We start from the raw sequence: 144,179 nt of genomic DNA, 5'->3' as shown, positions 1-144,179 counted from the left end.
CAACAATAAAAACCCTTTCAGAGCTATTTCCCCTAGCCGCATGCTGAATCCACTAGGAAAGCATCAATCAAGATAGAAAAGGATTTATGAATCCGATCTTATCAAAATAATTAAAATAGAAACTGATGGTATAAAAATCTTGTTGAATATCCAAATTTATTACAATAGTTCTCATTAAGTGGCCTAGTTTTAAGTGCCATATCAAATTTTATGTGAAATGTACGTGAAAACATCGAAAAAATTAAGCCCACCCTCGGAAAACGTCAATTTGACTAATTATTTAACATTGAAAAAAAAAATATATTCTTCAGATCGAGCTTGGACGAGATTTTTTTTTATTATTTTCGCATTTAAATGTTTGCTCATTGCTAAATTTACCAAAATATGGTTATATCTAAGGAAATATTGATTGAAATCGAAGATTGTAAAAAAACAAGCAAACTAATTGTAACATGGCGGTGGCATAAAAGATGATTTTCATGGGTCATTTGTGAAAAAGTTGTTTTGCTTTCAAGAATTCCTTAACAAATTAATAAGGTTTTAAAATGGCTTTTATGAAGAAAACTTGCAGGCTGAATTGTATTTATCTAAAGCCATTTAGCTAGATCTTAACCCGTTCAGATTTATGGCAGCATTTATGAAGGCAAAGTTGCCTGCAAAAAGTTAAACGTCAAAGTTTGTTTATCTTTCGATAGTTGCGCTGGGAGATCCAGGATTCTTCAAGGCAGTTTTCTCCCGATGGATTGGGAGCAGTTACTCAGATAGTTTGCGATACTGTTTTACAACATTTCGCATTTCGAGCAGCTGGAAGCGCAATCGTTCCCGAAAAAGATCCCCTTCTTCCGGTTGGTTACAGAAGTGCAGATGATGCAGAGATGTACGGTTGAATGTAATTTTCGAAGAGTCTTTCGCCGAATAAAATCGCTGCTTTGGATCGGAAACCAGCTAATCTCCACTAACTAACAATTTCAGTGGTTTGCTGTCGGTTGTTATTTCGATTGTCATCGCAAGATCTGGAGAAGGCTGGTATGTTTTTTAACTTTAGACAATGTTTTATGAGTTCGAGGGCTCCGCTCACTTTACTCTTCTCCGACAGATGGTTAGTCGTTGGTGGTGTGCTGGTTCTTCTAAGGAAGTAAATTTATCTGAAATTTACTTGATGTTTTCATCCTACTTCATCTATCCTTCGAGATTTCCTTGTCATAAATTTGGCATTTATTAACTATGAGGAACCATCTTTTAAGCTCAATTTGTAAACAAAGTAATTGGGGAGTTAATGATGCTCTTTAAAAGGGCTAAAAAGCAACAATAAATGCTTTTTTCTCTAATGCAAAACCTAATTGTTTTGTGGTTGCTTTTATAATGATAGAACACATTTAAAAAGTATTTTATCCTGACATTAATAAACAATTGCTAATGACGTTTATGCTTGAATTACAGAACAGTTTAATGGAGGGATTGATAACTGTTTTAAATTTATTTTTAAAACAAGACAGTTTTTGACTTTTTTGCCACACTATAAAAGGTTTTTAAAACAGCAAAAAGCTGAATTACCAAGCAGGAATGTTTTACACTTTAAAATGCTATATTTAAACTAAATGGATTGTTCATTGCCGTTATAAAACCATCATAAATCAGAGTGGATGCTAAATGGTTACTGAATTGTTACTTGGGAAGGGGAGGAATCAAGGTTGAGTACGCATTGCTCAACCTGAACTTCGAGCGGACTTTGGATATTCGAGCCAAGCAAGTGTGATTTGGCAATATGCTCACCAATCGCATTTGCTTTCTCCTGAGGGGTGATTATGAGCCGATCGTCATCATTTTCATCTTTTAGTGGTGGAATGGGTTTAGGGTGCGTCTTTAAGACCTTGGCAACTTTCCAGAATGGTCTGGAGCGGTCGTCCAGATTATGGACGAGCTGCCCGAAACTTTCGTTCCGAAGTGAGACCATTCTGGAAGCAATCTCCTTGTTCAGATCGGCCATTTCACGTTTCCTCGCTTGATCTCCAGTCCTCTGAAACTGGCGTCTACGAACATTTCTCAGGCGAATTAAGAGTTGGGTGTGGGAATCAATAGCAATAAACTTACCCCTCACAGGAACTCGTCGGACGCACGCCTCGTCAGCCACGGTTATGGCTTGGTGGAGTCCCTCCAACGCTCGGTCGATGTCCTCTACGGTGTCAAGCGGTGGGTTGTCGATGATGTGCCTGTCTACCACGCGTCCAAACTGGGCCCAGTTTACGCGATGGTAGGCCTTGCGCAGGCTTGAAGCAGGAGCCACGTTGCAGCCCAGTTGGTGGATGTTGGTCGGAGCTGAGTTCGTTCAAGGCTACCGGCTTGGACAAGCCGATATTTGTCAGGAACAGGTCTAGCGTCGATGGGTTGCCCACCGGTGAGATAAATGTTGGCTCATCCGAAAACCAAACGGAATACAGCCCATCCTGTGAGTGGTGGAACAGCAGACGACCGTTCTGGTTCTGCCTGTAGTTAATCCAGGCCTCATGGCGAGCGTTTAGATCTCCTCCTACTACGAAGCGGGAACCGTTACGGGTGATGGTGGAAAGGTCTTTCTTGAATTTAGCCGATAGTCAACTGCTGGCGGCACACTGTCGAGGGCAGTAGACGGCGATGAACTGGACGTATCCAGTCGACGACTCCACCTCCATACCAAGGGCCTCGATGATAGTGGTGCGGATATGGGACAGAGTGTGGTATTTTATTCCTTTCTTGACGACGACCGCAACACCACTCCCCCCTGGAGCTGGTGCGATCAATCCGGATAATGTTGTGGTCAGGCAACCAGAAGCTGTCGCCGGACTTTAGATGGGTCTCGGTTAGAAGGCCCACATCGATGCTGTGCTTGCGGAGGAAGTCGGCAAGCTCAATCTCTTTTGCTCTTACAGAGCAAGCATTCCAGGTGACGATAGTTAGCGGTTTAGACGCCATACTGGATGATGAACTTACCGAGCACTTGGATCTGTTCGGGCTTATTGCGGCACTTACGAAGAGCACCGGACATGTTGACGAAAATTTCCATCCGTTCATCCACTGAGAACAGATCGGGGTTGTTGTTTTGCGCTGTTGGTTGTCTCCAGAATCCAGGGGGGGGGGGATGGAGAGCTTTGGCCAGCAGAATCACCGGAAGCTTCTTGACCCCCTCAACAGGCCAGGGGTTGCACCCGCGAATTCGCTTGCCTTTGCTGGGGAGCACGAAGAGGCGGAAAATCCTCCGTCCTGAATGATGGGGTTTTGTCCTTCTTTCGTCCTGGTTGATTGTTGCTTGACGCCAGCTTTCGGATGCGTTTGAAGTCCTCGCGTTTGGAGCACTGTCTGTCAGAGCCTTGATGTGCACCACCACAGTTAGCGCATTTTATCGCCACGGCTCCATCCGCAGGGCAGTTGGAAGTGGCGTGTTCTTGAGCGCAGTTACTGCAGCGTGGCTTGATGTTGCAGTTGCGGGTACCGTGTCCAAAATTGAGGCACCGCTGGCACTGCGTTACGTCACGATGACCGCCACGGTATGGCTCCCACCGTACGATGATGGAGTAGATCGATCGGATGGCTTGTAGCGCATTGAGCGTCACCGTCCCTTTCTGGAAGTGCACCAGGAAAAGACAATCCGGGTACGTCTTCACGTTTTCGTCTCTCCTTGTCATTCGGAAGACAGCGATTGGGGCAAGCTTGTACCGGTTGATTTCAGCTTCGACCATCTTGGGGTCGAAGTTTGGTAGACCCCTGATGACTACCTTGAAGGGCTTCTCACCGGGGATGTCGTGCGTGAAGAATTCCGCCTTGGTATCCTTCAGATATTTCACGGCCACTTCGTACTCCGCTTTTGTTCGGAGCATCACCTTGGTGCCGATCCTGCCGAGCTTAAACTCAGCTGCAACGCCCAGCGACGAAAGATCGCCAATCAGCGTGTTGAGTGGGACTTGCTTCACCACCAGTGGAGGAAGCTTCATTTTTGCTGCACTCGGGGTGGCAGCAGTTTCGTTGTCGACGGCGTCGGCAAAATCACCAATGACGCTGACGTTCGTCGCGGTGGCATCGTCCCGTCCACTCGCACCATCGGACTGGCCTTGATTTTTCTTCCTCTTCTTAGACCGCTTCACCGTGGCTGAGGTGGGATTCCCTACATCGGTGGGAAGAGTAGCGTACCTATTCGAAATAGGTACACTCAAGCTACCCTCACCGCTGTTCTTCTTCTCCGTTTTCTCTCGGAACCTGCTCCGGGAGCGCTGTCTTCCCATCACACGAAGCGACCGACACTACTGACGACGCGATTAAACTGCGAATGTTTGGAACAAACTAGAAACTTTAGAACAACTCGACAGAGCGAGCAAAGACCGAACTGTACTGCTTGACGTTCAAGCAGAGAATGATGATCACCTGAGCAGTGGCATGTGAGCAGCGCTGATTTATATCTTTTCAGGTTCATGCAGAATGATGTGCAACCAAGTGGTATTCGTTTATGATGACTGTATTTGGGAAAAAGGCTTATTTCATGAAATCAGCGATAAAATTATCATTTGTACATTTTCAAAAGTTAAATTACAGAAAAATTGGAAGAATATTTATTTTAACAGGTTTGTAATGTAATATCCTATCGATTGGCGTATTTGGATTTTAATTTCATCTATAAATGACGAAGTTACAAGCGTTAAAAACCAAACACTCTTTCACCACACATATTTTTTGATTTGCACCCCAGTATAGTCTTTTTAGACGTAGTTCTACGTCAAAAAAAAAAACAAATCAAATGATTTTGAATAGAACACTTTTTAAGTTTTATTTTAAACTAAAAAAAAAATAGTGAATTTTTTTAGAGTGCATTTTCAATAGTGCCAGATGCTACCTACAACATTGCCAAAGGTACCACCCCGTTTGAACAAAACGTTTTCGAGCAACAGTTTTCTGAAGATAAGCTTAGCATTTTTCTATAGGCCCTTTTCAAACATAAGGCTGGAGTCAAAATAGCGATCTGAAGATGTAAAATGGCATAAATAAAATTTTTGCAAATTTTCAGCTAAATCAAAGGGTACAAACATAACTCGATTTGCGAACTGGTATGAAACCGAACGAACAGGACTGAATGGTACGATTCTAACTTTACAACATTGTTTCAAAAAATATGGAGAACAATAATTGAAACACATGTTTCAAATTGCTCTCCAAAGGCCTTGATCATCGATCAGTGGTAACCATCAATTTCCACTTCACCTATCTCTGTAAACATAAACTAATTGCTCTGTTTGCTGAAGAGGCAGCTTATCTGTAATAACACATCCACGATACACGAGGTTTCAATTATACGTTGTCTAATTACCGACTTATTGTCACTCAGGTGAAACACTGCCACATGGGTACGCGATGCACGTTTAATTAGCCTTCGGGCCCTTTTTTTCTGCCCCCGAAGGGCTTTGAATGGCAATCGAAAGAAGAAAAAATCATTTTGCATACCACCTTGCCCTGCTTGCACATGTGACATTTCAACGGACCGGACACGGTGCCATATCATTACAGGCCCATTCCACGCACGACATCTTCCATTTAAGGATCGTTTGACTTTCGGTTTCGGACCGGAAGTGGGATTTTTTTTCACCTCGGTTCACTTGAAAACAAAACAAACTATAAATGTGACACGGCAGCTGGTTCCGCCCGATCGATGATGATCATAACAAAGATGATGATGATGATGATGATATCGGTGCACATACCCATCAGATGCAATTGCAATCTTTATGGAGCTTTTACGCAAATATGTGCTCCATTTAATGGGCAATAATAGTTCGATTTAAACGCATTGCAGACGACAAGTCGAATGATCACACAGCAAGGCCACTTTGCCGACATTCGTTTAAGGTGCTCAGCGCTTCTGATGAACCGGTTTCGGTTTGACCGGCTCCTCATCAGGTCAGGCGTTCTTCACCGCCCGCTCGACGGAGTCGGGTAAATTGATCGATTTCCTTGGATGTTATAGTTTTTGGTGGGATTGGCCAATTAGAATTAAAATTGAACGGTGCAACTTTGTTGCTCTCGCTTAAATCACCGCTTTTGTGGAACTTTGTTTGCCATGTAGGGCAATTTTCTTGGTCATTAGAATTGCAAATCAAATGTAGATCCAGGGTGTTTCCAGGCCGTGTTTGAATACACGGCTAATGATGGTAGCTCAGTAGTTGAGTTGAATTCGACTCAAAGTTGAAAAGCTACGCAGCGGATGAGTAAAATATTTCTGGAACAACTGCTTGGACGAAAATGTTACTATGTCTATATCTCGATTTCCCTCATCTCCAAACAGTTTTTCCGACCCCCCTTTTTTTAATGTTGAGTCAAATTCGACTCGGTTACTGAGTTACTCTCATTTGCCGTGAATACTTGTAGGAAATGGATGTAATGTCAGCCTAAATGCCCCTAATTTGGGCCCATACATAAATTCAGCAAATAACTAAATTTTCAATAGCGAACAAAACTATCCATTAGTACCATCCCAATGACGCGTTCATCTAGATAAAATTGATAAATAGCAGATTTTTAGCGATGGGCCCAATCTTAGATCCATAGGCCAAAATTAGATCCATTTCTCTTAGTTGTACTAACTCCATCATTCAAAACACTTGAATCCGTTCCAACCGATTCACCTCACTCCCTTGTCATTATGTAATTACCATTAATCGGTAAAGCAACCAGCGTTTCTCACACTCTCCGCCCACAGATCCTCTAATTAACACTAATTCAATGGAGCCAATCTCGATTTCAGACTTGACAAAGCGATAAAATGCCGACCAACCCACATATGCGGCGCGAGATCAAGCGGGATTCTGTGTTCTGATTTCATGAAAATGGGTCCACGCTTATGCGGTGGCGATTAGTGAATGACTGGCGGGAAATGCTTCAGGGCTGATTGGTGGTGGTGCCGCCCGCCGTGCCACCTCGGTCGATATGCGTGTAAACAGACACTACGGCCCACCATTTTTGTAAACCAGTCAGCAGTTTTCGGTGAGTGTGGAACCCACGGGTTAACTATGTACAGTGATTAGACGAGAATGCTACTAGAGCTGCTGCAGCTACTGGAAACTGGCATTGATGAGCTGAACCAATTGTTTCAATCAAACTATAAATGAAGCGTAAGAAACGATCTAAAAGAAATCGTTGAAACAGTTTGATCCTGAAGACCTGATTCAGATCTATCATGTAAACTTAGAGCTGGTACCTAACTGATTTTTCATATGTGCGCCCACCTCAACTCCATGTGCTCCTTTAAAGAGCGCACAAAATTGTTATTTAGGAATTTATATGGTAGGGGAGATGGATGTATTGTCGGCCTAATTGCTCCTAATTTAGGGCCATACATAAATTCAGCAATCAACTAAATTTTCAATAGCGGCCAAAAATATCCATTAGTACCGTCCCATTGACGCGTTCATCTAATTGATAAATAGCAGACTTTTAGCGATGGGCCCAATCTTAGATCCATAGGCCAACGTTAGAGCCATTTTCACTATCGACTGGGAATGGATAGATGTTGATTAAAACGGCTTTCTCAGTTATAAACTAAATAATTAGAGGTATTATGACTCAGAAAGGTACGGGTAAAACTTGTCTGTAATAAGCTCGTAATAAAACTTAAAAATACTACATTTTATATTGGCTCTTCAGTTTAACGGTGGATCACACCGTGGTTGATAACCGTTAACTTCAGCGTTAACGTCTTCAAAGGGAATTTGTATGAAAGACTTTAACGTCATTAAAAACTCTGATCACAAAGCTACGATGTTTTATATCCGATGTTTCGGTCTATTCGCTTGGCCTTGTTCAGGGGTTTACAGTTATACCACCTTTCGTTCAACAGATAAAGACCGTTCCGACACAGAAAAACAGACGTAACTTTTCATTGTGTATCTTCGGTCACGCATTTAACGGTTGATTTGAATATTATCAGGGCGGCCATCTGATCACTTTCACGTTTCTATACATCCTATAGAACTTTTATGCAATATTGTTTGAGAGTTAGAGAGTAAGCTATGTTTTCCACGAGTAGCCCGAGAGGTGTTGTTACTGAGGTCCTATGTTTTGAGATACTATGTATGTTTTCAAGAAAACTTTTTCAAAGAGTTACGCCTGTTTGTCTGGGGTTCCGATATTTATAAATACACTAACGATGAACCGTCATTTCAAACTGCGTGAAATATTTCACAAAATTATGGCTGCTTCACCGATGACTGTATATAAGGCCCAGAGCGCAGCTTGTTTGTGTTAGTAGCTCAAAAATGTAAACATTACCGATCAACTGATTGGTGACGTCAGGTAGGATTACGTAGGATAGAATTTCAAAAAAACCAAAAATGACCGCATTACGAAAAGTGGTCAGATTTTGACCACATATAACTCTGACAATAGAGGATGGCTTTTAATTTTAAACAAGCTAATGGATTAGAAATGTTGCTACGAACCTGCTAAATTGAACACTTCATTAATTTTCAATAGGTCACTACTGAAAATTATACAAATGTCCAACTGTTGCAATAGCAGTGATGGGCAAAACACCGGTACAGCACCGGTACGGTTTTCTAAAGCATAACCAATGTTCTGATCTGTTGTCCCGAGTATATGGTGCTGCTGTCGGTTCGGTTTGGTAGTTGCAAGTAACACCGCACCGTGTTCACCAGTTCGCTGCACACGGTGCGGTTCTGATTTTCCAGTACCGGTGTTCTGTGTTCACAAGGATGATGTTTTCAATTCAAGAACCGATCCGGTACTGTTATGTGTTTATGTGCGTGGTGCGCATTATTCAGAATTGCTAGTGATGGCAGATAACTAAACAGAAATTGTGTTTGATGAATAATATTATGCAGTGTCAAGTCGAAATAGCGGTTTTTGAATACAGAAAAACTGTGAATTCAAATGATGTATTACGCAATGTGGGTATTTCCAGAATCGGTGGGACGTGGAGATCGGAAATCGTCAACCAACGCCACCTTGAAATCCAAGATAGCGGCTTCCGGTCATAGAAAAAAAATTTAAACACCTTTAAACACCTGTCAAATACCTTTCAAAATGGGTATTTCCGGAATCAGGGTGACGTCTTGAGACCGGAAATTAATGTCTGCCGCCATTTTGAAATCCAAGATGGCGGCTTCCGGTTGTAGGAAAGCTGGGATATAAAGCCAAATATCCTACTATATGTCTATTTTTGGAATCAGGATGACGTCTTGAGACCGGAAATCAATGTCTGACGCCATTTTTAAATCCAAGATGGCGGCTTCTGGTTAGATTAAAACTGGGAAATAATGCCAAATATCCTTCAGTATGGGTATTTTTGAAATCAGGATGACGTATATATACCGGATATCAAAGTCTGACGCCATTTTTAAATCCAAGATGGCGGCTTCCCTTTATAGAAAAACTGGGTATAATGCCAAATAACCTTCAATATGGGTATTTTTGGAATCTGGATGACGTATAAATACCGCAAATCAATGTCTGACGCCATTTTAAAATCCAAGATGGCGGCTTCCCTTTATAGAAAAACTGGGAAATAATGCCAAATATCCTTCAATATGGGTATTTTTGGAATCAGGATGACATCTTGAGACCGGAAATCAATGTCTGACGCCATTTTGAAATCCAAGATGGCGGCTTCTGGTTATATTAAAACTGGGAAATAATGCCAAATATCCTCCAATATGGGTATTTTTGGAATCAGGATAACGTATATATACCGGAAATCAATGTCTGACGCCATTTTTAAATCCAATTTCCTTTATAGAAAAACTGGGAAATAATGCCAAATATCCTTCAATATGGGTATTTTTTGGAATCTGGATGACGTATATATACCGGAAATCAAGGTCTGACGCCATTTTAAAATCCAAGATGGTGGCTTCTGGTTGGATAAAAACTGGGAAAAATGCCTAATATCCTTCAATATGGGTATTTTTGGAATCAGGATGACGTCTTGAGACCGGAAATCAATGTCTGACACCATTTTGAAATCCAAGATGGCGGCTTCTGGTTAGATTAAAACTGGGAAATAATGGCAAATATCCTTCACTATGCGTATTTTTGAAATCGGGATGACGTATATATACAGGAAATCAATGTCTCACGCCATTTTGAAATCCAGGATGGCGGCTTCCCTTTATAGAAAAACTGGGAAATAATGCCAAATATCCTTCAATATGGGTATTTTTGGAATCTGAATGACGTATATATACCGGAAATCAAGGTCTGACGCCATTTTTAAATCCAAGATGGCGGCTTCCGTTTATATAAAAACAGTAAAAGCTGGGAAATAATGCCAAATATAATTCAATATGGGTATTTTTGGAATCAGGATGACGCATATATACCGGAAATCAATGTCTGACGCCATTTTTAAATCCAAGATGGTGGCTTCTGGTTAGCTAACAACTGGGAAATAATGCCAAATATCCTTCAATATGGGTATTTTTGGAATATGGACGTATATATACCGGAAATCAAGGTCTGACACCATTTTAAAATCCAAGATGGTGGCTTCTGGTTGGATAAAAACTGGGAAATAATGCCAAATATCCTCCAATATGGGTATTTTTGGCATCAGGATAACGTATATATACCGGAAATCAATGTCTGACGACCGGATTTCAAGATGGCGTCAGACATTGATTTCCAGTCCCTATACGTCATCTAGATTCCAAAAATACCTATATTGAAGGATATTTAACATTATTTCCCACTTTTTATACAACCGGAAGCCGCCATATTGGATTTCAAGATGGCGCTAGACATTGATTTTTGGTCTTTATACGTCATCCTGATTCCAAAAATACCCATGGTGAAGGATATTTGGCATTATTTCCCAGTTTTTCTGAAACCGGAAGCCTCCATATTGGATTTCAAAATGGCGTCTGACATTGATTTCCACTCTCTAGACATCACCCCGATTCCGAAAATACCCATATTGAAGCGTATTTGCTAGTATTTTCCAGTTTTCCTACAACCGGAAGCCGCCATCTTGGATTTCAAGATGGTATCTGGCAATGATTTCCGGTCTTTATACGTCATCCCGATACCAAAAATACCCATATTGAAGGGTATTTGACAGTATTTCCCAGTTTTTCTACATCCAGAAGCCACCATCTTGGATTTCAAAATTGCGTCAGAAATTGATTTGCAGTCTCTAGACATCACCCCGATTCCGAAAATACCCATATTGAAGGGTATTTGACATTATTTCCCAGTTTTTCTGTACCCAGAAGCCGCCATATTGGATTTCAAGATGGTGCCTGACATTGATATCCGGTCTATATACGTCATCCCGATTCTGAAAATACCCATATTGAAGGGTATTTGCTAGTATTTCCCAGTTTTCCTACAACCGTAAGCCGCCATCTTGGATTTCAAAATGGCGTCAGACATTGATTTCCGGTATTTATACGTCACCCCGATTCCAGAAATACCCATATCGAAGGGTATTTGACAGGACTTCTCAGTTTATCTGCAACAGGATGCCGCCTTCTGGATATCAAGAAGGTATCGGTTATCGATTTCCAGACTAAAGGCGTCACGCGGACTCCAAAAATATCCATATCGAAGGGTATTTGTCAGACTTCAAAATGATTTCTAGTTCCTCCGCTACCAATATTGTCGATGAAAATATTTGGCAATTGAATTAATAACTGTCGCTTGGTACAAATATTTTACTCACCTTTTTGGGAGCACTGCTATTTAATTCTTGCCAATGTTCCGAACCAAAAACGGTATACCCGGTTTTGGTAACATATAATTGAACCCTGCACACGGTTTATATCTCGTGTACCAAAACCAAAATTCTAGCACACCAGTTTTCGGTTTTCAAGCTGCGGTTCTGAACATCAACTCGAAAACCAGCACACGGTTTTGATTTAGAACACACTGACTGGTACACTAAAACTCAACCGAACCAGGGTACACGCTTACATAAACTCAGGAGTATTTTTTGAACACGAACCAGCACACGGTGCGCACCGGTTGGTTCAGTTGCCCATCACTGTGATCAAAATTATCACCAATTGCCTGCAAACAGCCCTTTCCCTAACACAGATTTCAAATTCCATCCGGTCTCCCTGAACGGTGCTTATTCAATCACCGTAAGTTCCGGCGGGGTCCTGTCGGTCGTCAGCAGCAGCAGTGCTTTCGGCGCGTGGCGTTGAACATAGTACACAACGGAAGGCTGCTTCAAGCAGCAAACTGCAGCCCACATGGGCGTCCATTCACCGAAGAAAGAGGAAGAAGCCTCCCCGCTACTGATCGGGATCCATCTTCGTGAGTCGCTGTGGGCCACCAACACGTCACCCTCGTTCTAAACAACATACAGCTCGTCAGCCTCATCCGTGTTGAACACCCTAATAGCTCAGCATTACTAAACCATCACGACAAAACGGTTCTTTTCAGGACCACCATAAATTATTGTTGTTTAAGAGTTAATTGTCATTGACCGTTTGCTGCCAGCAACATCACCCTCAAAGCTTTTTGATAATGTACCTAGCAACAAAACGTTTGTGGTCAAATGCGTCAATTAACCAGAAACACTTCGTAAGGTTTTCTGCAGGACGCTAGAAAAAGCAAAATAATCCGGAATTTATATGATTGATCGTGAATATCTCGCGATTAGAAAAATTTAGCAAAGAAATGCCTCCAATCACTATTAGCCGTCCTCTAATACGAACAATTCCGTGCGTTTTGTGCACGAAAATGCGTAATTTTGTAATAAGAAAACGATGCGTCTCCGTGATGGGAAAAGTGGTTTCCCTAACACAGACGCCGAATATTGATACCGAGCACTGAGCATGCCAGGCGGTACCTATCTTTATGCCTTTTGATGCAAATTTTAAACCCCTCCTATTAAGATAATTATGCTAAAAAAAAAGTAGAAGGGTCTGTGCCTAGGGGCACGAACGGAAGCTTGACGTAGGACCGCTAGTGGACGGAACAATGTGAACATTTAGTTCTTTTAATTGATCAATCATCAATTATCTTAACTCTTTTCGTTTTTTTATTTGTAAGCGTATCAAATTTGTAGTATTTATTTCAAAGAGAAAGTTGATGAAGAGAATTCAAGGGACTGTGAACTTGAGTATTTTCGATTCATCTACCCGACTTTAAAAGGTGTATTTTGATTTTTTTTTAGTTTTGTGCATTTTGGTATTAAAGTGTATTCAATTCACCCCTCACAGGATTTCCTTCCGAATTATATGAATGGGCGGGGCGGAAAGTATCGTTTGTGCAGAATATTTGAAAAAGGAGGGACTTCGAGAGATTGAACTCGTGAGAGCAAATTTTCTCACAAATTTGATTTTATTGGCTTTCTGGAGACTGAATATACACCCAAAGTGAATTATTCCCACTTCTCTCAAATTCTATATGGATTTTTAACACTTCCTACCAGCGTGTTCTGTAAAATGGTCGGACGTTGATTAATCTCACCAATACATTCGGGCCTACAATTCCACACCTTCTATAAAGACCAGGTTGAGCTTTGATAGCTAGCTGCTTGCGGGAACTGATGACCTTGACAAATGTCCAAATAGTACTCTTAACAAATTTATGGTGCTCCTGAAAAGTACCGTTTCGTAGTGATGGTTGAGTAATGCTGAGCTGAGCACGACGAGCTACTGATTCCGATCCTAGCCTAGCGATGGGACTTCTTCCTCCTTCTCTATGGTTGCTCATATGAGCTCTGAAGCTCGCTGCTTGCAGGCAGCCTTTCTTTGTTGTTATTGTTAAAAGCACTCCTGCTGCTGCTGAACTGGACACCACCACTTACGGTGATTGAATGTGCACCGTTCAGTGGCACCGCATCGAATTCGATTTTTAAGTCTGTGTTAGGGAATGCGCTGTTTTCAGACATTCGGTGATAATTTTGATCACCATTGCAACAGTTGGACATTTGGTATTTTTCAATAGTGACCTATTGAAAATTAACTAAGTGTTCATTTTAGCAGATTGGTAAATAAATTTCCAATCGTTTGGCTTGTTTAGAATTAAAATCTATCTGCTACTGGTCGCGACCTGACCTCTTTCCGTAATGCTGTGCATTTTGGTTTTTTGAAATTGCGTGTATTCTATAGATCCTGTGGAGATCTATCTAGCCTTGATGTATGTGTTTGTAGAGGGAAAAATGTAAACTTTGCGGGAGACGATGTCTTAACACTCGAAAGCAATTTTGTGAAATATGAAGTAAAACAAATCCTAGCTAGTTCTGCATGATGATTTTGTTTGATTTTATTCATTTTTAAAGTCGCCGAGAAATAACAGCTGGCGATTTGTTTTTTTATGATTACTCCTTACTTGAAAACAGGCAAAAACTCACAAACTGGCTGCTTTTTCATGGTGTACAGTGTGATATTCAATAATCAATAAATTATCTCAACATTTAGTGGTAAAATAATTTTTAATAAATTTTGGTAACATACAAAAAATTCTATAATCCACATTATATATGTAAGCGCCGATTGAAACAATCTTTTTAACGACACTACAAGGGTGATTGATTAAACGAAAGAAACGAATCGTGCGGAATGAAAGCCGACGAAAAACTAATTGCACCAATATATTCAGGCTTACAATTTCACACCTTCTATGGACAGGTTGAGCCTTGATAGCTAGCTCCTTGCGGAAACTGATGACCTTGACCAATGTCCAAAAATACTCTTTAACAAATTTTTGGTGGCCCAGAAAAGGACCGTTTTGTAGTGATGGTTGAGTAATTCTGAGCTGGGTGTTCAACACGGATGAAGCTGTCGAGCTGTATGTCGTTTGGAGCGAGGGTGACACGCTTGGCATAGATGACCGACCCGCAGGGACTCACGAAGAACTACTGATTCCGATCCATAGCATAGCGGTGCAGCTTCTTCCTCCTTTGTTGGTTACTTATGTGGGCTCTGCAGCTCGCTGCTTGCAGGCAGCCTTTCGTTGTTACTGGAGAACAATTTTCAATGCCACACGCCGAAAGCACTGCTACTGCTGCTACTAATTTCGACGACCGAACACCACCACACAGTGGTGTGGTCGTTGGGAGCGTGTGGTTCTAAGTATGGCGATGAGTGTGCAAAATATTACGCAATTCCATCCTCCCTATTCGCACGCGCTCGAGGATCGGAGGCGAATGCCACTTCGACTTGTTTCGTCTACTTACTACTCTCTGACGACTGTGCTGGGGAAGCAGGATATGCATACCTACATTGGTGGATTTGTTAGTTAATTCGACGCTTTTGGACAATGCTAGACATTTATCAGTTTTTCAATAGCATTGTTATCGATGCGTAGCCATATTTCTGATCGATTGGTGAAAAAATTATTGAAATTGGACCAGGGGCAGCTGAGTTTTTAACGTTCAAAATCTTTCTTAATTTGTTACATGTTCCATTTTCAGTTTTCACAAAGTGTACCCCCATATAGAAATCAAAGACGTAGTCCTACGTCAAAAGCTTGCCGAATTCTCTTAAAAGAAGAGGCTTAAAATTTGCATCAAAAAGCATAAACGTAGGAACCGTCCGGTATGCTCAGTTTCTGTGATTGATGTGTTTTCCCAATACATATTTCATTTCCGCACCGCCATCATCTCCAAGAACATCGAGGAAACATTTCCACAGCATTGTTCTAAACTGGCTTCCAAGCTTCCAATCCATCGGTCCTTTTCAGGACCACAAATGACTGATAAAAGAGTTAACTATAAAGAGTACGAGCTTTTATACATATCGTACTCATGGACGTCGACAGAGCACCTCAAAAACGGAACTCTCAAATTGCTTCCGAATTTCAACCTATCGAACGTTATCAATGAACGAGTTAAGAAATCAATTTAATATATACTATACTTTTGCTGTGATATCAAAACTACCTTTCGTAATACTACGTCGTGTCTTGAATATAACCTCTTACTGAATGTGACGTCCACTCCATGAATAAGTCCGCCGTAGAAAAGGTCTTGACCACAGTTCTCCGAACAGAGGCCATCTTCCATCTCGTTCCAGATCCGAAAAATTTGTCTTGACTCCTTGAGCTATAAATCCAGCTACATACTCTGCACCATCGGCTTCCTCTAAAGTTCGTTCAGCAGGAACAAACTGCCAAGGTTCAAGTTCCTCATCGTTGTCACCGTGGTCTTCGTTACTGTTCAATGTCTTTGGTGCTTCATTGCTGCAGTCCTTTCTTTTCCTTAACATCTTCTCCATGATGTAAGCTTCATCAATTCGGTTATTTTGCGTGTTCTGATATCGTTTAAGTTGGTTTATGTTATTACCCAGAAAAGCCAACCGCAAGCGACCGAGAGCCTGTAATGGCGTAGGATGATCATGCGTACCGCCGTTTAATCTAAGAATTGCAAATAGATTTTCGAAGAAATCCTGATTCACTTTACACGTCATAATGAAGATAACATCGAATTGTGTACGCATCATCTTGCTACTGCTGGGACCCGCGTTGTTCGGCATGATTCTAGCTAGCGCATTGATGGCATTTGAAGCCTTCTCACAGGCATATTCAACGTGGCTGTTGAAGTTTAGCCGGTCATCGATCATCACTCCCAGGTATTTCAACATACGCTTCGAGGCTATGGCGTGCTCTCCGGCGGTGATTTCTGCCCGCTGTACCGCCTTACAGTTACTGACCAATAGCACTTCCAATTTGTGGTGGGCTATCCGCAGCTTCGCTGTGATCCTAATCGATCTCTGTCCCTTGTCTGTCTCGTAGACCAGAACCCGGTTCTGGAAATAACTCCTCAGGATCCTGCACAGGTAATCAGGAACCCTCATTCTATGCAGCGCTTCGGCGATGGCCTCCCAGCTGGCGCTGTTGAACGCATTCTTGACGTCGATCGTTATCACGGCGCAATATCTATCTCCTCTCCACTTCTGTTTGGACGTCTTCTCAACTCTCTCGACCACTGTCCGAATTGCATCCACCGTCGATCTCCCTTTCCGGAATCCGAACTGCCTTTCCGACAATCCGTGCTCACTCTCCTTTGATTTCGTCAGCCTGTTTAGGATGATCCTCTCCAAGGGTTTTCCGAGTGTATTCAGCAGGCATATAGGCCTGTACGATGCTGGATCCTCCGGCGGTTTTCCTGGTTTCGGCAGCAACAATAGCTTCTGTATGCTTTCAACGCTACGTTGGGGATTTCATCCGGACCGGGAGCTTTCTTCACCTTCAATCCTTTCGCCACTGCTACGAGTACCTCGTTGGTGACTTCGACGTTATCTTCCTCTCCTTCTCCGTACGGTGTAGGAGTCCAGGCCGTTGGGTCGTGCTTCGGGAAAAGTCCTTCCAAGATGACTTTCAGCTTCTCTGGGCACATTTCAGCGGGCATCGTTGGACCTCTGATCTTCGCCATCACGACTCGGTATGTGTCGCCCCAGAGGTTGGCATCAGCATCTCTACATAGCTCCTTAAAACAGTTTGACTTGCTCTGCTTTATCTCTCGTTTAAGTGCGGCCCTGGCCGCTCGAAACACTCCTCTTCGTTCCTCTCTGTCTGCTTCCGTCAGTGATGCAAAATTTCATGACACTCACGTGACACTCGTCTTCGCATCAACCGACTATCGCTGACAGATCGTTTTGTCACGCAGTGAGAGTTAGAGCCATGGCAAACAACAATCACCAGTAATGGTCGCTGCTCACAAGCAAAACGTTACACTCGCTGCTGATGATGAAAAGCACAACGAAAACAGTGAAGACTTCTGCAGTACGATCATGAGAAAAAGCGAAACGACAGAAGAAAATCAAAACAATGCCTACGCATTCCAAGTTCGTCTCGGCATGCGTGACTGTGTGAGTTACAAACAAAGCAGGCACCATGATACGGAAGCTGTTGGGTTAACTCACCAACACACTCACATAAGCAAGCAAAGCAGCAACTGCTTCAAAACGAGCACAGATGAGTGTCGTGGTTGTCGGGAATGACCTGGTCGGTGATGGATCACAACAGAAAACGACATTCATCAGTTGCTTTTACTTCTTTCGTCAACTTGATGGATGGTCATGGAGAGAGCTTCGACGAGCACATTGATAGGAATGTACAAAGCGTTACTACCATCAGCTGTTTGGCGATAGTGATTGTGATAGGTCGCAACTCTGCCGTTCTTGCTCTCTGAACACGTCTTCTGGCTCTGAGACAACTAGCGCGGAGAGTGCTAAGTACCTCGTTCCACCAGTTTTCTCGGCATGGTCGCGTCACATGCTCTCACTACCGTTTCTGTCAGCTCGTCCGCGTTTAGATTTGTGGAATTTCTGTCCACACGAAATGCCTCAATGAAAAGATCCTTGTCGAAAGCCTTCGTCTTCCACTTCCGGTCACAAGTTCTCGTCCTCCGTACTGCCACAATATTCCGATGACCGATGCCATATCGGATCGCCTGATGGTCGCTATGGGTATATGCTTCGCACACTCTCCAATCCATGTTTGCTACCAGTGACGGACTACAGAAAGTAACGTCGATAATGGATTCCTGAACTTTCCTGCGAAAAGTGCTGTTGGTGCCTTTATTGGCCAGCATAACTTCCAGTTTTGCCAGAGCTTCCAGCACCATAGGTCCACCGTTGTATAATTGGTAATGCACCCGTGTACTGAATGGGAATTGTGGGTCGCTAAACCGTAAATCAAAAAACATGAAACATGTAAATTACTATGGGTAATCTCAACTTTTTGTTCATTGCCTTCCAGTCTTTTTCCATATTGAGCTGCGAAATAGTTCGATTACTATTCTTATAAAAAAATTTCTCAGCTACAATTTTGCTGAAGATCGTTTCTATGTAAAACGAGACAGGAAAAAGTTATTAATTATTTAAGAGATTGGTAAACTCATGACATGATCAAGCAGCTGCTCTGTAGGCAACACTGTAGTTTGCAGTGTGATATAGTAGCCATGATTTTTGTGTCCTATTCAACGCCCCAGAAACACCAATGTTGCCTGCTGAGCAGTTGATTGAGCATGATCATAAGACATCAGCGCATTGAACCATTGATAACTTTCGATCCTTGCATTTTATCAAAAAGAAGTCTTCAGCAAAGTTGTAGCTTTCCTAAAAGTACAGTTGAAAGCTTTTGAAGCAGACCGATATGGTGAATTATTAGATAGACATGAACAAAAATCTTGGTTTAACCATAGTAATTCCCATACAAACTTCAAATGGTTTGTATGGGGATTACTATGTCTCACCAAATGGGTTCAAATTTTGAGAGGTTAGTCAGGATCCGATTGGAATCGTTTAAGTATTGTGGAGCGAAAATTTCAAATTTTGCATCACTCTAATGTAGGTAATTGGTGGATTTGTAAGGTAATTCGACGCTTTTGGACAATGCTGGACATTGACCAGTTTTTCAATAGTTTATTGTTGAAAATCAACATTCGATGCGTAGCCATATTTCTGATCGATTGGTGATAAAATTATTGAAATTGGACCAGGGGCAGCTGAGTTATTAACGTTCAAAATCTTTCTTAATTTGTTACATGTTCCATTTTCGGTTTTCACAAAGTGTACCCCCATATAGAAATCAAAGACGTAGTCCTATGTCAAAATGTATGAAAGTAGATCTGTCAAAATGAGTTTTACATCGATTTGTTATGTATTTTCCTCGGATATTCACTAACACGCTCTCACATATCGCACCAATACAACCGTCTGTTTACTTGGCAGCAACCATTGTATGGTCCTCCTCATTGTTCTTCATCAGCAGTTCTTTCAGTCGATGCGTCGTCGACTTTGGAAAGCAACCGTTTCGTGATGAACGTGTGAGTGCTGACCACGTTTTGCGTCCTTTGCTGCAATGGAAGCGCTCTGACCCACGTTGGCGAATCTGCCATACAATGACTCCCGACCTGGTGGAGGAGGCCTATTGGATATCGGAAGATAAAATGTTTATTGTGTTGTACCTTTTGACTATAGTTTTAAGATGTATTGTATAGTGAACAAGAATCCTCGGCTCTGTAAAGTTACTTTGGTTGAGCCTTATCAAATAAATTAATAATAAAAAAAAATCTGCTTCAAATACGATATTACTTTAAATGGAAACCCCCTCCTCATTCGCACCACGTCGCTATCGAAAATCAGCAATTGAATAAACCCATAAACCCATTTGGTTGCGGCTTGTCGGAAGAAGTAGCCTCACACGACCGCAAACGGCACAGCAGCAAGCAGCTAATGTCGTGGAACGAATCGCCTACATTGTTGCACTCTCTGCATTCAAATTGCGGTGTGTAACTCCGGCTGTTTATGCCTGAACGTTAGCAGTTGCAATTGCCACACCACACCGCGCCATGACTGCAAATTGACACCGCACAAACATAACAATAATCGTATCCCGAAATCGGTCGCCACCGTGGGAAGTGGTCCAGATGTTTCACGCAGATTCAAATCTTAAATAAATAACATGTTTCTATAATTTACATTTGTCATGAACCTCTGCCCAGCGGGAATGTTTACCGAGATCGATCGTCACGAGACGAACAACACAACGAGCCCGTTTTCTCAGCTTGATTCGTCTCGCCTGGATGCCACATTTTGTACAACGGCCAACCAGCGTTTGTAAGTTTGCAAACACCTTCGACCTCGTCGGGAGACAGGAGAAAAGTCAAAGGCAAAAGGTACCGTGGCGGAATTGGACATTGAAAATCACGAGGTGTTAAATTAAAAACCAATTTTTCTACTGACTTCCCCTACCCTATCCGATCGGTTTGGTTTCCCATTATGTAGTGGAATCAATACAATACCTAACCTAGGTACAAGAAGCGATCATTTGAAGGAAAGACGAACTTCCGCGGGTGGTCCGTTTTACAAGGCGGCGAAAACGGTCGTTTTTCCAGTCATTAAGCGAGCCAGGCAGAGTGAGTTGACTGTGCGGCATTTTTTGGGTTTTATTTTGGATGGAACAAAAATGGGATCGATTGAATCAGACGGATAAATAGTTTGATCATTTAATTGTAAGCCTTGTAAAACGAAGTTTTTTGACAATGGTAGCTATCTCAAATATTTGCTTAAATTCACCTACTTTCTGCTTGTCTTAACCGACTATTATTAATTACAGAACTTTGGCACATCTCAGCAAAATTTCTGGAAAATTTCATCCAACCCATGTCAAGGTGGTTAGGCTCTGTGGATCTTATTCGCCGGTTTGCTTACATCCTAATTTGTTTGCATTAGAACTGAATCATTCCACAACCATCGGGACCGTGATGATTCAAGAAAAAAATAAATAGGGGAAATGGCTCCAATGTTGGCCTATGGATCTAAGATTGGGCCCATCGCTAAAAATCTGCTATTTATCAATTGTATCTAGATGAACGCGTCATTGGGACGGTACAAATGAATATTTTTGGTCGCTATTGAAAATTTAGTCGATTGCTTAATTTAGGCATGGGCCCAAATTAGGGGTATTTAGGCCGACATTACATCCATTTCCCCTATTATAGATTTCTGAATCAATAAATTCAAACTAAACTAAATCGAAATGACGTCTGAGATAAATCTGTACAGAAAATTAGACTTTTTTACGAAAATTATGCATGGTGAATTTTTAAGTAATTTTGATAAAAAAAAAATCGAAAAGGTGTTTAATTCTGAAATATTTCAATAGACTGTTGAATTAAATTCAACTGGACGTTTACAAAGTTATAATTCTCGCCCAGATACAAATGTATAAATACGATCAAAAATATAATTTTCCTTTGTTCCCTTTGTAAATTTCAACCTCAATCCAATCAATAAAACAGCTGAAAGTTTTAGCAGTAAGACCGATTCTGGTAGCTACTTCAATACATCGGATGTATCTCAGATGCAGTGATAACAATAGTATAAGGTCAGGGCCCATGCATTAGTTATGTCACGCTACATCGAGGAAAATTTTACCCCCCCCCCCCTTATCGTCACGTTTTTCCTGTACCTAATGCATTGCTTGTCACAAAATCTCAAACCCCCCCCCCCCCCTCCTTAGAGCGTGTCATAATATATGCATCAACCCTTAGCTGTAGGTTCAATTTGATCGTTGTTACTAGTTTTGGTTTATACAATAGCTTTAAGTTATATAAATACACCTATTACCGTGCGGGACCGAAATCCGTACATCTAAGCACGAGAGAATAATTATCGGTCAATACTAAATAATGCTATCACATTATGCTCTGTATCACATCTTTTTCCTGATCCCACTGCGACCTAGCAAGAAGTACAGTCGACTTGTTTCGCGCTCCGGTATTTCGGAAGTTTTCTCGGTATTCGGTTGGTTTAAATTATCAGTTTTTTCTCGCTTAGTGATTACTGGCATAGTACCCGGCTAAACAATTATCTGAAAGTGAGTTTTTTTCTGAGAAGAAAGTGTGTTTTCGGCATCATCGGAAGGAAAATTGTTTTTGCGATTGCCAATTCGCCAACCATTTTGCCATCGGTGCGTGATCACGCATACCTGCACACAGATCATCGTCATCGAGTGTCAGCATCTGCCTCCGCATTTATACCGGTCATCCATCATCGTGTGTCCAGCTGAGTGCCGAGCCTAATACAAGCACACCACTACAAAGATCGCCCGCACACGCGCATCGAAGGTCACCCACGCTGCGCGTCGCTCCGCTGCTGCTGTGTAATCACTCGGTGGTAGTAGTATAGCAGATAAGTTTTTTTTTCCTGTTTCTTTCTCTCGCCCATCAGTTAAATTTAATTTTGTGTTTCTGTGTTTGTAGTTTTTTTCTGTTTATTGTGTCTGTGTGGTTTTAAGCATCGTTTCAGTGGTAGAGCGTTTACCGCTCCCACTAGTACGGCAAAATGGACGTCTCGTCAGAAGACGATATGGACATTTTGTCGGAAGATGAAACCAGTTTGCCACTCGATGGCAAGAAAAGACGAAAACGTCCTGTCATTCATGGTTCGTCTCAGAAAAGCCCCCGATCGCGAGCCTATCCAGATGACTCGACTGGGCCATGGGTTGTCTACTTTCAGCCCAAAAACAAACCTTTGAACTTGATACAAATTTCCACTGATCTGACGAAGCGATACTCGGCCGTGACCGAAATCACGAAGGTTAGGCATAATAAACTTCGTGTTTTCGTTTCTAACCTGAAGCAGGCTAACGAGATTGCTGCCTCCCAGCTCTTTACGATTGAGTACAGGGTTTACATACCAGCTCGTGATGTGGAGATCGAAGGTGTGGTCACCGAAGCGAGTCTGACCCCCGAGATCTTGGAGAAGCAGGCGGTTGGCCGTTTCAAGAACCGTTTGCTTCCTCCGGTGAAGATACTGGATGTCCAAAAACTGGGCTCAGTATCTGGCAGCGAGGGTAAAAAGAGTTTTACCCCCACAGACTCGTTTCGCGTGACCTTTTCTGGTTCAGCCCTTCCTCAGTACATCGAGTTGGGAAAACTTCGGCTACCTGTGCGCTTGTTTGTTCCTCGGGTCATGATCTGCCAAAACTGCAAACAGTTGGGACATACGGCCTCTCACTGTGGCAGCAAGGCACGCTGTTCCAAATGCGGGGAGAAGCACGAGGATGGCGCCTGCACAGTCACGGCACCAAAATGCGTGTACTGCAAAGGATCTCCTCCTCATGGTCTCTCGTCGTGTCCGGTGTATAAACAACGCGGGGAAAAACTAGAGCGCTCTCTTAAAGAACGTTCCAGGCGGTCTTTTGCAGAAATGCTTAAGACAGCCAAGCCATCGACCAACGAAACAAATCCCTTCGCTCTTTTGTCAGATGACGAATCTGGCTCTGACTTGGCTGAGGAGGGAGTTTCTTTCAGTTTTCCGGAAGGTTCTGCCCGGAAACGAAAACGCATCCGTTCGCGGAAAGTTGCAGATCAAGAACCCCAAATCAGCTTGCCCAAATCAAGGAGTGGTGGAGAAAAGGAGACTTCTACTCCTCCTGGATTCCGCAGAACTGATTATACCCAGGATTTTCCACCTCTCCCGGGGACATCCAAAACCCCCGATGCCCCAATTTTCAGAACACAAGCCCCTTCTTCATCTGGGTTGTTCTCATTTGATAACATTGTGGACAGTATCCTCAATTACCTCGATATTTCTGATCCTCTGAAAAGCATTGTTCTGGCAATGCTTCCTACTGTGAAAACCCTCTTGAAGCAGTTGACATTGAAGTGGCCCCTCCTTGCAGCAATCATCTCCTTCGATGGATAATTTTCCAAACGAGGTCGGGGATTTGATCACTGTTCTACAGTGGAATTGTCGAAGTCTTATTCCTAAGATAGAATCGTTTAAGTTTTTGGTTCACAATAATGATTGTGATGCATTTGCTCTGTGTGAAACTTGGCTCTCTTCAGATATCGATCTTCCTTTTCATGATTTTAACATTATTCGACTGGATCGTGAGGATTCGCGTGGAGGAGGAGTACTTTTGGGGATCAAAAAGTGCCATTCCTTCTATAGAGTGAATCTTCCACAATTTCCAGGTATTGAAGTTGTCGCATGTCAGGCTTTTGTTAAAGGCAAGAGCCTTTGTATTGCTTCTGTGTATATTCCTCCCCGAGTTTCGATTAGTCAAAAACAACTTTCAGATATCTGTTCAGTTCTTCCTACTCCACGGTTGATTATGGGAGATTTTAATTCCCACGGTACAGGCTGGGGGGAACTGTATGATGACAACCGTTCTACTTTGATATATGACCTCTGTGATAACTTCAATATGACAATTCTTAACAATGGAGAAGTAACACGTTTGGCTGGACCATCTTCGAATGGAAGTAAATTAGATCTCACACTTTGCTCTAACTCATTATCGTTGGATTGCACGTGGAATGTGATCCAGGATCCCCACGGTAGTGATCACTTGCCGATCAAAATTTCGATTGCCAGTGGGTTCAATCCGTCGGAATCCGTTAACGTCGCGTACGACCTCACCCGTAATATCGATTGGACAACGTTCAAGACCGCGATAGATGAAGCCGTGTCGTCGGTAGAAGAGCTTCCACCGTTGGAGGAATATAACTTCCTCTCCAATCTGATCTTGGACAGCACGCTTCGAGCTCAAACTCGGCCGGCTCCAGGAACGTCTTTTCGTAGGAAACCTCCTACCCCTTGGTGGGATCAGCAATGCACTGAGGTTTATCGTAAAAAGTCCGACGCGTTTAAGCTTTTCCGGAAACGCGGAACACCCGAGTATTTCGAAGCGTACTCGACTCTTGAACACGAACTCAAGAGCCTCATCAAAGCCAAGAAACGCGGATACTGGCGGCAATTCGTGGACGGTTTATCGCGCGAAACGTCGATGAATACGCTTCATCGTCTTCAAACAACGAGAGCGAGGAGTACTCGGATCGGTGGATTCTCAAGTTCGCGCGAAAAGTATGTCCTGATTCCGTGCCGGCACAGATGATTCCTCGCGAAACGACGAATTCGGTAGACGAGATCAGCCAGCCTTTTTCAATGCTGGAGCTCTCACTCGCGCTCCTTTCGTGTCGCAATTCGGCTCCGGGGGCAGATAGGATCAAGTTCGACTTGTTGAAGAACCTCCCAGACGTCGCTAAGAGGCGCATGTTGAACTTGTTTTGTCAGTTCCTGGAGTTCAATATTGTTCCAGATGATTGGAGGCGAGTGAGAGTTATAGCCATTAAAAAGCCTGGAAAACCCTCGTCAGATCATAACTCGTATCGTCCCATCGCGATGCTATCGTGCATTCGAAAATTGTTGGAGAAAATGATCCTTTTTCGCCTCGACAAATGGGTTGAGACGAACCACCTACTCTCAGATACTCAATTTGGTTTCCGTAGGGGTAAGGGAACGAACGACTGTCTCGCGTTGCTTTCCACAGAAATCCAGTTGGCTTTTGCTAAAAAAGAGCAAATGGCTTCTGTGTTCTTGGATATTAAGGGGGCTTTTGATTCAGTATCGGTTGAAGTCCTTTCAGACAAACTCCACGCTTGTGGCCTTTCCCCATTAATTAATAACTTTTTGTACAATTTGCTGTCAGAGAAACATATGAGCTTTTCTCATGGAAACTCTACAGCTTCTCGATTTAGTTACATGGGTCTCCCCCAGGGCTCATGTTTAAGCCCCCTTTTGTATAATTTCTACGTCAGAGAAATTGACAATTGTCTAAGTGACAACTGCACGTTGAGACAACTTGCAGATGACGGAGTAGTGTCAATGACAGGGCTCAAAGAGGTCGACCTGCAAGGACCCTTACAGGATACCTTAGATAATTTGTCTACTTGGGCTATCGAGCTAGGTATCGAATTCTCCTCGGAGAAAACTGAGTTGGTCGTTTTTTCTAGGAAGCATAGCCCAGCACAACCGAAGCTTCAACTTTTGGGTAAACCGATCACTCATTCCATGTCTTTCAAATATCTTGGGGTCTGGTTCGATTCCAAATGCACCTGGAGATCCCACATTGAGTATCTGAGACGAAAATGCCAACAAAGGATCAATTTTCTCCGAACAATTACCGGAACGTGGTGGGGAGCTCATCCGCAAGATCTTCTAACGTTGTACCGGACAACGATTTTATCGGTTTTGGAGTACGGTAGTTTTTGCTTCCAGTCGGCGGCTAAAACTCACATCATCAAACTGGAACGTATCCAGTATCGTTGTCTTCGTATCGCGTTAGGATGCATGCACTCGACTCATACGATGAGTCTCGAAGTGTTGGCGGGCATGTTGCCACTATCGGATCGGTTTTCGGAATTGTCCCTCAGGCTCCTCACCCGTTGTGAAGTTATGAACCCACTGGTAATCGAAAACTTTGAGAAGCTTCTTGAGCTAAAGCCTCAAACTCGTTTTATGTCATTGTACTACGTGTACATAACTCAGGATGTCAGCCCATCACAGCATAATCCCCATCGTGTATGCTTCTCCGACTTCGGCAATTCAGTTAGTTTTGATTTATCTATGACGCGGGAGATTCGTGGAATCCCAGAACATCATCGTTCCATGATTGTTCCGTCAATTTACGCTGCAAAGTTTGGCCAAGTTGATTCCGCAAGATCGTTCTTCACAGATGGATCACTAATAGAGTCGTCCGCTGGTTTTGGTATTTTTAACGAATTTCATAGCGCCTCTCGAATGCTTCAAGCTCCTTGTTCCGTATATGTTGCTGAACTGGCGGCAATATATTATACGCTAGAAACGATCGCCTCAGTTGCACCAGATCATTATTTTATTTTTACGGATAGTCTCAGTTCTGTCGAGGCTATTCGCTCTATGAGGCCGGTAAAGCACTCCTCGTATTTTCTCATGAAAATACGAGAGCTTTTAAGTGCTTTATCTTTAAGATCTTTTGTCATCACCTTTGCATGGGTCCCATCTCATTGCTCGATTCCGGGCAATGAGATGGCTGACTCACTTGCTAAGGTGGGCGCTATGGAAGGCGATATTTACGATCGACAAATCGCCTACGATGAATTTTTCTTCATTTATCGTCAACAGTCACTCGTCAGCTGGCAGAATAAGTGGAGTGAAGGGAGTTTGGGACGATGGCTATATTCGATCATCCCTAAGGTGTCGAAGAGTCCTTGGTTCAAGGGGTTGGATGTGGGTCGAGACTTCATTCGTCTGATGTCTCGTCTCATGTCCAATCACTATTCGTTAAACGCTCACTTGTTTCGTGTTGGGCTGGGAGACAGCAATCTCTGTGAATGTGGGCAAGGTTACCAAGACGCCGATCACATCCTTTGGTCTTGTGCTGAGCATCGTGGAGTCAGATCTGAGCTGTGCGATTCCCTTCGGGCTCGAGGTAGACAACCTAATGTTCCAGTTCGGGATATTTTGGCTAGACGTGACCTGGAGTTTATGAAACTCATATATGTTTACTTTAAGAATACTAACCTTAGATTGTAAGTTTGATTAACCTTGTGTTTAGTTTGTGTATTGTGCGTGTAGTTTTTTTTAATGTTTGTTTTCAAGATGAATAGAAATAAGTTCATGTTTTAGGATTAATTAAATATTTGTATAATAAATCATATTTCAAACCTCCTTCTCCCTTTCCCCACCCAAAAAATTGTAAATCTCCACTAACCTCGAGACGACCGCGAGTAATCGGTTCAATTCCTTTAACTCTAGATTTAAGACAATAATCATGTATAATGAAAATGATAACTCGGCTCTGTAAAGTTTATTCGATTGAGCCTGTACAAATAAATTAATATAAAAAAAAAAAAAAAAAAAACATCTTTTTCCTTTACATTTATCTTTCTTTTTCCAATATTTGCAAACACCAGGTCTTAAAATTACCTTTAATTATTAGAAAAAAGGATTTAAATTGCACATATCTTAAATCAAAATCCGTACAGCGTTCTACGATTGAATCGAAATCCGTACAGTTTTGAATCGAAATCCGTACACTGTGTTGAGGATGAATCAAAATCCGTACATGAATGTAAATCGATCCAAATCAATGAAAAAAAAAACGTGTTGCTATCTTGAATAAAGTATTTTTTGTAGTTGCTTGACAAAGAGTCCGTTTAAATACACTAGTTAACAGCATATTTGAACTTTGTACGCTGATGGTCATTTCCCATGTAAAATCGTGCGCTGAATCCAAAAATGTAGTCCAAAAAAATCTCGGTAGGATAGTTTTGGAGATATAGGGTTAAGAGAGGCATAGTGAACAGGTGGGGCATAGTGAGCATCGCGCGTGCTCCAGCTTGGACTTGCGGCCGTTCAGAACAAATTTGTTGGCTGTAGGATCAATATCTTAATGATATTGATCCTACTACCAGTTGATTTGTTTCATGCAGTTGGAGATCCAGAGCCAAAGTACGGGATGCTCACTATGCCCCGCCTGTTCACTATGCCCCTCCTTCCCCTAGCTAAAAAATGAAATCTCACGTTAAAAAAAACTAAAACACAAATATATCTGGCTGCAATGCAGCGATATTAATTATTTTAACGCCAAATTAAACGTGATAAAATTTTATTTCGATCGTTATAACACTATTTTTCCATGAGAGTAATGGTAGAACCACCATAAACATTTTAATTTACCTTGCTTAAAAACTTAGCAGAAATTCAATTTTTCTTAGGAAAACTTAAAAAAACAAACTATTAACTAACTACAATACAAATTAACAAATTTCTTACCTCTAATTTAGCGTGAAAATAATTGATATAATCTCATTACAACCGGAGATATTAGTATTATAGTAATCAAACTTGTTTAAAGTGAATTTTCATTTTAAGCTGTATCTCAACAACTATCCTAATGACATTTTTTTCGACTACATTGTTGAATTCAGTGCACGATTTTACATAAGAATTATTCGTCAAAGGTTCAAGTTCATTTAATTTACTTTTACTTTTTTAACTAATGATATCAGCGTTAGATTAATTGATGCTCCATGCTGATTTCTTTTTATTTAAGAAGGTAACTGTTCTGGATTTTTATGCTAACTAATATCTTTTTTTTTTATAGTCACTTTAACACTCTTGGGTCATTTATTTACTAATATCATTTTTAAGGATTAATTTCCTCCAAATTTTATTCTATACTTGGGTTAAATATTCTTACTGGAGTTTTCCTCCGATCACAACTTCGAGGTTTTTGAAATTTGACATGTGATAACGTGCAAGATGCGCCATACTTTGGAACTCCACCAACCCACTGGCATCAAGCGATAAATTAACCGGTTTCTAAGATGGTAGCCCTATAATGGCGGATAAGTAAAAGAAAAATACAACCATCTTAAAAATCATCAAAAAAAGACAATGAACTGACATCAAGGATTAGTTTTTCGTTTTGTGCATGAAAATTAAAATTGGTAAAATAACGACTATAACTTAATTTAATTTAATACGTCAAGAGAGTAATAATCATAAAAAATACAGATCTTTCATTGCTTCTTTTCCACAGCTTTCTTCTGCTTCTTCTCCATTGTTACCATTGCCTTTTCAAGTAATAATGCTTTCTTGCTTGCAACCCTAATAAAAATAACCATAATAGAGAGCTTAACGACGTGTTCGGGGTATCATCCAAACCATTTGTGGGAAAGTTTACCCATCCGGGATAAAGTTTGTTCATGGTATTTGTTTATTAGGAAGCTTTCTTTGCTCTTCTTCCTTTTCTTCCTCCTCTTCCTCTCTTGCTCAACCTTTTTCTTTTGTCGTTCCTCAATCCTTTGTTTCTTTGCGTTCTCTTTATCAATTTTCGCTCGCACTACTTCCATGTGTATTTCCGGTCATTCCTCGCTGGTAGCTACTGCTGGGAATGCTCTCTGGCCCATTTCTGTCTGCTCTCTGTAAGGGAGCATCCAAAAATGACGTAGCATATTTTTGATCAATTTTATACTCCTCCTCCCCCACCCCTCGTAGCGTATTTGGCTATATCCAATACATGGCCGGTCACAAATTCTAAAACCCTCACATCCCCCCTCAAATGCTACGTAATTTATGCATGGTCCCTAATTTGTATATGCGTGTTGGTGATATCCTGTAAGGGAGCTGCGTTGTTTTACTTTTCGGCTGGTTCTTGACGCTCTTCATTAAAAGATATTAATAAAATAACATTTACAATACGAATAAAATAAGAGGGTAGCGATTCAATACGGCATCTCTTATGGTGGTGAATTAACGGAAAAAAAACCCTGGATGCTTCTCGGTAAGATTTCTCCGCACGCATCATTGCCACAGTCTTCTCCAAATCCTCCGGCGTGTATTTAGTTTTCATGATCTGCTGAAAAACATTGGATAAAGTAGAATCGTCATTGTTAATACAGAAGTGTACGGATTTAGAATCAGCTGTTATATATGGATCGAAATCCGTACAGTACTAATTTTGATAAATAAATAGCATATGAACGATCCATTGCTTAGAATTGAGATATAAAACGATAAACACTAACCTTTTTGATCAACCTTTAGGAAACTACTTGCAAACATCACTGAAATACGCTTAACAAACTGAAGTAAATCCGAGAGATTTTCTTAGAAAATCGTTAAGAACGCAACCGATTGACAGAAATGCCCGACACGTGTTGAGGCTTTTATTTTTCTTATTTTAATTGCATGACATTGTGCTTAATTGTTGACGGAAACATTAAGCTAATGCATGAATGAACATGAATATGTACTCATGTATAATATTTACATTGTTATGATGCATATAAATAAACAAATTCAACAGGGTGTACGGATTTCGGTGCTGTACGGATTTCGGTCCCGCACGGTAATTAAGTTTAAGACTCAAACTGTCATTTATTAATTGAATTAGTTTTCGTTTTAACATTAAATTTTATCGTTTGTTACCATTTTAGTTTCCTCTTTCCTCCTGGATTTTCCGCTCTCTAATTTTACCTCAAATATGTAGACTTACTACTGCCCGATTCCTAGTTAAAGTATAGTTGTTCTGTTTAATAATAATATGTATTTTAGCTGTAAGTTTTAACTCACGGGAAACTAGGTCAAATGGATCCTTTCCTAGTGCACGAATCGTAGTAATAACCTCAATGTTGTGAAGTCCTTTGTAGATTAATATAAGTAGGTACATAAGTAAGTGGGTATTTAAATTTTACTTAATATTTACATTTAGTTTGTTCCTGATCTTTCAGTTGATAATGTAGATTTAATTTAGACTACCAACAAATTAATCACTTTAATTTTCAGCAAGTGCATTAACCATGCGACGGTCTTCTCACACATTTATTCTTGTCGATGACAGTCCAATCTAACGTTTCCATTTCTACCTATTATTTTATGACAGTTGTGCTGTGGCCCTATCGATCATTTTTCAAACGCTCCCGATGGGGACTGCCACAGTAGACCGCAACAACCGTCTTTACTGGAAATCGTACTGATGACCTTTCCTTTTGGCCGGCAACTCCGGGGCATCTTAGGGTCGACGATAATTACAACATCTCCATTAACGACCGGCTTAACAGACTGGACCCATTTGGATTGACGAGTGATTTCAGGAAGAAAATCAGTTACCCACCGCTTCCAGAACAGGTTGGTCAGAATCTGATAGGTGCACCAATTCTGCTTCACGGCGAGACGACAGTCGTCACTCTTGACCAGTGGTTTCGATCCGTTGGATGAACCGAGTAGGAAATGGTTCGGGGTGAGAGCCGGAGCAGAATCGTCGTCTGTCGGCACGTGCGTGAGTTTCCGGGAGTTTACCACGTTCTCTATTTCGGTTAGAGTGTTTCGCAGCACTTCATCGGACGGTTTTTTAGTTATGCAGACGGCCATCAGGTGCTCGTATTAGCCGCTCCCAACTTCCACCCATATGTGATGCCAGCGGAGGATTAAACACCCACTCGATCTCAGAACTAGCGAACTCATTCATGATCTTGTAACGTTTGTGTTGTGCACACAACGAACAGCAGCTTAAGCGCCACTCTCTGACTAGAGAGACTGCTGACGCGTTTTCCGGTCCGGCTATGAGACTCGGTCTGAGGGCGAGTTTAAGTGGCTCAAACACTACGGTTTCCCTAGCTTACCCAAACGGGAAACAAAATATGCGGAAAGGAAGGAACAAACTCTTAATATTACCGTATTTAGGATGAAGCTCCACAATCCACTAGGCGAAGAAGCATTTGTATTTTCAGGGAACTTCTCATAGTTAAAACAATATTTACATTGGTCTGGGGAAGGTTCCTAAATTTGAGCTCAAATTATCTATTCTAAACTTACAGTTTCGAGGCTATTGTCTTCTGCCCTTACTACAGCACTGTGGACGCCGTTCCGATGAACAAAGAATGCTGCGACGTTGCTCGATGCGTAGTGATCACGATGCGACAAAGGCGGTGTTCTACGACGAGGAAAAGTTGCAGAGCGATCGCTTGGTGGGAGTCGGCGAATGTGACGTAGCAATGCCGAAAAACGAGAGGCCGACGCTCAACCACACTTGGCTTAGTGGGAGTCAGCAAGATTCCGATTCGATCAATGGGTCGACTTGCGCTCGATTTCCAATAGCGTTCACGAGCGGTCGATTTACTCGACGGATGAGTGGCAGTGACGGAAAGCGTGGATCACTGGGTGGGGTTATCTGATGAACTAGGGCTCGACAAATCGTTCACCCTCTGGGGTCACGAACGGATGGAAACCACCGGATATCTCACGATCCACGGTAATCACGTGATAACTTCCTATGCACTCGTCGAGGATTCGTAGAATATATTAAAAAAAAACCCTTCGTTGAAGGGAAAACTACCCCGCAACGAAATTAATCTCTGCAATTCTCATACACCACGCGATAACACATACCTGCGTTTTTTTCTTCTCACAATTAATTGTCGGATTTCGACGGTTTATAATGGGTAATGAACTAGAAAAGACTACAATAACTATCAATTTAAGTATTTCACTTGTAATCTAATATCTCTGCTCACCTCACTTTTCAAATAAATTGGTACAGTTCAACTGGTATTAAGCAATAGACACGTCTGATTAGAATGCGTAGCTCCACGAAAGTGATTGTGTGGCTAATTGAAAACGCCTGATCAAGGTCCAGGCTAATTGCGACGCAGAAAATTCAATATGCATTTGTTGGCGGAACAATTGCTCAAACGCCGTGATGATCTAGAAAAGCCCGATCAAGAGGTTTTTCCATCGCATTCCCGCCTACAGTACAAGCCGCGCTATTATTTGAGATCCATATCTCTGAGTGTGAGCCATCTCACTACGCTGGCACTCATACTCCAAACATCCGGTTTGCTACCTGTGTCTGCGTAAGTGAGAGAATTCTTATTGAGTGGAGCCATAAAAAACAATCGTTACACGCACGCCGCACTTTATCTAGTGGTTGAAAGATGGCACCGCCACATGCTGTCAGATGGAGTTACAACAGTGTAGTCCACATGGACTGTTACAATCTCATCGTAGTTGATCACTTTTTCAAGCATCTTCATTTCACGCTCCGCTCCGACAAAGTTGGTTCCTTGGTTGTTGTAGAACTTATGAGGCTTGCCACGCCGAGCCTCGAAATTCATGATTGCCATAATGCATGAGCTAGTGATCAATGCAGTTATGCCACATATACATATTTATTAGACCTGTTCATTTTAATTGAAATGTTCGGAATGTAACGGGTCAACCGTGATTACTGTTCGTCATGTTAATTTGAACTTTTGTGCAAATTTTCAGCAAAATCGGTGTTGATTTAGAGGTGCTTCAAGTTAATTTTATGTTTTTAAGGTAATTTACGGCTTACAATATTTGTATCTCGAGACTGAAATAACGAAAACTGCTGTAACAACTTTCATAGCAAAGTTTAATGTGTCATGTATCAACTTTGTGACCAAAGGTTGACTATTATTATTTTTTTATATTAATTTATTTGTACAGGCTCAATCGAATAAACTTTACAGAGCCGAGTTATCATTTGCATTATACATGATTCATGTCTTAAATCTAGAGTTAAAGGAATTGAACCGATTACTCGCGGTCGTCTCGAGGTTAGTGGAGATTTACAATTTTTTGGATGGGGAAAGGGAGAAGGAGGTTTGAAATATGATTTATTATACAAATATTTAATTAATCCTAAAACATGAACTTATTTCTATTCATCTTGAAGACAAACATTTAAAAAAAAAAACTACACGCACAATACACAAACTAAACACAAGGTTAATCAAACTTACAATCTAAGGTTAGTATTCTTAAAGTAAACATATATGAGTTTCATAAACTCCAGATCACGTCTAGCCAAAATATCCCGAACTGGAACATTAGGTTGTCTACCTCGAGCCCGAAGGGAATCGTAAAGTTCAGATCTGACTCCGCGATGCTCAGCACAAGACCAAATAATGTGATCTGCATCTTGGTAACCTTGTCCACATTCACAGAGATTGCTGTCCCCCAGCCCAACACGGAACAAGTGAGCGTTTAACGAATAGTGATTGGACATGAGGCGAGACATCATACGAATGAAGTCTCGACCCACATCCAACCCCTTGAACCAAGGACTCTTCGACACCTTAGGGATGATCGAGAATAGCCATCGTCCCAAACTTCCTTCACTCCATTTATTTTGCCAGCTGGCGAGCGACTGTTGACGATAAATGAAGAAAAATTCATTGTAGGCGATTTGTCGATCGTAAATATCGCCTTGCATAGCGCCCACCTTAGCAAGTGAGTCCGCCTTCTCATTGCCCGCAATCGAGCAATGAGATGGGACCCATGCAAAGGTGATGACAAAAGATCTTAAAGATAAAGCACTCAGAAGCTCTCGTATTTTCATGAGAAAATACGAGGAGTGCTTTACCGGCCTCATGGATCGAATAGCCTCGACAGAACTGAGACTACCCGTAAAAATAAAATAATGATCTGGTGCAAGTGAGGCGATCGTTTCTAGCGTATAATGTATTGCCGCCAGCTCAGCAACATATACGGAACAAGGAGCTTGAAGCATTCGAGAGGCGCTATGAAATTCGTTAAAAATACCAAAACCAGCGGACGACTCTATTAGTGATCCATCTGTGAAGAACGATCTTGCGGAATCAACTTGGCCAAACTTTGCAGCGTAAATTGACGGAACAATCATGGAACGATGATGTTCTGGGATCCCACGAATCTCCCGCGTCATGGATAAATCAAAACTAACTGAATTGCCGAAGTCGGAGAAGCATACACGATGAGGATTATGCTGTGAAGGGCTGACATCCTGTGTTATGTACACGTAGTACAATGACATAAAACGAGTTTGAGGGTTTAGCTCAAGAAGCTTCTCAAAGTTTTCGATTACCAGTGGGTTCATAACTTCACAACGGGTGAGGAGCCTGAGGGACAATTCCGAAAACCGATCCGATAGTGGCAACATGCCCGCCAACACTTCGAGACTCATCGTATGAGTCGAGTGCATGCATCCTAACGCGATACGAAGACAACGATACTGGATACGTTCCAGTTTGATGATGTGAGTTTTAGCCGCCGACTGGAAGCAAAAACTACCGTACTCTAAAACCGATAAAATCGTTGTCCGGTACAACGTTAGAAGATCTTGCGGATGAGCTCCCCACCACGTTCCGGTAATTGTTCGGAGAAAATTGATCCTTTGTTGGCATTTTCGTGTCAGATACTCAATGTGGGATCTCCAGGTGCATTTGGAATCGAACCAGACCCCAAGATATTTGAAAGACATGGAATGAGTGATCGGTTTACCCAAAAGTTGAAGCTTTGGTTGTGCTGGGCTATGCTTCCTAGAAAAAACGATCAACTCAGTTTTCTCCGTGGAGAATTCGATACCTAGCTGGATAGCCCAAGTAGATAAATTGTCTAAGGTATCCTGTAAGGGTCCTTGCAGGTTGACCCCTTTGGGCCCTGTCATAGACACTACGCCATCATCTGCAAGTTGTCTCAACGTGCAGTTGTCACTTAGACAATTGTCAATTTCTCTGACATAGAAATTGTACAAAAGGGGGCTTAAACATGAGCCCTGGGGGAGACCCATGTAACTAAATCGAGAAGCTGTAGAGTTTCCATGAGAAAAGCTCATATGTTTCTCTGACAGCAAATTGTACAAAAAGTTATTAATTAATGGGGAAAGGCCACAAGCGTGGAGTTTGTCTGAAAGGACTTCAACCGATACTGAATCAAAAGCCCCCTTAATATCCAAGAAAACAGAAGCCATTTGCTCTTTTTTAGCAAAAGCCAACTGAATTTCAGTGGAAAGCAACGCGAGACAGTCGTTCGTTCCCTTGCCCCTACGGAAACCAAATTGAGTATCTGAGAGTAGGTGGTTCGTCTCAATCCATTTGTCGAGGCGAAAAAGGATCATTTTCTCCAACAATTTTCGAATGCACGATAACATCGCGATGGGACGATACGAGTTATGATCTGACGCGGGTTTTCCAGGCTTTTTAATGGCTATAACTCTCACTCGCCTCCAATCATCTGGAACAATATTGAACTCCAGGAACTGACAAAACAAGTTCAACATGCGCCTCTTAGCGACGTCTGGGAGGTTCTTCAACAAGTCGAACTTGATCCTATCAGCCCCCGGAGCCGAATTGCGACACGAAAGGAGCGCGAGTGAGAGCTCTAGCATTGAAAAAGGCTGGCTGATCTCGTCTACCGAATTCGTCGTTTCGCGAGGAATCATCTGTGCCGGCACGGAATCAGGACATACTTTTCGCGCGAACTTGAGAATCCACCGATCCGAGTACTCCTCGCTCTCGTTGTTTGAAGACCGGTTACGCATCCTTCGCGCCGTGTTCCAAAGCGTATTCATCGACGTTTCGCGCGATAAACCGTCCACGAATTGCCGCCAGTATCCGCGTTTCTTGGCTTTGATGAGGCTCTTGAGTTCGTGTTCAAGAGTCGAGTACGCTTCGAAATACTCGGGTGTTCCGCGTTTCCGGAAAAGCTTAAACGCGTCGGACTTTTTACGATAAACCTCAGTGCATTGCTGGTCCCACCAAGGGGTAGGAGGTTTCCTACGAAAAGACGTTCCTGGAACCGGCCGAGTTTGAGCTCGAAGCGCGCTGTCCAAGATCAGATTGGAGAGGAAGTTATATTCCTCCAACGGTGGAAGCTCTTCTACCGACGACACGGCTTCATCTATCGCGGTTTTGAACGTTGTCCAATCGATATTACGGGTGAGGTCGTACGCGACGTTAACGGATTCCGACGAATTGAACCCACTGGCAATCGAAATGCCGATCGGCAAGTGATCACTACCGTGGGGATCCTGGATCACATTCCACGTGCAATCCAACGATAATGAATTAGAGCAAAGTGTGAGGTCTAATCTGCTTCCATTTGAGGATGGACCAGCCAGACGTGTTACTTCTCCATTGTTAAGAATTGTCATATTGAAGTTATCACAGAGGTCATATATCAAAGTAGAACGGTTGTCGTCATACAGTTCCCCCCAGCCTGTACCGTGGGAATTAAAATCTCCCATAATCAACCGTGGAGTAGGAAGAACTGAACAGATATCTGAAAGTTGTTTTTGACTAATCGAAACTCGGGGAGGAATATACACAGAAGCAATACAAAGGCTCTTGCCTTTAACAAAAGCCTGACATGCGACAACTTCAATACCTGGAAATTGTGGAAGGTTCACTCTATAGAAGGAATGGCACTTTTTGATCCCCAAAAGTACTCCTCCTCCACGCGAATCCTCACGATCCAGTCGAATAATGTTAAAATCATGAAAAGGAAGATCGATATCTGAAGAGAGCCAAGTTTCACATAGAGCAAATGCATCACAATCATTATTGTGAACCAAAAACTTAAACGATTCTATCTTAGGAATAAGACTTCGACAATTCCACTGTAGAACAGTGATCAAATCCCCGACCTCGTTTGGAAAATTATCCATCGAAGGAGATGATTGCTGCAAGGAGGGGCCACTTCAATGTCAACTGCTTCAAGAGGGTTTTCACAGTAGGAAGCATTGCCAGAACAATGCTTTTCAGAGGATCAGAAATATCGAGGTAATTGAGGATACTGTCCATAATGTTATCAAATGAGAACAACCCAGATGAAGAAGGGGCTTGTGTTCTGAAAATTGGGGCATCGGGGGTTTTGGATGTCCCCGGGAGAGGTGGAAAATCCTGGGTATAATCAGTTCTGCGGAATCCAGGAGGAGTAGAAGTCTCCTTTTTTCCACCACTCCTTGATTTGGGCAAGCTGATTTGGGGTTCTTGATCTGCAACTTTCCGCGAACGGATGCGTTTTCGTTTCCGGGCAGAACCTTCCGGAAAACTGAAAGAAACTCCCTCCTCAGCCAAGTCAGAGCCAGACTCGTCATCTGACAAAAGAGCGAAGGGATTTGTTTCGTTGGTCGATGGCTTGGCTGTCTTAAGCATTTCTGCAAAAGACCGCCTGGAACGTTCTTTAAGAGAGCGCTCTAGTTTTTCCCCACGTTGTTTGTACACTGGACACGACGAGAGACCATGAGGAGGAGATCCTTTGCAGTACACGCATTTTGGTGCCGTGACTGTGCAGGCGCCATCCTCGTGCTTCTCCCCGCATTTGGAACAGCGTGCCTTGCTGCCACAGTGAGAGGCCGTATGTCCCTACTGTTTGCAGTTTTGACAGATCATGACCCGAGGAACAAACAAGCGCACAGGTAGCCGAAGTTTTCCCAACTCGATGTAGTGAGGAAGTGCTGAACCAGAAAAAGTCACGCGAAACGAGTCTGTGGGGGTAAAACTCTTTTTACCCTCGCTGACAGATACTGAGCCCAGTTTTTGGACATCCAGTATCTTCACCGGGGGGAGCAAGGGGTTCTTGAAACGGCCAACCGCCTGCTTCTCCAAGATCTCGGGGGTCAGACTCGCTTCGGTGACCACACCTTCGATCTCCACATCACGAGCTGGTATGTAAACCCTGTACTCAATCGTAAAGAGCTGGGAGGCAGCAATCTCGTTAGCCTGCTTCAGGTTAGAAACGAAAACACGAAGTTTATTATGCCTAACCTTCGTGATTTCGGTCACGGCCGAGTATCGCTTCGTTAGATCAGTGGAAATTTGCATCAAGTTCAAAGGTTTGTTTTTGGGCTGAAAGTAGACAACCCATGGCCCAGTCGAGTCATCTGGATAGGCTCGCGATCGGGGGCTTTTCTGAGACGAACCATGAATGACAGGACGTTTTCGTCTTTTCTTGCCATCGAGTGGCAAACTGGTGTCATCTTCCGACAAAATGTCCATATCGTCTTCTGACGAGACGTCCATTTTGCCGTACTAGTGGGAGCGGTAAACGCTCTACCACTGAAACGATGCTTAAAACCACACAGACACAATAAACAGAAAAAAAAAAACTACAAACACAGAAACACAAAATTAATTTTAACTGATGGGTGAGAGAAAGAAACAGAAAAAAAAAAACTTATCTGCTATACTACTACCACCGAGTGATTACACAGCAGCAGCGGAGCGACGCGCAGCGTGGGTGACCTTCGATGCGCGTGTGCGGGCGATCTTTGTAGTGGTGTGCTTGTATGAGGTTCGGCACTCAGCTGGACACACGATGATGGATGACCGGTATAAATGCGGAGGCAGATGCTGACACTCGATGACGATGATCTGTGTGCAGGTATGCGTGATCACGCACCGATGAAGCGCAAATTGGTTTGCGAATATCCAATTGCAAGTGAACAATTTTCTTTCCGATGACGCCGAAAACCACACTTTCTTCTCAGAAAAACTCACTTTCAGATAATTGTTTAGCCGGGTACTATGCCAGTAATCACTAAGCGAGAAAAAACTGATAATTTAAACCAACCGAATACCGAGAAAACTTCCGAATTACCGGAGCGCGAAACAAGTCGACTGTACTTCTTGCTAGGTCGCAGTACTGAATAATCATTTCTGCCTTTTGAGCAACTTCAATCTTTGATCATCAAAACAAAACGTATTTTTCACTAAATGGGGCCTGAATTAAATCCTCATTTTTTGACCCACGCCTGATCAATATTTGTCAAAAGAGTAAATTTAAGAAGAAATGCGAAAGAAAACGCATATTTCCGTTCAATGATTACACTAGTTTACAGCATTTTTGAACTCGGTAAGGTGATGATCATTTCCAATGCAAAATCCTACGCTGAATTCAATGCCGTGGTCAGAAAAAATTAAAGTAGAGCCATTTTTAAGATACACAAAAATTTTGATTTTTTGAATTTTGGACAAAAGTACGATTACTAAAATGTCAATATCTTTGGAACTAGTGCACCAATTTTAAATCTTTTTTATGAAAATGAAGCTAAATAAATTTGCTATCGTTCACTAGAATATTATTTCTTAATTAAAAATTTAATTTTGAAGTCATTTAAAAATTTACAGCATTTTTTTTTATTTTTCCTGCGAATTTTCCATAAAAATCTTGTTTTAATCAACATTTTTAATGGGATAAAAAGATTCAAAAAATCATTCCATAATTTATTCTTAAAGTCCATTCAAAACAGGAGAAAATGAGCCTTTAATGGATGAAATCGGTTGGAAATTGTCGAAGTTATGAGCATTTTTGTAAAACACTTAAAAATGTTGCTGAAATACAACAGCTTTAGAGTTCCTTTTCTAGGTGTCGTTGTAAGCATCCAAATCGCATGTAAAGTTTTCATGGGAGATTCTTTTCTCTACATATCAATTTGATTAAGGCATATCAGGATTTGAAACCGAGTTGATACAAAAGAAATTTATTTAGGTTTTATCAAAAATGATTGAGAATCGAATCGAATGTTTTGAACTTGTTTCTCGAATCAGAAACCAACAATAGTCACCCATCATTGCTTCATCCCAAAACCCTTGGTAACGACGTTCCATCATCTTCATTTGTTGGTGAAAACGTTCGCCGTGCTCATCACTCTCGTCACTAAGATTTTCCGGGAAAAAATCCATGTGAGAATGTAGGAAATGTATCTTCAAAGACATATTCACACCTGTGTTCAGTGAAATAAAAGGATTTGAAATTAATTATGTGTAACAAACACAATATTTTTGATTTATACCTATTTTCTCATAATTTTTGAGCAATTCATCGACGGCTTCCTCATAATCTGGGCTTCTTAAAATTTCCTAAAAAGGTTGTGACAACACGCTGGAACGATTTCCACGCTTCTTCCTCATCTGGTGTCAAAACTGTATTGAATGCGGAATCATTGAGCAGTTTTTTGATCTGTGGGCCAACAAATACACCTTCCTTTATCTTTGCGTCAGATAAATTTGGAAATACTGATTTCAAGTACTGGAATGCCGGCCCTTCTTTTTGCAACGCTTTGACGAAATTTTTGAATAGCCCAAGTTTTAAATGTAGTGGTGGAAGTATTATGCGTTCTTTTACCACAAGAGGATCATTTTTAACGTTGTCTTTACCAATTGTGAAATTATCCCGTTTTGGCCAATCTTTTCGGACGTAGTGTTCCTTACGAGCTCGACTGTCCCATTTACACAAAAAACACATATATTTTGTGTATCCCTGTTGCAATCCAGTCAACATGGCAACCACTTTAAGATCGGAACAAATTTTCCAATTGTGTTGATTGTAATTTATCAAATTGAGCAATAGAGCCATTGATTCATACGTTTCCTTCATATTAACGGCATGAGCTAATGGAATAGAAGGTTTCTCATTCCCTTGATGCAGTAAAACGGCTTTCAAGCTCAACTTGCTGCTATCGATGAATAAACGCCATTCAAACTCTTCAAACAAGCCGTTTATGTCATGGCAAAAACATGCCTTGTCCTTTGTAGAATAATATTTGTCAAATTTCTCGTGACGATTCCTGTGACAAGAAATTTTGACCTCCTTGCTCAGCATGTTGTGTTCTTTCAAGCGTGATGCCAGCAATTCGGATTTCACCTTCGATAATTCGAGATCTCGCACCAAATCATTAAATTCGGATTGTGTAAACAGTTTTGGGTTTCTTTCCAATTCCACCTCGAAGTCTTCCTCGCATTCCTCCTTGAATTCCTCCTCACTTTTTGAAACGGTCGATTCAACAGAGGGCGCTCGTTTCCGCTTTGGATAAATAGGATACGGGACCGAACTTGAATGTGGAACAGGTTTTGTCATATAAGCCACTTGTGGATACTCAACTGTTTTGTGACGTCCTTGTTGCTTAACTTTTGTCAAGCAGAAATAACAATCCGTTGCATGACAAAACGGTCGACGCCATATGGTGGGCATGTCAAAGGACAAATAGCGACTGACAGATAACAAATAAGTGAGTTAGTAAGTAAGACATTAACACTTATCAAAAATAGATGAAGTAAGATAATGTCGATCAGGAAAGAACAAAGCACTACCATGCTGTACATAAATTGTTTATATGAAAGTTATTCAAAAAATTAATTTACCTTGCGCCTGACATCCACCTAGCCAAGCACGTTTTGCACGAACTACATAATACTTTTGGAATCCACGGTCCGTCAAAGTCTCCAGGATCAATTTTAAAATAAAGCCTGTATGCAGTTTGCAACGAAGCAGTGAAATTGACCGATTTTGTAAATATATAGTTGCCACACGCGTAACAAAACTTTTGAGGATCATTTTTACACTTGAATTCACGTTTTGTCGTATACATCGTTAAGCAATGTTAAAGAAAGAAAGCTGTCAAATTGAGTTGGTTGCGTTAGGTTCTCGCCGAGCGGTCTCACAAACACTAGCGTAAATTATATTGCTGAAAATATCCCATTTAATTTTGCGTGACAGCTGGTAGTGTTAGTGAAATGCACCGTATGCGTACACGTCCGCAGAAAGGCTTACTGGAAGTGGTGCATGAACCTAGGAGCGGGACAACGGCCAGTCTTGGAACATTCAATTTCCATGATTTTACAAAAAATTTCATAACTTCGACAATTTCCAAGCAATTTCATCCATTAAAGGCTCATTTTCTCCAGTTTTTAATGGACTTTAAGAATAAATTATGGAATGATTTTTTGAATCTTTTTATCCCATTAAAAATGTTGATTAAAACAAGATTTTTATGGAAAATTCGCAGGAAAAATAAAAAAAAAATGCTGTAAATTTTTAAATGACTTCAAAATTAAATTTTTAATTAAGAAATAATATTCTAGTGAACGATAGCAAATTTATTTAGCTTCATTTTCATAAAAAAGATTTAAAATTGGTGCACTAGTTCCAAAGATATTGACATTTTAGTAATCGTACTTTTGTCCAAAATTCAAAAAATCAAAATTTTTGTGTATCTCAAAAATAGCTCTACTTTAATTTTTTCTGACCACGGCATTGAATTCAGCGTAGGATTTTGCATTAGAAACGTTGGTCAACCACTAAAGTTCACACTTTTTATGTTGTTTTGTAAACTAGTGTTATCATTTGAATCTTTAAAATCAGCATTCGTTATGGCATCCTAATTATGCCTGCTCGGGTAATAATGTGCTCCAAAATTTCTTAAATTTTTGGTGATGGAAGATTAAATGTTCAGTAGGTTAGGTTAGGTTAGGTTAGATTATCTTTATTAGCGAGACTTGCAGCCAGAGGCTGGTTCATCTCTTCTAAATGTTCAGTAAATCCATTCAGCAAAATATTTCTGAACGATGGCCTGCATTTAAGTTTACTGTACACGATTCAACAATTCGCTTAGCTGGAAGCTTATTTCAAAACGTGTGTGTAATCCATTCATACTTTCCGGAAAAAAAAATGTCTGATCAGTAGACTTTCAATTCATACCACGTGATCAAACACAACGGCCGATTTTGGCTAAAATTATAGCCCAAAGCTCACTCATCAATCGACTACCCCCGGAGCATCGCTTCGTAGCCGCAAAGATCTCCTCTCGCAGCGGGAGAGCCGAATTAACCTGGCGTTGATTATACCGCGCGATATCACCCGAGAACACGGTCCCGAGCCCACAGCGGTCCAATAAACTCGCCGAAATTAGACTACCATAAAGCCGGTATCCTTTGGTCAAACAAATAAAAATTATCATTTTTCGTGTCCGCGCAGGAATCCCGCAGCGGCCGGAGAAGAATGTCCGGGATTCAAATGATTTCGGATCACCTGGGGCTAAATCAACAGTTTGGGTGTGAAGTGGAATGTTATTGCGCCCGCTCGGAGAGGGGTCGGCTCATCGTCGCTATTGTTGTCGGGGCTGGATGAAAAATGTGGATCCTCCGAGAATGAGGTTCAAATTAGAATCAATAAAAGTGTAATTCTCTGAACGTGGCAACTGGTTTATGGCTTTTCGACTTTGTAGTCGGTATTCTTTATGTTTATTTGATTTGAGTCCCCAGTTGGTGAAATTCATCCCAAAAAGTTAATTAAATTCACCTGACCGCGCTCGGAAACCTGATTTTTTTCCCTCTTTTCTTTGGTGAATCTAGTGAAAAATCAACTTTCAACAAAAGACCACTCTTCCAGGAACTGATCAAACAAACACATTGCACAAGTCACTTGCAACCATAAATCATTTCACACCTATATATGCATGCAAGAAGCCAAGCCGAGATGCTGGTTTGGATAAAGCACCGCACTCACTCATCGTCGTTCGTTTGGCCAGTTTAGGGTTCCTTCTCTTTGCGGCATCGGAACCGATTATTAATTCCACACTTCATCATTTATCCATATATTTGTTATTAAATTTGTGCCTATTTTCTCACTTTTTATCTTGCCGTTTGTGTTCGCCCCCTTTTGCATCTTTTTCTTGTATCGCTTTGATTTTGTTGCGGGGCTGTGAGTGAGTGACCACCCCCTGCAGGGAGTGTGCGAAGGTGCCAGGATCATCATCATCAGCAGCAGCAGCCGCATCATCTCCGATCGTCGTCGCTTCCCTTGAAGAGCTATTACCGACGGATAAAAGGACCCGCTCGGATGTTCGTTCATTGCCAGAAGTGACGTTCCGGTAAATGGAAATCTGTATCGATTAGAGGAAGAGTAGTGCGTCGGGTGTTTTCTCATTTTTCAAATTTTGTTGAAACATTAAGGGGAGAGCAGAGCAGATTGCAGCTTGTTTCAAATAGGCTCTTAGAGTTGTAGCTGGGACTTCTAGTGTTCACCATTAACCCCAGTCTTCTCTAACTGGCAAACGCACTGATGATGATCATCGTCATTGGTGCGAGGGAGATTTCAATCGCCATACCGGTACCGATATTCGGGTGTTTGTTTGAGAGAGTTTTGTCTTGCTTTTGTTGCAATATCTTTTGGAGATTTTTGGTTTTGTGTTTGGTGAGGTCACACAATACAACCCGCTGACAATGCACTGTAGTAGAAAAGGCACCATCATCTAATAATAATGGGAATAGAAAATAAATCTTCTCGCCCTGTCCCCCGGCGTTATTTAACATACCACAGATATCAATCTAATTATTGTTGTAGGTTTGACTCTTTGTGGGCAGATGATTGTTTACTAATTTCAGAGCGGCGGCGTCTTTGACCCGGGTCGGCAAATGGGTCTTTTGTGTGTTTTCCACTGTTGCTTGATGTGCCCGGATTGACTGAACGGAAAATTTATGTCATCGTGGGCGAAGAGAGTGGTTTTTAAATTCATTGATCCAAGCACGGGTCAAGGTGGCCGTCGGATTAGGAAGAAGTCCACAGGTAAGTAAGTTGGTTGAATGTCTACAACCAAACTACTTCAAATAAATCGGGCTTTTCAAAAGTTTGGTATTTGGGTACGGCGTTGTGGTTAACATCCATACTTATCACGCCAAAGTCATGAGTTCAAATCTAATGCCCGGACGAATTACTCGTCACGAATCACTCAATAATAGTAAAGGGTCTATAATAATAATACGTATGCTCCCGTGCTTGCTTCTCCCGTGTGTGGTGGAGTTTGGTTGTCGGCATCAGCAGTGCTTTCGGCGCGGGGCGTTCAATATTGTTCTCCAGTACCCAACGAAAGGCTGCCTGCAAGCAGTGAGCTGCAGCCCACGAGCATCCATAGAAGGAGGAAGAAGACGCACCGCTATTGATCGGAATCAGTAGTTTTTCGTGAGTCGCTATGGGCCATCTATGTCAAGCGCGTCATACTATAGAGTATAAACAGAGAGAACCCTTATTAAATTCCTATTCCTACACAAAACACAAGCTCCTGCTGCAGTTAAAAAGTAAGATTTATTATATTTATTTATTTATTTTTTATTTATTTATTTATTTGTCGTCAATCAGTGTAGACCGTTTTACAATTGTTGTCTTAAGAGCTATGTTTACAATTTTGTCTTTGTTTATATTTAACATTACTTCTAGCTGACGTTATGCGAGGAATTAAAATATTGCTTTAATTTGGTTTTTGTCATTGTAAAGTCAATGTTATCGGAGTGCTTATTATATGTATCCATCATTTGGTTCAAGGGTCCAAATTTGGCATAATTCGTACGATGACGATTTGTAGCAAATATATTTCTATTTCGTAAATGCCTAGATGGTGTATATAAATTTAAGGATGACAATAGTTCTATAGAATCAATGCGATGTGATACGATATCGTTTACGAAAGAAATCATAGCAAATTCACGACGCTCTTTTAATGTTTGGATATTTATGAGCATACACCGAGCTGTGTAAGATGGCAAAGGAAATACAGTCCAACCTAACTTGCGGAGTGCATACAATAGAAACTGCTTTTGAACGGATTCTATTCTTTCTTCGTGTGTGATTGAAAAAGGTGACCAAACTATGCTGCAATATTCTAATATCGATCTTACATAAGCAATGTACAATGTTTTTATCGTATACGGATCGTGAAAGTTATAGCAGAAACGTTTTATGAAACCAAGCATGTTGTTAGCTCTGTTAATAATTGTGTTATAATGATCGGTGAAAGTAAGTTTTGAGTCCAAAATAACACCTAGATCCCTGACTCTATCACACTTTTCTACGATATGGTTTCCTAAAGTGATTGTTATATCGGGTAGGGTTCGTTTTCTACTAATGGTAATTGAGTTACATTTTTTTATATTTAATTGTAGCAGGCTTTTTTGGCACCAAGTATGGAATATCTGTATTTCCTCTTTGAATGTGATGATGTCTTTGGCATCTTTTATTTCCAAAAAAAGTTTAATGTCGTCAGCATAGATTAAAACTTTCAATTTCTTAATAATGAAAGATATGTCATTGACGAAGAGAATAAATAAAAGCGGTCCTAAATGGGAGCCTTGAGGAACTCCAGAAGTGACATCAACGGGATTTGATGTCTTTCCTTTGTATTTTACTATTTGATGGCGGTCAGTTAAATATGATTCAAGCCACTTGAGGAGTGCGTAATGAATTCCCATTTTTTGAAGTTTAAATTGAAGCATGGGTATGTCAATTCGATCAAACGCTTTGCTGAAATCTGTATACAACACTTCTACATGGTTTCCGTTATCCATTGCATTCAACGAATAATTAATTAATTCGAGCAAATTCGTAGTTGTTGAACGGCCTTTAAAGAAGCCATGTTGCATAGTAGTTATTCTGTTTTTAATTTGAAGAAAGAGTTTTTCATTTACAATCGCCTCGAAAAGTTTCGGAATGCAAGAGATAATAGCTATACCACGATAATTACGTATGTCAGATTTTTTGCCCGATTTAAAAATGGGCACTAAAAACGAGTTTTTCCATATTTTAGGGAAGTTTCCGGATTCCAGTGACATATTGAAAATCCAAAATAATGGAGCAGTAAGTTCAGTTGCTAAAGCTTTCATAAAAACTGGCGGAACACCGTCAGGGCCAGGACCTTTAGATGCATCTAAATTGTTTAAACCCTTTAAGATATCATGAACCTTGATTTGACTTACGCTGATGTCACTTGAAAATTCTGGATAAGATTCAAAATATTCACGGTCACGGTCCTCTTCTGAAAACGTAGTATAGATTTCTTGGAAGAAATTTGCAAACAAATTGCATATATCATCCGAGTTCTCACCTACCCTATCGTCCAAATGCATCTTTGATGGAAAATTATCAGATTTTAATTTGGTTTTCACATAATTGAAGAATTTCCTAGGACAAGATTTTATTTCAAGTTCAGTTTTTAAATTGTACTCCTCAAATGCCACATTCACGGCTAAATTTAACTGATCGCAAATGTCTAAATAGTATGCCAAAATTTCTTCACTATTATATTTTTTATAAAATTTGTGCGCTTTTTGCTTTTGATTTTTTAAATTTTTCAGTTCCCTGTTGTACCAAACCGGATGTTTTGCATGACTCTGACGTCTTCTTCTTTTAGTTGGCACTTCTTCAAGTATTATTTCAAGCAACACATTGTAGAATACGTCAACTGCACATTCAACATTTCCTGCAGTTCTTAATATTGCTTGCCAATCGACAATGTTCAGTCTATTTCTAATGTTATCATAATTTGCTGAATTGTAATCAAAGATTTCATCAAATTCGCAGTCGTTGGTTCTTTCATTTATGTGAACGAATAGAGAATATTCTATTGCTGTGTGAAACATTTCATTTCTCCATATGGGACTTAACGATTCAGTCACACAGAAATCTTCATAAGTATTTGTTAATAAAAGGTCTAAATAACAATTTTGTTGATTTTTCACATGGTTAATTTGATTAAGTCCTAAATTTGCAATTTTGTCAAAAATGAAATGGAGTGTTTCATTTTCCCCAACGACTGGAAGTAAGATGCTTTCATTGTCCATATCAGAAATTAAGTCAACATTGCGTTGGTTAAAGTCCCCATATATATGTACTTTTACTTCAGGGGGTAAACTAGACAAAATTTCTTCCGCTTTTCCAAAAAACTTATCATACGTGTCCTTATGAGCATTGTTCGGAGGAAAGTATACCGAAGCAAAGACATGAGTTTCATCTGCTACTTGCGCTTTTACCCATACATGTTCAAATTCTTTAAATTTAGTAGCCATAATGATTTCTGAATTCAATTTGGTCGAAATAGCTATTAATACTCCACCTCCCGATTTTTTTCCAGACCATTGAAAATTGCGGTCGTCTCTATAAACGTTATAATTGCTACCAAAAACTTCTTCACTTCTCACACTATCATCCCAACTTGTTTCATTAGCCATTATGACAGAGTAAGTAGAACTTAATATATTTTTGTTAATTTCATTCATTTTACCGGCGCTTCTCATGCGGTTAACATTTTGGCAATATACCAAAATTTCTGTACTGGTCTGAAGATTAGGTGAATAAGTTGATGGTAACCTGGCATTCATAAAACTATTATCAAAATTATTTACCCCTGATCCATGTTCCGAATTTGTTTCGTTCTGCAAAGCGTCGTGATCTTCGTTATTTTCTTCCTCTATGGAGCGTGTCAGTTTTGTAGAAAAAACGAGTGCCTCTTCTTGATGTAGAGAAGTCGTCAAGTCCTGGATAATGTCGGGGTCTGCCGGATCATTGTCTTCCTCCAAGGGGTGCGTCAATTTCGTACAAAACACGAATTCCTGCATACACACGCCTCGCATGATGCAGTTGCAGCCATCCCGTTATGCAAGTGCGCTGGAACGGTACGTGGGTAAACATCGCACGTCGGGTAAGGGTTTAAGATTTCCCCACGTTGGAATTGCATTGTGGGTCGATAGTTAGCCTGCGGCGGTCTGGAAAACCGATCTTTCGCTGCCGCTAGAAGCTCTCGATCAGGTGGCAGTAGGTTGTTTCTATTCTGACTAACACTGCTGTGGAAACTGTTACGGTTAGTGTTGTTGTTTCGATAATTGTTAGATATGTTATTGTTGTTGTTGTTGCCAAAATTGTTGTTGTTGTTGTTGTGGTTGATGTGGTTGTTGTTGTTGTTGTTTTTGTTGTTGTGGTTGTTGTTGTTGTTTTTGTTGTTGTGGTTGTTGTTGGCGTGATTGGTGTTGCAGTTGTAGTCGTCGTTGTTTCTGTTGTAGTTGTTGTTGTTGATTTTGTTGTTGTTGTTGTTTCTTCTATGATTGTGTGAGTTGTTGTTTTTGTTGAACAATTTTTGGTAGGCCCTTTTCCGCTTTCTCCGCTTACTAGCCTTTGCAGCCAATTTTTCCTGGCTCAGGTGTCGCAATTTTCGAGCATCGTACTCCGTCCAATCAGCTTTCCATACCTTCCTGTCGCCCAAAACCCTCCAACCGGAGTCGGCGGCATCATTTCGGTAGTTTTTGTTGTTCAATTCGCCCATTAGGCTGGGCGGGGACGGCAAACGTGCGTCCATAGTATTAATTACAGAGGCAAGGCATTCAATTTCATTCAAAATGTCCCCACCAACTGCGTCGGCAAGACATTGCTCTCCAGTCAACACATTTGAAGTAGAACACCGTTCAGTGCATTGCGCAGCCATGTCCATGGTTAGACTGCTCAAATTTGTCACTTCATCACATATTTTCGTCAGCTCACGTGACAAATCCCCCGTAAGATCACGAACGTAGTCCTCGATGCGGTTTCTCGTCGTCTCCATGGATATATTGAATAATGAGGTCAGGTGGTTTTTAATGCCAGCGACCTCATCGGATTTGTTTAAAGCGCTGACTTCAAGACCGCGCGACAATGTCGACACCGCATTTTTTACTTTCGACGTTGTGTTGTTATTTACATTTGACACCGATTCTATTAAGGTGGACAGTGAACTTTCCAGGACTGCGATCGCTTCAAGAATTGAATCAGATTTTTCGTTCTGGCTTGCAAGTCGATGCAAAACTTGCGTGTTGGTATCCAGTTGTTTTTCAAAAGCCTTATGCTGATCAATTAGCAATCTAAGATCAAATTCCAACGTGACGAGCACTTGGCAAGAACTGCAGCACGGTAGCACGTAAGATTGCACATCAATCTTTTTGTCCCTTTTCCGTAGAGAACCACGTTGAACTGAGACTCCCACGCAGGAGGCATGAAATGAGCGCGCACACCCGATGCAGCTCCACAATTCCGTATCGACGGTAGTTTCCAGTGAACAAATTTCGCAGCTCATTTTGTCAAAAATAACACACAAGAATAAAAAAACGAGGAGCACGCAAAAAAAAAGAATGTGCTATACCACGAAAACGCACGTGGCTACGAGCAAATTGAAAACGCGTCCGCACTGAATGACACTAAATACAATATATGTCTCTTGTAGTTTTTATATTACAAGGCCTGTCTTTGGGCGGGCACAGGTGAGTGTCTGTCCAAGCTTTTCAAACCCTCCTTTCGCTACGTCCTGGTGCGTTCAATCATTCTAGACACTCATCGGAAGTCACCAAAACCAGCACCATGTCGGAGGCGAAAATCAAGCAAACGGAGCTCAAGCAACACAACATCATGGATTCTATGAATCGCATCGACGAGCTCGTGAGCATGTTCAACGCCGAATGAGATTCCGAGGAGGTAACAATACGGCTGAGCAGATTGGAGGCGCTGATGGAAACCTTTGAAGCAATACAAAGTGAATACGAAGCATTCGATGAATCCAACAAGTTTGTGGGTGCCAACATGAGCATTGGAGCAAAAGTGGAAGAACAATATTTTCAGGTGTAAGGTTGTTTGTTCAACCGCAGTAGTTCCCGGTAGTTCCCACAATTTCCCATTTGATAGGTGTAAAACTTCCGACGATTTCGCTACCGCAGTTTGATGGAGATTTGAACGAGTGATTAACATTTCACGATTCGTTCAATTCATTGATACATTCGTCAGCAGAAAACCGAAGCATCCAAAAATTCCAATACCTTCGATCAGCTTTGAAAGATGATGCACTCAAACTGATTGAATCCTTGAGGATCACTGCACATAATTTCGGTGTTGCTTGGGAATCTCTGCTGAATCGGTATACTAACAAATACCTGCTGAAAAAGAAGCACTTGCAAGCCATAACATCCCAACCAAGGACCCAGTGCAAGACTGCTTCAACACTTCATGCCGTGGTGGAAGAATTTCTACGACATGTGAACATTTTGGGACAACTGGATGAACCTACAGCAGAATGGAGCAGCTTATTGGTTCAGTTACTTTGCTCAAGGGACGACGAGCAAACCCTCATGGATTGGCAGGAGTTCGTGTCTTCTGATAGAGATCCTACGTACACAAATCTTATCAAATTCCTCACCAAGAAAATCCGCACGCTGGAATCTTTTTCGATCACTGCTCATCAATTCGCATCATCATCACAAGGCAAACATAATCCCCCCTGAAGGCAACCAAAGTCGTACCATGGTCCTCCTTCTTCTCGGGTTAGTAGCTATGCTGCAACAGAGAATTGCCTACGTGGATGTCACGCATACAGTCAACATAATCTCCTGTTGAAGTGTCCCGTCTTCGAAAAAATGTCACTGAACGTGGTCAACTCCAAGCAGATTTGCAGCAATTGCTTCCGCGGAAATCACTTCGTCCGCAAATGTTCCTCCAATTTGTCGTGTCGTATTTGCCAAAACCAATACCACACTTTGCTGCATCCTAGATTTAAAACATCGGCAACTAGCAACGGACACACTAACCACGGTCATGGTCATGATCAAGGTCAAAGTTCCCAACCCCATCCAGTTTACAACGATGTGAAGTCGAAACAATCTTAATTACTACTGAAGACATAGCTTCTACCAACTCGGTATCTGACCCTCGAAAAGTGAATGTGTTCCTATCTACTATCGTGCTCGTCGTTGTGGATGGGTATGGGAGAGAACACCTAGCTAGAGCACTATTGGATTCGGGCTCACAATGCTGTTTAATTAGCGAAAAACTCTGTCAACAATTGCGATTGGTTCGGCGACGAATAAATCAACCCATCTTCGGCGTCGCACAGTGGGGCAGCGAAGCCATTCGTGTGGCCAAAACCTCTAGCGCCGTTGGTTTGATTTGTACAGCAATACAATGTTCTACTAAGTTGCTCAATACTAAAAGCGCCATCTTTTGAATGTTTCATATTAGTTCATTTTTACGCCACATAGGTGACGCTCGAGTCTATCTTTTGAACGAATCATCCTAGCCGAATGGTTTTCAGGGCAAAATTGTGTAATTTGAAGTGTTGAGAAATGTTGTCGAAGACATCAAAACTCTATGACTTATATTAAGCGAAATATCGAGCAATTAGGAAAACTAACCTGTAAAACTGCGTTTTTTCCTTTTTTCACCTTTTTACGTCAAATGGTCACTATAGAGCAGAAAGATACCAAAATTCTATCACCCACCGCGCAGTACTGTGAGGATTTCTACAAACGCTCGGTATCCCGGGATTTGACTGGGCGATATATAGTCAAATGCCCTAAAACGGAAGCCTATTTCCGTGTGATTGGTAACTCCTATCACCAGGGATGGAAAATCATTTACATTCATTTCGTGCATTCATTTACATTCATTTGCCTCTAACTTTTTTCATCAACAGCATTCCGCAAAATGATGTATGGAACTTTTGTAGCTTTTGATATTAACTACAACTTCTGTTAATAATTAATATGTGAATCTCTTGTGCATGATGAAATAGAGCTGGCAGGACATGTTATTGTTTTTCAGTGAATGCAATTTACATTCACTGAAAAACAATGGTGGATTCTAATCGCCCTGATTCATCATGCATAAGAGATACAGATTTTAATTGTTTACAAAAGATGTAGCTAACATAAAAGCCTACAAAAACTTCAAATAATATTTAACGGAATTTTGTTAATGAAAAAAGTTAGAGGCAAATGAATGTAAATGAATGCACGAAATGAATGTAAATGATTTTCCATCCCTGCCTATCACAATGCCTTGCGACGGTTGGAGAGTCGCGAACGAAAATTAGATCAGAACGATGAGTTGAAGGAGAAGTAATATGCGTTCATACAGGAATTCATAAGCCTTGGGAATATACGCGAAGTTTCGCCGGATGAAGAGGAACTCTCTATTGTTTGCTATTTCCCCCACCACAAGGAATCGAGCACAACCACAAAGGTCCGTGGTGTGTTCGACGCATCGGCGAAAACCAGCTCCGGATATTCCCTGAACGATGCACTTCTGGTTGGCCCCGTTATCCTGGAAGAGCTGTATGTCATTGTTCTATTGTTCCTCAAATACAGCATATAAAGGGTGATACGGTCAAAATCAACTTGACGTATTTCTTTCAATTTTGCATTTAAAAAACCTGAACACCCCTCATTTTGAAGGTGTGTGTGTGTAGAATGTTGCTCCTATTTTGATTTTGGAATTCACTCTTCAGTTGTCAAAATGCCGTCCAAGCAAGAAGAGCAGCGTATCAAAATTTTGCTCGCGCATCGCGAAAATCCGAGCTACTCGCACGCAAAGTTGGCAAAATCGCTAAAAGTTGCCAAATCAACCGTTACAAATGTAATTAAAGTGTTTGAGGAACGTTTGTCGACAGCCAGGAAGTCTGGATCGGGGGGAAATCGAAAACCGGAAGCCGCTGAGACAACAAAGAGAGTTGCCGGTAGTTTCAAGCGAAACCCTAACCTCTCTCTCCGAGATGCCGCAAATAAGTTGGGTGTATCGTCTACAACCGTGCATCGAGCCAAAAAAACGAGCCGGACTATCGACTTATAAGAAGGTAGTGACTCCAAATCGCGATGATAAACAAAATACGACGGCCAAAGCGCGATCCCGGAGGCTGTACACGACGATGCTGACGAAGTTTGACTGCGTGGTAATGGACGACGAAACCTACGTCAAAGCCGACTACAAGCAGCTTCCGGGACAGGAGTTTTATACGGCAAAAGGAAGGGGAAAGGTAGCAGATGTTTTCAAGCACATGAAACTGTCAAAGTTCGCAAAGAAATATCTGGTTTGGCAAGCCATCTGTACCTGTGGCTTGAAAAGCAGCATTTTCATAGCTTCCGGGACTGTCAACCAAGAAATTTACGTGAAAGAGTGTTTGAATAAACTTCTGCTGCCTTTCCTGAAGAAACACGGTTGTTCCGTACTGTTTTGGCCGGATTTGGCATCTTGCCATTACGGTAAAAAGGCCATGGAGTGGTACGCCGCCAACAACGTGCAGGTGGTTCCCAAGGACAAGAACCCTCCCAACACGCCAGAGCTCCGCCCAATTGAGAAATACTGGGCTATTGTCAAGCGGAACCTAAAGAAGACCAAAAAAACTGCTAAGGGCGAGCAGCAGTTCAAGGCAAACTGGCTTTCTGCGGCGAAGAAGGTGGACAAGGTGGCTGTACAAAATCTGATGGCAGGGGTCAAGCGTAAGGCCCGGCAATTCGGATTTAGAAAAGCGGAAGCCTAACTGAATATTTTTCCTGAATTTTATACTAATTGAACTTGAAAAAGAAATTTAATTTGATTTTTTAAATAAACGATTTCACCGATTTACACGCGTTTTCCCTTGACCAAATTTTGACCGTATCACCCTTTACCACATGATCAATATGCATCAGTTATTTCGCGGTGATAAAAACGGGCTCCAAGCGTCACGACAATGGCGTGGTCGACGCTCCTTCCAAAAAGAGCAAGAGCTCCAAGTTAGACCCAGCTCTGAAAGAAATGTCACAAGCCAATTCCAGTAATGCCGTACTTTTTGACGAGCTAGTCAAAGCACAGGAAACGATCCACTCGTTGCAAACCAGTCTGTCTTCCGCGAGAAGCGAATGCGGAGAAGTCAACAGCGTAGAGTTTGAGAACGATCCAGGAGCACAAAGCAACAGACTGGGCACCGGAGCGATCCCACGATCGAATTATCTCGGTTCGTTTCCTCGATGAACCAGATGTCCGTGGCATCAATCAGTGTGTCTGGCGCACGCTAACATCATCTTCTGTCAAACTGTGCTGCGAGCTTAGCAAGAAATTCGTTTATGTTGCCGTGGTAAACTAAAAATAAAGTCGATGAAGGGAATCGATCAACGAGGATAGGCCCTTTTGAAATGTTAAGTGAGAACTCGCGTGCAAATATGGAAAACAAAATTCACGCTTGAATTTTTCATGCATATTCACGCACTCACACTCACAAGCAGGAGTTGAAACTGTTGAAATCCATTACTGAATTTCAAAGTCATGACAAAATTTAACTCCAGTTTGAACAGCATCAAACATGGAGTTAGTTTTAAGCATATCAGTAATCATATCAATTCATGATTTCTGTAAAAATTCCATTTTAGGAGCATTGCAGAGGCACTGTTTTATATCTTTGTTCAACCAAGTGGTACTTTGTCATTTATAGATGAAATTAAAATCCAAATACGCCAATCGATAAAATATGATTTTACAAATCTGCTGGAATAAATATTTTTCCTATTAAAAAAAAATAAACTTTTGAAAACTGTACAAATTGTAATTGTATCACTATTTTCAAGAAATAAACGTTTACTCCAAACCCACTGGGGTTTAACGATTATGACGACTGGATTTGGAGTAAACATTTATTTCTTGAAAACAGTGATAAAATTACAATTTGTACACTTATCAAGTTTTGTTTTTTTGAAAAAAACAAAAAAAGGGAAAATCTTTATTCCAGCAAATTTGAAAAGTAATATCCTATCGATTGATGTATTTGGATTTTAATTTCATCTATAAATGACAAAGTTACAAGCGTTCAAAACCTAACATTATTTACCCACACATATTTTTTTGATTTCCCCAGTATAGTCGACAAAGACGTAGTTCTACGTCAAAACAATCAAATAAGCAAAAATTCGCGAAAAAGAACCACTACAATTCATTCACATATTATACTATTACATTCAGAACCACTTTCACGCTGATCCACAGTGCCCAAGGTGGGATTTTCCCCTGCTACCAAACTCCCATGAAATTTGTCAGCCACTTATTCATAGTACCGATCGTCTCTTTTTTAAAGTTGTCACTTCTCCTCCATATTCCCTCCCCCGCCCCACTTTCCCTTTGTTGATGTTGACGCGTACACAAAAGTGTCCAGAAATTGCTGACAAAGTGGGGAGAAGTAAATTATCTACCGTTAAATTGGATTTTTGTCTTCCGCCGTCAGCTCTTTTCTACGGTAATCCCAATTCTTCCCTGTTTCCTATCCCTCTATCTCTATCTCTCTCTCGGTCTCTTTTTATTCTGTGTGACTCTATTTGCGGAAAATTTCTGGTCGTTCCTCTCCGCCCAACAACTAACGGACGGCCAGTACCTACCTTTTCCTACACTGTTATGTATTTTTCATGACAATTTTTTTTTTTGATTGCCGATGGGAACGGTGCCGGAGAGAGAAGAGCTTGTTTAGCGAGACTTTTGATTACAAATTAATTAAACTTTTGCGACAAACGTGCCGTTTCCGGAATTTTTCCCATGCCGGGCAGAAGGTGTAGTGCTTGCTTGGCACTTCCCACGGAACCGGGGGAATGGTTTGAAAATCAACAGAAGGCACCTGATTGAATCGTTGCAACGGGCAAGTGATTTATGTACGAGAAGAACGGAATTTGTTATTTCACACTTTGCGGTTAGCCTGTTGCTGCTGCTGAAAAATGGACTCCATCATTTGAGCGTTGGGTTTATCATTGTAACGGATTGTATTTGCTTGCTTTTATCATGGAGCGGTAGGAAACAATTCCGGTGCTTTTGATATGGTCAATTTTTCATCATCAAATGTGTGATTGTGCCCTACTGATGAGAATGGCCGTTGCCGATGGACCACAGTCTTCAGTGAGTCAGATTAGCACAAGTGCTTCGTTGTTATTTTGTTTGTGGTGTGAATGGCTGACGATTGATCGCAATGCTTCCCGATGAGGAAGGCACTTTTTCTGAATTGCTACAGGTTTCTTTTTATTGTAGCAATGTTGAACTTTATTTCCCATGATTACAGGGAATGATTGAACATCAAAATGGAGTTATACATTGTGTGCTGAATACTGAGGGTACATATGTGAATAATCATGCAATCAACAAGAAATGATAATGCTGTATTGATAGCACTTGACAATTTTTAAATTCATCCGTTTTGTGAAGATAAGATGAGTCGTATAATTTCAAAGCATTGCTTATTCGTTGTTAGAAGCATATATGTTAATACAATAATGGGTTATTTTGTAGCCGTCAATCAAGAAATAAATCACAGACTTCTACTTGTCACGTGAATTACGTCTCAATTAGAGCTATGCGCATGTCAACAATTTAATGTTCTGTTAAAACTCCCAAGGGTTTTTTTTTTTAAGACGTTACCATTTTGGCAATACTGCTCTCCATTTGATTCCACTTAGTATTTTGTATCTATGATTATTTTGTATTTCGACTGCAATGCGCAGTCTTCATCAGTGTCATTCCAACTAAAGATCTATTGAAATCTAACCGTATTAAGTAATTATCCCCTAAGTAAACATGTCAAGATCAGGTATAAAAATGAAACTACAAAGTGCCGAATCAAAACCTACCTAGCTAATGACCCAAGATTCACCTTTTTTGCTCTTGTGAGTATTCCACAATCAACCCAATTCATAACTTTCATTATGACGGCTACTAAGCCTTGGGCATTTTTTCTTGTTAACTAGTTGTTTAGATTGAGGGTTAGATTTCAAAAGGTCTTTATTTTATTATAATCTTTGAAGTTGAAATACGTATCTGCCATGGATACAAAATACTAAGTGGAATTTAAAAGAAAATAATCACTTTTGTGTTTGCTGTTGTGAGTATTCCACTCACAACCGAATTAATAACTTTCATTTCAATATTGCTCTGCTAAGCATTCCAAGATCACGTCCGCTTTAGTTTGTAATGCATAAAAGCTACAGATTTAAGTTATTCACAAAAGTAAAAGCTTAAATCAAAACTAACAAAACCTTCATGCACCATTTTTCGGAATTGTGTTGATGAATCAAGTTAGAAGCAAATTAATGGAATGAATGCCCGAAATGAATGTTCATTATTTTTCACGCCAGGTTAGAGGAGCAGAACAACGGGTATGCATCTAAAACAAGCTTCTAAAAGATTAAATGTTTCCTAAAAAATATAAAACGAACCAATACTAAATTTTAAATCTGCAAATAAGAATGATGAAATGTCCTATAGAAATTTATGGAACATATTTCTATTCATCTACAATGGCCTCAAATTTCAACATCTATCCGAGTAGGAAATTAACCAGTAATAGACCCCAATACGGTAGAGGAAAATATACTCTCGACAACAGCAGCAATTACAAAGTCGCACTTTTTTTTACTTTTACATTAAATGATCCTTATTTCTCGAATTTGTGTGGTTTACATGTAAAGGGTGTCCACGATGAAATTGCCACACACAAAATTGATTCGCAAAATTCGAGTTTTCATCCGATTGCCATCAAATTTTCAGGAATTGAGAAATAACTATTAAACTTCATTTTACCATTTTACTCGTATTTTATTTACAGTCCATACGCAAATGCCCGCACCTTGGCCTTAACCCCGGCCATAAGATTCTGCACAACCTGTGAATCAACCGTTTTTTGCATGTAAACCCATACTTTCTTCAGTTCCTCGACTGTCTTCACTACCTTAGGTCGTTTAAGAAGGTGCTGCTTCATAATCGCCCAGTACTTCTCGATGGGGCGGAGCTCCGGAGTGTTGGGAGGGTTGAACATTTTCGGCACGAAATTGACCTTATTGTCCGCATACCACTTCAGCACGTCCTTGGAGTAGTGGCATGAGGCCAAATCCGGCCAGAAGATTGTTGGGACGTTGTGGGCCTTCAGGAGAGGAAGCAGCCGCTTCTGGAGGCACTCTTTTATGTACACCTGTCCGTTCATCGTGTCCTGGGTCACGAAAGGTGCACTCCGCTTCCCGCACGTGGAGATGGCTTGCCAAACCAGGAATTTCTTCTCAAATTTGGACATCTTCTGAGTGCGGACATGCTCCGGAACGCTGAACTTATCCTTGGCCGTGAAAAACAGGTTGCCGGGGATCTGTTTGAAGTCGGCCTTCACATATGTTTCGTCGTCCATGATGCAGCATTCAACTTTCGTCAGCATGTTAAGGTACAACTTCCTGGCACGGGTTTTGGCGGACTTGTTCTGCTTCTCGTCGCGATTAGGGGCCTTTTGTACCTTGAACGTTCGAAGCCCAGCCTTAGTTTTGGCCTTCTGGACAAAACTTCGGCTTAGGTGCAGCTTCTTAGCCACATCCCTAACGGAGGCGTTCGGATTTCGGTTGAAGGCCCCAACTACGCGGTTGTGATTTTTGGTGTTGTACGGAATACTTTTTCCTTCACTTCTGGGCTTCCGATCGGTGGTCAACCGTTCCTCGAACCGCTTAATCACTCGCGACACCGTGGAATTCGCGATTCCCAACGTTTTAGCGATGGAACGATGCGAGAGATCCTTGTTCTCGTGATGAATGCGCAAGATTTTATCACGCACGAGCTGTTCTTTCGACTCCATTTCCGCGAGTTTTGATCACAGGACTTTAAAACTTGCAGGATGTAAATAATGCACTATGAACTAAATCCACCTAATTTTTCATTAAATTCTACCAAACGGTTAAAAAGTTAGAGCAATTTCATAGTGTGGCAATTTCATCGTGGACACCCTTTACTAGCCCATTGTGTCAGACATTGTCAAGCGCTTTCTCAACGTCTAACATTGCCATGGTAGTGGAGTTGGATATAGCCTTGTTTCTTTGGATGTTATTCATCACCCGTACTAGCTGATGATTTGTGGAGTGCCCCTTTCTGAACCCGAACTGATCCGGTAGGAGAATGTTGTTTTCCTCGACAAACTTGAGCAAACGATTGAGAGTAAGTTTCTCGAACAATTTGTTCAGCGCTGAAAGGAGGCTGATCGGTCTGTAGCTTGAAGCTAGCGTTGGGTCCTTCCCGGGTTTGCGGATAGGTATGATTTTCGCTCTCTTCCAGATACTTGGAACGTAGTGCGGTTCCAAGCATCTGTTGAAGACAGCGGCCAGCAGAGAGAGAACCTTCATGCGAAGGGATAGCACAAGGGGAGGAATCATGATTGAGTACGCATTCCTGAACTTCGAGCGAACTTTGGATGTTGGAGCCAAGCAAGTGCGATTTGGCAATATGCTCACCAATCGCATTTGCTTTCTCCTGAGGGGTGGTTATGAGCCGATCGTCATCATACTCATCTTTGAGTGGTGAAATGGGTTTGGGTGCGTCTTTAGGACCTTGGCAACTTTCCAGAATGGTCTGGAGCGGTCGTCCAGATTCTGGACGAGCCGCTCGAAACTTTCGGTCCGGAGTGAGACCATTCTGGAAGCAATCTTCTTGTTCAGATTGGCCATTTCACGTTTCCTCGCTAGATCTCCGGTTCTTTAGAACTGGCGTCTACGAACATTTCTCAGGCGAATCAAGAGTTGGGTGTGGGAATTAATGGCAATAAACTTACCCCTCACAGGAACTCGTTGGACGCACGCCTCGACAGCCACGATTATGGCTTGGCGGAGTCCCTTCAACGCTCGCTCGATATCCTCCACGGTGTCAAGCGGTGGGTTGTCGATGATGTGCCTGTCTACCACGCGTCCAAACTGGGCCCAGTTTACGCGGTGGTAGTCCTTGTGCAGACTTGAAGCAGGGGCCACATTGTAGCCCAGTTCAGCCACCACCGGTTGGTGGTCGGAGCTGAGTTCGTTCAAGGCTACCGGCTTGGACAAGCCGGTATTTGTCAGGAACAGGCCTAGCGTCGATGGGTTGCCCACCAGTGAGATGAATGTTGGCTCATTCGAAACCCAAACGGAGTACAGCCCATGCTGCGAGTGGTCGAACAGCAGACGACCGTTCTGGTTCTGCTGGTAGTTCCGCCAGGCCTCATGGCAAGCATTTAGATCTCCTCCAACTACGAAGCGGGAACCGGTACGGGTGATGGTGGACAGGTCCTTCTTGAATTTAAAAATCCACTGCTGGCGGCACACTGTCGAGGGCGATGAACTGGACGTATCCAGTCGACGACTCCACCTCCACACCAAGGGCCTCGATGATAGAGGTGCGAATATGGGACAGAGTGTGGTATTTTATTCCTTTCTTGACGACGACCGCAACACCCCCCCCCCCTGGAGCTGGTGCGATCAAGCCGGATAATGTTGCGGTCAGGCAACCAGAAGCTGCCGCCGGACTTTAGATGGGTCTCGGTAAGAAGGCCCACGTCGATGCTGTGCTTGCGGAGGAAGTCGGCAAGCTCAATCTCTTTTGCTCTTACAGAGCAAGCATTCCAGGTGACGATAGTAAGCGGTTTAAAAGCCATACTGGATAATGAACTTACCGAGCACTTGGATCTGTTCGGGCTTATTGCGGCACTTACGAAGAGCACCGGACATGTTGACGAAAATTTTCATCAGTTCGTCCGCTGAGAACAGATCGGGGTTGTTGTTTTGCGCTGTTGGCTGTTTCCAGAATCCAGGGGGATTGAGAGATTTGGCAAGCAGAATCCCCGGAAGCTTCTTGAGGGGGAGTGGGTTGCACCCGAAAATTCGCTTGCCTTTGCTGGGGACCACGAAGAGGCGGGAAATCCTCCGTCCTGAATGCTGGGGTTTTGTCGTTCTTGCGTCCTGGTTGATTATTGCTTGACGCCTGCTTCCGGATGCGTTTGAAGACCTTGCGTTTGGAGCACTGTCTATCGGAACCTTGATGTGCACCACCAAAGTAGGCGCATTTCAACGCCATGGCTCCATCCGCAGGGCAGTCAGAAGTGGCGTGTTTGCGAGCGCAGTTGCTGCAGCGTTGCTTGATGTTGCAGTTGCGGGTACCGTGTCCAAAATTGAGGCACCGCTGGCAATTCGTTACGTTACGATGGTCGCCACGGTATGGCTCCCACCGTATGATGATGCAGTAGATTGAGCGGATGGCTTGCAGCGCATTTGAGCGTCACCGTCCCTTTCTGGAAGTGCGCCAGGAGAAGGCAATCCGGGTACGTCTTCAAGTTTTCGTCTCTCCTTGTCATCCGAAAGACAGCAATTGGGGCCAGCTTGTACCGATCTTTGATTTCGGCTTCGATCATCTTGGGGTCGAAGTTTGGTAGGCCCCCTTGAAGGGCTTCTCACCGGGGATGTCATGAGTGAAGAATTCTGCCTTGGAATCCTTCAAATATTTTACGGCCACCTCGTACTCCGCTTTCGTATGGAGCATCAGCTTGGTGCCGATCCTGCCGAGCTTAAACTCAGCTGCAACGTCCAGCGATGAGAGATCGCCAATCAGCATGTTAAGTGGCACTTGCTTCGTTGCTTCACCACCAGTGGAGCAAGCTCCATTTTTGGCCCTTTCGGACCGGCAGAATTCTCATTGTCGACGGCGTCGCCGAAATCACCGATGACGCTGACGTTCGTCGCGGTAGCATCGTCACGTCCACTCGTACCATCGGACTGGCCCTGATTTTTCTTCCTTTTCTTGGTCCGCTGGAGGTGGTACTACCAAGATCGGTGGGAAGAGTAGCGTACCTTTTCGAAATAGGTACACTCAAGCTACCCTCACCGCTGTTCTTGAACGTTTGGAACAAACTAGACACTTTCAAACAATTCGACAGAGCGAGCAAAAACCGAACTGTACTGCTTGACGATCAAGCAGAGAATGAGCACTCTGATCAATTCTGAAAAAAAAAAACTCGACGGTATCTCTATTTATGCTAAGAGATACGCATCGTAAGTCCCTCCTACTTGGAGAATTATGCAATCGAACGGCTTGCTATGCCTTGCCCCCATCAGCAAAAAATCTGGGATTTCATGAACCGTTCTAAAGCATAATTTTCCAAGTAGGATGAACTTTCATAGCTTATCTAAAAGCACCCTCTAAAAGGTAACGTCTGATAATTTCAGTGCTTGGTACAGAAATCTGTATGTGTAGGGAAATCCTTTTTTTCCACCACAAAAATACCCCGTTTTCTTATGCAAAACAATGGATGTCGATAAACGAACGAAATCATTAAAAAAGCGATATTTAGTATATTTTTAATTCAATCAATAGATAAAAGATGTACCGAGAATTAAATGGAGGGATTTCAAGCTAACATTTTCTGATCGCGAGATATTCACGATCAATTCCTAAATTTCGCATATATGTCCAACCCGTTTTGTGAGTGTGCTACTGATTTTCACTGTTGCCCAATCCTTAGGGAACTTTCATAAATAACGTAGTAGTTGAGTGAGGAAGAGGGAGGGGGGTTTCAGAAGTTGTGACCGGCCATGCATGGCCACAGGTATAGCAAAACACGCTACGAGGGAAGGGAGGTTAATTGCTTTATACAAATACTACGTTATTCATGGATGGTTCCTAATTTTACTTCCAAGGCTGTGTCCCAATGGGAGAGTTAAATTTAACTCGCGGTTTAAAGTGACGTGAGTTATCGAGATGAGTTATAACTTTCAAAATGTCACGTTTAACCACGAGTTAAATTTAACTTGGCAATTGGGACACAGCCCAAGAGTATTTCTCGATTACTTTTTCGAAGGGACACTTTTGTAAACAACGCAATTGATCGTCGATTGGGGATAACTGGTAGCTCACCCACGCATGCTAACACTACCATCAGATAGGGGAATTTTTCCCCTACCTAATATAGTGATGTTAGTAGTATGCGTGGGCGAGCTATCAGTTACGCCGAACCGACGATAAAATGCGTTGTTTACAAAAGCTGATATGTCCTTTCGAAAAAGTAATCGAGTTTTGTAGAACGCGGGATCATTATCATTCAGGCAAGGTTGATCCACTTCGGAGTGATTGCGTCAGCAGCCAGAGATCTCGACGGGAACGACGCGCAGGGTTCGAGGTGAAAAACTCGAACGCTGCGCGCTTGGCAGATATCCACTGCCTTCCTACTGTTGCTGCGGCTGCTGCTGCTGCTGCTGCAGCTACCTCCTCACCCGCAGCGATTTTTATATCTTTTCAGATACAAGAAGCACGATGTGAAACCAAATGGTACTCGATTATGACGACTGGGTTTGGGGAGAACGTTAATTTCATGAAAACAGTGAGTGATAACATTATCTATTTTTAGTTGTACATTTTTCAACAGTTTTTATGTAAAATTGAAAAAGCATTATTGTAGTAGATTTTGAGAGTTATGTCCTATCGATGGGTGTACTTGGATTTTAATTTTATCTAAAAATGACAAAGCTATAGGTGTTCAAAACCTTACACCTTAGCGTGACGGTCGCAATTTTAGATTTTTGATTTACCCCCAGTACCTTCCCGTAAGACGTAGTTTACGTCAAAAACAATACGCATCTTGGGCGTTCCAGTTGATCGCCACTTAACCTTCACGCAACACTTCCAGAGCGTTAAGAATAGTTGCAAGACCCACCTAAACCTTATCAAAACAATCTCCATACCGCACCGCACCAACAACCGAGCTATCCGGCTGCATGTAGCCAAGGCAGTTATTGACAGCCGTCTACTCTACGGTCTGGAGCTCACAGCAATGGCCAAGGACAAACTGTTGCAAGTCCTTGCACTGGTTTACAACGGTTACATCCGGGGAGTTTCAGGTCTCTTGCCCTCGAAGCCGGGTACTTCCTTTCCTGTTTCGAATCGACACCGCAGTCGCCATCAAAGCGGCTGCCTACTTGGCAAAAACATCGGGTAACGAATGGATCTATCTCCTCGAGGAGGGGAACATAATCCTCCATACAGCAGCCAATAGCGACCTCCTCCCAATAGCCAAGAGCCACTGGCTGGGAGGAAACAGTTGGCAATCGAGACCGCTAAACATCGAAAGCCGAATTAAGGACCAGTTTATTCCAACATTCCGTCGCGGAGATGCTAAACTCCGAGTACCCCAGACATACGCACCGTTTTACGGATGGGTCCAAATCGCACAACGGAGTTGAGATAGGCATTGCGGGAAAGATCTCGCCAACGAGCTTGAGCCTACCGCCACAATGCTCTGTTTTTTTTTTTCTGCAGAGGCAGCGGCGATTTTCGAAGCAGTAATCACACCATCCGACCGACCAGTCCTAATCCTCACTCATTCGCACAGCGTAATTTCTGCTCTCCGGTCCAACATGCCCACTCATCCGTGGATTCAGGGGATCATCAGACATGCCTCCCCCCCCCCCCCAAACAGCATTGTGGTATCACTGGCAACTCCAACGTTGGCAGAATGGCCGGGGCGGGACCATCTGGTTATAGGTACACCTATGAAGTTCCCCTTCTGGACAACAAGCGATGGGTTGAAACTTCCATGCAGGCTAGGTGGCAAGAAAAATGGTTGGCAAACCAAGGACCACTTCTAAGGTAAATCAAGGAGAGCACGCGTCCATGGAAGGACCTTGGGAACCTGAAGGAGCAACGAGTCATCTCCAGGCTTCGCACAGGTCACACCAGGCTGTCACACAATTTCGGCAGAGGAGTTTTCCGCAAGACCTGTGTCGTATGTAATAATCCAGCCACCGTCGAGCATATCCTCTGCGAGCACGAGCTCGTGCGGCAACACTACAGCCTTTCGGGGATTATCGGCGACATACTGGGCGACGAACCTTCGATCCTGGCTACCCTGATCTCCTTCCTGAAGGACGCTGGTTTGTTTTTCAATGTTTGATTCCTTCCTTTCGGCCGTCGGGGCATCTCTACCGGACGGGGGCACCACCTTCCACGGTGGAGCTCTGCCTTGTTCGGATTAGTCAATATGTTAACTCAATGTCAATGGCCTAGTTTGTTCTTCTGTGTTTCGCAAATTTTAAATGTTGTCCAAACAAAACTTTGTTAATTCCAAATGTATTTTTCCCAAGGCAGGCCTTATAACTCTGATATTTTTCCTGCAAAGTGAAGAACTAGCAAATGGCTAACATTTACTAAAATATAGAAAAAGAAAATAAATTAATTTTATGAAATATTTACAATTAAACTTACGCCCATTAAAAAAAAAAAAAACATTTCATTTTGACAAGAAGCGTAATTTTCATGGTTTGTCAAGGGTGCTACCAATGCTCAATACGTCCCTGGGACCATCATCATCATCATCATCATTTGCGAATGCGGGCCTTAGTAGTTTTGTTGCATATTAAACAAAAAGTAAGAAGGGTGAAATTTCATCATATAGGCACAGAGAACAGACGTTGAGGCTCGAACTAAATTTCTGTAAAAACTTGCGTAAAGATTCCTATTTGGCTTAAGCGCCACCAACGCCGACTTCCCCACTTAAAAACCCTACACTTACACTAGGCACTAAGCGCCGGTAGTGGCGAGTGGTAATTTTCAACCGGAAATTTATCGACATTAGCGCCAAATTGGTCGAAAGTGGAAAATTTATAGAGGAAATTAGGAGATGCTAGCGGTACGTAACGGTGACATTCCCACTTATCTTTGGGATAGGTCTCATAGGTGGATAAATTCTGTGTTTTTTTATGTTTCTGGCTCCGATGAAAACAGGGTCGCAATCTCAATAGTTTTACCACAGAGAACAGACGTCCAACTTCCAACAGAAACTTGTGCAAAGTTAAGTGGAAACGTCACCGTTACTTGGCGCTAGCATCTCCTGATTTCCTGTATACATTTTCCACTTTCGCCCAGTTTGGCGCTAGTGTCGATACATTTTCGGTTGAAAATTACCACTCGGCACTACCGGCACTTAGTGTCTAGTGTAAGTTGAGCAACGCCAGCGCTATCATGTTGTCAAAGAGGGGTTTTAAATGGGGAAGTCGGCGTTGGTGGCGCATAAAAGTTGAATAGGAATCTTTACACAAGTTTTTACAGAAATTTTGTTCGAGCCTCAATGTTTGTTCTTTGTGGTTTTACGTTGTTCTTAAACATTTTCAGAATATTAATCGTAATAAATTCATTCAAATTGTAATGCCTCCTATACTGAATGAGTCTTCAAATATTATAATGATTTATTTTTGTGATGTGATTTCTCCAAAAAACTGTGAGATGAATCAGATTGCGGCTGAAAATCTTGATAAAAGACACATACACACAAATCTCCAAGAACAAAAATGCTTAGATTGAACGTTTTTTTATTGTACAATTGTTTTGGTCACTCTTTCACTTTCACTAATTTGACTTTCTGCCAATCTATCCTTATATTTCCGAGTCGTTTTAATTTATCAATTATCTTCTTAAAACGCTCCGTAAATAAGAAAAGCTTAAAATCACCTGGTATACTATGTGGCATGCCCATTCAGTCTGCATCAATCTATAACGGGACCGGGAATCGAACCTTCCTTCAATATTGCTACTAAAATATATAGGCTTTCTTGCATCGAGTATGACCCTCGAGGTTTGGTAGGCAAAACCATACTTTTAATTTTAAAATGCTTCGTGGAGCTATCGATGGAAAAGTCAAGATACTGCACATTAACGTCACGTGACGTCACCTATCTGGAAGCCACTAACCTTTCAAGTATCAATCTAACACCACGAAACCACTCAGAGCGATCTCTATCAGCGTTAAAAACAATTTTGCTACCGATCTCTCAACGCAACAACTTCTCCACCGCCGGCCTAGACAAAGTGGCATCAACCTCAAAGTCCACCCCCTTCACGCGCCCGGATTCTTCGAACCCATACGTGGATCCATTAAACGAAATCCATTTTCCATCTCAAATCTATTGACTTAGGAAATGTTCACCGCGTGCTCGACTCTCACTTTGACCGTATACCTCACCCACCTATAAGTGTATCTCGAAGCTCAATCTCGCACGCGGGAGAAAGAACGCGTTAATGTTCGCGTCAAACTGATTGGCTAACAAAGAGTTGAAAGAGGCTCAGCCGCCGCCGTCCGGCTTAAACGGCAAAACGACGCGAGCCGCCAAAAAATCTACAAGCATAAAACACTTAAACATAACAAATGGTTATTATGATTTTTGATTATTAACTGAATATGTTTCTCCCTAGCACCGAGCAAAAAAGCGACTCGAAAAATGAGAAATGCTTCCCTCCATCACCGTATGTGTATTATGTGCGAGAGTGTACAATACGCCGCCGCAGGAGGTTCTCCGAAATGAACTCTCCACCACACCAAAGTGCATACGGTCGACGACGGTCCAAATGCTCCCGAGATCCGAACAAAAAGCCATCCCCGTTCACCGTCTGCCTCTCAGTCCGAGTTAACCCAAATAAACGATCCAGAAAGTCCCGTGTGAGGAATCATCATCAAACATCTATAAACATGATATTAATTACCTGAATAACACCTTCATATGTTTGTTCAAAGGACACCGCCTGGTTCTCTGCCGGACGAACCTCAGATCTAAGCCATAAGCACAGGCACCTCCCGGAGGCAATCTTCCCGTCTCTCCCTCGTCCTAATCCCCGAGAAACGTCCTAAAACGAGAAACGGACCGATCATCAACGAAAGAAACGGAACGACCACTAAGCCGGAGCGCTCGACGTGCAAAAAGTGAGGGTGTTTATTAAATTTCTGCTCGTTTCTGGAGTTTGATGTTTCCTCTCATTCACCGCCAAGTCCGAGTTTTCGGGTTTCGGAATCACGAAGCCCAAGCCTCGGCGTGATGGTGTTGATGATGATGATTGCGGGTAGCCACGGCCGGGCGAGAAAATGAGCCCATTCCTAATGGTGTGAAGTTATAGAGCGGCAGCTGACGGGTTTTTCGTTTGAAAAATTGGTTGCGACGGATGATCTTCGACGCGCCAACAACGTGGCAAATGATGGCCAACTGAAGCGCAGGGTGTTATGAGTGGAGCAGCATTGGATGCAACCAGAAATGATGCATGATTAGAAAGCGTTTGCATTTTTTTAAAGATGACTTCTGCTCCGTGGTGACACCTTACGGAGTTCGTGCTTCATTATAGCCCAGCATCTTTCGATCGGCCGCAACTCCGGTGTGTTTGGGGGATTGAGATCCTTCGGCACCAAGGTGACCCCATTTGTCTTGTACTACTTCAGAACGTCCTTGAAGTAGTGACAAGAGGCTAGTGGTTGAAAGCAGAGCAAAATGTCGATTCAACCGTTGTACAAAACCTTATGGGTGACATTAAGAAGAAAGCTCGGGCATTTGGATTTGGTGAAGAAATAAAGATTTTACTCGAAAAAAATGCAACACTTTCTTTTGTGTGTAACTTTTTATTGCATGGGTAAAAATTGATGAAATTTTGAGTAAAACTAGTTCTGGTTCGTCCAGCAGACAATGAAGCAGCCGGACTTCATGTCTTCAAGGTAAGGAAGGCCCCTAATCGAACCGATAAACAGAATACGGTGGCCAAATCCCACACCAGGAAGCTGTACCGTGCGAGTGGTTGGTGCAGCTGAAATGCATCATAATGGACGACGAGACGTACATTCAAGCGGACACCAAGCAGATCCCCAGCCTGGAGTTTTTCGTCAGCAGTGCGGCAAATTCAGCAAGCCGTACATTACGACCGGCACCATCAATGGCCAAATATATAAAGAAGAATGCCTTCGGAAGTGTCTGCTGTCCTTACTCCGGCCCCACGAGGGTGACACTTTGTTTTGGCTGGATCTGGCATCGTGCCATTACGCGAAACCGGTAATGAGAGTAGTACGAAGCCAACGATGTTGTTTTTGTGCCGAAGGAGGTAAATCCGCCAAACTCTCCAGAACTTCCCCCAATAGAAAAAAAAAATTGGGCGATGGCCGGGCATGCTCCGGAAAATAGGGAAGGTATTAAAAAAGTAGAAGGGTCTGTGCCTAGGGGCACGAACGGAAGCTTGACGTAGGACCGCTAGTGGACGAAAAAAATGTGAAGAGCATTTAGTTCTTTTAATTGATCAATTATCTATTATCTCAACTCTTTCTGTTCTTGAATTGTAGGCGTACCAAATTTGTAGTAATCTTTTTCAAAGAATCAATCAAAATCACTTGATCACTTACAAGATTACAACTCTGGAGAGCATTTTGTGTGGTCGTTGGGGGCTTGTGTATGAATATGGACAAACAAGCACAGATAAATTCTATTTCAACTCTTTACTGGTGTAAGCTTGATGGCGTGTTTAGTGTAGGTGACAGCACCACGGACCTCATTTTCCAGGAACACCTTCAGCACACCTCGTGGATCAGACCGGAGATACGTTTGACACCGCCACGGCGAGCCAAACGACGGATGGTGGTTATCTTGAAGAACTTTGCGTTTGGTTCTGAATATGGCGATGAGTGTGCAAAATATTACGCAATTCCATCCTCCCTATTCGCACGCGCCCGAGAATCAGAGGCGAATGCCACTTCGACTTGTTTCGTCTACTTACTACTCTCTGACGACTGTGCTGGGGAAGCAGCATATGAATGTAGGTAATTGGTGGATTTGTTAGTTAATTCGACGCTTTTGAACAATGCTGGACATTTACCAGTTTTTCAATAGTTTCTTGTCAAAAATCAACATTAGAAAGCAATGTTATTGATGCGTAGCCATATTTCTGATCGATTGGTGATAAAATTATTGAAATTGGACCAGGGGCAGCTGAGTTATTAACGTTCAAAATCTTTCTTAATTTGTTACATGTTCCATTTTCGGTTTTCACAAAGTGTACCCCTATATAGAAATCAAAGACGTAGTCCTACGTCAAAACGACAAGGATTTGAAGAAAGAGTGGGTGAAAATTTGTAAGAAAGATGGCGCAAGTGTTGCACAGGATTTGATGGGTAGCGTTAAGTCCAAGGTGCCGGCATTTAGCCTAGGAGAGGAGGTTGAATAATGCAGTGTTTACACTTATGCTATTGCACTAGCGCTAATGAGCCAGCTACTAGCAAAAAAGCTCACCAGCATAATGTAAACAGGGCATCAACGTCTACCAGCATGAGATTTCAAGAGCAATCGAAATTCGTGCTAGTTGGCTAGTACACTAGCGTCAGTAAATCCGCACAGATGTAAACACCCCATAAACCAACTTTGCAAAAACATAGCTAATAGGGGAAATGACGGCTTCGGCATGACATACTATTTTCGGCAACCCAAATTGAAATGCTGATTTCACTGGATTTTCTTTAGAAAACACTTTTATTTATTTATTAATTTATTTGTACAGGCTCAATCGAATAAACTTTACAGAGCCGAGTTATCATTTGCATTATACATGATTCATGTCTTAAATCTAGAGTTAAAGGAATTGAACCGATTACTCGCGGTCGTCTCGAGGTTAGTGGAGATTTACAATTTTTTGGATGGGGAAAGGGAGAAGGAGGTTTGAAATATGATTTATTATACAAATATTTAATTAATCCTAAAACATGAACTTATTTCTATTCATCTTGAAGACAAACATTAAAAAAAAAAACTACACGCACAATACACAAACTAAACACAAGGTTAATCAAACTTACAATCTAAGGTTAGTATTCTTAAAGTAAACATATATGAGTTTCATAAACTCCAGATCACGTCTAGCCAAAATATCCCGAACTGGAACATTAGGTTGTCTACCTCGAGCCCGAAGGGAATCGCATAGCTCAGATCTGACTCCACGATGCTCAGCACAAGACCAAAGGATGTGATCGGCGTCTTGGTAACCTTGTCCACATTCACAGAGATTGCTGTCTCCCAGCCCAACACGAAACAAGTGAGCGTTTAACGAATAGTGATTGGACATGAGGCGAGACATCAGACGAATGAAGTCTCGACCCACATCCAACCCCTTGAACCAAGGACTCTTCGACACCTTAGGGATGATCGAGAATAGCCATCGTCCCAAACTTCCTTCACTCCATTTATTTTGCCAGCTGGCGAGCGACTGTTGACGGTAAATGAAGAAAAATTCATTGTAGGCGATTTGTCGATCGTAAATATCGCCTTGCATAGCGCCCACCTTAGCAAGTGAGTCCGCCTTCTCATTGCCCGGAATCGAGCAATGAGATGGGACCCATGCAAAGGTGATGACAAAAGATCTTAAAGATAAAGCACTCAGAAGCTCTCGTATTTTCATGAGAAAATACGAGGAGTGCTTTACCGGCCTCATGGATCGAATAGCCTCGACAGAACTGAGACTATCCGTAAAAATAAAATAATGATCTGGTGCAAGTGAGGCGATCGTTTCTAGCGTATAATGTATTGCCGCCAGCTCAGCAACATATACGGAACAAGGAGCTTGAAGCATTCGAGAGGCGCTATGAAATTCGTTAAAAATACCAAAACCAGCGGACGACTCTATTAGTGATCCATCTGTGAAGAACGATCTTGCGGAATCAACTTGGCCAAACTTTGCAGCGTAAATTGACGGAACAATCATGGAACGATGATGTTCTGGGATCCCACGAATCTCCCGCGTCATGGATAAATCAAAACTAACTGAATTGCCGAAGTCGGAGAAGCATACACGATGAGGATTATGCTGTGAAGGGCTGACATCCTGAGTTATGTACACGTAGTACAATGACATAAAACGAGTTTGAGGGTTTAGCTCAAGAAGCTTCTCAAAGTTTTCGATTACCAGTGGGTTCATAACTTCACAACGGGTGAGGAGCCTGAGGGACAATTCCGAAAACCGATCCGATAGTGGCAACATGCCCGCCAACACTTCGAGACTCATCGTATGAGTCGAGTGCATGCATCCTAACGCGATACGAAGACAACGATACTGGATACGTTCCAGTTTGATGATGTGAGTTTTAGCCGCCGACTGGAAGCAAAAACTACCGTACTCTAAAACCGATAAAATCGTTGTCCGGTACAACGTCAGAAGATCTTGTGGATGGGCTCCCCATCACGTTCCGGTAATTGTTCGAAGAAAATTGATCCTTTGTTGGCATTTTCGTCTCAGATACTCAATGTGGGATCTCCAGGTGCATTTGGAATCGAACCAGACCCCAAGATATTTGAAAGACATGGAATGAGTGATCGGCTTACCCAAAAGTTGAAGCTTCGGTTGTGCTGGGCTATGCTTCCTAGAAAAAACGACCAACTCAGTTTTCTCCGTGGAGAATTCGATACCTAGCTGGATAGCCCAAGTAGACAAATTGTCTAAGGTATCCTGTAAGGGTCCTTGCAGGTCAGCCTCTCTGGGTCCTATCATAGACACTACTCCGTCATCTGCAAGTTGTCTCAACGTGCAGTTGTCCCTTAGACAATTGTCAATTTCTCTGACGTAGTAATTATACAGAAGGGGGCTTAAACATGAGCCCTTTGGGAGGCCCATGTAGCTAAATCGTGAAGCTGTAGAGTTTCCATGAGAAAAGCTCATATATTTCTCTGACAGCAAATTGTACAAAAAGTTATTAATTAATGGGGAAAGGCCACAAGCGTGGAGTTTGTCTGAAAGGACTTCAACCGATACTGAATCAAAAGCCCCCTTAATATCCAAGAACACAGAAGCCATTTGCTCTTTTTTAGCAAAAGCCAACTGGATTTCTGTGGAAAGCAACGCGAGACAGTCGTTCGTTCCCTTGCCCCTACGGAAACCAAATTGAGTATCTGAGAGTAGGTGGTTCGTCTCAACCCATTTGTCGAGGCGAAAAAGGATCATTTTCTCCAACAATTTTCGAATGCACGATAACATCGCGATGGGACGATACGAGTTATGATCTGACGCGGGTTTTCCAGGCTTTTTAATGGCTATAACTCTCAAGTTCAACATGCGCCTCTTAGCGACGTCTGGGAGGTTCTTCAACAAGTCGAACTTGATCCTATCAGCCCCTAGAAAACACTTCGCTGAATGCATTCAAACTATTCTTTAGGCTTTCAGATTCAATTTGATTATATGTTTACCACTGAGAAAAAGCAATCTAGCAGGGTTTTCTTGAAATGAAACACACGCACTACAAAATGCTGCTGATTGCGAGTTGCCGATGAAAGTACAGCTGTTTACCACGTAGCTCAAATAGAAAGGTAGCATAATAAAAAGATGTTGCCCACAATAGTCACTCTCTTTTTTTTTTCCTTTGGTTTGTTTTATCCGTCGATCTTGTTTTCCGTGCTGAGCACCAATGCTACCGACGTGCCAGGAAGGCAGCTCCCACACCTGGACCCTACCTATCGACCCATCAACTCATGAACCGGGGACCAACGGCTTTACTTCCTATCCGAAGGAAGGCGTGATCAGAGATGTTATGCCTCAGAACATCCCGGCGGCGCCGACATGGATTGAACCCAGGCCTGCTGGGGTGAGAGGTAATCACGCTTACCACTACACCACCGGCGCCGTTACAATAGTCGCTCTCACTAGAGAAGATTGGAACATTGTAAAAGCGTTTCAAAATAGTTTTTGACAATTCTTTCGACTTAAATTGTTAGAGCAGCTGGCAGCAAAAAATTGTAAGCAAACCATAATTCTGCATATGTGTGCGTTCCTTAGAGAAAAAGGCTATAGAAAGATGGTCACTACTTAGGCTGCCGAGAATTTGTAAATTCCCCTATTTTGTGTTGTTTATTAATTTATTTGATAAGGCTCAAACGAATTAGCTTTACAGAGCCGAGGATTCTTGGTCACTATACAATACATCTTAAAACTATAGTCAAAAGGTACAACACAATAAACACTATATATTCCGCTATCCAAAACGCCTCCTCCATCAGAACTGGAGCCACCTCTAGTGGTTTAATTATATAGCCGTTGCGCCAACGGGGGTCAGAGCCCTTCCATTTCAGAAATGGATGCAAAACGTGGTCAGCACTTACACACTCATCACTAAACGGTTGCTTTCCAAAGTCGACGACGCATCTATCGAAGGAACTGCTGATGAAAAACAATGAGGAGGACCACACAATGGTTGCTGTCGAGAAAACAGACGATCGTGTTTCACACATCGAGAGTGGCCTGCTTTTGTCGACAGCCGAGTGAACACTGAAATTCTCCTATGTGTTTATTTATTCCCTGAGAGTTTCAAAAATGTCCGGAATGTAGTTTCGAACCCCTTCGAATACGGTTGTGTTTTGAGTTTGCTCTCTGTTTTGTGCGTGCGTTAGCTTTCATAGTTTTTGGCGGCATTTGCCGGATTAGCGCTGGCATTCTGCCTCCCGGACGGTTATACGTGTGTGATTGGTGGTTTTACCGCTTTCCGGGAAGTTTTAGAATCGAGAAAGAAAACGTGATTCATCATGTTTGCAAGCTTCAGATGAGATGTCACTATCTGCGTTGTTGGATTTTTTGTTTCTCCCGGACCAGAAATTTGAAGCATCGCGAGTGATAATTTTTAATTTAAGTTTACTTACCCGCTGTAAGGTGCGTGAAAGAGCTCGGCACGGTCGGTGTTGAATCACTCGCAATAATTTTTTGCAAAAAATTAAGTGTTTTCGACCGAAATTGATACCAAAAGTGTATCAAAAGTGCTTCTGAACGTGTTTCGCAGTTGGGTGTGGTGAAATTCGTGCATTCCCGGTTGATTTTCAGTGGAAATTCCGTATCACAAAATTGCTCACCGAGATCCTTTTTTTTTGCCGTTCGAAAACGGCGGGTTTGCTTTTGCGAGAGTGACGTTTATTGGATCCGTTTCTTTGCGAGGGTGTGTTTTTTGTAACCAGCGGTGTGTAAGTGTGCCTGTGATTCTCATTGCCTACCGGGAGGCCGGTTTTAAGTCACGCTTTCGGCGTGTTGTTCTATCGAGAGTCTCGTCACCGTGTGCGAGTTTGAACACTGTCCGGTTGGTGAATTAGCCGGGGGAAGTGCTGATAATGTATTCGCCGTGAGTTTTGGTGGTGATTCAGTGGCCAACGTTGCCGTGAATCAGCAAAAGTGCTCGTCTGCTGGTCTCTCGCCAGTGTTGGAAATTGTGAGCAAGCTGAAGGATGCCTCACTGGATACGCCCAAGACTTGACGGGTGATAGCTGATTGCCGTGATCGGTTCCTGGGGAAAGCACAAGACGTGGACCTCCTCCCAGATGACCATGGCAACGCAGGACGTATTACAACAAAGGTAATTGCTATTAGATATTTCTGCAAACAGTGACAGATAGCAGACATGTGGCTCAAGTGGAGGTGCCGTGCAAAGGTGTCATATCCTAGACAAATGGTAAGTTACAAACGCACTGTTTTCGTCGTGGTAGGCACCGTCGTATTCACCGTCGTAGTCGCTTTCGTAATCGCCGTCGTAGTTGCCGTAGGCAGTACCGTTAGTATATTTAAAATTAGCCATCAACCGCTGAATCTAGGTATTTGAATAATCGCGTATTTCTGTTGTTAATTACATACAAAGTGAAATTCGAAAACACAATTTCATTTTAATATCTTGTTTAATCAGGGTCTTAACAATCGTTACGTCGGCCATAGCTTGTTATGATGTAAGACTCTAAGAGGCACGACCAAATCGAAGCATTGAATGTCGCGTGAAAGTGGAACTTAATGAAAGCCTAAGTACTCTTTCGTTGCTTTTAGTTTTCGGATTTGAAAGATCGTCGGTGGCAGTGGCTTGCTTACTGAGCAGAAAAACACGGTCCCAGGTCTTTTCATATTAAAAATGTATGGGAAAATCGCTTGTTTATAGTGTATTCTGTAAAACTTTTCGTTGTCGTCGGAGCCGGGTTTGAATAGTTATAACAACTTGAGTAACGGTATAATGTGATATGAGAGGCTCGGTGGCCATAGAGCAACCATTTTTGCTTACTGAGTAGAACATCATGAGTCTAATATCAAGCCCATTAACATTGAAGATTTGTCAATCGTTTTAGTTGTTAACATAACTACATAGTAATAACAGCAACTCGATGGTTAAAAAGGAGCTCGTCTGCCTAGTGGCAAAAGTTTTTGCTTAGAGAGCAGAGGACCGTGGGTTCAATCCCAAGCTTCTTCGCGTTATATTATCGTTTCGCCATCAATTCAGCTTATCGCTTACCAAAACGAACCCTGCTGCAAACCCAACCCTATTACCCAATATCCCAGTGATTTCTCGTGGAAGTGCAGAGGTGTTTTCGGCTTCCGTCAAAGCGAGTGTCACGTCAACACATTCCTACCCCATTCTTTCTTGACCTGTGTTCGGGCGCGGCCGGCGCTGATATTGCCTAGTTTGAGATCAGCAGTTTTCTCACATTGAGGATGATTGCTTGTACCAAGCATCGTCTATTGGTTCTTTGTGTAATTACAGCTGGTCTGGCAATAACAGAGTAGCATTTTTGTCTGTTGCATTTTTTTCGACAACAGTCCTTAGATACGTAAACCAAGCTTATATAGGGAAAATGGCTCTAATGTTGGCCCATGGATCTAAGATCAGACCCATTGCTAAAAATCTGATATTTATCAATTTTATCTAGATGAACGCGTCATTGGGACGGTACTAATGGATATTTTTGATCGCTATTGAAAATTTAGTCGATTGCTGAATTAATGTATGGGCCCAAATCAGGGGCATTTAGGCCAACATTACATCCATTTCCCCTATAATATTACATTCCCTGAAAATTTCATTCAATCGGTTTAGAGCCTTATTTTTGGCGAGTACTTCTAAATGATGCAATTTAACCCTTTAAGTTAGTAATAGTAGACTGTCTGTAATTTAAAACTCACGTTGGCATCTATGGAGAGGGGGTGTCATTTTGTGTTGTATGAACGATTATTCAAACAAGGGAAGGGAGAGTCAAAATTCTATCAAAAACTATTTTCTTAGTTCATGGGCAGTCCTCAATTAATCCTTGCACAGCAACAGAGGGAAATACCGGAATCCCGATCCCCCACCATTCAAGAAACGACTAATTTATGAAAAGCTTGATCTCAGTAATAGTAGATAGAGAAACTTACTACAAACTGATTAAAGACAGTTGGTCGTAGATTTCTAAATAGCCGTCGGAACAATTTCAAAATTATTCTCCCTTATTGTTTACACGAAATGATACACTCGTCAGTTGACTAGGTAATATACGGCAGAAATTGATATCGCGTATCATACCCCTGTATGTTTCTACTCTGAAACAACGCTAGAGCCGTGTATGATTTATACACTCCTCGGTATCCGGATCCGTTTCCCGCTCTACCATATCCACATTAGCAATTAACGGTACCTACATATATTGTTGTAACACTGTCTTCCACTGTTGCAATGCGCACCCAGAATGTGATTTTTCATTCCACAATACATTTCCTCTCCGCGGTGCAGCCTAACGAGAAACGAACGACTTTTCCGGAACGAACCCTCACCGAATACCGTCTGTTTCGATTCCCGCGCCCAAGGATACGACCGTGGAAAATGCTTGTACTCTACAACAATGGCAAAGGCAAAAGAAAGGGGTAAATATTTGCCCTGTCTTCCCCTCGCCTAGGAAGCCTGAGCCGTGTTCTCAAATCGAATTCATATGAAAGGATTCAGGCGAGCAAGCAAACACATTGCTGTTTCACGGTGCGTATCGGATTTGTTCGTTGGTTGAAGGAACGAAGCTTCTATATAGGAAAGGAATCCAATTCCGCAAAGTAAATGATCCGTGTAAATGACAGTGAATCTGTTTTGTGCAGAGCCAAAATGTCACTTGTTGTCGTTGTTTCGCATTTGGGCTAGGGTTTGTTGTTGTGGAGAGTTAGTCACACAGGAAGTCATCATAATTGAAAATTACACTGATTTATAGAAGAGCAATGTTTAAGGCTCACTCGGTCCTTTCCTCCCGGGGGCATGGATAATTTGATTATGGCATGTTTAACAAGCGGGATTATGACAGAATTATTAGTTGTCATATTTACGCTGTGGGCCATTAAGCTTTAAGGCGTGCCGCCGCTCTCGGTTCGGAGTCGGGAAATCCGCAATGAGCGGAGAGGTAATTTCGAATCTCAGATTGGATCATTTGTCATCGCTGCAGAGCGTTTGTTTTGACATCTGTTGGTTGGTGTGCGGAATGATGGTAGCCAAACAAGATTGACTAAGCATAGGGTCCGTCATACTAAGCAAAAGCCGCACTTAACTTCTCTTTTTCGAACGGGTTAAAACTAAAAATTGAATGTTTTTCTCAAAGATGAGCTCTAAATTGATTTACACACTTATAGCGAATTCGTTTATTATTCAGTTCCAACCTGGATCGGGTATCAAGATTGGGTCTGCTTGTTTTCTGACAAACGTCAGTTTGCTCGTTTGTTTTTAAAACCTAGCTCAGGTTGAGGTTCGCACTGACAAATAGTTCGGTTTCGCAATAAACGAATTCGCTATTAGATAGAATCATGGAACGTAAACAAACATTTCAAGCGTAACTATTCAAATCGACGTATCTGATTTTGTAAGCAATCACTTCAATCGACGATTTGTGGCAACTGCTAGCTCACATACAGAACCTAACAACACCAGCTAGTAAGAGAAAGACTCCCCTACCTGATGATGGTATTTGTTTGCGTGAGTGAGTTAGCAGTTAAGAAAAATCGTCGATTGAAGTGAATGTTTACAAAAGCAGATACGTCGATTTGAATAGTTAAGCTTGATTTCATGTAAAATTAAGTGTTTTCAAACCGAAACATAGGTAAGTCGACGAAGAGAACGTTTGATTGAATTGATTTTCTTTCAACTGATTCTTATGTCAAAAGGGCTGCTTACATGTGTCGGTCTCAAGGAACTGAAATATAGTTGTCTTTTTCGTAGTGTGTAGATTTGATAAAGAGTCACACATTGTTAAGATATTGTTAAAATCTAACAATGCTTCTTGATTCCATTTCCGTCATTCCAATTTCAATTCCGTCCAAACACATTGAAACGTCATTTGATTCACTTAGAGCACCCGCATCAATACGTTGCTATTCGGGCTGCTAGTTTGACAACTTTAGCCATTGCTATTTTAGTTAGCAACTTGTTTACGCACCGGTCATTGCTATCACGATTGTGAATTTACCGTTCCGATTCAAATTTCGGACACTTTCATTTTTAATTAAATATTACATCCAGTTAGAAACAAAGTAATAATGTTAGATGATCGTGGAGGGCACTAGTCAAAAAAAAATAAAATTTACAAGACATGTGGATCATATTCGACCGAGATTATCAACTTTTAAAAGTGTCCGAAATTCGAGTTTAAGTGTCCGAAATTTGAATCGGCACGGTACGTTTTCGGCTTTCGCACCGGTAGTTGCTAAACTTATCGTCGAACTTCGAACTGAAATTGATCACAAAGATTCGTGATTGTTTTTTTCGACAATATTGATATACCTAACCACGAAGACTGATGATTGAAGGTTAAGATCCAACTACAGACCCAGGTACTCAAAAAACGGTCTTCCGGAAGATCCGAATAGCCCAGCGATTTTTTTAAATCACTTGTTGTGATGCTACATGATTGAATTTGAATCTGAGACCAGCATACGCACACTGGTGGTCACGAAACTGTCCTCTGGGAGATCCGGAACATCCATAAAAATGGTCAATACGTAAAAATTATCGAAATATCGATCTGCGTATGCTCATCTTATAAAAGTTGCGCACCAAAATGTTAAAGGCATTTTCGGATGCCCATTTTGATTACTAGATTAAATATTTTTGCTTGTGAATGTATCAAGCTCGGTTGGTCGAATTTAAAACGGGTAGATCTATTAACATCGGAAAAAATTGAAACCTTTAAGAAGTTCTGATTGATAGAAATGTGGGGAAGTTAAAAGATCTTTAAGAGTAGGTTTCTACAGCTCCAGGCAATCTAATAGATTTCAGGAAAATTTACTTCATTTACTTACATTAAATTCAGGAAAATTTCAGCTTAATGACCTATGAGTAATTTACGTGAACTTCGGGTAAGTTCTGAAAATGTTAGGGCAGTTCCATGAATATCAGGAAAACTGTGAGAACTTGAGGGACGTTCCTAAAATCTTAGGTTTGTTTCTAGAACTTTATGGCAGTTCCATTCATTTCAGTAAAATAGAGGAAACCATCAATAAGTTCCGAAAATTGTAGGATAGTAAACAACTTCAGGGAATGAACTTAAAAACATTAAGAAAGCTACACAGAAGATCTATGTTTAAAGGGAAGTATAAAGATCTTCTGGGCAGTTCCATTAATTTCTGAACAATTCCAGGAACATCATCAGGAGAACATAAGGGAAGTTCTGTAAGCTTCAGGAAACAATAGAGATCTTCAGGAGAGCCTGAGGAATGATTTAGTACTTAGTACAAGTACTTCAGGAATGCTTCGAGAGCAGAAGGACTGATCAGAGAAACTAAGAACAGTTCAACTAATTTCAAGGAAATTGAAGAATGTTTAAGAAGTTCCAAGAAACTCAGGGAATTTCCGAAACTTCATCATTCATTATTTAAATTTCAGAACCACACCGCGACCTGATTGCATATGCTAGTCCTAGATCCTAATTCATACATGTACATTCAGAATAAGTGAATCGTGAAGCTCTTGAATCTTTTTTTATGAATTGATCACTTTTACGCATAGACCGGACCTCCCGTAAGACCGGATTGTGGCCAGCAGAGTTCGCATGCTGGTCCCAGATCCAAATTCATTAATGTAGCATCAACATAAGTGATATAAAAAATAGGATATTTTCTAAGAATCGGCCCCCTCGGCCGGTCCCGGATCTTTCGAAGGACCATTCCATGGCCACCAGAGTGCACATACTAGTTTTAAATCAAAATTCATTTATGCAACATAAAAACAAGTTGATTAAAAAATCTAGATCCTTTTTACAAATTTTACACATTTATGGATGTTGCGGGTCTTCCAGAGGAATGTTTTACTGTCCCTTGTGTCCACATTTTTGTTCCACATCCAAATTCATTCATATATCACAATGTTCAAATGAAAAACAAAACAAACATTTCATAGATAGCAACGCTTGTGCCGCCGAAAATGATACCAGCAGAGAAATTCAAAGACGCATTATGGCAGGGAATCGTGCCTACTTTGGACTCCGGAGGACGCTCCGGTCGAATAAAATTCGCCACCGCACGAAGCTGACTGTCTACAAGACGCTGATTAGACCGGTGGTCCTCTATGGCCACAAGACCTGGACTATGCTCGTGGAGGACCAACGCGCCCTTGGTGTTTTCGAACGGAAGGTGTTGCGTACCATCCACGGTGGAGTGCAGATGGATGACGGAACGTGGAGGAGGTGAATGAACCACGAATTGCACCAGCTGCTGGGAGAACCATCCATCGTCCACATTGCAAAAATTGGGCGACTATGGTGGGCTGGGCACGTCGTAAGAATGCCGCACGACGACCCAGTGAAAATGGTTCTAGAAAGCGACCCAACAGGAACAAGAAGAAGAGGCGCGCAGCGGGCAAGGTGGATCGACCAAGTAGAAAGTGACCTGCGGACCCTTCGCAGACTACGAGGCCATAGATCGAGTAGAGTGGAGACGACTTCTTCGGACAGCAGAGGACAACAAGGCCTTAGCCTGATTGGTAAGGTAAGTAACGCTTGGGCCGGTTCACCGAGCGGCAGATTGTGACCCCCAGTGTGGTTACTGCGTTATGGTGGAGGGTGCTAAAATAGCTTTAGCAATGCATTGGTACGGGTGCTCTTAGGCACAGTGTTCGGAAAAACTCAAAAACTCAAATCTTATGCATGAGTTTATGTTCCTATGAGTTTAGGCTTGTAAAATTCAACGTCGAAAGTGCATTTCTTTATATTTTAGCGTTATTCATTGTTATTACTAGGGGTTAAACGGTTGACGTTTTTTACTACACTCGCTCCGTTGTCGTGCGCGACTGTCTGTTTGTATTCGTACTCTCATGATCTACCGTCGCCTTTCTTACACAACACAAACGGTAAAAACAACATTCGAGCAAAAAGAAAATTATCAAATAACTATTATACTTCTTCTTTCCTTTATTTAACGTCGGTCTCTGTTCCGCAATCTAGTGCCAATCACCGACGGACATCGATTGCCATCCATTGACGGCAATCAAATTTGCAGGAAGGCAGCTTCCACACCTGCGTAGGATGTCGCACCCATTCAACACACATGGGCCGGGACCAACGGTTTTACTTCCCTTCCGAAGGAAGACGTGACCAGAGATTTGTATGCCTCAGAAAAATCCCACCGACCTCGGCTGGGATTGAACCCAGACCCATCGGGGTGTAAGAAAGCAGGCACGCTTACCACTACACCACCGGCGCCGGCATAACTATTATACGACACGTGTGATTTCGTTCTAATTACTAAATTTGGTGTAAATTAAGGTGATTACTTGTAGAGTCCACACATGGCCGCCACGTAGGCTATACATGCACTTCTACTTTGAATTTTCAACTACACAAATCTCGGGAATGGGTGCCCCATTTCACCTGAAACTGCTATTTCATGTATGCTGCAGTGCAGCAAACGTGGAGTAACATTTTGAATGTTGCACGTGTTGTAGAAGCTGATATCTGTGCACTTAAAGTTTCGAAGTGGTTCCGAGAATAAGTATGTCACAGCGATTCACCTTAAACCATTTCTGATCAGAAATGGTATCACTAGGACATCGTTGCTTGCTTTATTCAGAATTCACACAAGCACAACATCAGCAGCTCTTATTATGAGAAAAACTATAATACATACATTCGCGACGGTCTTCGGCGGCAGTGTCGTATGACAGAGCCTGTCATATGATATTTTAGTTGGGTACTGTAATTTGACAGCTTGTTTTGCAAGTGTCGCAAGCAAAGGCAGTCGATTATCACAGAAAATGTGTCGACAACGGTGACCGCTTGAAAATGTATTATGCCTACCTACTACCTGCTTTATTCAACTCGACACTCGGACGCACACTTGCAACTAGCCTTGTGGAAGCCCCTGATCCTATCATCGCAGTCGAGCCTATGCTGCCAGCGTTCAACAGTCGTCCCAGCCCTGCGTTTGAGTTAGGAGAGGGGGTCTTCCAAACTCTAACTGTAGGCAAGTACAATCAGCAAGCAACAACTGCTCTGTCTGAAAAATTCTTGGTTTCCATAGTGCCATTGTATATGTCTGCTCCTCGACAATTGTGGTCTGAAGATGACATTAACAGTATACCAGCCCCACCATACCAGAAGCCGATACGCTCCACAGAAAATTCACCGGAAGAAGCATCCAGATTCTCTGATCTAGTCCTGCCGAAGATTGACGACTTACACCATTATGATGAATCAACTTCTGTTTGTTTACTGGGACGCACTGCCGTTGGAATCATGGAAGCCCCCGAGCCCCCTGCCACAGTCGAGCCATTCCCGCCAGCGACCTGCAGCCTACCCGGCCCTGTGTGCGGGCCTGGTGAAGGGGTCTTCCAACCACTCGTTTACAGCAAGTATGAACTCGTCCATGTGAAAAAAAAACTGTTGATCCGCCACTTGGTTTCAGTTCATCTTCGCTTATGGCCACCACTTCGAGCCTTTCAACGCCAGGTGATTTTTCGCTGCCTGATAGTTCACCGTTCTCTCGTTCGGATCCTGGACAAGTTACCATTGACACGGCTCGCACCGAACCCTCTAGCGGTTTACGAGTCTACTATCAGAACACCAGGGGGCTCATGACTAAATTGGACGATGTTTATCTGGCTGCGCTTGACGGGGAATATGACGTTTATGTATTCACGGAAACTTGGCTCGATGGGATGATCAGTTCAGTGCAACTGTTTGGTGGCTGTTTTACTGTCTACAGATTAGACCGTAATTCATCCAACAGCATTCGTACTCGCGGTGGTGGTGTCCTCATCGCCAACGAACTATTTACTACAATTGAAGCGGTTTGGGTTAAGGTCAGCCTCACTTCGCGGAACATCCTCATTGGAGCGGTGTATATTCCCCCTGAACGTCGACATGACTGCAGCACAATGCAGCTTCATCTGGATGCTACAGAATTTGCATCGTCCATGGCTGATATAACGGATGTGCTTCTTCTGCTTGGTGATTTTAATCAGCCTGGGCTTAGCTGGTCACCCTCAGGCCAGGGTTATGCGTTTCCAGATCCGATTGCATCTTCAACTACTCCTGCCAGCCGCTTGCTTGTTGACGGCACGGCTTTTCATGGACTGAGCCAGATAAACCTTGTTCCCAATTTCCAGTCCCGTTTTCTTGACTTGGTTTTTGTTAGCGAAAGTGCACTTCTGGACTGTGTTGTCGCTGAAGCGCCTGATGTCATCGTTCCTCTTGACAATTTCCTCCCTGCTTTGGATATATCTATCGCGAACGGATCTCAAATTCGATTTGATGAAACCATGACTGCCACTCGGCTCAATTTTCGGAAGACCGATTTCCGTTTCCTGAGGCGTTCCTTGTCCCGGATCAACTGGAACGTGTTGAATGACCTTGATATCGATACAGCAGCCGCTCGCTATAATAGCCTTTTGCGCGACTGTGTTTGTTCTTCAGTACCGAAGTGCCTACCTCCAAGAAAACCGCCTTGGTCTAACGCTACTCTCCGCAACCTGAAACGAGTGCGATCTAGAGCTCTCCGTGCTTTCACTCATCGACGATGTACCCTTATCAAGCGAATTTTTTCAATTGCCAGCAATGATTATCGCCAATTGTCATATTGAAGTTATGACAAAGGTCGTATATCAGGGTTTAGCGGTTGTCATCGTACAGTTCCCCCCAGCCCGTGAGAGTTAAAATCTCCTAAGATCAACCGAGGCTCAGATAAAGCTGAGCAGATATCAGAGAAACCTTGGCGAGAAATCGCAGTTCTTGGAGGAAGATATACTGAGGTAATACTGAGGCTTTTACCTTGAATATTTACCTGACATGCAGGGTTACTTCCACTCACTTGCTGTAAAAAAATGTTTTTCTGAATTTTGAAATCATTCGATGTTATTATGATATTTTGTACTTGTTAGATACAAGAAGCGGATGAAAGGCAAGTGTTTGACTCATAAAACCTGTCAATTTTGCTGCCAGAGTGTTACAATAAGCGATTTTATCATTCGTGAACGCTCGCGAGTCGTAAAATCGCTGATTGTGACTATCTGAAAGCGAATTTGACAGGTTTAATGTGTCACTTGCCTTTCAACCTCTTCTTGTATCTAACAAGTACAATATATGATTATAACATCTAATGATTCCAAAATTCAGAAAATCATGTTTTTATAGCAAGTGAGTGGAAGCAAGCCTGCTGACATGCGACAACTTCAATGCCTGCCACGGAAGGCAGATCGATTCTATAAAAGGAATGGAGCTTATTAATCCCGAGAAGCACCCCTCCATACGAATCTGCTCGATCAAGGCGAATAATGTTAAAATCGTGGAAAGGGAGATCGGTGTCTAAAGAAAGCCATGTTTCACAAAGAGCAAATGCATCACAAAGTGAGTTGTGAACTAAAAATTTGAATGTGTCAAATTTCGGTATAAGATTTCTACTGTTCCACTGAAGAACAGAGATCATATCCCCGACCTCATTCGGAAAATTATCCATCAAAGGATATGATCGATGCCAGAAAGGACCACCTAGAAGCTAGTTGCTTCAAAAGAGTTTTCACAAATGGAAGCACTAAATTAATAATGTTCCTAGTTGAGTCAGAGACGAGAATATATTGAAGATGCTCTCCACAATTCCGGAGAACGTGAACATGGGAGCATGTTCTTGCTGATTTTTCAGCTGTTCTTCTGACTGAAAAACTGGGATATCTGGGGCTTTAGAAGTGACGGAAAGTCCTTGTTAAAATTACAAGATTTAAATTCCGGTTTTGGGGGTTTCGGTACATTTCCGCTACCTCTTAAATTTGTCAATACGAGAGGTCTTACGAGGATTTTGAATGACGTTTTTTTTTAATCGCTTTATCGTGTTGCCTTTATAGACAAAGGGACTACCTTCACCAACCTCTGAGTCAGAGCCCTGATCAGCATCTGGCAAAATGGAGTATGTGTTTTTGCTTTTTGGGAAGATGAAGCGGTGTTTTTTAAGAGTTATGCAAGTGAAGTCTTGGAGCGAGCTTGCAAAGACCGCTTAAGTTTTTCTCCCTGCTGTTTGTACTTCGAATAATCAACCAAACCATGCACAAGGAGACTATTTGCAGTAAACACATTTTGGTGTAGCCCAGCAAGGACCATCTACATGTAGCTCACCACATTGATCGCAGCTCGGTTTGTTGGAGCAGAAGTCAGCGGTGTGACCAAGTTGCTTGCATTTTGAGCAGTTCATTACCCGCGGATCAACAATGGATGTCGCGGTTTGATGTTGCAGTGGCGTGATGGCGTGAAATTTGTTGGTTAAAGATGAACAGTTCATCTGCCGGACTCAGCCGGAAATGACTGCTTCCTTTCTCGAACGATTGAGCGGCAACTGCAATTCCGCGATGCTCACTACACTGATGTATACTATAAAACCACTCAGTATGAAAGCGGATTAAAAAAACCTCAATAAGGAAAAAAAAACTAGTACTGAAAACGGAATTCAAGCAACACTAGACCGAAACAGTCGAACTTTCGATGCGGAATGATTATTACGAAATTAGTTCAAAATTATTTAACTGATAGAAATCTGCAGGTAAATTTTCAAATTTCCAAATCTGATCGATTACCTGTTAGAGCAGGAGTTCCTCAGGGTAACATGTTTGGGCCTATATTGTATAACATTTTCACAATCTTTGTTCGCCGATGACACAAGCATTTCTGCAAAAGGAAGAAGTCGTAGTATTTGCAGCAGACTACAGAAAAGTTTAGATATTTTCTCTTCTTATTTACAAAAATGGGAGATTTCTCCTAACTCAATTTATAATATTTCCACATAAGGTTTGAGTTGGACGATTTATCTTAAAGATAATTAAATATAACATTTAACCAGGTTAGCAAACAAAATCGAACTGGTTTAAGTTACAGTTATAAATTCCCTCTAGAGTTTACAGTTGCTTCACAGTGATAAAAATGTGGAAAAACTCAGGCGTCCATCTCTTAGCTCGCCTTTTTGTCCACCTAAAATATTCATAAGTATTACAAGCAATCAAGAGTTAATGAACAATCAACAAAGCATCCTATTACACTAGCAACCCCGCAATCTGATGCTATCATAATTTTCAGCAATGTCAGGAATGCTCACGAACCCCTAACATTTGGCAGAAACTTACTACTAAATCAAGGTATCTTCCAAATAAGCTTCAAAATTGCATTTTTTTTTTATCAAATGTTAAATTCAGTCCTCTATATCCGTAATACGCGCGCGAGGCTCAAACCTTTGTAGACTACTTTTTTTTTAATTAATCTACTATAAAATCAAATACTAAAAATCCATCATCACCCTCGTGGCGAACAGAAATAGTTTTTGCAGTTCTACAATAATTATTAAAAAGTCGTTATGACAGCTATCCATATAAAATAATCCGTTAGAGATAACTTCGTCAAGATACATAATTTGTCAATTCATAAAACACAAATCACTGGATAACTGTTCAAAAGACAGTTTTAACGTGTGAAATGCAGTGTCTTTTAAATTCTGTATGTGCTGCTGAACATTTGATATGTCTAGGCATCGAATTGAAAACATTTATTCGTTTATAATAAAATGAATGTTGTGAAGCACAAGTCAAGAAATGTGGTGTTCTTATTTCAACCGCGTTTCTAGTAGTATATCTATGAAATTCACTTCCTCTTTCAATTCGATCACACAAATATCGAGGCAGCAAACCGTTAACTACTTTAAAAATGAACACCATAGTCAAATATACAATTCTTTGCTTCACCGACAGCCATTGTAAGGCGTCTAGCATCAAAGTTGAGGAAGCGAATCTATTGCATCTCAAAATCAAACGCATTATTTTACTCTGCAAGCGCTGTAATCTCGATATTTGTGTTGCATTGGCCAGAAATAAAATGGAAGGGCAAAAGTCAAGATGAGGAGAGATGATTGATTTGTATAGCTGTATTTTACTGGCAATAGTTAAATCGTTTTTCAGTCGACATAGAATTCCATACTTCTTGGCAATTTTCTTGATGACATTGTCAATGTGAGAGTTGAACTTAAGTGTGTCATCAATAATCACGCCAAGATATTTAATCTCCCGAACGCGATCAATAGTCTCATCATCAATTTCAGCAGAGACGTTCTCATTTACTCGATTCCGCGAAATTACCATAAATTTAGTTTTACTTGTATTCAATTCTACTTAGCGAACGCAAATCTTCATTCAAGTGCAAAACGGCATCATCTAAATCCTTAGCTGCAATGAATAACACAGTATCATCTACAAAAAGATTAATGTCGCAAAATCGTAAAACACGTCGCAAGTCATTAATGTACATAATAAATAACAGGGGCCCTAATACACTTCCCTGGGGCACTCCAAGGTTATTCCCCACGGGACTGGAAACAGAATCATTAAAAACAGTCCGTTGAGTTCTGTCAGACAAATAGCTTTCAAACCATTTATATGCAGTACTCGTAAGTCCAAAGCGCTTGATTGATCTTAACAATAAGGGCCTAGAAATTGTTTCAAAAGCGCGTTTAAAATCCAAAAAACAGCAACAATCGTAACTTTACACTCCAAGTTATTTTTTCACTTCGCCACAAAATTCAACGCGGTTTCACAAGAATGACCTTCCCGATATCCCAATTGTTCCAGACCAAAAATTAACTTTGAAAGATTACATTGAGGGCATTCAAGCCAAATGTAGCCAAATTGTAAAATGTTTGTATCGAAACATAAACAGGAGATCCAAACTTTGCCTCAAGAATAAACTTCTAATATTTAAACAAGTTTTTAGACCGGCCATGCTTTACGCTGTGCCAATATGGTCTAGTTGTTGCACTACCAGGAAAAAAAACCACTTCAAAGGATTCAGAACAAAGTTCTGAAGATGGTTTTGAAGTTGCCCCCTGGTACAGTACTACCGAGGTACATAGAATTTCGAGTGTTGAGACTTAGGAACAAATGTTCAAGAAAATAATTAATAATTTCAGGCAAAAATCGTTGCAACCCTCAATTGCGTGAGCTTGAGCTTATATGACCGTACATTTCAGTAGTTGCTACTCCGTGATTGACAAGAACCAGCGAAATTGCACATAGATCCAAACGAATGGGGCCTGGGATGAGCTATCCATTCTCTATGTATACGTTTCGAAGGTTCAATACTTTATATGGTCAATAACGGCGCCGGCCACGTCCTTACGGTCATCGGGGGAAGGGAAGGATTGTTAGTTCGACAACCGTTGTTACTAGAGACCGAATACACCTCTGCATCTCCACGGTTGTCACAGGAGGGACGTTTTGTTAGTAGGGAGGATAAATGAGATCTGGAATCACTTTGGAAAGTGACGCGATCTTTTAAAGCCTGACAATAAAATTATGCAATCCTACGAGCACAATTGTGTAAGAGGCTTGGGATTAAACCCATGATTTTCTGCCCCGTAAGCAAAAACGGCTACCATTAGGCCACCGGGCCCACTTTTATCACATAAGACTAATACGACCGACAAAAAAAAAACACATATAAACAAATGGCTTACAAAATGGAGAGACAATCAGCGAACCATAAGCGCCAGTTAGCTGAGGCAAAGTGAGACGCGCTGTGTCTTGCAACCTCCGAAGTAATACGATAAGTGGTCCCGGAAGATTACGGTCAAGGTGTCCAAGGCTTCTTGAAGCTGTCCTAAATCTTACTTTACATACATGCATATACATACATGTATATATAGTCATAAATAAATAAATAAATAAATCAATAAATAAATTAATACATTCATACATACATACACATACTTATAAATGCACATAAACATACACACATACATATACATATACATACCCAACATATATACATTATTTGGCAACCTTGTCTACCCGGAATCAGGGATGTGCTGCAATGCCTGAGCCGACCCTAAAGACCCATCATCATCACAAATACTTTCAAACTCTTGACAGCTCAATTTGCGCCAAAATTACTACCAATCTGATTTCAATATACTCGGTGCTTTTCTCAGTTAACACTTGTTAAGCCACGCAGTCAGTTCATTTTGGTTTTAGATCCCTTATTGCTTTTACGAACAGGAATGGATTTTGAGAGAGATAATAACGGAACACGTTTTTGGTTATTAAAAATCCCAGGAGATGGAAATTGCCTTTTTGGGTCGATTGTTCATCAAGTTTTCGGGATACCCCCGAGTGACAAACTCTATGCTTTGTACTGTCTACAAATGAGACAAGCAGCCGTCGAAGAAATTCGCAGAAATATGGAATACTACTTCGTAACACTTTCTGAATTCGCAATGGAAATCATAAAGCCTGGTATTACCATCAAGGAAAAGGTGCATATCTACATGGAAAATTTACAAAGACCAGGATTTTGGGGAGGAGCAGAATCAATTTCAGCCCTTTCTAATCACTTCAAGGCAATTATTGTTATTCATCAGAGTGACGGTGAGGTCGAATTCGTTCCCACAAATTACGATACTACTGCTGCTCCACGGTACCATTTATTCTATCGTGGCGTCTTGAATTCAAGAACCCACTATGACAGCGTGGTGTGCTTCAGGCCTCATGCGCTAGATTTAGTTCCTCCAACTGGCTATCAATCCGAAAGAATTCGCACCCTGGAGTCTGATGCTTTGTTAGTTCGGTTTAACGGTCCAAAACTCTTCCGTTTGTTCTGTAATGCATCAGTTGTGTGGTAGTTTGCCATCTGAGGAGACTCTAACTATCGTTAGATATTTGATAGCCGAAGAAATTGAGAGACACCCCGACTCAATAGTTCAATCGTGTGGGTTACCCTATGAATCACAGGAGGAGGTATCCCATTTTGTATTCCTACTACGTATAGGATGCCAGGACGGAGGCATGGCCACGCTTGTTGTGCTTTCTGCGCTGTTTGGAATAAGAATATATGTCCATAGTCCTTCACGGAATACTTTCCGTTACGATCCAGCACCCTGTTCTCACTATACATGTACTTGAAGATTTGGACAGTATTACTGGTGCTTATGGCAGCATCTTGGCCTTACATCGATACTCTGAAGCCTCTGGTTCACGCTGTCGGCGTCTTCCTGATCCACTGATAGTGGCACAAAAGCTAGCGCGTAAAGAGATTTCCGATTCACAGCTGACTCAACATCTTCCGGTCCTAATTGACGCAAAGCATGGTATCCGCTTCGCATCATGGAACGTTAACGGTTGTCGAAAAGTGAGGAAGCGTGAAACTATTGACGCTGCATTGCTGGTTCAGAGAGTCGTTGTTGCAGCTCTACAGGAGGTTAACTTGGATTGCCAAATGATGAGTACTGCGAATTATCGATGGATCCTGGGGCATCCTGCATCCAGCAGGAAGCGTGGCTTAGCCATTCTCATACGACACGGTGTTGATATGGAGATTATAAAATACGATGATACTGGACCATCCCTACAGTGTTTAGAGGTTTCTTACAAGGTATGATATAGAACAGTGGCGTGCGCAAGGGGGGGCCAGGGGGGGCCATGGCCCCCCCAAATGATTTGTGTTTCATACCTTATGCGCCCTCCTGATGCTCCTCATGCTAGACCTTTACTGTTAACGCCCTCCTATTGTTTTCATACACATTATAAAAAAATCAAAAGTCCATAAACATAACACACGACTTTCTTGTGATGTATCAGCAAGGTGAACAAAAAAATCTAAGTTCTCTGAGACAGCCGCCGTAGGCAATCATGAAGTGTTTAACAAAATTGTAAGATTAGTTTAAATGCCTCCACACAAAACGATCTTTAAAAACTTGATTTATTTTCTAATTGTTAAGCAAAAGCAAATTCGGCTGAGGAATTAAAAAAGATGATTTTATTTTTAAATTACAAAAAGCAACAGGGGGCGCTAGGAGTATCTAATTTAAATTTAATTTGTTTTTACTTCGATGATACTCATGTCATAAAACAGCAAGGCGTTTGGAAAATAAGGAATTTGAAAGTGTGATTCAACAGGAGGGCACCAGGGGTATTTGATTAAATTTTATATATATTTTTACTTTGATGACATTCATGCTTCTGGATGCTGTTAGAATGTTTAATAAAATTAGAATAGTTTGTTTGCGCTAGGGGTCTTTAGTTGAGTTTGATTTAATTTTTTAATTTTTGTTTCCTGAAATTGGAATTATTGGTTTTTATCAGGGGGCGGTAGGGGTCTTTAATTGAATTTAATTTTTTGTGTTTATTTTGATGATGAGCATGCTCGTGGAGGGCGTTTGAAAAATGGGGAAATTGGATGTGTGATTTCAAATATCTCTGCTGTAACAGAGGGCGCTAGGGGTCTTTAATTGAATTTGATTTTAAATATTTTTTTCTTCTATATTTTTTTTTCTGGAAGGCGTTTTGATTTTTTCATTAAATATAAATGGTTTGCATTATGGGATGCTAAGAGTATTTATTTTTATTTCTTTTTAATGATACTAATGCAAATTGAAGACGTTTGTGAAGTTTGAGAAAATTTGAATTTTTGCTTTTAATTTCCTTGAAGCAAAAGGGGCGCTAGGGGTCTTTAGTTGAGTTTGATTTTATTTTTTAATTTTTGTTTCCTGAAATTGGAATTGTTGGTTTTTATCAGGGGGCGGTAGGGGTCTTTAATTGAATTTAATTTTTTGTGTTTATTTTGATGATGAGCATGCTCGTGGAGGGCGTTTGAAAAATGGGGAAATTGGATGTGTGATTTCAAATATCTCTGCTGTAACAGAGGGCGCTAGGGGTCTTTAATTGAATTTGATTTTAAATATTATTTTCTTCCATATTTTTTTTTCTGGAAGGCGTTTTGATTTTTTCATTAAATACAAATGGTTTGCATTATGGGACGCTAAGAGTATTTATTTTTATTTCTTTTTAATGATACTAATGCAAATTGAAGACGTTTGTGAAGTTTGAGAAAATTTGAATTTTTGCTTTTAATTTCCTTGAAGCAAAAGGGGCGCTAGGGGTCTTTAGTTGAGTTTGATTTTATTTTTTAATTTTTGTTTCCTGAAATTGGAATTGTTGGTTTTTATCAGGGGGCGGTAGGGGTCTTTAATTGAATTTAATTTTTTGTGTTTATTTTGATGATGAGCATGCTCGTGGAGGGCGTTTGAAAAATGGGGAAATTGGATGTGTGATTTCAAATATCTCTGCTGTAACAGAGGGCGCTAGGGGTCTTTAATTGAATTTGATTTTAAATATTTTTTTCTTCTATATTTTTTTTTCTGGAAGGCGTTTTGATTTTTTCATTAAATATAAATGGTTTGCATTATGGGATGCTAAGAGTATTTATTTTTATTTCTTTTTAATGATACTAATGCAAATTGAAGACGTTTGTGAAGTTTGAGAAAATTTGAATTTTTGCTTTTAATTTCCTTGAAGCAAAAGGGGCGCTAGGGGTCTTTAGTTGAGTTTGATTTTATTTTTTAATTTTTGTTTCCTGAAATTGGAATTGTTGGTTTTTATCAGGGGGCGGTAGGGGTCTTTAATTGAATTTAATTTTTTGTGTTTATTTTGATGATGAGCATGCTCGTGGAGGGCGTTTGAAAAATGGGGAAATTGGATGTGTGATTTCAAATATCTCTGCTGTAACAGAGGGCGCTAGGGGTCTTTAATTGAATTTGATTTTAAATATTATTTTCTTCCATATTTTTTTTTCTGGAAGGCGTTTTGATTTTTTCATTAAATATAAATGGTTTGCATTATGGGATGCTAAGAGTATTTATTTTTATTTCTTTTTAATGATACTAATGCAAATTGAAGACGTTTGTGAAGTTTGAGAAAATTTGAATTTTTGCTTTTAATTTCCTTGAAGCAAAAGGGGCGCTAGGGGTCTTTAGTTGAGTTTGATTTTATTTTTTAATTTTTGTTTCCTGAAATTGGAATTGTTGGTTTTTATCAGGGGGCGGTAGGGGTCTTTAATTGAATTTAATTTTTTGTGTTTATTTTGATGATGAGCATGCTCGTGGAGGGCGTTTGAAAAATGGGGAAATTGGATGTGTGATTTCAAATATCTCTGCTGTAACAGAGGGCGCTAGGGGTCTTTAATTGAATTTGATTTTAAATATTATTTTCTTCCATATTTTTTTTTCTGGAAGGCGTTTTGATTTTTTCATTAAATACAAATGGTTTGCATTATGGGACGCTAAGAGTATTTATTTTTATTTCTTTTTAATGATACTAATGCAAATTGAAGACGTTTGTGAAGTTTGAGAAAATTTGAATTTTTGCTTTTAATTTCCTTGAAGCAAAAGGGGCGCTAGGGGTCTTTAGTTGAGTTTGATTTTATTTTTTAATTTTTGTTTCCTGAAATTGGAATTATTGGTTTTTATCAGGGGGCGGTAGGGGTCTTTAATTGAATTTAATTTTTTGTGTTTATTTTGATGATGAGCATGCTCGTGGAGGGCGTTTGAAAAATGGGGAAATTGGATGTGTGATTTCAAATATCTCTGCTGTAACAGAGGGCGCTAGGGGTCTTTAATTGAATTTGATTTTAAATATTTTTTTCTTCTATATTTTTTTTTCTGGAAGGCGTTTTGATTTTTTCATTAAATATAAATGGTTTGCATTATGGGATGCTAAGAGTATTTATTTTTATTTCTTTTTAATGATACTAATGCAAATTGAAGACGTTTGTGAAGTTTGAGAAAATTTGAATTTTTGCTTTTAATTTCCTTGAAGCAAAAGGGGCGCTAGGGGTCTTTAGTTGAGTTTGATTTTATTTTTTAATTTTTGTTTCCTGAAATTGGAATTGTTGGTTTTTATCAGGGGGCGGTAGGGGTCTTTAATTGAATTTAATTTTTTGTGTTTATTTTGATGATGAGCATGCTCGTGGAGGGCGTTTGAAAAATGGGGAAATTGGATGTGTGATTTCAAATATCTCTGCTGTAACAGAGGGCGCTAGGGGTCTTTAATTGAATTTGATTTTAAATATTATTTTCTTCCATATTTTTTTTTCTGGAAGGCGTTTTGATTTTTTCATTAAATACAAATGGTTTGCATTATGGGACGCTAAGAGTATTTATTTTTATTTCTTTTTAATGATACTAATGCAAATTGAAGACGTTTGTGAAGTTTGAGAAAATTTGAATTTTTGCTTTTAATTTCCTTGAAGCAAAAGGGGCGCTAGGGGTCTTTAGTTGAGTTTGATTTTATTTTTTAATTTTTGTTTCCTGAAATTGGAATTGTTGGTTTTTATCAGGGGGCGGTAGGGGTCTTTAATTGAATTTAATTTTTTGTGTTTATTTTGATGATGAGCATGCTCGTGGAGGGCGTTTGAAAAATGGGGAAATTGGATGTGTGATTTCAAATATCTCTGCTGTAACAGAGGGCGCTAGGGGTCTTTAATTGAATTTGATTTTAAATATTATTTTCTTCCATATTTTTTTTTCTGGAAGGCGTTTTGATTTTTTCATTAAATACAAATGGTTTGCATTATGGGACGCTAAGAGTATTTATTTTTATTTCTTTTTAATGATACTAATGCAAATTGAAGACGTTTGTGAAGTTTGAGAAAATTTGAATTTTTGCTTTTAATTTCCTTGAAGCAAAAGGGGCGCTAGGGGTCTTTAGTTGAGTTTGATTTTATTTTTTAATTTTTGTTTCCTGAAATTGGAATTGTTGGTTTTTATCAGGGGGCGGTAGGGGTCTTTAATTGAATTTAATTTTTTGTGTTTATTTTGATGATGAGCATGCTCGTGGAGGGCGTTTGAAAAATGGGGAAATTGGATGTGTGATTTCAAATATCTCTGCTGTAACAGAGGGCGCTAGGGGTCTTTAATTGAATTTGATTTTAAATATTTTTTTCTTCTATATTTTTTTTTCTGGAAGGCGTTTTGATTTTTTCATTAAATATAAATGGTTTGCATTATGGGATGCTAAGAGTATTTATTTTTATTTCTTTTTAATGATACTAATGCAAATTGAAGACGTTTGTGAAGTTTGAGAAAATTTGAATTTTTGCTTTTAATTTCCTTGAAGCAAAAGGGGCGCTAGGGGTCTTTAGTTGAGTTTGATTTTATTTTTTAATTTTTGTTTCCTGAAATTGGAATTGTTGGTTTTTATCAGGGGGCGGTAGGGGTCTTTAATTGAATTTAATTTTTTGTGTTTATTTTGATGATGAGCATGCTCGTGGAGGGCGTTTGAAAAATGGGGAAATTGGATGTGTGATTTCAAATATCTCTGCTGTAACAGAGGGCGCTAGGGGTCTTTAATTGAATTTGATTTTAAATATTTTTTTCTTCTATATTTTTTTTTCTGGAAGGCGTTTTGATTTTTTCATTAAATATAAATGGTTTGCATTATGGGATGCTAAGAGTATTTATTTTTATTTCTTTTTAATGATACTAATGCAAATTGAAGACGTTTGTGAAGTTTGAGAAAATTTGAATTTTTGCTTTTAATTTCCTTGAAGCAAAAGGGGCGCTAGGGGTCTTTAGTTGAGTTTGATTTTATTTTTTAATTTTTGTTTCCTGAAATTGGAATTGTTGGTTTTTATCAGGGGGCGGTAGGGGTCTTTAATTGAATTTAATTTTTTGTGTTTATTTTGATGATGAGCATGCTCGTGGAGGGCGTTTGAAAAATGGGGAAATTGGATGTGTGATTTCAAATATCTCTGCTGTAACAGAGGGCGCTAGGGGTCTTTAATTGAATTTGATTTTAAATATTATTTTCTTCCATATTTTTTTTTCTGGAAGGCGTTTTGATTTTTTCATTAAATACAAATGGTTTGCATTATGGGACGCTAAGAGTATTTATTTTTATTTCTTTTTAATGATACTAATGCAAATTGAAGACGTTTGTGAAGTTTGAGAAAATTTGAATTTTTGCTTTTAATTTCCTTGAAGCAAAAGGGGCGCTAGGGGTCTTTAGTTGAGTTTGATTTTATTTTTTAATTTTTGTTTCCTGAAATTGGAATTGTTGGTTTTTATCAGGGGGCGGTAGGGGTCTTTAATTGAATTTAATTTTTTGTGTTTATTTTGATGATGAGCATGCTCGTGGAGGGCGTTTGAAAAATGGGGAAATTGGATGTGTGATTTCAAATATCTCTGCTGTAACAGAGGGCGCTAGGGGTCTTTAATTGAATTTGATTTTAAATATTTTTTTCTTCTATATTTTTTTTTCTGGAAGGCGTTTTGATTTTTTCATTAAATATAAATGGTTTGCATTATGGGATGCTAAGAGTATTTATTTTTATTTCTTTTTAATGATACTAATGCAAATTGAAGACGTTTGTGAAGTTTGAGAAAATTTGAATTTTTGCTTTTAATTTCCTTGAAGCAAAAGGGGCGCTAGGGGTCTTTAGTTGAGTTTGATTTTATTTTTTAATTTTTGTTTCCTGAAATTGGAATTGTTGGTTTTTATCAGGGGGCGGTAGGGGTCTTTAATTGAATTTAATTTTTTGTGTTTATTTTGATGATGAGCATGCTCGTGGAGGGCGTTTGAAAAATGGGGAAATTGGATGTGTGATTTCAAATATCTCTGCTGTAACAGAGGGCGCTAGGGGTCTTTAATTGAATTTGATTTTAAATATTTTTTTCTTCTATATTTTTTTTTCTGGAAGGCGTTTTGATTTTTTCATTAAATATAAATGGTTTGCATTATGGGATGCTAAGAGTATTTATTTTTATTTCTTTTTAATGATACTAATGCAAATTGAAGACGTTTGTGAAGTTTGAGAAAATTTGAATTTTTGCTTTTAATTTCCTTGAAGCAAAAGGGGCGCTAGGGGTCTTTAGTTGAGTTTGATTTTATTTTTTAATTTTTGTTTCCTGAAATTGGAATTGTTGGTTTTTATCAGGGGGCGGTAGGGGTCTTTAATTGAATTTAATTTTTTGTGTTTATTTTGATGATGAGCATGCTCGTGGAGGGCGTTTGAAAAATGGGGAAATTGGATGTGTGATTTCAAATATCTCTGCTGTAACAGAGGGCGCTAGGGGTATTTAATTGAATTTGATTTTAAATATTATTTTCTTCCATATTTTTTTTTCTGGAAGGCGTTTTGATTTTTTCATTAAATACAAATGGTTTGCATTATGGGACGCTAAGAGTATTTATTTTTATTTCTTTTTAATGATACTAATGCAAATTGAAGACGTTTGTGAAGTTTGAGAAAATTTGAATTTTTGCTTTTAATTTCCTTGAAGCAAAAGGGGCGCTAGGGGTCTTTAGTTGAGTTTGATTTTATTTTTTAATTTTTGTTTCCTGAAATTGGAATTGTTGGTTTTTATCAGGGGGCGGTAGGGGTCTTTAATTGAATTTAATTTTTTGTGTTTATTTTGATGATGAGCATGCTCGTGGAGGGCGTTTGAAAAATGGGGAAATTGGATGTGTGATTTCAAATATCTCTGCTGTAACAGAGGGCGCTAGGGGTCTTTAATTGAATTTGATTTTAAATATTTTTTTCTTCTATATTTTTTTTTCTGGAAGGCGTTTTGATTTTTTCATTAAATATAAATGGTTTGCATTATGGGATGCTAAGAGTATTTATTTTTATTTCTTTTTAATGATACTAATGCAAATTGAAGACGTTTGTGAAGTTTGAGAAAATTTGAATTTTTGCTTTTAATTTCCTTGAAGCAAAAGGGGCGCTAGGGGTCTTTAGTTGAGTTTGATTTTATTTTTTAATTTTTGTTTCCTGAAATTGGAATTGTTGGTTTTTATCAGGGGGCGGTAGGGGTCTTTAATTGAATTTAATTTTTTGTGTTTATTTTGATGATGAGCATGCTCGTGGAGGGCGTTTGAAAAATGGGGAAATTGGATGTGTGATTTCAAATATCTCTGCTGTAACAGAGGGCGCTAGGGGTCTTTAATTGAATTTGATTTTAAATATTATTTTCTTCCATATTTTTTTTTCTGGAAGGCGTTTTGATTTTTTCATTAAATACAAATGGTTTGCATTATGGGACGCTAAGAGTATTTATTTTTATTTCTTTTTAATGATACTAATGCAAATTGAAGACGTTTGTGAAGTTTGAGAAAATTTGAATTTTTGCTTTTAATTTCCTTGAAGCAAAAGGGGCGCTAGGGGTCTTTAGTTGAGTTTGATTTTATTTTTTAATTTTTGTTTCCTGAAATTGGAATTGTTGGTTTTTATCAGGGGGCGGTAGGGGTCTTTAATTGAATTTAATTTTTTGTGTTTATTTTGATGATGAGCATGCTCGTGGAGGGCGTTTGAAAAATGGGGAAATTGGATGTGTGATTTCAAATATCTCTGCTGTAACAGAGGGCGCTAGGGGTCTTTAATTGAATTTGATTTTAAATATTTTTTTCTTCTATATTTTTTTTTTCTGGAAGGCGTTTTGATTTTTTCATTAAATATAAATGGTTTGCATTATGGGATGCTAAGAGTATTTATTTTTATTTCTTTTTAATGATACTAATGCAAATTGAAGACGTTTGTGAAGTTTGAGAAAATTTGAATTTTTGCTTTTAATTTCCTTGAAGCAAAAGGGGCGCTAGGGGTCTTTAGTTGAGTTTGATTTTATTTTTTAATTTTTGTTTCCTGAAATTGGAATTGTTGGTTTTTATCAGGGGGCGGTAGGGGTCTTTAATTGAATTTAATTTTTTGTGTTTATTTTGATGATGAGCATGCTCGTGGAGGGCGTTTGAAAAATGGGGAAATTGGATGTGTGATTTCAAATATCTCTGCTGTAACAGAGGGCGCTAGGGGTCTTTAATTGAATTTGATTTTAAATATTATTTTCTTCCATATTTTTTTTTCTGGAAGGCGTTTTGATTTTTTCATTAAATACAAATGGTTTGCATTATGGGACGCTAAGAGTATTTATTTTTATTTCTTTTTAATGATACTAATGCAAATTGAAGACGTTTGTGAAGTTTGAGAAAATTTGAATTTTTGCTTTTAATTTCCTTGAAGCAAAAGGGGCGCTAGGGGTCTTTAGTTGAGTTTGATTTTATTTTTTAATTTTTGTTTCCTGAAATTGGAATTGTTGGTTTTTATCAGGGGGCGGTAGGGGTCTTTAATTGAATTTAATTTTTTGTGTTTATTTTGATGATGAGCATGCTCGTGGAGGGCGTTTGAAAAATGGGGAAATTGGATGTGTGATTTCAAATATCTCTGCTGTAACAGAGGGCGCTAGGGGTCTTTAATTGAATTTGATTTTAAATATTTTTTTCTTCTATATTTTTTTTCTGGAAGGCGTTTTGATTTTTTCATTAAATATAAATGGTTTGCATTATGGGATGCTAAGAGTATTTATTTTTATTTCTTTTTAATGATACTAATGCAAATTGAAGACGTTTGTGAAGTTTGAGAAAATTTGAATTTTTGCTTTTAATTTCCTTGAAGCAAAAGGGGCGCTAGGGGTCTTTAGTTGAGTTTGATTTTATTTTTTAATTTTTGTTTCCTGAAATTGGAATTGTTGGTTTTTATCAGGGGGCGGTAGGGGTCTTTAATTGAATTTAATTTTTTGTGTTTATTTTGATGATGAGCATGCTCGTGGAGGGCGTTTGAAAAATGGGGAAATTGGATGTGTGATTTCAAATATCTCTGCTGTAACAGAGGGCGCTAGGGGTCTTTAATTGAATTTGATTTTAAATATTTTTTTCTTCTATATTTTTTTTTCTGGAAGGCGTTTTGATTTTTTCATTAAATATAAATGGTTTGCATTATGGGATGCTAAGAGTATTTATTTTTATTTCTTTTTAATGATACTAATGCAAATTGAAGACGTTTGTGAAGTTTGAGAAAATTTGAATTTTTGCTTTTAATTTCCTTGAAGCAAAAGGGGCGCTAGGGGTCTTTAGTTGAGTTTGATTTTATTTTTTAATTTTTGTTTCCTGAAATTGGAATTGTTGGTTTTTATCAGGGGGCGGTAGGGGTCTTTAATTGAATTTAATTTTTTGTGTTTATTTTGATGATGAGCATGCTCGTGGAGGGCGTTTGAAAAATGGGGAAATTGGATGTGTGATTTCAAATATCTCTGCTGTAACAGAGGGCGCTAGGGGTCTTTAATTGAATTTGATTTTAAATATTATTTTCTTCCATATTTTTTTTTCTGGAAGGCGTTTTGATTTTTTCATTAAATACAAATGGTTTGCATTATGGGACGCTAAGAGTATTTATTTTTATTTCTTTTTAATGATACTAATGCAAATTGAAGACGTTTGTGAAGTTTGAGAAAATTTGAATTTTTGCTTTTAATTTCCTTGAAGCAAAAGGGGCGCTAGGGGTCTTTAGTTGAGTTTGATTTTATTTTTTAATTTTTGTTTCCTGAAATTGGAATTGTTGGTTTTTATCAGGGGGCGGTAGGGGTCTTTAATTGAATTTAATTTTTTGTGTTTATTTTGATGATGAGCATGCTCGTGGAGGGCGTTTGAAAAATGGGGAAATTGGATGTGTGATTTCAAATATCTCTGCTGTAACAGAGGGCGCTAGGGGTCTTTAATTGAATTTGATTTTAAATATTATTTTCTTCCATATTTTTTTTTCTGGAAGGCGTTTTGATTTTTTCATTAAATACAAATGGTTTGCATTATGGGACGCTAAGAGTATTTATTTTTATTTCTTTTTAATGATACTAATGCAAATTGAAGACGTTTGTGAAGTTTGAGAAAATTTGAATTTTTGCTTTTAATTTCCTTGAAGCAAAAGGGGCGCTAGGGGTCTTTAGTTGAGTTTGATTTTATTTTTTAATTTTTGTTTCCTGAAATTGGAATTGTTGGTTTTTATCAGGGGGCGGTAGGGGTCTTTAATTGAATTTAATTTTTTGTGTTTATTTTGATGATGAGCATGCTCGTGGAGGGCGTTTGAAAAATGGGGAAATTGGATGTGTGATTTCAAATATCTCTGCTGTAACAGAGGGCGCTAGGGGTCTTTAATTGAATTTGATTTTAAATATTTTTTTCTTCTATATTTTTTTTTCTGGAAGGCGTTTTGATTTTTTCATTAAATATAAATGGTTTGCATTATGGGATGCTAAGAGTATTTATTTTTATTTCTTTTTAATGATACTAATGCAAATTGAAGACGTTTGTGAAGTTTGAGAAAATTTGAATTTTTGCTTTTAATTTCCTTGAAGCAAAAGGGGCGCTAGGGGTCTTTAGTTGAGTTTGATTTTATTTTTTAATTTTTGTTTCCTGAAATTGGAATTGTTGGTTTTTATCAGGGGGCGGTAGGGGTCTTTAATTGAATTTAATTTTTTGTGTTTATTTTGATGATGAGCATGCTCGTGGAGGGCGTTTGAAAAATGGGGAAATTGGATGTGTGATTTCAAATATCTCTGCTGTAACAGAGGGCGCTAGGGGTCTTTAATTGAATTTGATTTTAAATATTATTTTCTTCCATATTTTTTTTTCTGGAAGGCGTTTTGATTTTTTCATTAAATACAAATGGTTTGCATTATGGGACGCTAAGAGTATTTATTTTTATTTCTTTTTAATGATACTAATGCAAATTGAAGACGTTTGTGAAGTTTGAGAAAATTTGAATTTTTGCTTTTAATTTCCTTGAAGCAAAAGGGGCGCTAGGGGTCTTTAGTTGAGTTTGATTTTATTTTTTAATTTTTGTTTCCTGAAATTGGAATTGTTGGTTTTTATCAGGGGGCGGTAGGGGTCTTTAATTGAATTTAATTTTTTGTGTTTATTTTGATGATGAGCATGCTCGTGGAGGGCGTTTGAAAAATGGGGAAATTGGATGTGTGATTTCAAATATCTCTGCTGTAACAGAGGGCGCTAGGGGTCTTTAATTGAATTTGATTTTAAATATTTTTTTCTTCTATATTTTTTTTTCTGGAAGGCGTTTTGATTTTTTCATTAAATATAAATGGTTTGCATTATGGGATGCTAAGAGTATTTATTTTTATTTCTTTTTAATGATACTAATGCAAATTGAAGACGTTTGTGAAGTTTGAGAAAATTTGAATTTTTGCTTTTAATTTCCTTGAAGCAAAAGGGGCGCTAGGGGTCTTTAGTTGAGTTTGATTTTATTTTTTAATTTTTGTTTCCTGAAATTGGAATTGTTGGTTTTTATCAGGGGGCGGTAGGGGTCTTTAATTGAATTTAATTTTTTGTGTTTATTTTGATGATGAGCATGCTCGTGGAGGGCGTTTGAAAAATGGGGAAATTGGATGTGTGATTTCAAATATCTCTGCTGTAACAGAGGGCGCTAGGGGTCTTTAATTGAATTTGATTTTAAATATTTTTTTCTTCTATATTTTTTTTTCTGGAAGGCGTTTTGATTTTTTCATTAAATATAAATGGTTTGCATTATGGGATGCTAAGAGTATTTATTTTTATTTCTTTTTAATGATACTAATGCAAATTGAAGACGTTTGTGAAGTTTGAGAAAATTTGAATTTTTGCTTTTAATTTCCTTGAAGCAAAAGGGGCGCTAGGGGTCTTTAGTTGAGTTTGATTTTATTTTTTAATTTTTGTTTCCTGAAATTGGAATTGTTGGTTTTTATCAGGGGGCGGTAGGGGTCTTTAATTGAATTTAATTTTTTGTGTTTATTTTGATGATGAGCATGCTCGTGGAGGGCGTTTGAAAAATGGGGAAATTGGATGTGTGATTTCAAATATCTCTGCTGTAACAGAGGGCGCTAGGGGTATTTAATTGAATTTGATTTTAAATATTATTTTCTTCCATATTTTTTTTTCTGGAAGGCGTTTTGATTTTTTCATTAAATACAAATGGTTTGCATTATGGGACGCTAAGAGTATTTATTTTTATTTCTTTTTAATGATACTAATGCAAATTGAAGACGTTTGTGAAGTTTGAGAAAATTTGAATTTTTGCTTTTAATTTCCTTGAAGCAAAAGGGGCGCTAGGGGTCTTTAGTTGAGTTTGATTTTATTTTTTAATTTTTGTTTCCTGAAATTGGAATTGTTGGTTTTTATCAGGGGGCGGTAGGGGTCTTTAATTGAATTTAATTTTTTGTGTTTATTTTGATGATGAGCATGCTCGTGGAGGGCGTTTGAAAAATGGGGAAATTGGATGTGTGATTTCAAATATCTCTGCTGTAACAGAGGGCGCTAGGGGTCTTTAATTGAATTTGATTTTAAATATTTTTTTCTTCTATATTTTTTTTTCTGGAAGGCGTTTTGATTTTTTCATTAAATATAAATGGTTTGCATTATGGGATGCTAAGAGTATTTATTTTTATTTCTTTTTAATGATACTAATGCAAATTGAAGACGTTTGTGAAGTTTGAGAAAATTTGAATTTTTGCTTTTAATTTCCTTGAAGCAAAAGGGGCGCTAGGGGTCTTTAGTTGAGTTTGATTTTATTTTTTAATTTTTGTTTCCTGAAATTGGAATTGTTGGTTTTTATCAGGGGGCGGTAGGGGTCTTTAATTGAATTTAATTTTTTGTGTTTATTTTGATGATGAGCATGCTCGTGGAGGGCGTTTGAAAAATGGGGAAATTGGATGTGTGATTTCAAATATCTCTGCTGTAACAGAGGGCGCTAGGGGTCTTTAATTGAATTTGATTTTAAATATTATTTTCTTCCATATTTTTTTTTCTGGAAGGCGTTTTGATTTTTTCATTAAATACAAATGGTTTGCATTATGGGACGCTAAGAGTATTTATTTTTATTTCTTTTTAATGATACTAATGCAAATTGAAGACGTTTGTGAAGTTTGAGAAAATTTGAATTTTTGCTTTTAATTTCCTTGAAGCAAAAGGGGCGCTAGGGGTCTTTAGTTGAGTTTGATTTTATTTTTTAATTTTTGTTTCCTGAAATTGGAATTGTTGGTTTTTATCAGGGGGCGGTAGGGGTCTTTAATTGAATTTAATTTTTTGTGTTTATTTTGATGATGAGCATGCTCGTGGAGGGCGTTTGAAAAATGGGGAAATTGGATGTGTGATTTCAAATATCTCTGCTGTAACAGAGGGCGCTAGGGGTCTTTAATTGAATTTGATTTTAAATATTTTTTTCTTCTATATTTTTTTTTCTGGAAGGCGTTTTGATTTTTTCATTAAATATAAATGGTTTGCATTATGGGATGCTAAGAGTATTTATTTTTATTTCTTTTTAATGATACTAATGCAAATTGAAGACGTTTGTGAAGTTTGAGAAAATTTGAATTTTTGCTTTTAATTTCCTTGAAGCAAAAGGGGCGCTAGGGGTCTTTAGTTGAGTTTGATTTTATTTTTTAATTTTTGTTTCCTGAAATTGGAATTGTTGGTTTTTATCAGGGGGCGGTAGGGGTCTTTAATTGAATTTAATTTTTTGTGTTTATTTTGATGATGAGCATGCTCGTGGAGGGCGTTTGAAAAATGGGGAAATTGGATGTGTGATTTCAAATATCTCTGCTGTAACAGAGGGCGCTAGGGGTCTTTAATTGAATTTGATTTTAAATATTATTTTCTTCCATATTTTTTTTTCTGGAAGGCGTTTTGATTTTTTCATTAAATACAAATGGTTTGCATTATGGGACGCTAAGAGTATTTATTTTTATTTCTTTTTAATGATACTAATGCAAATTGAAGACGTTTGTGAAGTTTGAGAAAATTTGAATTTTTGCTTTTAATTTCCTTGAAGCAAAAGGGGCGCTAGGGGTCTTTAGTTGAGTTTGATTTTATTTTTTAATTTTTGTTTCCTGAAATTGGAATTGTTGGTTTTTATCAGGGGGCGGTAGGGGTCTTTAATTGAATTTAATTTTTTGTGTTTATTTTGATGATGAGCATGCTCGTGGAGGGCGTTTGAAAAATGGGGAAATTGGATGTGTGATTTCAAATATCTCTGCTGTAACAGAGGGCGCTAGGGGTCTTTAATTGAATTTGATTTTAAATAAAATTATTGAAAATTTATAGTTCAAATTTAGCTCCGAGCTGGTGTATAGGAGGAGGGAAACATTCAATGAAAATTAATGGTGGAAAATTTACACCCTTCTGGTGATGGAGGGGGCAAGCTTAATTGCAGAAAATTGGTGAAAAATAACTAAGTGTTGGTGGAAGGGCAAGCTGTATTGAAAATATTGGAGGAAAATCTGAACCGTTTTTGTAAATGGAGAATTGTGCAAGCTTTATTGAAAATTTGTAGTACAAATTTAGCTCCTAGCTGGTGTATAGGAGGAGGGGAACCTTCAATGAAAATTAGTGGTGGAAAATTTACACCCTTCTGGTGATGGAGGGACAAGTTTTTCTGAAAATTTATGGTAGAAAATTTACAGCGTTCTGGTCAATGGAGGGGCAAGCTTTTTGTTTTGGAAAATTGTGGTGTGAAATTTGCACCGTTAAAGTGAATAGACGGGGTTTAATTGAAAATTCCTGATGTAAAATTTGATAGTACTGTTGAATAGAACTGCAAGGTGTATTGAAAATTTATACACAGTACAAAAAAATATTATAATATCAGCCTGCGGTGGAAAGTCTCTTAAATAAACAAAATAAATCAATCAATCAGTATCACATCTAAGTGGATGCACTTCAATCTGTCGATAATATGGTGTTAAATTACTTGCCAAAAAGGACAAAATTATCATTAATACAGTGCATGAACTGACATTACGCTGCTTTTACTGCAATTGTTTATTTTTGTGACCATACAAATTTCATGGGGTTTTTGACATGATTGAAGTGCATCCTCTTGGATGTTATATTAAAATTTATTTTTTGCTGTGTAGTGTTAAATTTGCAACGTTCTGATGAATGGAGGGGCAATATTAACATATTAACAAATGGCCTATTAAGACAAGCTTTATCGAAGATTTCTGACTGGAAATTTGCCTCATGCTGATGAACGGCGAGGAATAAAAATATTATAAATAAATATTTCTCGTGGAACAATCGCACTGAAATGGTCCATGGATGTCTAGTTTTCAGAAAATTTCTGCTGTGAAAATAGCACCGCATTGGAGCATTTTGGGAGGAGGTTAGTTTCATAGCAAATAACGGGTGCAAAAATTGGTATGAAAAAGACAAATACTCAAACTGACTCTCTCATACCATCGCAAATTCTGCACAGTGTTTATACACACTATAGTAAAATGAAGCAATCGTTCTGCCCTTTTTCGGTTGCTGCGCTGTATGGAAGCAGGTTTATTTTTAGCATTTCTGTTGCCCTCCCGTTCTGAATGAAACCTTCTGCGTGTAGATTGTATCGTACCTCTCGTCACTCATTTTCCATGGGCCCAAATAGACAACTAGTGAAGACAAAAAATTTAGGATTGAGATTGAGATGTACGCTGTTCGTATCCGATGTTAGAGAACTTGCATTTCCCTTAATTATTTCGATGCCACCTTTCATCTAAAGAAAAAAAATTAATGTTTATGTAACGAAACTGTTTTTCAGGATGAGTGAAAAAAAATAAAATCTTTTCCCTAACCCGAAACAAGAATCGAACTCGAAACTTCATGATTAGTGACTCCGCACTTTTGTGCTGTGCCATACTCAACAATTGAATTAGGGGTATCCAGTAATCAATTTATATCAATATCGAATATATTCATTGCGATGGAATTGAACATGTTCAGCCCAGAAACAGACGCCACTATTTTAGCGCGAATTTCTGCCCAGAAACAGACGCCACTATTTTAGGGCGAATGTGCTCTTCCAAGCGTGAGAAAATAGGATTGTGATTCAAGTTTTGGGGGCATCTGTTTTGTAAACAAACATTTAAATCACCGATTTCTCGCGGATTAAAGCTCAATCTTGCAATCCAACTTAACTAAAAGGATAGAGGAATGATTCCTCTATCATCTGGTTGAGTCGAATTAACCACTTCATTCGAGCAGATAAAACGACGTTTACTACCACTCGAACTTTGAAATGAAACATTATTTTGAGATTTTTTCTTCTAGAACCTCGAAAAAAGTAGCCAACATTTGTGCGTTTCACAAAAAAAAATAGAAATTAGTTGGTCCAGTTTTGTGAAATCGCTGGTAGAAAGTCACGCCAAAACTGCTTGACAAAGTGGTCAATTGCAAGATTGTACTTTAATGCGCGAGTAATCGACGGTTTAATTTTTTGTTCACCAAATAGATACGCTCAAAACTCAAATCACTCCGGAGTTTCGGAGGAAATGTTTTTAACCGCCGTAAGAATTTTTGTAACAAAATGGCTTAAAGCATTAATTTGTCAAAATGGATAATTCGATCACGAAAACTAACAAAACCGTCAGATAGCGTAAAGTTCTTTCTAACTGTTAGTAATGTTAGCTTGCGAGGGCAATTAACTTCTGAATTCTTTGTTTACAAAAGCACTTAAGTTGACTTGAAAATGTTTGAGTTGAAAAATCAGCTATAATCAGAAACATCTCATAAATAGGGTTAGTAATACCGGGCTTGTTTTCCCAAAACCGGTTTTTCTGTACTCAGAAATGTAATACCGGTAAAACCGATACTGGGCAACATTTATAAAAAAAATGTAAATTGTTGCTCATGAAGTCATTCTTCCTGTTAGCGCGATCAATTGATACCTCACTTGTGTAACCGCTCTGATTAACTCTACGTTGCATATGGGATTAGAGCTAAATAATTCCGGGATCAGGAGGTGTCTTTTAAAAGAAAAACGATTTCTTTCCATTTATTTTAAATGCAAAATTCTTATTATACGGCCATTGATACCTTCTCAAAAGTGAACAGGATTCCACTTATTTTTTTTTAAATTGTAGTTACTCAAATATGCGCAGAAACATTGCTCAAAACTGAAGAAACGTTACTAAAAATTTAGTTAACTTGACTCAAAAACGGGTACTCAAAAGATGCGAATAAAATTGGGCAAAGCCTATTTTGATTTCGTTGGCAGGTTTGCTAGAAAATATTTTGACGTAGGTTTCCAAGATCAAATGGTCTGAGTTTGCTATCCTACAAACATTTTGCTGACTTGAAGCAGAATAAGCTTCTTTTTAGCTTAATAAGATTATTTTATCTGAATAAGATACTTTGTAGCAAACATTTTTGCTAACCATTCAATTGTTCAAACAGTGTTCAATTGATGGTACAAGTTATTGTCTGTATAATTCCGGCATGATGCATAGTTTTAGTTTATAATAAATGATCCCATCGGAATTGAATACTATTTCAACTCTAATCTGTGGTACTTTATGGACTTCAAGATAGAAGCTGTTATTTGGATAAATATCGTGTCATTTTCTTGTAGAAACCTGAATAACTCTTAAAAAATCTCAAAAAGTGGATGGCTTGATTGGGGTGCTTTTGATTTGAAAGATTTTGTGTGTTCGTCGGACGTGTTGAGGTAAGTCCACCTTGCCGGCTCTCTATCCAACTTGATTGGTTTAATACGATATGTGATCGTTATATTAAAGACTTTTTTTTACTAAACATTCTGAAGATAATCCAAGTTAAACATAAAAAATGTATTACAATAATACCGAAAATACCGGTTTTTAGTTGACAGGACAAACGAAAGTTTCGTACCATTTGTGAAAGATGTGTTTTATATACGATATTCAGTTATACGAAACGGGTTTAAAAGAAATAACTAATATTTATTTTCGATGCATGTTCTATTTACAAGGACAAATAACTTCCGGATATTCAACCCGAAGTAATGTGCTTTCTTAAAGAAGTACATAATGAAAATTTCGTTAAGAATGTGCAAAAAAAAAATATCGATTTTTACACTGGAAAGGGTAAATGACACATTCTAAGTGACATTTCAACGGTTGTGATCTATCTTTGTATAAGTTTTTGTACGGTAACTTAATGAAAATTAAAGTAGAGGGTTACATTTCCTCCGAAACTCCGGAGTGATTTGAGTTTTGAGCGTATCTATTTGGTGAACAAAAAATTAAACCATCGATTACTCGCGCATTAAAGTACAATCTTGCAATTCGACTCAACCAGATGATAGAGGAATCATTCCTCTATCCTTTTAGTTAAGTTGGATTGCAAGATTGAGCTTTAATCCGCGAGAAATCGGTGATTTAAATGTTTGTTTACAAAACAGATGCCCCCAAAACTCGAATCACAATCCTATTTTCTCACGCTTGGAAGAGCACATTCACGCTAAAATAGTGGCGTCTGTTTCTGGGCAGAAATTCGCGCTAAAATAGTGGCGTCTGTTTCTGGGCTGAACATGTTCAATTCCATCGCAATGAATATATTCGATATTGATATAAATTGATTACTGGATACCCCTAATTCAATTGTTGAGTATGGCACAGCACAAAAGTGCGGAGTCACTAATCATGAAGTTTCGAGTTCGATTCTTGTTTCGGGTTAGGGAAAAGATTTTATTTTTTTTCACTCATCCTGAAAAACAGTTTCGTTACATAAACATTAATTTTTTTTCTTTAGATGAAAGGTGGCATCGAAATAATTAAGGGAAATGCAAGTTCTCTAACATCGGATACGAACAGCGTACATCTCAATCTCAATCCTAAATTTTTTGTCTTCACTAGTTGTCTATTTGGGCCCATGGAAAATGAGTGACGAGAGGTACGATACAATCTACACGCAGAAGGTTTCATTCAGAACGGGAGGGCAACAGAAATGCTAAAAATAAACCTGCTTCCATACAGCGCAGCAACCGAAAAAGGGCAGAACGATTGCTTCATTTTACTATAGTGTGTATATACACTGTGCAGAATTTGCGATGGTATGAGAGAGTCAGTTTGAGTATTTGTCTTTTTCATACCAATTTTTGCACCCGTTATTTGCTATGAAACTAACCTCCTCCCAAAATGCTCCAATGCGGTGCTATTTTCACAGCAGAAATTTTCTGAAAACTAGACATCCATGGACCATTTCAGTGCGATTGTTCCACGAGAAATATTTATTTATAATATTTTTATTCCTCGCCGTTCATCAGCATGAGGCAAATTTCCAGTCAGAAATCTTCGATAAAGCTTGTCTTAATAGGCCATTTGTTAATATGTTAATATTGCCCCTCCATTCATCAGAACGTTGCAAATTTAACACTACACAGCAAAAAATAAATTTTAATATAACATCCAAGAGGATGCACTTCAATCATGTCAAAAACCCCATGAAATTTGTATGGTCACAAAAATAAACAATTGCAGTAAAAGCAGCGTAATGTCAGTTCATGCACTGTATTAATGATAATTTTGTCCTTTTTGGCAAGTAATTTAACACCATATTATCGACAGATTGAAGTGCATCCACTTAGATGTGATACTGATTGATTGATTTATTTTGTTTATTTAAGAGACTTTCCACCGCAGGCTGATATTATAATATTTTTTTGTACTGTGTATAAATTTTCAATACACCTTGCAGTTCTATTCAACAGTACTATCAAATTTTACATCAGGAATTTTCAATTAAACCCCGTCTATTCACTTTAACGGTGCAAATTTCACACCACAATTTTCCAAAACAAAAAGATTGCCCCTCCATTGACCAGAACGCTGTAAATTTTCTACCATAAATTTTCAGAAAAACTTGTCCCTCCATCACCAGAAGGGTGTAAATTTTCCACCACTAATTTTCATTGAAGGTTCCCCTCCTCCTATACACCAGCTAGGAGCTAAATTTGTACTACAAATTTTCAATAAAGCTTGCACAATTCTCCATTTACAAAAACGGTTCAGATTTTCCTCCAATATTTTCAATACAGCTTGCCCTTCCACCAACACTTAGTTATTTTTCACCAATTTTCTGCAATTAAGCTTGCCCCCTCCATCACCAGAAGGGTGTAAATTTTCCACCACTAATTTTCATTGAAGGTTCCCCTCCTCCTATACACCAGTTAGGAGCTAAATTTGTGCTACAAATTTTCAATAAAGCTTGCACAATTCTCCATTTACAAAAACGGTTCAGATTTTCCTCCAATATTTTCAATACAGCTTGCCCTTCCACCAACACTTAGTTATTTTTCACCAATTTTCTGCAATTAAGCTTGCCCCCTCCATCACCAGAAGGGTGTAAATTTTCCACCACTAATTTTCATTGAAGGTTCCCCTCCTCCTATACACCAGTTAGGAGCTAAATTTGTGCTACAAATTTTCAATAAAGCTTGCACAATTCTCCATTTACAAAAACGGTTCAGATTTTCCTCCAATATTTTCAATACAGCTTGCCCTTCCACCAACACTTAGTAATTTACACCAATTTTCTGCAATTAAGCTTGCCCCTCCATCACCAGAAGGGTGTAAATTTTCCTCCCTTAATTTTCATTGAAGTTTTCCCTTCCCCTATACACAAGCTAGGCGCTAAATTTGTACTACAAATTTTCAATAAAGCTTGCACAATTCTCCATTTACAAAAACGGTTCAAATTTTCCTCCAATATTTTCAATACTTGCCCTTCGATTCACCAGCACTTAGTAATTTACACCAATTTTCTGCAATTAAGCTTGCCCCTCCATCACCAGAAGGGTGTAAATTTTCCACCACTAATTTTCATTGAAGGTTCCATTTCCATTTACCACCAGACATTTTCAATATAGCTAGCTTCTCCTATTATCAAAATGTTTCAGGTTTTCCACCAAATATTTGCATTAAAGCTTGCCCCTATTTTCAGGTTTTTCACCATAAATTTTCAGTTCTTCCTTCCAATCATCAAAACGGTGCAAATTTTACACCAGAAATTATCATTACAGTTTGTTTCGCTATACAACAGAAGAATGCAGATTTTCCACCAGAAATTTTCAATGTAGCTTAATTTTTAATAAAGCTTGTGTCTCCATTTACCAGACCAGTGCAAGATTTCCACCAGAAACTTTCTGTTCATTTCATTTATCAATGCGATGCAAATTTTGCACCAGAGATTTTCTATAAAGCTTGCTCCTCTATTCACCAGAACGATGCACCAAAAATTGTCAGTGAAGTTTGTTTCACAATGCACCTTTTGTGGTGCAATTTTCAGACTTTGTCTCTTCATGCAGAATGGTGCAATTTTTCCACTATAAATTTTCAATGAATAACTTCCGGATATTCAATCCGAAGTAATGTGCTTTCTTAAAGAAGTACATAATTTTTATGTGTTCGAATACGTCTGTGTCACACTGTTTATATACTTACAATAAATAACAACCCCTGGAAATTTCGTTAAGAATGTGCAAAAAAATAATATCGTTTTTTACCCTGGAAAGGGTTAAATGACACATTCTTAGTGACATTTCAACGGCTTTGAACTATCTTTGAATAAGTTTTTTTACGATAACTTAATGAAAATTAAAGTAACCCCCATATATTATTGCAGATTTATCAAGTTTTGCACTACAATATGTTGTACGTGACATTATATAACCGCTCATCAAATCGTTTAGAACTACTCAAATCATAAACTTATGACCAATTTTTATTGAAAATTTATAGCACTAGTCAAATATTAAGAGTATATTTAAGGGTGACTTAATGGACTTTACAGTAACAATACCAAACCTGTTAAAAAAACTGGTGAATACAAGCCGGTAGAATGTGTAATATAACCAAAGAAGAAAGCTAAGATGAAATGAAACAGACAGAAGAAAAAACATAGGGAATTGAAAGGCCGCCATTTTGCCAAAAGTTTTTTTTTAAACCATCCATCGCAGCCTGAATTGACTTATTGTTGAAATTTTCGATATCATACGAAAAACATGAGTACAAAGACTTTACAATATTCATTTCTATTATATAGATCTTTATATTCCCAACATCGTTAGTATTTCTTTAGCAATAATTTGCATTGGTTAGAAAACTCTTCATTTTAGGGAGATTATGTAAATAAATTCTGGCACCATGAATTTATCACTAATTTATATTTATTTGTACCGGGAACATTTGAAAGCTGACTAGATGGATAAAATTCTGGCAAAGTTAAAAAAAAAAACAGTTGAAAACTGGAATAACTGTTTAAAAACTATGAAGAAATGCTATTTAAGAATATTTAAAGAAAATTCAAAGTTTTATGTTGTCAAAATCGAATATAATTTTGGCAACATCGATTTAAACTTGTTCTTACATGACGCAATCATTTACAAATACCTCTAGCGTATAATTTCATCAAATGCAGCATTATTTAAAAAAAAATAGCAATCGAAGCTTGTGAAAATGAACATGGAAATACATAGAAACTTGTTTTTGATTGAAAAATTTAAAAACACCGGTGTCATATGACTAATAAGTTTGACAGAAAATTCAGTTTCGGTTAAACGATGATTTACCTAGTGATCACTCCATCCGGTCCAAATCATCATCTTACCGCCCCTCGGTGGGTGTTTGTATGGGAGCGAGCTGTCAATTTGTTAATTAAGTGTTAAACAATGAAATTATAATTTTGTTTTCAATTCCGATTTAAACATTGAGATGAAAATCTTTGAGATCGAAAAAAATATCATTGTGCTCAGAGCACCCCGAAAAAAATAACAACAAAAATACATTAAAAAACAATGTAACAAGACGAAAACCAAAACTAAATTGTCGTGGTACAAAAACCATCATTTCCATACATCCTTTGTCATTGACGAAGAGAAGCCGACAGTAATCCCTTTGAACAAATCCTATCTCATCTTTTACCTTCACTTCTCTTTTTTGTATTATGCATGGACAAAAAAAAAGCAAATACCGTCGAACGTGCATGTGAGCAGACTAGCAACCACACTATGAGCGCTTCTTGTTTTCCTTTAGCCTGTCTTTTCTCCAAAGCGTTGATAGACTAGTGGTAAAGACACAAGTCTGTAAATCTCAACGTTGTTTGTTCGGATCCGTTTTTATACCCATTTTAAGGTTTTTTGTGTTGCTTCCAACGATCATAATTTTTTGTCAAACAAACGGAACGGCTGACTAAAACGTGCAGTTTTTAATCCTCTCCGAGTAACCGACAGATCTAAGAGAGAGAACGTACTGAGCTAGTTTTTTCACGACGTAAATAAAAGAGAACTGTCTTCATACGGAATTTGTCGTGCGCTGCTTGGAGTGCGACGAAGATAGTAGGGTAGGGAATTACTTCGGCCTAATCGCCCATTTTGGGCCTATCGAGCAGAATACTTCAAATAAATCCATGATTTCAGAGTTAACAAGTCAAATATGCGTTTGTTACGATACTTGAGTAAATAAGCTACTGAACGAAGTCAATGAGAACGCGTGGTATGAAGGTTTGCTCCCATTATTTCCAAAACAAAAGAAACGCTCCGACCGAATCAATTTTCATCTTCCTCCGATAGGCCGATGTGAATTCATTGGCGTTTCGATGGCGTTTCAATGCGTTAGGCCGAGTTTAGAATCCGTAGGCCGAGTTTGGTGTCAAGAAGCAGTGTTAGACTTTTGACAACATCTCAACAATTGGTTTCTCTTTTTCAAATCTTGCGGTACGTGCGGAAAGGTAAATAAATTTGAAAGCCATCAGTAATAATAACATTCCGTTTGGTGCTAAACTGCGCTAGATTAAAAAAGACTAAGTGCGTGTTGTGCTCAATAGGCCGGAAATGAGGTAGTTAACCCTAATACAATATTTTTCATCACTGACTTTGCTCTCTCTACGTTGATGCAAGACAGCCCTCAAGACAGTCACTTAAGAATTTCATAAGGCTCGACTTATGAACGACACATATGAATTTCATAAGCGCGACTTATGAAATTCGAATGTGTAGTTCAAAAGTCGAGCCTTATGAAATTCTTAAGCCTCAGTGTACCATAGAGATTGCTAAAGTGTGATTGTGTCAGTGATTTGTTTTCATCGGGAAACTTTTTCGCTATAAAAGGTTTTCGTCTAACATCAGATAGCTTTTATACGCCTTTAGCCACCTCATTATTTTAAGCAATGATACTAGTGTTGCAGACCCAGGACCTGTGATCTTAACGTCCATAGTTCGGTTCCAGTCGTCTCAGTTTTATTAGTTTTTTGTCCACATTTTTTTCATAAGGCAAATCAATGAAATTCATACCAATTTATTGTGGTTAAAATACATAAGTGGCCTCATTGACAGTTGCGAATTAGAACATGGACGTAGCAAGGTTTCGAATTAGGGGGAGGGGGGGGGTCTGCTCTTTTTGATGGAAGATTAGGTTGGGTTCTTTAATTTTGCCAAAATATATCATCTTCTGAAAGAGCTCGTCCCGAAAAAAAATTACAGTGAAATTTTCAGTGGAAACAATGTTCTAACATTAATATTTATTGTCGACAATAAAAATGATTGTTATAATGTTGTACCCTTCCGAAAACGGCAAAACTGCTACCTAGATGTACAATGAATGTACATAATAAAATGTTGTTACAATGATTTTACGAGCGTCAATTATGACACAAAATTGAGTCATAATAGACGCGAAATTCAGCTCAATCAAACGTACTTTTCGTCGAGTAACGAACTTTTCAGTCTCGGAGCACTTAATTTTACATGACATGTTTGTTTACGTCTCATCCTTTATGTCAAAGATGGATTCCGTCACGTGTAAAATTAGGTATTTCTAAGTTTGCAGCTTTAAGCTGGGTTAATATGGTTCAATTCAGTGTTCAACTCACTTGAACTGCGAAATGAACGTCCAAAAATCTGACCGATATCGGCCTTGCGCTATTCGTTGCCAAGTCAAATGAACGCCGACGACCAGATCGGTTTGAGTTGAATTCAACTCACCTGCCTTATCTAAATCCTGCTTAATGCAGACCTTTCCCGTGCAGTCAATAATCATAATAATAATAAAAAGAAATCTACCACTTGAAGATGTCAGGAAGGAATTCTCAGGTGGAAGCATATTTCATGGGCGATTCTCTCCAGTCGAATGTATTAACTTATCAACGAGGAAGATCGAGTGCAGGGGAGTGGCCTGCATTTTCTCACAAGTTCCGGATCGAATCTCAATTCAACAACCAGTAAAAAAAGGACTCACCCGGCAGCGCCGACTGGGATTGAACCCAGGCCTGCTGGGGTGAGAGGTAATCATGCTTACCACTACACCACCGGCGCCGCTAAAGAAAATTTACACGGGAAAAAATAGGATCTCCGAAATGAGATAAATGACTCATGATTTCATGAACACAGCATATTTTCATGTTATAAAAATACACCATGAATAATATTCATGATATCATGAGCAACTTTTGCGTAACGCAGCAAACATTCCCAAAATCATGAATCATCTGAGTTGAAATCATGAGCTAAATTCATGGGTTTTATCAAAAAAAATGTAAAATGAAAAAATAATGCAACAAAACTGGATACGAACCAAGAACCTTGAGATCACCAAACCCACACTTTGACCATTAGACTATCAGTACATTTATACGATGGAAGGCAAAAGGCGAATAAGAGATGCCTATGTAGTTCGGTTTATGAACACGGTTTGCCAAGTACGTTTAACGCTTTTAGCGGTCTTGATTCCTCTGCATTATGAAATCATGAATTTCCATCCCGAAATCATGAATCATTGTTACGATTTCATGGGATGGCTAGTTTTTTCATTTCATAATTTTTTATTCATGAAAATCGAATCGGATTTGTTTCCGTGTGGGTATGTAAACTTTTTTGTATCTCATGATTTAAAAAAATTGGATGTGAAACAAATTCGAGAGATCTGATTTTTCGGTATTTCATATCGATTTTTTTTTTAAATTATGAGATAGAAAACAATGTTATGTTCTACGAAAGCTGTGTGATTTTCCAGTGGAATCATTGCATCAAAGTTTGGCTCAAACATCCATCTTGAAAATAAATGAGAAAGATTTGGAATTGAGGTTATGTGAATTTATAAAAATATAAAAGTCTGATGCGTAGAGGGACTGACAAAATCGGTTCATTACTGTATAATTATTTCTAATATTCTGAATGAATACAATTTGTCTGTTTATCTAAAATTTTATGAAAAATCTCAGTTCTAACGAAGAACCGGAAATTGTTGAGAACCAGGATGAGAACGCAGATCTTGTATTGGATACGCAGACCGACATTCCTACACATCCAACCAATGCGTCAACGGGGTGAGTAAAATTTGTTTATTACTATTTTGAGTACTCAATGTTTTGATTCAATACGATTCGTTCTTTTATCAATGTTAATCAATGAAAATCTCAGTTCTAACGAAGAACCGGAGATTGTTAAGAACCAGGATTAGGACGCAGATCTTCTTATGGATAAGGAGATCAACATTCCTGCTGTGTCAACAGGGTAAGTGAAATTTTAATTTTGCTACGCGAATTCGGTCATGAAGTATTTTGCAAAAAAATCTTCGTAATCTCTTTGTTTATTTTTGTTCTAATTGTTTGATAAAGTGGACGCCTAATTTCAGTTACCACTATTTGGTTTGTGATTTAAACTTGATGCTTTTTTCGGCAAATATGAACCTCTGCTTTCAAGCAACATAACTAAATTTATAAATTATAAAATATTCAAAGTTACATGCTATTTAAACGAAATTGCAAATCACGTGTCCATTTTAGATTTCTGCACATCGTTTTCAGAATGCATATTGATATAGTCAGAATGGATGAACGAATTTTCCAATTCTATCAAGCCAAATCAAATAAGATATTAGTTTCCTTAAAAAATATACATATGCACGTTAATTCAACACTTTTGGTGTTGTTTTTTCGTTCGATATTTATAAATTCGGAACAAACAATTTTATATTTCCAATTCCCAGAAATCTATGTACCGTAAAACGCGTTATCTTTGATAAAATTAAATTTAAATTAAATTAAATTTTAAATTAGAAACATTGGTTCCATATTGTAGCTTAGGGTATTTCCGTTGATATTGTATATAGTTTTTATATAGTATGTGTTACATATTTTACAAACATATGAAAAAACAATTTTCGTGTTTTTCGCCTGTTTTAAAAAGCACTCAAACCATTAATTATGAAATGTATTTACGATATAGCCATTACAAATTCAATGTTGTATTCTTATTGCTTATGATGTTTTCTGATTACATTCTCATTAAAAGTTTCATATACAAAGAACTAAATTGTTTGAGTTTCAACCATATTTTTTTACATTCATCGAGAATCATTAAAGTAACTCCAAATCTAAAAACTGAAGTTCGGTCACAAAACTAAAAATATAGTACAAATGCTTTAATTTTCTTTAAACATATTACTGACGAACTGAATCTTGGATCCTTGGAGTACTGAGTTTTAAAAATATAAGATTTGAAAAACATTCTTTGCTGTAAATATTATTGAGAATATACTTTAAAAAACTATAAATGTTACCCCATGTTACGGTATATAAAAATGAATTTCTGTCTGTCTGTCTGTCTGTCTGTCTGTCTGACCCTTATAGACTCGGAAACTACTGAACCGATCGGCGTGAAAATTTGTATGCAGGGGTTTTTGGGGCCAGGAAAGGTTCGTATGATGGTTCGAAACCCTCCCTCCTCTGTAAGGGGGGCTCCCATACAAATAAAACAGAAAATTCTGCATGACTCGAGAACTAATCAAGCAAATGGAATCAAACTTGGTATGTGAATGTCATAGGGGGTAGCCCCTGTTATAAGAGGAGGGGGGGGGGGGAGGCCACGTACAATATAGCATGTTTTTTTTTAATCGACGCAAAAACTCAAGCTAATTATGAATCTCGAGCAAGGCCGGGCACACTCAGCTAGTAGTTTATTAATAAACTGAGCAAGAAAACATAAAAAGAGAATTTGAGGTTTTGTGCATAATTTTTCGATTGAGGCAAACTTTGAGCATTGATTTAAAAAGCTTTGCATTCAGTAAGCAATACATAATATTGTTTGGGTCATACTCTATGCTTATCTCTAATTAGTCATACCAATACAATGTAAACGGTACAGGTGATTTTTAGTTTACAGTGCTTAATCAGGCCGGAAAAAGTTTCCATTTCTAATTTGTTCCTTTAACAATAACACTGTGCCACAATAACAAAAAAAATCGTTTAAAGTGACCTATTGTAGGTTGTTAGTCTAGTCGAGTAGATCATGAAAGCACTTTTGAAGTTGTTCTAACACCCCTTAAATTTACAGATATTGTTAAAAAAAACCAATTTTGGGTAGGTGACCACATACTATCATGGGGTAATCGATGTTTTTTTAAACCAATTTATGATTTCTCAACCTTTTTGGAAAGTAGAGAGGTAGTGCTTTCCAAATACATAAATATTTATAGTGTTTTTACTGAAATTCGTGCAGATAGTTGCAAGGTAAGCGGCGCTGGTGGTGTAGTGGTAAGCGTGATTGCCTCTCACCCCAGCAGGTACAATACCAGTTAGAACCGCCGGGATGTTCTGAAGCATAACATCTCTGATCACGGGAATTAAAGCCGTTTTGGTCGCCGGTTCATGGGTTTGTTGATGGCTCGATAGGTAGGGTCCACGTGTGGGTGGGAGCTGCCTCCCTGGCGTCGGTAGCATTGGTTTTCAGCACGGAAAACAAGAAAACAAGATCGACGGAAAACAAATTCAATGAAAAAAAAAAAGTTCCAAGGTAAAGTCTGTTCCAGTTAGTAGTATATTCGGCCGCTTCTTTTTAACTATTGTAGCGCCTCTAGTTGTCGTAGCAAGAAACTATTGACAGCGTTTTGATTCGGAAGGATTGTTTATTTAGTAGTGAAAATTTCATCAGGAGTCATAAACTTGTTCAAAAGTTATCGTAGATGGAACGTGACAGACGTGAAAAAATACTGCACACTCACGTGCAAAATCCAAGGTTGACCACCTGGAGGAATGATTGCAAAGGCTCTCAAATTTCCAAAATCGACTGTAAATACCGTGCTAACGTAACCGGGAAACACTAAAGTTGGATCGTACAAAACAAAACAAACGTTGAAGTGGAACATATGACCGAAAACTACGATCAAAGGTTATAAGAGCACTCCAAAAGAATCCTGGGATCTCCGGCCGTGATTTGGCGAAAAGGTTCAGTGCGGCAGTTCGGCGAGAAGGTTTCCGGTCGTACCATGCCAGCAAACATCCCAAAAGGACGCTGAAACAAAACCTGGTTGCAAAAAACCCTGCAAGGAAGCTATACGAGCAAGTTCTTACCAAGTATAACGGATGTATTTTGATGGACGATGAAACTTACGTAAAAATGGACTTAGGATAAATCCCGGGCTAAAATTTTTACTTTTCAAAACGTAAGGGGGATAACGGATAAATTCAAATTTGTCTTTGCAGATAAATTCGCTCGCAAGTTGATGATTTGGCAAGGCATCTGCAATTGCGGAAAGAAAACAAAGGTTTTCATCACAGGAGCGACTATGAATGGACAACTTTACAAGGAGGAGTGTCTCCATAAAATAATTTTGCCGTTCATTCAATCACACGAAGGTCCCATAAAGTTCTGGCCTGACTTAGCCAGCTGCCATTACAGCCGCGATGTCAATGTATAAGCAGAATAATGTCGATTTTATTGAAAAGGTATCAATCCACCAAATTGTCCAGATTTTTGTCCCATTGAAAAATTTTGGGCAATTATCAAGCGCAAGTGGAGGAAAAGGATGGTAGATGAGGTTGACAGTACTACCGATGAATAATTTTTGTTGTATTTTTTCCTTAAAGTTAAATAAAAATCCAACAAAAGGATACCTTAAGCCTTTTTGTACTTTATTTCCCCTTGGAGAAATAACCTATTTTGTACGGCCAAATTCTAAATGGAACAGAATTTAATTTCAAAAAGAGTACCGAAAAAATAAAATTTTGGGTGAAATTCCAAAATTGAGGAAAATTTTAAGGTGATTCCAAGGATAATGTCTAGCTCATTCCGGAACAAATTTCTGGAGAAAATTGAGGAAATTCATCAGGAACTGTGAAATCGTGAAGAATTTTAAAAATAATTCCAAAGGAGTTCTGAGAATAATTTCAAAAGAGCTCTTAGGAGAGTTCTAAACATTTCCGAGAATAACCTCAGGGATAGTGTATTCTGAGGACAGTTCCAAAAGATTTCTGGGGAGAATTTCATGAAAATTCTGAGGATAATTTCTGGTGATTTCTGCAGATAGCTAGATTTTAAATAAAAATTCAAGGGAATTCCAAAGAAAATTTCAAGCTCAGTTCGGGAAAAATTTCTAGAGAATACTGAGGAAATTCTTCTGAAATTCTAAGGAAATTTCAGTTCCAAGGTGGTCTGAGAAAAAATCGTGAAGAGTTCTAAAAATAATTCCAAAGGAGTTTTGAGAAGAATTTTAAAGAACTCCTAGGAGAATTCTAAGAAATCCGAGAAGAATCTCAAGGGTATTTAATTGTGAAGACAGTTCCAAAAGATTTCTGAAAATGATTCCAAGAAAAGGGATTTTGAGAAAAGTGTCAAGAGAATTCCAAGGATAATTTCTAACTTATTCCAGGAAGGATTTCAGGAGAATACTACGGAAATTTTGCTGAATCTCTAAGGGAATTTCAGTGCCAAGGTTTTCTGAGGAAAAATTATGAAAAGTTCTAAAAATAATTCAAAATGAGTTCTGAGAAGAATTTTAATAGAGCTCTTAGGAGAGTTCTAAAAAATTCCGAGAAGAACCTCAAGAAAGTGAATTCTGAGGACAGTTCCAAAAGATTTCTTGCGAGAATTCCATGAAAATTCTGAGAATAATTTCTAGTGAATCCTGCAAAAACTGAATCTGATTGAAACTGCAAAAGGGATGTTGAGGAAAATTTCAAGGGAATTTCGAGGATAATTTCATGCTCATTCTGGGAAGAATTCTGGAGAATACAGAAAAAATTCTTCTAAAACTCTAGGGGAATTTCAGCTCCAAGGTGTTCTGAGAAAAAAAAAGTTCTAAAAAATTCAGAGAAGAACCTCAAGGATATTGAATTCTGAGGACATTTCCAAAAGATTTCTTGGGAGAATTCAAACAAAATTCTGTGGATAACTTCTAGTGAATCCTGCAGTTAATTCCAAGATTATTATTTTTTAACTAGTTAATTGCAAGATAATTTCGAAAAGAATACCGAGAAAATCAAATTTGGAGTGAAAATCCATGATGATGATTTCTAGCTCATTCCGGGAAAAATTTTCTGAAACTCTAAGGGAATTTCAGTTCTACGGTGTTTTGAGAAAAAATCACGAAGGGTTTAATAATTCCAGTTGACTTCTAAGAAAAATTTCAAAAGAGCTCTTGAATTCTGAGGACAGTTCTGAAGGATTTCTAGGAAGTATTCCAAGAAAATTCTGCGAATAATTTCTAGTGAATCCTGCAGATAGTTCCAAGACAATTCCGAATGGAATACCAAGAAAAGGTGGAGGCGAACCAGCCCAAGGCTGAAAGCCTCCCTAGTAAAGTTAAATAATAATAATAATAATAACACCAAGAAAAGTAAATTATGAGTGAAAATTTCAAGTGAGTACCGATAATTTCTACACAGCAAAAAATAAATTTTAATATTACATCCAAGCGGATGCACTTCAACCATGTCGAAAATTTTATGCAATTTTTATGGCCACAAAAATAGACAAATGCAGTAAAAGCACCGTAATGTCAGTTCTTGCACTGTATTAATGATAATTTTGTTCAGTTTTAGCAAGTTGTATTATACCATATTCTTGACATGATTGAAGTGCATCCACTTTGATGTTATATTAAAATTAAATTTTTGCTGTGTAGCTCATTTCGGGAAGAATGTCTGGATAATACTGAATAAATTATTTTGAAACTCTAAGGAAATTTCAGTTGCAAGGTGTTCTGAAAAAAGTTATGAAGAGTTCTAAAAATAATTCCAGAGGACTTCTGAGAAGAATTTCAAAAGAGCTCATATGCATCCAAAATTTTAGTAATTATTTTGCAAGCAATGCAACCGCCCTTCTTGTTTAGAAGACGTGTGTTAGTCTGAAATATAATTGTAATTTTAAAATAAGGCAACTTTAACAATTCAGCTGATTTATTATGCACCCAAAATTTTAGTAATTATTTTGCGAGGAATGCAACCGCCCTTCTTGTGCGTTTACTTGCTTGTTTTGAAGGCGTTTGCAAGTCTGAAATATAATTGTAATTTTAAAATAGGGCAATTTTAAAAAATCAGTGGATTTAATATGCCTCCAAAATTTTAGTAATATTTTGCAATCAATGCAACCGCCCTCCTAGTGCGCGAGCTCACTTGCCCATTACACATCTGGGTGTTTACCTGGGTGTTTACCTGTATTTTACGTTTTCATGGGAAATACATGTAAAACAAATAGAGAAAAAAGTAGCGGCTTTATGTGGCGTTTTGAGAAAGGTTTCTAGCTTTGTTCCGCAACATGTCTTACTTAAGTTTTACTATGCTCACATACATTCTCAAATTACAATATATTATCATAGCTTGGGGCCTTGCATGTAAATCAAAATTAGTTAAACTACAAGTTTTGCAAAATAGGTGCTTAAAAATAATTTTCAACCTACCTCCGTTATATTCAACTTTTGAACTCTATGCAAGCAGAAATCATAATGTCCTTCCAATTTTAGGTTTATGTGAACTACAGACACTCTTATTGGTGCACGATATTATTCATAATGATAGAACACATTCTAATCTTGTAATCAATATTGGCAACCGTTCTCACAGTACCAGGCAAGCCGGAAACTTAACAGTCATTAGAGCTTCCACAAGTCAAGGTCAAAAACGAATATCTTATATAGGTCCATTTAAATATAATGCTTTACCTAGTGAACTAAAACAAATCGTAAATCGAAATCAATTTAAACTCAAAGTTAAACACTACCTCAAAGGAAAAATCAATGAATTTCTTATGTAAACTGTATGAACCATTATAAACAGTAGTAGTAGTAAATTAGTTTATTTAACTTGGTGTTTTTAAGGATCCCTTAAAAGGAGAGTAACTCCACTGGGAATCCATAGAAATAACTATAAGTAAACATTAACTCTTCTAAATTATTGGCGCCCTCAAAGCTATGAAGCGCCCCATTTGGTAGGCGGGCCCCCCCAAATGAAGAGGGCTGCGCACGCCTGTGATATAGAATAATATACCATAAGTTATTATTAACTTCATTTATATATTGTATCTCATTCTATGTAGATTGGATCTGCTCGACGGTGCTTGTTAGTAATAAACGTTCATGGTCCAAATCGAAACGCTGAATGTTTCTTCGCAGAACTAGGTAGATTGTTATGCCAACAGTCTGACACTCGTTACTTGATCGTCGTCGGAGATTTTAACAGCCATTTGACTAATGTCAACCTGACTACAGATGAAGCTCTCCTTATTGGTAGTTTTGCAGGTCATGAACAATTCAATGAAAATGGTCAACAGATGAGGATGTTTTTGAGTTTGTACTCCATGGCTGTTCGATCAACACAACACAACTCAAACAACAGCTTCAAGTAGACGTGTGGTAATGAATTTTCCAGAAGTCAGGTTGATCATTTACTTACTCATCTCAATTCCAAACTATATTTGAGAAAGATGTGCTGTGTTCGACCAGGTACAGTTTCAACTGATCATAAGCTATTAATTTGTAATATAATCGAGACTCGTACTAATACAACCACTCCTGATGATCGAGGGACTATATCATTCAAGGCATCCAGCATGCCTAGGAAGAACCTAAATGTAGCACTTTTGAAGAATACAGGTGTTCAGAAGAAATTTCGTGAAAGATTGGGTCTGCAAGAGGTAGCCATTTCATCACAGGACAGCTTGGAAGATAATTGGAATTTCTTAAAGGAGAAGATACAAGGGTCAGCATCTGCTGTATTGGCAAAAACGTCTCCTATTCCACCGGATAGAGTCTGCCGATTGGCTTTCGCCAAGGTTAATAAACTCTTGTTCTGGGCAAATCGATCTTTTAATCCAAAATGGACTTATAAGCTCGCTGAGGCAAATGAAGAGTATAGAAAAGCTTTGAGAAACTTCGAAGAGAAAGAGATCGAGAAGTTCTTTCGAGACCTTAACCAGTATCCAGCCGGAGAAAGGATCAATCGCACTTTCAGGTATCTTAAGAGGTTCAATAAGAAGAACAAACATCGGTCGAATAGGGTTCAAATTCGTTTGGATGAGTGGATACCTAATAGCTCTGGTCCCTCAATGATTCCTGGAAATCTGCCTGAAGATTCTTCAAGTGTCGTTCCTAACCCTCCTACCTTGAGTGAGGTGCAGCAGATCATCAACAGTATGAAGAACGGGAAGTCTCCTGGAATAGATGGTCTCTATTCCGAATTTTTCAAATACTGCGATGAGCGAACGATTCAAGAGCTCCACAGCCTTCTAGTGAGAGTTTGGAACGAAAACAAGTTGCCCGAGGAGTGGAAGAGAGTTCTGGTAGTTCCAATACCAAAGGTTAGGAACGCTAAATCGGTGGATGAGTATAGGCGTATTAGCCTAAGCTGCACAGCATATAAGGTGTATGCGTCTTGGATTCTACAGAAACTTCAAGGATCAATTGAGTCAATAGGATTTCACCAAGCTGCATTTCTTCCGGAACGGTCAACAACTGATCACTTACATGTGTTGCAGAGGATTCTGCAGGAACGATGGAATGGTGGGAGACCTCTTCTATTGATGTCCCTTGACATTGAAAAGGCGTTCGATCAAGTGTCTCTTGATGCACTACCTGCCATTTTAAGAGGTATGTTTTATTGATGCGAATGACGTATGCTAAATCTGATTTAACCTCTGGTTTCCTCTCCTTTTCTTCTCCCTTTCATGGCAAGGGTGTTTCGGACCTCTTCATAAATCGGATTATGGAATGTCTTAGAGATGAACAGCAGCAAGTGTTGTGGGGAGGGCAGCTGTCGCGACCTTTCCACCGCAGAAGGGGCATCAAGCAAGGTTGTCCCTTATCACCATTCATCTTTAACTTGCTGATGGAATCTGTGCTCGAGTCATGACTGCAGTTGAGGATGAAATAGAGAATCTGAAACTGAATCAGTCGGAGTGTTTTACGCTTCCCATGATTTTAGCGTTTGCGGACGATCTAATAATCATTGCGGAATCGAAGGAGGATACAGTCGTACCTCGATATAAAGCAACGTTACGTTATATCGAGTTACGTTATATCGAAGCAAAAAAATAAATAAATCGAAAATTGTTTATTGTAACCCAAAGATGACCCAATTTTTTTTTTTCTAGTCATCTAACAGGTTTACAAAACCTTTCTTATATAATTTTCCCCAATTTTATTAGATAAGTTCCCAAAGCTTACATGAAAGATATGAAAATGAAAAAAAAGGTGCTAGAGTCTGTGCCTAGGGGTACGAACGGAAGGTTGATGTAGGACCGCGATTGGTGGGTACACTTGTTTTTGTGCTTAGTTCTTTTCGTTGTTTAAAATCTATATCCTTAAAACTCTTCAAATATTTCCAATGGTGCCGTTTTGTGAACATGTAATCGATGCCAACAGTGAATGAACTGCGGCACCGGTGGTTTAGTGGTAAACGTGATTGCCTCTCATCCCAAAAGGCCTGGGCTTCAATCCCAGTCGGTGCCTGTGGGGTATTTCTGAGGCATAAAATCTCTGATCACGCCTTCCTTTGGAAGGGAAGTAAAGCCGTTGGTCCCCGGTCCATGAGTTGATGGGTCAATAGGGTAGGGTCTAGGTGTGTGAGCTGGCTCCCTGGCGTCGGTAGCACTTATATTCAGAAGGGAAAACAAGATCGACGGAAAAACAAATGAAGGACAAATAAGTAAATCAACTTTTTAGTACAACCGCTGCATTGTTTTAATATTACCGATGAGTTTTCTATCGGGGTCTCATAGCCTAGTCAGTAAAAGCACGGTATTACCAAGCCAGAGGCGGTGGGTTCGATTCCCGGTCCGGTCGAGGGAATGTTTCGGGTTGAAAATTTTCTCGACTTCCCTGGGCATAGAGTATCATTGTGCTTGCCACACACTATAAAAATTCATGCATTGGTAATGCATTGAGGCGAATCTATGTGCCCTATGAAACGTGCCACACAAGGAAGAAGTGTTAGTCTGTGATGTCCATGCGAGAGAATATAGATTCATCCCATCCGTTCGCGATTCTGAATAGTACGCGACATATTCATATTTTAATTGTTAAATTTCTTAATTGTTCAATTGTTCTATTTTCACTATTTGTACACGCAAACCAAAAATTTATTACAATGAATGTTAGTTTCATTTGTTTGCTTTTATGCTATCGTTATTCAGAAGCATGGAGAGAGCAGTTAAGAAAGCACAGGTCTGATAATCGCAACGTTCGTTGTTCAAATCCAGTCGGCAACCTTTTTCTTATTTTTTTCGACAAAATTAATTTACCTCACTAATACACTCTACATTTTTCGGTCTCCAATTTTCTTGTATTGAACCGCAGCTAAGTATATCGCATCCTCGGTTCATGCGGTCTCCACTTACATCCTCTGATGATCCCACATAATTGTAAGCGAATCTTACATCCACCGGTTGGGTGTACTATACATACATAAAAAAAACTACAAGGGACAGCCGTATGGGGTTGTACGCAATGGTGACGTAGGACTACGTGGTCTCATATGAAAAATGTTATTTATTAACTGCAGAAGGAGATTTTTAACAAATTTATGGTGGTCCTGAAAAGGACCGTTTTGTCGTGATGATTGAGTAATGCTGAGCTACTATTAGGGTGTTCAACACTGATGAAGCTGAGACTGTATGTTGTTTGGAACGAGGTTGACGCACTTGGCATAGATGGCCCACAGTGGCTCACGACGCGCAACTGAATCCGATCAGTAGCGGTGTGGCTTCTTCCTCTTTCTTCGGTGAATCCAGGGCTCTTGTGGGCAGTCTTGATAGCTAGCTGCTTGCGGACAGCCTTTCATTATGTACTGGAAAACGCCACGCGCTGAAAGCACTGCTGCTGCTAATGACGATCGGACACCACCATTCACCACGCACGGTGATTAAAATCCATCCGATATGGACAGAGTTATAACTGTTCAAAATATTTTATAATTTTGTTACATGTTCCATTTTGGGTTTTCACAAAGTGTACCCCCATATAGAGATCACAGACGTAGTCCTACGTCAAAATTGCTGGATGATTTCTCCGTCGAATGAAATATTTCCCAGTATGTATTGGTTTATTTCTCCATTTATAGACGTTTCGTTACATGCCTCTCATGCCTGAAATAATAAAAAATCTAAGAGAGAGGAGACAGCTTTGCTATCGATCACGCAAACGTCATCGAGATCCTGTCATGAACTGTCACTGCAAACTGCCGAACATTAGAAATGGGGCTATCATCCTTTTGAAAACAACTTTTTTCGTGCGGGCCCAGGCTTGCCTTCGCAAACCAACAACACGATTGGGTAGGGGAGAAAAAAAAAGAAGACAAAGAAAACAGCAGGCTTCTCTCTCTAGGATAAAAATGATGTTTAATCAAGAAGTCGGCTATGGCGTATTCGGCCCCAACCTAGATACCAGCAGAAGCCTTCCTAAGCCTACATCGATCTTCTCGGCTGAGGCAGCTGCCATCTTCTCAGCCGTTACGGAGTCCAGTTTTTCCTGGAAGGCCATCATTACCGATTCGGCCAGTGTGCTGAAGGCCCTTGAGAGTCCGAAGAACCGACACCCGTTGATGCAAGCAATCAGAATGGCTTCAAACAGTAACACCGTATATGTCTGGGTTCCCAGCCATTGCAATATCAGTGGAAACGAGGCTGCGGACAAGCTGGCAGCGAGCGGCAGATCGAAAACGCCAGTGGAACCGGAAGTCCCTGCAGCTGATTTAAAAATCTGGATCAAAACGATCATCGCTTCGGCATGGGACAAGGAATGGGCTAATTCCCGAGACCCTTTCTTACGCAAAATAATAGGAGATAGGAAATGCTGGTCCGACACCAAAAACTGGAAGGACCAGAGAGTACTGTCCAGATTACGCTGCGGCTACACCAGATTCTCACACGATCTCGGATCCCGTGATGGATTCCACAAACAATGTATGGGGTGCTCAACCAAAATGTCAGTTGAGCATCTCATAATAAATTGCCCTGCACATCAAAACCTCCGAGACCAATACGGTATCGGTATCAGCATCAGAGACGCATTATCCAAAGACCCAGACAGGGAAAGATCACTTCTCGACTTCCTTAAAGACACAGGCTATTATCAATATACGTAGAACACCGCAACGAGCAATGACACGACAACGGACGAACGACGGCACTTGAACAACACCAGCTCTCCAAATGACATGTCAAACGGAAGAACAACGATGATAACCCCGCAGGCTACGGAAAATGACTCTCTCTTTCGGAAATTAACCACAACCTCGTTCACCTTCCTTACTGTTAAAACAATCGACACAGAGAACTCTGAGATACCGGGACCCACTCAGGAGCCCCGATCTTTCAAAGAGACGAACCATTAACAGGCTGAAACTCTCTAAAAAAAATGGTTATTCAACCCAGCGTTACATGAAAAATTTAATAATACTATGTATAAAATAATTTTAAATGGATTTGTAACGTTAATAATCGATTGTGAGTTGATATTTTTCAATTTTAAACTTAAAAAAAAGTTACGTTATATCGAGGTGGAAGTTACGTTATATCGAGTTACGTTGTATCGAGTTACGTTAAATCGAGGTTACTTTATATCGAGATATGACTGTATTGAGAAAATTTATTCGAAGCTGCAAGAATACCTATCCTACGTCGGACTCAACCTGAATGAGAAAAAGTGTAAGGCACTTATACGAGAGCCAAATGGCGAGGCTTTTTCGGAAATCGTCATCAACGGGGCAACGTACAAGACGACAGAACCTCTGCGATACTTGGGGGTATACTTAACCTCCAGATTAGAAAGGCCAATGACTACGCGCACGAGATGCCGAAATGCAGTTCGTATCTCTAAAGCCGTTATGCAATTTCTTAAAAAGTATCAACCGGACTGGAGAATTGAGCGAAACTGTTATAGCACCTGTTATGCTGTACGGCACACAGGTTGCCGTACTAACGAAATACAGTCGAAAATCGATACGGGAATACGAACAACAAATCGTGAAAGGGATGTCCGTTCTATGTAGCAGTTCGGATGGATCTGAACTTCCACGGTCTGTAAATCAATTGCTGCAGAAACGGCGGATCACCAAGAAGGTACGCATGTACCAGATGCGGTGGTGGGGCCATGTACGGAGACGACCCTCATCTCATCCACTACGCTGTGCAGCTCGTCTGAGAGCACAACATTTGCGTCGCTGCAGACCTAGTTTTACTTGGTGGGACAGTATCCATCAAACAATACAACGCTACGGCGATCTTACATACGAGCAATGGAAGGAACTAGCGATGAACAAGGAGGCATTTCACAAAAAGTTACTTGAAATCTACAATCAGGAAGAATCCGATTCCAGCGATTGGGGTATGGCCCTGAGAGATGAAAAAAAAGAGTCACTGTATGTTTATTAACATTCTCCTTATCTTTTTCAGAAACCACGCCAACCTCCGGGTAAAAAGCTCATCCGAACGTCAAGTTAAGATGTATAATTTTAACTTTGCACTTTTGCTGATAACATTCCTGATACCATTTCTTCATCTTTTATTTTTCTATAAACTGACGAAACTCCAATTTTCTGATTGCCATTCAACAACTTGACTAACAACTCAAAAATCGTTGCAATCCTCAATTACAACGATTAATTCCCTTTATACCTAGATAAGATTTAGTTTTAGTTTTAAGTTTTAAGATATCAATTGTTATACTGACATGCATATTTAGAAAACCTGTTTAAAATACTGAATTTCCAAGGCAGCAACAATGTAAAAACACTTAGATATATATCATAACAATAAAGGCTGGTAAGTTACTGTATTAGTTGGAGAACCTAGGTTAAAACGAAATGTAATTTATTTTGAATTTGGAACAACTAAAGAGCACACACAAAATATCATCGCTTGCGGTGATTCCAGGCTGGATGATGATTATTCGTGGAAGAGCTCGTCAGTTGATTGTTGGTGCATCTCAGGTCAAACACGACGGTTGTGATGCGTTTTAGAATTAAATTTCGTACGTTTAGTATTAAGTGTAGAATAAATGTGAATTGTAGTTGTGTGTGACAAGGAGAGAGTAGCAAAATCATTCACTCACTGATCATCTCTGTTGAACATTTATAAGTGCGAAGTGAGAATAATGCTCCCTCATTTTCCTGTTCTTGCTAAAAGTTGTTAAGTTCAGAACATACGAAACATTTTGAAGAAAACGTTGGATTTTCATTTTCCTTGTAACAAATAAATATGTGGGTGCTGTTACGTTACAATGTAGAAAAATATCCGTTTATCTTCAAAACTGCCATTTCTTAACTTGCCACTATCTCTTTTTATGTTCCATCGCCAATATGAATTCTCTCTTACGTACGCGTCATTGCGTACGATGCTTAATAAATCTCAAAACTGACACAACTCACAATTGACAAGCTCACGAGAATTAAATAATGCCAAAACAAATAACTCTTCAACATGGTAACGTTTCGTGCGAAAAGTGAAGCGAAAAATCTTTTGAATTGCTTCGAAAAATTGCAAGGACCATCATGGAACCAACAGCTGGACCTTCGACAAAATCAGTGCGAAACCGAAATTTTTTGTCAGTGCGAACCTTAACCTGAGCTGGGTTTTAAAAGCAAGCGAACAAACTGACGTTTGTCAGAAAATAAGCAGATCTAATAATAAACGAATTCGCCATTAATTTTAGCGATGATTTATTGAAATACACTGTGTTTCCTTACGGAATTCAAAGTAACGATTTGCAGATTTCTTTGTTGATGGATACCAATGGTTGCTTTGATTGTTGAAAGCTCAAGTGAAGAAAATGTGTATTTATAATGCACCGTGCAATAATTCAAGACCAACAATTGCAAAGGCCTCAACTAAATTTTGTAAACAAACCTTGCAAAGCCATTCTGTCTCGAACCGAAGTCCGTCAACGCAAACGAACAAGGTAGGGAACAGGTACACTGAACCAAAACATCCGCAATACTTCGAATGATTATTGCATTGCTCGAGCCCTTTAACAATATGCATTCGAATTTCGAATGATTTTCTTATGGTTGAATTCGTCGTCAGATGATGAACATCCATATGACTGTCATCCAAATACAGGATGATTTTCGTTTGAAAATTAGCTATAAAACATACGGCACTCAGAGGACAAACATTTAAGAATAGTGTGACATGCAAGTGCTTTTAATTAGATTTATAATTTGATTATGTACAATTCCATACTGAATAGCCATAATAAGCCATTCCATCATGGATACTGAAAAAAATCGTGGTGGAGAAAACCTCCTCCACCACGAATTAGCCAAACTTACTTAAAATGATCTTTATTTCTTGTGTTTGTGTGGTTTACATTTATGAATTTTTTCAAGTGACACAGATGCGTCTTTTCAACTTTAGTTCATTTGAGATTTTAATTATTATTTACAGTTACTAGTCCTATCGAGCCTATTTTAAAGTATGACCACCTTGGTGGGATTGGTTTGATTTAAATTGGAAAAAGGAGACTACTTATAACTACTATTTACAACTACAACTAACCTACAACTACTATATGCACCTAACCTACTATATACAAGTTGCTTATCAAAGCAGTATGTAATGCATGTAATAAATTACATTTTTCTGCAAATTTAGTCTTAATTTCGTTAATTCTTGAATCTATTTTGGCAATTCCTGCCTCTTCGTGTAAATTTGTTATTCTAGTGTCGAAAGGACGATCAAGAACCATCCTCAGCACTCTATTTTGTGCGACCTGAATTTTGTTCCTGTGAGTCTGTGCACATGATTCCCACACCGGAGCTGCGTAGAGGATCGCAGGTGCTATGATTTGTTTGTAGACGGCCAGTTTGTTTACCCTTGAGAGGCGAGATCTGCGGCAAATCAGCGGATACAGACACCTAACCAAGGCAGAACACTTGACTACTGTTTTCTCTACATGCGAACGGAAGAGGAGCTTTTCATCGAACAACATCCCGAGATAGGTTACTTCGGCGGACCACTCAACCCTTGTGCCATCCATGATTACAGTACAAGATGGAGCCGGTTTCAGTTTGGGCGATTGCCGATGGAGGAACATGATCGCTTGTGTTTTGAAGGCATTGATTTTGATTTTCCACATGGTGGCATAATCAGCAAAGGCGTTAAGGCATCGTTGAAGTTTGTTCGTTATTTCGCGAGGCATCCTTCCTTTGACGGCTATTGCGGTATCATCTGCGAACACTCCTGCTGGGATGGAAAACGTGTCTGAAAGACAACCATTCAACGATACCTTAAACGACCTTTGCTGAAGGTAGTTTCGGGTGATTTTAACCAGATGTAATGGGAAGTTGAAGTTACAAAGCTTGTACACAAGTCCGTCATGCCAAACATTGTCAAACGCCTTTTCAACGTCTAACAAGGCCATAGCTGTGGACTTGGATACAGCTTTGTTACTTCGGATGTTATTCATCACCCGTACTAGCTGATGATTTGTGGAGTGCCCCTTTCTGAACCCGAACTGATCCGGAAGGAGAATGTTGCTTTCCTCCACAAACTTGAGCAAACGATTGAGAATGAGTTTCTCGAACAATTTGCTCAGCGCTGAAAGGAGGCTGATTGGTCTGTAGCTTGAAGACAATGTTGGATCCTTACCGGGTTTGCGGATTGGTATGATTTTTGCTACTTTCCAGATGTTTGGAAAGTAGTGCAGTTCCAAACATCTGTTGAAGATAGCGGTTAGAAGAGACTGCACTTTCATGCTGAGTCTCTTCAAGATCAAGTTGAATATGCCGTCAAACCCGGGGGCCTTCATGTTCTTGGTGCATTTCAGCGCTGAGCAAATTTGTTGTACTGTAGTCATATCCACCGGAGGCACGACACAAGGGGAGGCATCTAGGTTTTGAACGCATTGCGCAACCTGATCTTCGAGCGGACTTTGGATATTCGAGCCAAGCAGATGCGATGAAGCGACATGCTCGCCGATCGCATTTGCTTTCTCCTGTGGGGTGATTAAAAGCCGATCGTCATCATTTTCGACTCTGAGAGGTGGAACGGGTTTGGGATGAGTTTTCAGCACCTTGGCTACCTTCCAGAATGGACGGGAGCGGTCATCCAGATTCTGGACAACACGCCCGAAACTTTCATTTCGTAGTGAGTCTATTCTGGAAGCAATCTGCCTGTTCAGATCGGCCATTTCACGTTTCCTCGCTAGATCTCCAGTCCTCTGAAACTGGCGTCTACGCACATTTCTCAAGCGAATCAGTAATTGGGTGTGGGAATCAATGGCAACAAACTTACCCCTCACAGGAACTTGTCGAACACACGTCTCGTCAGCCACGGATATGGCCTGGTGGAGCCCTTCCAGTGCCCGGTCGATGTCCTCTACGGTGTCAAGTGGCGGATTTTCATCGATATTTCTGTCGACCACATGCCCAAACTGCACCCAGTTGACATGATGGTAGTTTTTGCGCAGGCTTTGAGCAGGTGCCACGTGGGTGCCGACTTCAGCCACCACCGGTTGATGGTCGGAACTGAGATCGTTGATCGCCATTGGTTTGGATAGTCCAATGTTCGATAGAAAAAAGTCCAACGTGGAAGGGTTTCCCGCTGGAGAGATGAATGTCGGCTCATCAGGGAATTTCACTGTATACAGCCCATGCTGCGAGTGGTCGAAGAGCAGACGTCCGTTCTGATTCCGCTGATAGTTCCGCCATGCTTCGTGGCGGGCATTTAAATCGCCCCCAATGACGAATCGTGAGCTCGTGCGAGTGATGGTGGTCAGATCATGCTTGAATTGGATGCCTAATCCATTACTGGCAGCACACTGACGAGGGCAGTATACGGCGACGAACCGGACGTTTCCGGTTGGTGATTCCACCTCGATACTAAGGGCCTCGATGATAGAAGTGCGAATATGCGGCAGCGTGCAGAACTTGATTCCTTTCTTGATGATGATCGCAACACCACCCCCTCTGGAGTCAATACGATCAAGCCGGGTAATGTGGTGATCAGGCAACCAAAAGCTGTCACCGGATTTAAGATGGGTCTCTGTTAGGAGGCCCACGTCGATACTATGCTTGCGGAGGAAGTCAGCAAGCTCGAGTCTTTTTGCTCTTACAGAGCATGCGTTCCATGTGACGACAGTTATCGGTTTAGACACCATACTGAATAATAAACTTACCGAGCACTTGGATCTGTTCGGTCTTGCTGCGGCACTGGCGAAGAGCGCTGGTCATGTCAACGAAAATCTTCATCAGCTCATCCGCAGAGAAGAGATCGAGATTGGCGTTTTGTGCTGGTGGTTGTCTCCAGAATCCAGGGGGGATGGAGAGCTTTGTCCAGCTGAGGCACCAGACGTTTCTTGGCGGGGGCCGGATTGCACCCGTGGATTTGCTTGACCGTGTTGCGTAGCAGGAAGAGGCGGGAAATCCTCCAGTCTTAATGCCGGGTATTGTCCTTCTTTCGTCCTGGTTGATTTCTTGTGGACGCCTGCTTTCGGATCCGTTTGAAATCTTCGCGTTTGGGGCACTGTTTGTCGGACCCTTGATGAGCGCCATTACAGTTGGCGTATTTGGCCGCTTCCGACTCGTCGACAACACACTCGCAGGAGATATGGTTTTGGGCGCATTTGCCACAGCGCGGCTTGACGAAGCATTTTCGGGTGCCGTGCCCAAAATTCAGGCAACGTTGACACTGGGTGACGTCGTGACGGCCGCCACGGTATGGCTCCCATCGGACAATGATGGAATTGATGGAGCAGATAGCCTTCAACGCATTGAGCGTCACCGTTCCCTTCTGGAAATGCACCAGGAAAAGGCAATCTGGATACCTTTTGACGTTCTCGTCCCTCCTTGTCATCCGGAAGACGGCAGTTGGGGCCAGCTTGTAGCGGTTCTTGATTTCCGCTTCAATCAGCTTCGGGTCAAAATTCGGTAGACCCCTGATGACGACCTTGAATGGTTTCTCGCCGGGAATGTCGTGGGTGAAAAATTCCACCTTGCTAGTCCTCAGGTGGGCAACGACCAAGTCATACTCCGCTTTCGTGCGGAGCATAGCCTTGGTGCCGACTCTGCCCAACTTGAATTCGGTTTTAACGCCCAGCGAAGCCAGATCTGCGATGAGATCGTTAAGATGGGCATTTTTTACTACCAACGGAGGTAGCTTTACTTTTGCCGTGCTTGTGTCGACAACGTCACCGAAATCTCCGACATCACTACCGTTTGTCGCAGTAGCATCGCCGCGAGAAATCGTGCAATCGAACTGGCTCCGATTCTTCTTCCTCTTCTTGCTGCGCTTTCCTTTAGCAGCTGGCTGGGTATGCTCATCGATGGGAAGAACAGCAAACCTGTTCGATGTGGACACACCGGAGCTTCCTTCACCGGCGTCCTGGTCCTTCACCGGGCTTCGCGAGCGATGCTTCCCCATTTCGGGGCACACACACACGCACGACAAACCACGAATGAAAGAGCGCGAACACTAACTCAAAAAAATACTTTACGAACAACTCACGAGAGCGAGCTCAAACCGAACTAAACTGCTTGACGTTCAAGCAGAGAATCACGAATTAGCCAAACATTGGTTTTCATCCTTTACCTTTGTTCGTAAAAGCTCTGATAGCGATGCATATGCTTCCACCTCGTTTGTCAGCTCAGATCAGCAAATGACGTTCGATAGAATTATTTACATCATCGTTTTGAATGATTTGCGTTATGGGGCTGAACCAAAACCATATTTATTTCCATTTACCTAGTATGACAGTCATTCTTCAGAGAGCATTACGCATTTCAACTGAAGGCCCTATCCCTTCTCATAACAAGTTTCATCCTGTATTCGAGAGGAAAATCATCTGATTTCAAAACAACCGTCATCCGATTGCAGCTATCATTCGAAAAAAGCGATTTCGGTGTTTTGTTTTGAATGGTCTGAGGTTTCATTCGATCAGAGGATGATGTTTGTGTACAGTGTAGGGAAAATTCTCCTCTTCCCGATTGTGATTTAGGTTTGTGAATGTAGGTTTCGTTTCACGAGAAAATGGCCTTACAAGGTTTGTTTACAAAATGGAGTTGAGGCTTTTTCAATTTTTGGTCTTGAATTGTGTAAGCATTAAAGAGGGATGAGGTGCTTTCAATTTTCTAACGATATCTTTACTACAGAATGCTGTAGGATATTAATAAGAGTGGAGGAGCAATTGGTATGATTTTACAAAGTCCTACATTGGGAGATGACGTGTTGAAAAATTCCGAAAAACTGCTAACGTTATTATATGACACTTGAATTTGATGCTTGTCGACTTTTTTCTGAGATAATCCTGAACTGTGGTAAACCAAGCAAATATTGTATTGTGATATACAATGACTTGTTCAACAGTTCAACGTTTGATTACTCAGCAATAACACCTCTAGCTGCAATTCATATTTAGAGGGGAATTCCTATTTACGAAAGGATTTTTTTTACGGATCCCTTGATACTTCGGTTTCGGTAATGTGGATACGATATGTGGTCAGCATCCTGATTATTCGAGCTCAAGCGTCACAGTATCCGGAAAAATGAATAGCTGCAAAATCTCTATCCATGAATAAGCATTCTTATCTGCAGGTAGTACGTGTTCATGCAGATATAATAATTTCTGGTAAGACTTTTTCCTTGATACATCCCAACTATCGCCTTATCCGTGATTTTGGGAGAGGAATGACCGTCATAACCGTATTTATGCTCGAAATGAGATGACGGTCAATTTATATGTCTTTTTATTTTTCCTCGGAGATATGATGGTACCACATGATAGATGTTAGTGGTATTGCGAATGAGTGAGAAAAGCAAAAAACGATATCTCACGATTGTTGTATAATACTGGTGAGAAGTTTTACGGAGAGAGGATTCTCAGTTGTTTTGATTATTAACCGTAGGAATCTCTTTTGTGAATCTAAAGGCTGTCAGTACCGTGATGCAACTCAGCACTGATTCCACTTATAGAGTTCACTTGCACATTCATCATGATTTGATATGCAATTATCAAAAATCTATTCATTTAATCACAATTTTCAACGAACGAAGACAAATTTACATGCACGAGTAAATTTCAGTTTTTATTCATCGAATTGAACTTTCTTTTTGAAAAATGATGCAGGTTGTAAATGTAAATCACAAAATATTCCCATCTGTGAATCACGGGAATTCACCGAAACAAAGATTTAACCAAAATTAAGAATTCAGATGGTATGCACAACGATAGCCGTTTTGTTTTCAGTCAATGATGATTTTTTACGGAATTGCATGGTACTAAACTCAAGGCGGTTAAGCTGCATAGATCATTACTTCAGTAATGTACTCACCTAGAGCATGTAATTTTTGTGTGCTCAGTTAACAACTTATATTCTCCTCTCTAAGAACTCGTCCAAGAAACAAAAATAACGACAATCCTCCGATTTCAATCCGACACGGTTCTTTCTTGTACACATAAATTTTGCATAAATTCCCTGCATCGAATCTTCCCTGTAAGACATAGCGGACAGGCTCGGTCCACCCTGTTTTCTCGGTTTCACCCTTGCACAGGCATACATACATACGCAAGGAACGATAATGGTGGCCATCTGCTTCCAGAAGACGCCCTTTTCGTTACCTTGTTTGTAGCGGTCGACCCCGTCCGTCGTCGACGCGGTTTCTGAGGTTCACTTTTTATTTGTCGGATCGTTATGGGGATCTCTCAACAAACCAGATCCACAAACATGATCCTTGGGCCTTGCTGCTCCGTCTTCCCGGAGATGTGAAGCATATTTGATGCGCGATAAGCGCTTTATGATTACATTATGGTGATTCATTTCGATCCGTACCAGCCGGAAAGGAGCCGTCTGGTTTGTGCGTGTGTTGGAAGATATATACCTTTACCCACAACAAGGGGAAAACAGATACCTACCGACCAAATGAAAGGCCGGAGGTTTCGGTTCATAAGATGGGAAGATAAATATTTTACTTCTTCGTTGGTTCTCGGCGCTGCTGCCGCAGCAGTATTATTACTTTATTTAGATTAGAATCTTCGGCACGGTCGCTAGGGTTTGGGGGGGAAACATCGTCACTGACTTAGGGTCGTTGCTTAGATGGGATTCGGACGATACCAGCTCGGCAGCAAGCGGCGAACGATGTCTTGACAAATTCGAAAATAAGCGATCAATAGCTAATAATGTGCCACGATGGTTTTCCCCGATACGGTGTTAGTCAATGATATGATGGCCAGCGCCATTTCTGTTATCGCTATTCGTTATTGTCTCGAATCTACTACCCAATACACGATATGATAACTTAATAACCCCAATTATGACTTCCACCACTCTTCGCCTAAACTCCCTTGTCGACGAAATCCATGAACCAGACAGCCAGTGAAGCCAGTGTGTGGATCCCCGGCGGCAATAATGATGACAGCGGTAAACGTTCCGACATTAAAACATCATCAATAGCGCGTTTTCATGCAATCTAAATCAATAAAAAAAAAATAAGAGCTACATGTACCTAGTACTAGGTAACAAAAACAACATCAACCAAACACGGAACGGAGAGAAAAAGACACAATTTGTCGTTGGTAACAAAACATGCCACCGATTGTCCTCAAATTAAGTTATTATAAATTCATTATTTGCGGACTCCCTCTGCGCTCAGACAATTGCTCGGGATGGATCGACTCCTACAACGACACCATTGCATTGGTTGGTTGGCCGGCTGTCTGGCGGAAAAGTGCTGCCACCGCCCCCGAGGGAAAATGACAGATCGATGTACAAATGTTTACCGATTTTGAACCGGGTCCCAACTTCCTATGCTCGGAGAAGATTGCGAAAGAGTGAAAAAAATTTCAACACGAACAACACTCTGGGCAAACAATAAATGGGCTTCCGATGTCCGTCCGGGTGAACAACGCAACGAATGCCACCCAAACCCAACCGGAGAGAGGAAAGTGTCAATTATATCGGGAAATTGTGTTTGAAGTGGCACGTTGATGGAGAAGCAAAAACAAAACCAGGAATGGTGACTATGGGTATTATTAGTTGTTAAATATTCATTAGGGATCTAGTTTTTCACAATGTGGGTGGAATTAATGGCCTGCAGGCTGGTGTTGAGAAATTTGGTGGAATGTTTTGTTTGGCATTTTTTGTATGGCATATTCATGGAGGTAAAATCAACCTGCTTGAATTTTTAATTTGAAGTTTATTGAAAAGTAGCTTTTATAGGGTAGAGCACTACTTCGTCGTAATCGCTTATTTCCGTTCTATCGACCAGAAAAGATCAATAATATCAATGATTTCACCATGCACAAAACAATAATCGGTTTGTTCCGATGCGCTAGTTCATTAGCTACAACATAAATCATGTTTGAGCGCATTGGATGAATATTTACGCTCATTGTTCTCAAAACAAAAGTAGCGCTACTAGCGATTCCCCTTTTTCTACGTTTATCCGTAGGACGAAGAAAATCTAATGGCGTTTCAATGCGTTAGTACGAAATTGAAACGCGTAGAACGAATTTAGAATCAAGAAGCAGTACTAGATTTTAAGCAATATCTCAACAATTTGTGGCTCTTTATTAAATCCAACGGTATGTATGGCAAGGTGAATAAATTTAGAAGTCATTTTTGACAGAAATATTCCCTTTTTTGTACAAACCCATTCATAAATAAGAGATTTATGCAGGGCGTAGTAGGACGGAGATTAGATCAAAAACCTTACCTTACTTTAACTTAGCAGTAACACAGCCCCGGGGAATTACCCAAATTCACATTTCCCGATTCCCAAGAAGCAGCTTTTTTACAGAAACCATATGATTTTTCTGAAGAAAAAAAAAAGGGAAATCCCAAGGGGTACTCAACTTTTTACACTGTACCGAAACACCGCATGGCACACTGTTCGGCACGCTAGTGCACACGTTGACAAGCAGTACACAAACAATATATTATAAAACGGCATCACTGTCAAGTGTTGCCGTTTTACCACTCGTTGCAACTTTATTTACTCCTATGAGCTTCACAATTGGCTCGAAAAATGTCGAGGAAAATCTCTTAAGTATTTCCTGCACCATGAATCTCACCGAAACCAACAAATCTCAACCGATTGCAGGTTCATGTCCCGTTAATACCAAAGGTCTTCCGGGATGGAAATTTTCCCGATTTCCCCTGCGTTTTTCATCAGATATTCTTGCCAGTCATTGGTTTCAATAGGCGATTCCAATAGAAATTAAGCGATTGTTTCAGCCTCTGGCCGTCAATAGGGGAACCCTCAAAAGAATGATCACGGTGGAAATTTTCACCGTGAAACATAGGAAGAGGAAAATATTTTCACCTTTCCTGATTGATTTATCCACCGCAGGTGCTTGAAATCGTCATCCACGTGGAATATTTTATTTTTTTGTATAACCTTGCAGTGGCTGGTGCTTCCATACATTTTTGATGAGAAAAATTTAGATTTATAAAATTGTCCCAACGGTTATGCTCTTCCGGATTTTGTGTGATGTGTGGTTATTTCAGCTGTAAATCAGTTTAGATCTGAAGATAATCCAAGAATAAGACGACTCTCGCTGTAAATTTGCAAAATGTGATATTTGAAATTTGAAAAGCGTCATTATGATGTAAAGCATGAAAAGAGCCTATAGGCCTATATATTGGGTATGAAGTTCGATGGGAAATCCACAGGGCTTTATAGGGATGTCCATAGAAGTTCCTGTACTACTAGGAGATGTCGATACGTATTAACCTCACAGATTCCATTAGATCTGAACCTATGTACAGTTGCCTTACCGCAATAGTATATCCATGAGTCCGACAACAAGCACATATCCATCATCAACGATTCGGTCATTTTGCATATGCAGCTCTGTCATCAGCTTTCT

This window comes from Ochlerotatus camptorhynchus, unplaced genomic scaffold (genome assembly GCF_037179485.1).
Source record: "Ochlerotatus camptorhynchus isolate MF236.1 unplaced genomic scaffold, CSIRO-AGI_Acam_v1.1 ptg000707l, whole genome shotgun sequence".
NCBI classification, from domain to species: domain Eukaryota; kingdom Metazoa; phylum Arthropoda; class Insecta; order Diptera; family Culicidae; genus Ochlerotatus; species Ochlerotatus camptorhynchus.
The sequence above is the reverse complement of the archived record's forward strand: the minus strand, read 5'-3'. Positions refer to the sequence as shown.